Consider the following 144179-nt stretch of genomic DNA (forward strand, 5'->3'; position numbering starts at 1 on the left):
CATTAAAGCATTCATAATCCATAAAAGCAAAGTCAATCAATTGGTTATGTGAGTGGAATTCATCCACTCTGATGACTTGAAGCGGAAGGATTTCTTTTCATCCAATGAGGAGATAGATTGTAAGATTCACCCAAAATCAGCCGACACGTGTTTCGTCCTACAAATGACTTTATCAAGGCTATTCTTGTTCTGTTTGTTGAATTCTATTGAAGCTACAAGTCTGCACTCTCTTTCAAAGTCATAACAAGTCTGTACTTATTAATCTCCAATTGAATAGTAACCTATGATTGCCAAAAGTTGATCACACATCAAAATGTGAGGTATCTTAACATCTCGTACACCAACACAGAGTAGGCCCTTCAGTTCTGGTGTCTGCCAGCACCCCTGCAATGGAGACCAGGGTGGTGTTAATGGTCTTCAAGTCCTCCCTGATCCCCTGGTACTGTCCCTCCTGCAGCACCCTGCACATTGTCCCGGATCTGGCCCAGTGTATCCTTGGAATGTTGGTATCCTCCCAGGATCTCGGAGAGTGCCTCCTGGAGAGTCGGTTCCCTGGGCCTGTCCTCCTCCTGGCACACAGCAGTCCTGTGCCCCTGTCCCCTGAACCATGTGTCCACTGCCACTGGGGACAGAGGTATGGGTACGCTGGGCACGCTGGGTGGGTGCTGTGGAGGTGCTTCCTGAAGGGGGAGGCTCTGTGGTGGTGTCCAGAGGTCCCTGATGGGCCAGGTTGGTCATCCAGATCCAGGAGACCAGAGTTGCTGTCATCACTGTGGGCCTCTTCTGTGGGACTGGATAGTGCAAGTACCTCTTCTCCTCTGACATTTGCTGGGGTACCTGTGGGGATGTAAATGCAGTGTTATTGTTTCTGTGTGTGACATATTGTGCATGGGTGGGTTGCTGGCTGTGTTTGTATTTGCCCTGGCAGCTTTAACTTGTGTAAGTTTACATGTGTTGGGCTAGCTGATTCTCTCTAGTGTGCATGCTTTAGTGATAGGTGTCCATGCAGGTCTGTGAGCAGTGTCCATGCATTGGTATGTCATTCAGGGCTTGGCACTGGAATGAGTGAGATGTGATGGAGGGGTGTGTGGGATGGAGTGGAGTGATGGGAGTGAGGGTGGGGTGGGGGTATGTGATGGAATGCAGGTAGGGGGAGAGAATAGTATAGAGTTGATTTACCAGAGTCCCGTCCTCCTGCTACTCCTGGTAGGCCCTCAGGATGCATGATTGTCAAGACTTGGTCCTCCGATGTCATTAGTGGTGGGGGAGGAGGTGTGGGTCCACCGCCAGTCCTCTGTACAGCGAGTTGGTGTCTTGCTGCAATGGAATGTACCTTCCCCTGAGGGTCTTTCCACCTCTTCCTGATGTCATCCCTTGTTCTTGGGTGCTGTCCCACGGCGTTGACCCTGTCCACGATCCTCCGCCATAGCTCCATCTTCCTAGCAATGCATATCTGGTGCACCTGTGCTATAAATAGATGTGGCTCTAACAGGATGATTTCCTCCACCATGACTCATAGCTCCTCGTCTGAGAATGTGGGGTGTTGTTGTCATGCCATTTGTGTTGTGTGAGTAGTGTGGGTGAGGATGCGTAGGGTGATGTATTGGAGTGTGTGTTGTGAGGTGCATGGGCAGTGTATAGGTGATGGAGATGTGTGGCTCTGGTCTTGTCTGTGGTCATGGTGTCTATCTTGTGGCAATTATTTGTAGTCGTAAAGGGTTGTGGGTAGTGTGGGTGTGTGTTTTATAGTGGCGTGGGTGTGGTGTGTGTATGGGTGTCAGGTGTGTGTTGTTTAAATTGACCAATGTAGTGTTGTTTTGTATGTGTGTGTGTATTTTGAGCGCAGCGGTATGTACCGCCAATGGTTTACCACCATTGAATGTCCGCTGTGGTGATTCGTGGGTCATAATGTGATAGGTGTAGTTCTGTTAGCGTAACGGTGTGGGTTTTTATACCGCCAGTTTATCACTGACCTTTGGTGTTGTGGAGTTTTGTCTGTGGCTGAATAGTGACGGATTGGTGTGTGTGTGTCATAATATGGTGAACGGATATTCGCTGCGGCGGCGGTATGTTGGCGGCAGTCAGCATTGCGGTAAGTGGGATTTACCGCCAATGTCATAATCGGAGCCATAGTCCCAATTCTAACAAACAGTTCAGAATATTATGACTCTGCAAACAAGAACACAATTAGGACATAGGATAATACCTTTATGCTATCAATGAGTTTGTTAACGCTAGCTCAACTAGGCATGGAGGCCAAAAACTCCCATTACAGTGAACTTTTGAACAGAGGCACACTGTCAGTTACCATGCCTCATATTGCATGGGGTAATTTAGACTCTAATAATTTACATGTTCCTTGGGGCAAAGCATCTCCACCTTATTCTGGCTATGTACCTGTCTCAGACAGCACCTTGAGTGAATCTCACATCCTGACACCCTGCGCCAGCCTTTCACTTTGCTGTCACTCCCTCTTGATGGAGAAGCCTAGTCTTTCCCCCAACTGATCCTCTGGGCTGGAAGGTGACCAGCTTCCCTGGTCCTAGGAAGTGCCCAGCTTGCCCTGGGATCAGTCAGAGTCCTGAGGCCAGATGGCAGTCAGGGGTTTCCTCTATCCAATTGTCCATGGCACCTGCTTCCTGTCAGTATTTTGCAGAAAAGCTTAACCAAGCAAACTCTTTCCCCTACGCAGGACATTTTAAGCAGGTGCCAGTGTGGTCAGCAAGGCTGTGCCTCTGGCCTATCCTGATGTGCCACATCATCCCTCCACCCTGGTCTCAAACTCCCTAAACAGTCTTCAAGGATAGCTCAAAATGGTGTCACCCAGGGATCACTTGCCACATGTGCTCTGATGGTCTCAGGTCCACCCCTTTCTGACATCACTGCTAGGGCCTTCCCCAGCAAAACTTCAAAGGAGCCCTCCTTCTGGCTTGGCTCCAGAGGTCTGAACTCTTCCTGGCACAGGATGACAGCTAGCTGATTGACGCAGAGCAATTCACCCACTCTTCTGCTTCAGACCTGACATAAGCACTGTTAATTGCTTCCTTTGATGGGTGAGGCCTTTGTTCCTGCAGCTGGAGAGAAAAGTAATTCACCAAGCATACCAGAGTCACAAAAGGCCTTGCTCTGATCCTGAGTTGAGTCAGAGAACTATGACATTCCTGGATAGCCCAAAAGATGTACAGACATGATTTTGGACTTTATAGAATTTTCCTTTTCTCACAGGCTACAGTGTACATTGGTGTGACTGGAGTCTGTAGACCAAGGGGAACTGGAGCTGCACCTAAAGGCAGCCTTTCCCATTGTAATAACACAGTCAAGACAGTAAAGCCCACTCACTTTTGTTACATGTGTACAACCCCCTTATAAGGGCTATCCCAGGTCACTGCCCAACCCTGCATAGTCCCTTCTGCCCCAGGCTACCTGTGTGCCGTTCCTGGGCTGTGCACAGCAGGAGTTTCCCACATGCAGCCCTTATACATGTGCACACGCATGTTCTCATATGTTCAAGTGTGACCAGCCAAGTGCCTCTTAAACTTGCTGTGTCTCAGTGGCGATATTTTGAAATGCAAATACTGGTGGTAGCCATTTTACCATGAGTTTACTGTGGGTGAGTCACAGGTTATGAGGCTCCTCCAGAGTAAAAGGTCAAAACCCAGGTGATCAAAACGCTAAAAAAACAGGAGGATTATATGGTCAGAACCACCTTTCATATCCACTCTTTTCTATTCTACTGTATGCCACTATATTATACCTCACACCACTGTACTTCACTCCACTGGATGCCATTGCACTCTATGATACTGCCCTGTACGCTATTGCACTGTGCGCCCCTCCACTCGTTTTCGCTCCACAGTATACTTTTCTCAAGTACGCACTGTACTTGATGCCACTACACTGTACACTATTCCACTGTAAGGCACTGCACTGTATGCCACTCCACTCTCGAACACTCCACTGTACCCCACTTTAATTTCCACCACTCCCGTGTACACTATTCCACTGTAAGCAACTACACTCTACAGCACTCAACTGTAAGCTTTTCAATTCTATGCCACTCCACACCATCTCACAGCACTGTTCGTCACTCCACTGTACGCTATTCCACTGTACAGTACTCCACTGTGCCCCATCCCACTGTACTCAGCTACACTGTAAGCCACTGCTCTATATGCAAATGCATGATCTATGCGACTCCCATCCACACTCCTCCACTGTACACTATTTACTGGATGCTACTTCACTGTAGGCTAATCCACTGTATGCCACTGAAGTCTATACCATCTAACTATACACCACTCCACTCTATGTCACTGCACTATAAGCTATTCCGCTCTACCCCACTACACTCTAAGCTATTCTACTGTATGCCACTATACTGCACCTCACTCCATTGCACCGCTCTCTGCTCTATGCCACCGCACTCTACAGTACTCCACTGTATGCTATTACACTCTATCACACACCATTCTATGCCACTTCACTTTTTGCAACACCAGTATACGCTATTCTACTGTATGTCACTTCACTCTGTGCCACTACCTTCTACAACATTCCACTTTATGGTATTTCACTCTTTGTCACTCCACTGTATGCCAATCCTAAGCATGCCATTCCACTGTACCCCACTCCACTCTATGCCATTCCACTATTCGATATTCCACTGTACACAACTATATGCCACTCCACTCTACTGCACTCCACTGTATAACACTCTCTTGCATGATATTCCACTGTACACCAGTCCACTCTACCACACTCCATCATAAGCCCCTCAACCCTACCACTCATTACTGTGTGCCACTCTACTTTATGCCACTCAACTTTACACCATTTCCCTGTGTGCCACGTGACTTTATACTTGTCCATTGTACTCCAATCCACCCAACATCACTCCACTGTATGCTATTCCACTATGTATGGCTCCAGTCTATGACACTCAACTGTACGTGACTCCACTCTACTCCAATCCACTCTACACTATTGCACTGTATCCAACTCCATACTATGCCACTCCACTCCACTCCATGCTATTTCACTCTACCCTACTGTACCATACCGCCCTCCAATGCATGCCGAGTGTATGTCACTTTTCTCTATGCTACTCCACTGTACACTATTCTACTCAAAGACAGTGCAGTGTACGCCACTCCAACCTATGTTATTCCAATATATGCCACTCCAGTCTACACCGCTCCACTATATCCTAGTCCTCTTTATAGCACTCCAGTGTAAAGAATTCCACTCTACCCCACTCCACTATATGCCACTACAGACAAAAACACTCTACTATGTGCAACTCCACTGTACACTTCATCACTCTATGCCACTCTAGTGTATCTCACTTCACTGTACGACACTCTACTGTATGTTATTCCATTGGATGCCACTCTACGCTATGACACTTCACTCTAGACTATTCTACTGAATGCCGCTCCACTGTATGCCAATCCACTGAATGCCACTCTATGCCACTACAATCTACAAACACTACATGTCACTCCACTTTAGCACACTGTACCACACCATAGTCTCCTCTACCTCACTCCACTATACAACTCTTTATCCTACTCTATGCCACTATACTGGACTCTACTCTATGACAGTTTCACACACTCTGCACCACGACATACCACTCAAATGTAGAAGACATCACTCTACTCTATAGCATCTTACTCAAATGTATGATGCACAGCTAGAGTGTACTGCAATCTACAGCATTATACTATATGAGATCCCCCTGCACTATATGACACTTTAGTCCACTCCACGCTATGCCACTCCACTCTACTACATGTACAAGAGGTTGTCTCACTGCACTCCATTGTACGACAGTCCAATATACATCACTCTACTGTACTTTATAAAACTGCGGTTTAGGCCTGGCAAGTGGGTACACTTGCCAAGTTGAATTGGCAGTTTAAAACTGCACACACATACACTGCAGTGGCAGATTTGAGCCATGTTTACAGGGCTACTCATGTGTGTGGCACAACCAGGATTGAGGCCCACTAGTAGAATTTGATTTACAGGCCCTGGGCACCTCGAGTATACTTTAGTAGGGACTCCAACACACATCAACAACATGGGAATCAGAGGCAAAAAGTTAGGGGAGACCACGCCAAGGATGCTAAGTCTAACAGCTGTGCATGGAGAAAGGACAAGTTATAGTTCATGTACTATGTGGTTAGGCAGTTGACAACACTGTGAACAGAGGTTTGTGAGTCATAGGAATTTGAAGGTGGTGTGTAAGTTAGTAATTAAAGGTATAACTATAACTTTATAATTTCTAATGAGTGGGTCTTCTGGTCAGGATGACTGAGGAAGACTTGTGCCCTGCTCCGATTACACTGCAAAAGACCCTACCTGCAGCACACAAAAAGGAACCTGACATCACACCTGCCTTTGCCTTTGTCCCCGTAGAAGGATTGGAGCCTGACCCAGGGACAGGGGAAGAACTGGGAAGAACACGTTTTTGAGTAGGCCAGAGATTGCCCCCACACAGAGGTTGGTAATAGGTATGAATATGACACCTTCAGAAACTCTCATAAGTACACTCCTGGACTTGTGGAAGATTCAGAAGAACCCTTCTGCTGTTTGAAGGAGGAAGCCTGAATCTGCTTGCCTTGAAGCCATGACTACAGTCTGCATCTTCCAACAACAGGAAGTTCCAATGATTACCTGCTCTTTGTGCCAAACAGTGACCACCCATCCCAAATGTCAACCCAAAGCTCCAGCGACAATCTCTCCTTGCGCCAAAAACAACCTTTTTGAGGCACCTGCCAATGAAAAGCTCCAGCTGAGGGTCTTTGTGTGGACTTGGACTTTGACAAAGTAAACTCTTCAGTGATATGAAAGTGGTCCCTGTATCTGACCCAGCTATGTCACAGTGAGCCTGGAATAATCATTTAAAAATGTGTAGCTCCAGTTTTACTGGTTGTAATTTTGTAATTTCAGTGTCATTGTAATTCTTACACTGTACTTTTCTAAATTCCTTTGGAATTTTACTTGTGTTGTATTTTCACTTTATTACTGTTTGAGTGCTGCATAAAGTCACTGCACATTGCCTGTAAGTGAAGTTAAACTTGTCCCTGTATCTGACCCACACCCCATCAAAGTAAACCTGAACTTGTGGTCTTGACCCAGTCCAGTGTGACTAAATGACCACGAGCCACGCTTTGTGCTTCTTGGTGCTTTTTCAACCTGACACTTTCAAAATAACTGTAAAAATAATTCAGAATTCTAGTTCTGCTGATTGGACTCTTGTTATTTTGGTGTAATTTTATATATTAAAATGTACTCTATTTTACTAAATTGTTTTGGGATTTTAATGGTGTTGTAGTTTCATTTCATTACTGCTTGAGTATTGCATAAATACTTTACACATTGGGGGTCATTCTGACCCTGGCGGTCTATGACCGCCAGGGTCGCGGATGTCTGAAGCACCGCCAACAGGCTGGCGGTGCTTCAAAGGCCATTCCGACTGCGGCGGTAAAGCCGCGGTCGGAAAACCGGGTCCGGCGGTTTTCCCCTGGATTTCCCCCGGCTGGCCAAATCCGCGAGGGCAGCGCTGCAAGCAGCGCTGCCCAGGGGATTCTGACCCCCTTCCCGCCAGCCTGTTTCTGGCGGTTTTTACCGCCAGGAACAGGCTGGCGGGAACGGGTGTCCTGGGGGCCCCTGCATTGCCCATGCCAATGGCATGGGCAGTGCAGGGGCCCCCTAACAGGGCCCCAGCCTGCTTTTCACTGTCTGCTTAGCAGACAGTGAAAAGCGGGACGGGTGTAACTGCACCCGACGCACACCTGCAACACCGCCGGCTCCATTCGGAGTTGCAGGCCCCTTTCCCGCTGGGCCGGCGGGTGCTACCTAAGGTAGCGCCCGCCGGCCCAGCGGGAAAGTTGGAATGGCCCCAGCGGTCTTTTGACCGCGGGGCGGCCAAATGGCGGTTCCCTCCAGAATGACCCCCATTGTCTCTGGGTTAAGCCTAAATGTTTTGTGGTAAGCTACCAGAGGGTTAGATACAGGTTGATTTAGTGACTTTTGTTGGCTCGCCCTGGCAAGGATTGTGTTTATCACTTCAGTGGTGCTCTCGTCCCTCACAACTAACAGCCTATTTTTATTACATTACCGCTTTACGTTTTGATGTGACTAAAATACTTTTCTTGTCTAATACGAAAAGCACTGGACTGGGTATTTGCTTATTGTATCTATTGTGAGATACAGGTTTCTACTCTCGACCCCAACACTTCCTTCCTGAGACGTCTTGAACTGATTGCCTTTGCTACACTGAGAGTCAGGTGACGTAGGGATATACTTTTAGACCAGTGGTAAACAGCCCGACCACTGTGGCTGAGACCCATAACCCGTTTTTGCCCTGTGGCCCCTGACTGGTTTGTGATAATGAGTATGCCATATCATGTATCCCTGACAAATTAGGTAGCAGTAAAACCAGAAGAAATTCTACAGCTGTTGACTTAATAATGTAATTGTCTGTGTTGTACTTGCGGATTGTTAAATGGGTTTCTGTGGGACAGTGCACTGTACAGCATTCTCTAAATGCATCCAGAGTGTTACTGCTATGCAGCTTAGCTCCATTAACAGTGCTGTTAAACTTGTCATCCTTGGTGTGGTGTCCCCTAACTTTTCCCAGGTTGTTGATGTGTGCTGGACTCTGTTTCTACTGTTTTTGTTACTCTGGGCACTTTACCACTGCTATCCAGTGCTAAAATGCAAGTGCTCCTGTACAGAATGTGCATGTAATTGGCTTTCCATGATTGGCATATTTGATTTACTAGTAGGTACCTAGTACAGTGCACTAGAGGTGCCCAGGGCCTGTAAAGCAAATGCTACTAGTGGGCCTCCAGCACTGATTGTGCCACCCATATCAGTAGCCCTGTAAACATGGCTCAGACCTGCCACTGCAGTGTCTCTGTGTGCAGATTATAACTGCCAATTCGGCTTGACAAGTGTACCCACTTGCCAGGCCTAAACCTTCCCTTTTCTTACATGTAAGACACCCCTAAGGTAGGCCCTAGGCAGCCCCATGGGCAGGATGCAGTGTATGTTTAAGGTAGGACATATACTAATGTGTTTCCTATGTTCTCTCAGTGAAATACTGGCAAATTTGTTTTTCACTGTTGCAGGCCTATCCCTCTTATAGGTTAACATGGAAGCTACCTTTAAATATGATTAAAGCGTAGATTCCCTTTTGGGAGCAGACAGACATGTGGAGTTTGGGGTCTCTGAGCTCACAATTTAAAAATACATCTTTTAGAAAAGTTGGTTTTAAGATTGTGTATTTGAAAATGCCACTGCCTGGGTCAGTTTGACAGTTGGGCTGTTTGCACCTCTCTCTAGACAGCGACACAAAGGGAGCTGGGGTATAGCCTGCATATCCTGATGGGCCATCTGTGCTAGGAGGGAGGAGAAGAGTGGTCTCTTACACCTAAAAGGGCTGAGTCTGCCTTCACACAATGCAGTCTCCAACTCCCTGGTGTGTGTCTGGGGCCTGGCCTGGGCAAGGCAGGATTTCACAAACAAGAGAGACTTTCCTTTGAAGTAAGCCTACTTCAAAGGCCTAAATGGGTATAAGAAGGGCACCCCAAACCACAGACTTTAGATCACTTCTGAACATCAAGAGGAACCTATCCCTGGAGAAGAGCTGAAGAGCTGAGGAGAAGTGCTGCCCTTCCTAAGACTGTGCTTTATGGAGCTATCCTGCAGTTGCTGCTTCTGCCTGTGCCAGGGAACAATGACTGGACTTTGTGTGCCTTCCTGCTTCTGAAGAAATCTCCAAGGGCTTGTCCTGAGCTTGCCTCCTGTTGTTGAAGTCTCAGGGCCATCAAAGACTTCTCCTGCCAGCACCAGGACTCTCTGCTGGGACTCCTGCCCCGCCAAGTGGTGCCCTATCCAGTTCCCGGGGCCTTGGAAGGTGAAACCAGCAGACCAAGACTGAAAATCCATGCACAGACCGCTGTGGGGGAAAAATATTGATGCACCTTCCGAGACGCAGCTGAAAAATGACACGCTGCCGGCATGGTGGCAGAAATCAGTGCTCCACCGGCATTGCAGCTGGAAAATCTACGCACGCAGCTAGAAGAATGACGCACAACACACGCTGACGGAGGCTGATAATGTCGCAACCCACATTGCGCAGTTTTGCTGCAGCAGGATTTTTGACGCAAACCTTGCTGGGCATGGAAAAATGACGCAACTCCTGCCCGGGTCTGAGTGCTGCCCGGATAGATGCATCGCTCCCCTGCGGGGAGAAAAAACAACATATGCTGACCTGACCGGAGGACAAACGACGCACAATCTCGCTTGCGGTTGAGAAGTTGATGCACCGCTTATCTTTTCTGATGCACACTCACCCGTGCATGTTATTTTGACGCTACCTAGGTACTTTTCAATGCTAACAGTGCTTTTACTGTTTTCACAAGGATTTAAGACTCTTTTTGCTTTTTAATTAAGAACTTGACTTGTGTATGATGGATTTTTGTCATTTTGGTCTTGTTTTGTTTAGAAATATATTTCCTATTGTTCTAAACCTGTGTTGTGTTATTTTGTAGTGTTTTCATTAAGTTACTGTGTGTGTTGGTACACATACTTTACACCTAGCACTGTGAAGTTAAGCCTGCCTGCTCATGCCAAGCTACCAAAGGGGTGAACAGGGGTTAGCTGGGGGTGATTCTCCTTTACCCTGACCAGAGTGAGGGTCCTTGCTTGGACTGGGGATAACCTGTCTGCCAACCAAAGACCTCATTTCTAACAAGCTCCTATTTTGTGCCTTAATTAACCATTCATATATAATTGAAGGCAGTGGGCACTTGAGAAGAGTTTGCTAAATCGGCTTTAAAATTGACCAGAGGCTCTCAATGGTAGCACCTGTTGAAGCAAGGGTTAGGCTTATGTCAAACAGTTGATGTAGAGACAGCAACTGAAGCAGGACAAACTGCAGTCTGAGCTCAGGAAGAGGAGCGCATCACAACTTGTTTTTCTCCTATATCTCAGACGAGTTCCACAGCTCCTGCAAATCACTGGAGGGGTTGATGTCGCACAAGTGCTTCCTTGGAGTGCTCAAGCTCCATGTAGGCTCCTATTGCACTGGAGAGTACGATCCTATGAGCATGCTCATTTGTTTTAGATGATTGGACATTTTTGTCTTCAACCACTGCCATGCACACTTCAGCACTTGAAAGGCCACGTCGGCCCTCTCCCCGTTTGATTGTTTAAACTTTTATTTACTCTGAATGAAAAAGGTAGATTAAATTGATTTCTATCTTACTTTTTACAAGAGATCCTAGTGACACAGTTAAGTCTTGGCATTTCAGGCAACAGCATGCTGCATTCTTGAGATTGTAGTTTTGATTTTAGCACTGCCTTTATGGGATCAAAAAACCCCAACATGTAAATACATATTGGCTAAAAACCCAAAGCTGGCTTAAGGTGTCACACATGACATGAAGCCACTTGAAAGCTATGCTATGAAGTTGTCTAGTTCAGTCTGAAAACTGTGTGCTTCATATACAAAATCAAAAGGAAATTCTGTTTACTAATTGTGCCCTTTTGATAATCACTTCTTGATTAAAAATAGGAAGAGACAATAACAGTCATTTGGATTTTGTAAGAATGGATATGTTTTACTAAGCTTCACTAACATATTACAGGTGTAGCATTGGCAGCTGTAGTAGAAGTTATTTCATGATTAGAAATAAATGTGTATATTAAAACAAATTTTTTGCAATTGAAACAAAAATGCTGAGATGTGCAGAACTATTTTTTATTTTGGCTAATTCTCAACTCGGCATCAGTTATGCCTCAACTACATCCTGAATTAACATGACTGCTGCTTTATAATATTCATTATGTGTTTATATTTCTTATTTGACACTGCAAGCAGCAAAATAAACACTGTTTGTAATGGCATGCTGTACTCAGGAAGCTCTCCCTGCTCACATGCTGTAGACAGTTCATCTATGAGTTGTTTAATTTTGTGTGTAACTAGCCTGTTCTGACATATTAGAGCAAAAAGAGTTTAATAAAAAACATAATGAGGTAGTGATAATATGGTGGTATTATATAACGTTTTATAATGCTGAACTGTGATTTGTTGCTAAAATACAACATTTGCACACCGATGCTGTGTAATTTTCATTGCTTCCTATAGTACAGTTTGCTTTAAAAGACCAACAATTGTTTGTGAACCAGACTTAATTTCTGAGCCTCTAGTAATGCTGTGCAGTTCCTTGTCAATGGGGTGCATACTTTGGCTTTAGGTTATTAGCCAGATTTTCCTCTCATTTCTTCACCTATTTTAAATTCTAAAAGCCTTTATGACAATTGATTTCTATGTACTATGACTGATTTATTGAGGCTGAATATACATTTTGCCTTCTGTATTACACTTTAATATTTTAATAACACTATGAGGGTTTCCTTCATGTACTGATCTAAAACATCCTTTCTAAAGCAGTCCTTTCTTATTGTTTGTATTTTTGAAATGCTATAGGAATCTGCTGTAAAGGTGGGTAAGGTTACCAGTGCAAACCCTTTCCGTATTGGTTAGGGAGGGCACCCTACCCACAGGTTAGTGCCAGGCATAAATGTGGAACCCCTGCCCCCACCCTTGAGAACACTATTGGACTTGTGGAAGCCAGAAGAAGGAATACACCCAGTGTTGAGACCTGTGAGGAGACCAGAAAGACTGAATGTGCTCCCACTTGTACCCAGGACAAAGAAACGGATTTCAAGTGTCAGTTGACTGACCTCCTTGTGAGCTAGAGGGACACATCAAGCTGCTAGAATCACTTTACCTGAAGGGTCTAGCTGACCAGTTCCAACTAGACCTGCCCGGTACCCTGCTGGTGACTTCTACTGGAGTGAGTCTTGACCCTTAGCACGATTTCCCTGAGGTCTTGGGTTCCTTGTGGTGTTAGTGTACTCCTCCTAACATTCTGAAAATCTCGGGACTTGAATCATTTTGGCTCCAAAGACCTCAGAGGCACTGAGACAAACTGTAGGAATCTGGCTCTTTAAATGGTATATCAAAATTAGATATACCTTGCACTTCCCCTAGTGGACAGTATTTGCTCTAGCAATCACAGGGTGCTCTTTTAAGGGGTAGTGTAGTCAAACAGCCTTAGACGTATTAGAGAGGAGTGTTAGACATCTGTAAATACACACACAGTCAATAAATGAGACACATGACTGAATAAGGAGATCCACAACCATTTACAAAAATAGCAAGTACCTTTATATATAGGTTTTGGCACCAGGACCAATATAATCAGGTTAGTATGTTTTGCAAGAGAAATATATACAGTGTAGAACATTCGACAGTGCAATTCTTGAGAGCTGCCATTTTATCCTATGGAGGAACAACAAATATGGCAAACAGGTAGAGTACAGCAATTTATGAGACCAGTCTCCTGGGTGTAAGGTGGGTGTTTGGCACAGATCATAACCACACCAGCAGGTCACCCGGCCATAATGGGCAGCCAGGTGCAAAGGTGTAGTACGGCATCAGGTGCCCAATGTTAGTCATTGGGGATCGGTCCAGTTAGAATGAGGCTGCAGGTTAAGACTAGGTGTCCAGTTAGGATGAGCCACGGAGTGAACTCAAGAACCAAGTGGTCCTCTTCTCCTCAGTATCGGGTGTTTGGGTGGAGACCATCGGGTGTCTGTCACGGGTGATGGTCACAGTAGAAGTGGCCCAGATACACAGGCTGCAGTCGTGGACTGGGGGACCAGTCTGGGTGAACCAACAAGTGGACTCAAGTCTCACGAGCTTAGGGGATGCAGCAAAACCAGTTCTCCTTGGTCTGGGGTGTCCGGGTGCAGGGGTGCCGTGGGCCGCCATGGTTTCCATCACTGGAGGCCGTCTCAGAGGCTGGTGCAGGAAGGCTAGTTAGAACTAGTCAGCCAGCACACAGGTAGATGGTAGATTATCAAGAGGCACTTTTAAGATGCCCTCTGGGTGCATTTATTAATAAATCTATCCCTGGAATCAGTGCAGGTTTATTAATATGAGATGTTTGATACCAAACATACCTATTTTCAGTGAAGCCATTGTGTAGCTGGGGAACTCGTACTGACCAGTGTCCAGCACATGTACTTAAAATGACTTCTGTTTTAACTCACTATATCTGAGAATCAACAAAGACATAGTGGAGACATATCTGCTCTTGTAGAAATGTCCTCACATGTAATATCATGCACCCTGCCTTAGGGCTGTAAGACCTGCTGTAGGGGTGACTTACATATACTGCATGCAGTGTTAGAGGACATGGCACACAGGCTGTGTGCCATGTTGTGTTTTCACTTTTAGCTGCACCAAGACCTACAGCCTGTGATGGCAGTCTGCATGTGATAGGCAAGGGGTCCCTGAAGGTGGCACAATACATGCTGCAGCCCTTGGGGATCCTCTTTGGTACCCATGCCCAAGTACCAGAGGTACCATTTACTAGGGACTTATAGGGGTGTCATAGGTATGGCCAATAGGGGAACAATTGCACAGCTTTAGGAAAAGAGATCAGGCACTGAGGCCCTGGTTAACAGGAACCCAGTGCACTTACAGTCATAATTGCATCAGATACCAGGCAAAAAGTATGAGTGTCTATGTACAAAAGGGGCGCTTTCCTGCACAAACATGCCAGGTCAATTTGATTAAGATGAGTTGCTGCTAGGCCAAATATTTAGGTTGCTCCCACTCTGAGCTTTTCGGAAGCAGCAAACCTGTTTCAGTGGGTACGGCAAGGAGAGTTTATCTGGCACTATGGAGCCCTGCTCAACTACAGCTTGCAGTCTTGTCCCGGGTGGCGAATCAGAGCTCCAAAAAAGTGAATATGTCTAAACATAGAAATCATTAACAGGCAAAGGCACCAAAAGTTTCAGGGGGCCTGCCTTTGGTGCAAATTTTGAATTTCACCCGGTCTGAGCTTTTCCAACAAAAATCAGTCCTTAGAGCCAAATACTTCTTTCTGCGTTTGCCACAGAATGTATCCCATATCAAAAGAGGAAGTAACAAGGAGAAATAAAGATATTTCTTCTCGTTGTGCCTCTGTCAGATAGTATTACCATTTTGGCACACACCCAGGTTTCCAAGCTTTTGTGAATCTGCGTTTGTGACAAAATACGTGGGTGCATACACCCATGGTTCATCCATGTGATGCAAAGTAACACAAGGCAGCCCTTTGCTGTACTGTTAACAGCCAAGGTAAGGTCATAACAGGATGGCTGCATTAGCACCATTGCTCCGATTGCAGCTCAATGGTGCTTCAAGGGGCCAGTAGATCCCCATATAGTAAGAAAAAAAAAACATTGCACCTTGTGAGCTACGATATTTTTCAGTTTTGGACAGAGAATCTGCAAGAGCTATATTTTTATATGCTCATAACGTTGGGACCACAGAAATCACAGATGAGTGTCCTATGTTTCCGATTTTATATTCATAATTTATAAAGATCCATTTGCCATATCTACAGGCACCCCAGATAAGAACGCCAATGGCAAGTTGCCCTAAAGTAATGTTGCAAGCAGATCATCTGGCCTTGTTTCTTTGACCTAGAGGGCTAAACATTGAACAAGTTGTGGTCGTAATTCAGGTGTTTACAGTAATGTGAGGGCTCGAAGCAAACGCAGAACAATTTCCAAAGTTCTTTCTATCAACCTCTAGAAAGGATGCAATCACAACTGAAAGAAATATTTAGGAAATAAAGTTAAAGAAAGGCACATTGATCTACATGGCCTAACTTCTAAGTTGCTACTGAATAACCTCAAAACAATGTTTGAAAAATGGATGATATTTATATTTTCAATTTATGATACAGTTTATTTACTCACAATGAACGTGTTTTCCCGGATCCTGTTTTTTTTTTTTTTGTGACCAGCCCCTAAAGTTTGTAGAAAAAGTCTTTAAGGAAGTAGATAGTCGCTTCATTAGCTTGCTGGAGGAATGAACAAGTCAAACTTAGCTTAGAGTGCTTGTAATTACTAACGGAATAGAGGAGTCTCAGACTACCTGATTTGAGCTCTGATGAAATCTACTTTGGTATCGAACATTGGTGTCAGACAGCTTTTGGGGGCACAGGGTGCTGATTCTCCTGGGGGACAAAATAATTGTTAACCTATACCTTAATTGAGAGGCCAATTGTACCCTATTCCCCAATTCACTCCTCCAGTGAAGGGAAAACTCCACAGGACTAGAGCGACAATAGCAACTGGCATTTAATTTAATGTGGCCTGCTCCAACAGGCATAACACTGCTCCATGGGTAAAATTTTCATAAAAAGAGGCACCACTGGAAAGTGAAGAATCTCCCTCACAGTTGTTGTGTTTGTAGGAGATTAGAAGAGAAGTTAATTAAATTATAACTAATTACATTTTCATTTTAATCATTACTCATTTGAGCTAATATTTAATTGATTTTCCTTTCAGTGACGCCGCCGGAGACACGTATCGGAAGAGCAGGAAGGCGGAAGGCGAGAGGGCAGCTCCTCGGTGTTTTCCGGCGGTTCCGGTTCCGGGTCAGACAGCGCGGAACCAGCACGCCGGAGCCAGCGCGGACCGGACCGGAGTGCGGAGCGCAGGTCACAGAGCGGAGCACACGGCCACCCGCAACCCGCACCGGTGAGCTCCTAGTGCTCCTAGCCCCGTAGCACGGGCAGCGGGACCGAGCCCTGCCCTGTCCGCAGCTCGCCTGACACCCGAGCCGCCGGTGCCCGCAGCACCCTGATAGCGCGGAGTGCACAGAGGACAGCATCCCCCCCCCCTCTGCGGACCCCCGCGGAAGCGGCCCGATCGCTGGTGCGGCTTGCGGGGGGGCATAGGGGCTACAAATTTTTATTTTTATTTTTATTTTTTTTACAAACTTTTTGGTGGCAAGAAAGGAGGGCCCTTTCAAGGACGGCACCAGGCTTCGGGACATCAGCTACCGGCCCTCTGCCCTCTGCTCCAGGTGCTGCCCGCGACGTGACCCCCATCAAGAGGCAAGTGAGCGGTGAGCAACAGAGGTCAAAGGGGCAAAGGAGCAAAGGGGGGCAAGGAGGGCAACAGGGCGGGGGGAAGCCGGTCCAGGGTCTGGTGCTGGTTCCACCGCCAGGGCGTGCAGCACCCCCCACCCGACCCACCCCGGTAGTCCCACCAGGCAGTTCGTGGCCTCACCCCCCCCTTGCCCTGCTCCCCCTCCCGCCCTTGCACCTTGCCCAGGGTAGCCAGGGCCAGGAGCGGAAGGGACCAACACGGCCCAACAAGGAATGGCACGGTCCAGCAACTCCGGACTCTCTGCACCTCCCTAGGACCCAGGCCCTCAAAAGCTCCAAATTCCCCTGAGGGTGATCTCACACTCAGAAATCAACGTCCGTTTAAGTTTCTTTTGGAGGACGGCACCCCTAACTGCCTCAAAACAATAAAAGGCACAAAAAGGCTCAACAAGGCCCTTCTCCCTCACTCCAACAGCCCGCCCAAAATACCCCGCTCTAAGGCAGCAAAACCAACCAATCATGAGATCAGGCAAAGCATGAGGCAGTATTACCAACCGTCCAGCAAAACAAGGAAAGAGAAAAAGGAAAGGAGACCTGGCTCTGGATGAAGCAACCCCAAAAAGGAGAGCAAGCAGCGAACAGGATCGCCCCCTCCCACCCCACCCCCCCATGCAGGAGGCAAAATCTAACAAATGGCACACGCGGGGAGGTGACCAAAGTTCCAGCATGGAAGAAACGATCTGGGGAGAACCCGGCTTTTGGAAGGAGGCGACCCCGCCGGAGGGGGTTCCAGAGTCCGTAGTCTCTCCCAAGCATCACAAGATAACCAATTATTTCACTACTACTGGTACCAACGCCACCAGAAAAAGGATCGACTCCCTGGCTCCAACCCAAACAAGTTTCTGGGAGATAACCTCACCCAGCCAAGACCGGCAACAGCAAGGAAGCAGCGAAAAGAAACTCAGAATGAATTCACCTCCTCCCCTCCCCCTATCGCCAACAGTAGTTATCAGGAAAAATCACCCTACGAAAGTAGACGCATCAAGTATAGTCCAGGACAAGGCGGTACCAGCAACTCCTACACCAGGATCCGTCTACAATCCTAGTCAAGACTTAACTCTATGTAATAAATCCCTAGACGCCACTAAGTACCAATGGCCATCTAGTCCAGCGAAACTACCCATCTTGGACTCAGAACTGGTAGCAATCGCAGAACATTTAGAGCAAGAATCTCAGGAAGGTGGCCCATTCTGTCAAAGTCCAAAACTTCACTCATTCCCAACGTACAACGGTGAAAAAAAAGAACAGGACCTCTGGGGTATAGAACAGGTCTTCATAAACGGACCAGCAAAAGCAGAAACAGTGACAGCCGCACAGAAAGTCCCCCATAAAACAACAATAAACAAAGTACTATCAAGTGGTAACCAAGAGCCCGACTTAAAGTTACAAGCCCCAGTGGCAGTCAGGTCAGAAGAAATGTGGGCTGCAATCCTAAATTCAATGCAAGCAACGGTCATGACGCTGCAATTTCATTCAAATAAAATGGACATTCAAGTTGACTTGCTAAACACCCTGGCAGCATTTGTCTCCGGGATTGACAGTAAGTTGGAAAAATTAAACGCACTTATAACAAGGGCGCAAGTCAATCACTCTAATGACTATACAATTTGTTCCTGTAAAGAGGTAGTAGAAAAGATATCTCAACTGCCACAAATCTTAGAGGGAATACTTCAAGAAATCCGCCCACCCGGAAGGATGAACATACATGTACTAAACCACTCGCCACCATGCTAAAATCTACTTCGAGGGAGCAGAAACAAAAAGAGCAGCAGCCCCTTTCTTCCCTGGTGCCCGCTTCATCAATTATAAGTGAGGAGAGAATATTGGCTGGCAGCCGCCAACTAGCAAGTGCTCGTATGTAACCCATGGTAAATCATCCTCCGCAACAGTCCATCAATAAGCCCGGGAACCCTGAGTTTTCCACAACCCGGACCATCTCAAAAAGAGAACGAAAGCGGGCAAGGAAGGGAAGGAAGTCCGCCCAACCTCATCAACTCAACTCATCAAAGGATCCACCTAAAGACCAGGTGACGTCAAATGGAGGGTACAATAGAGACATTACTACCCACATAAGTACAAGCTCTAACACAATATTAGATGGGATAACACTCCCCACCTCAGCAGACATTACCCACTCAACAAAGTCCCCCCAGAGACCACCCGAAGCAATTGGCACTATAACAAACTTAAGACCTAGCCCCACAAGGGGCCAGCAGAGCACAAAACCAAAACCCATTACGCCTGCGCTGCCCCCCCAACTAACACTGGTCAATGTGGGCAGCAAGTCTGCAATTAGTTACTCTGGATTCCAGAATTCACCTCCAGGTCCCCCACAGATGTTCTTAATCGCTCTTTTATCTTAAGAATCATAAAAGCCTTACCGGATCTTCAGTTTGTAGCCTCGGAGGACCTCGCAGCTATAAATTTATTCAAGTAAGAGGCAACCAACACACGGACCCAACACTCCCCATCTTCTCGGCACCAGATATCCCAAAGCGGAACATAAAAAGAAAGGACCTATTGAAAGCCTGGGGCATTGAGGTAACCACCTACAAAGGAGACCGCTATCCAACTCCGTTACTAGCCTCACAATACCTGGGAACTCCCAAAGGCACATGGTCGGTTCTGAAAGGAGTACATCAGGCCAGCAGACCCATTGAAGAAAGGTGCAGTGAAGAGAATCCACCTAGGCACCCGCTAACAGTCCAAGTATGGAGAGAAGAAGGGAGGGAAAGAGTGGTCTTGGGTCAGCAAAAGTATCCAGAAAGGGAATGGGTAACGATGGTTTTACCCCCAAGACCGATGGGCAACGATTGAATTGGTGAGGATCAACCAGCACACAGCATATTATCCATTTGCTCCTGGAACGTCGGTGGCCTACGGTCAAAACTGGAGGATCCTGCAGTAATACATTTTTTCAGCACCTTCGACATCTTACTCATACAGGAATCCTGGGCAATGGAATCAATACCGATAATTAGATTCATGGAATATCTTAACCCAGCAACGATAACAAATAGGCCCAGTAGGCCAAAGGGCGGCCTTGCCATTTACGTTAGCACCAGCCTTTTGGTAAAAATCTCTGAGCATAAGGAGGAAGACAAACCTTTCCAATTTCTCCAGCTAGACGATTGGGGGAAAAACACACAAGAGCCATTGATTCTGATCAACACATACATCAATCCTAAAAATAAAAAAATTTAAGCAAACAAATTTTTAACTCAACTATTAAGGATAAAATATACAGTAAAATCAGCATTCTGGTTAATATCAGGTGATTTCAATCTCGGCTTATTCCACAACCCCAGTGAGGACCACATCCAAACAGTGGCAAGAATGCCCAGCCAAACCTTCCCAAAAAAACTCAGGAAAGACAAAATAGGGGATAGTTTCACACGCACCTGTGAATTAGTAGGCCTCTTTGCGCTAAACGGACGGAAGTGCCCCGATATCCCACCGGCATGGACAAGATTCTCCGGGAAATCGGTCTCCTATCTAGACTACACTTTGGTGTCCCCTGCTTTACTTAAGTTAGTAAACACCTTTACCATCATGGACCGCACGGAAAGCGACCATAAGCCACAGGTATTTGGGATCTGTGCTTCACCGCAAAAACCGGAGAAAGTGGCAGCCCTAAACGGTACACTAGGCACCGAAAATCTAAAGCGACTCAAAATCCTCAGACGCCATTGAAAGTCAGGCAGAAGAGGCCCTACGAAAGCTAGAATCAATTACCACAAGTGGGGCAAAGCTGACAACAGTTTGGGAGAACTTTGCCCTCGATCTCATAAAAAAAGATTCCTTAAGTAACATGAGAAAGGGAGCACAATTGAATCACCGCCAAAGTTAACTTTTACCGCTGCCAGTGCGCAAAAGGAAAGCAGCTGTAGGGAAATTACTAAGGTCACTGCGTAAATGGCCAGATAATGGATCAATATTGACCGCCCTGAGAGAGCAAAGGAAATTGTATAAAAGGGATCTATGGACCTTTAAAAAAGGGCAACAGGAGGTCTTGTGGGCCAAACTACATTTTGCGACCAAAACATCTGATTCCAAAAGATTTTGGAAAATCATCAATACAATAGACAATGGTGCAAAAGCAAGCAATAACGCAAACATAACAGAGGAAGTATGGGTATCCCATTTAAAGTCCCATCTAAAAGAACTGACCATCGAAGAAGGCCCTCAAATTCAGTCGCATATGATTAGCTGGGATCCCAACATCCCTGAACCTTTGAAATTTACGGCACCAGAACTATTAAAAATCATTGGAAAGTCATGAGTGGACTGAGCCCCTGGCCCCAACGGCCTACCGCAAGCACTATTTAAACAAGAAATGGAAAGATTGGCCAATTTCCTGGCAGCAATGTTTAATGACGTGATCACAACAGGCAACGTCCCGGCATCCTGGAAAGGCTCAATAATCCACCCCATATATAAGGGTGGGTGCGTGCTCACCCCAAGCAACTACAGACTAATTGCGCTTTTCGACATTGACCTCAAGTACTTTTCCTGCTGTGTGCTAAAACATCTAGAAGCCTGGATTACAGATAACAATATTCTACCCTTTAATCAAACCGGGTTCACCAAGCACCAAGGAACATTAACAAATCTTATGGGGCTAGGCTTGAGTATAAACAGAGCAAAAGCAAAGGGGACTCCAACCTATTTATGTTTTGTTGACTTTAAAGCTGCTTTTGACTGTGTCTCCTGTGGCAAATTGTGGGCCAAATTACTACAGTGGGGGGTGCCACATTCTATTTTAAATGCCATCAAAATGATATACTCTGATACTTGGGTGAAGGTTAAATTGGGGGAAGGCTCTCACCTATCCAGGGCAGTCAAAACAACAGTGGGGGTGAAGCAAGGCTGTGTATTGGCCCCAACACTCTTCAACCTGTACATAGCAGATCTCCCCACCAAGTTAAATGGTCACTCATCCCACTTCCCTCACTGGGCGGTCAACAAGTATCCAACCTACAATATGCAGATGACCTACTACTAATCAATAATACCAGAATAGGCATGCAGAAATTGTTAAAGGCATTAGAAGAATACTCAGGGTCTAATGATTTAGAAATGAATCATAAAAAATCTAAAATGATTACCTTAAACCGCAGGCCAACCACCCAAGGTAAATGGCATATGAATGGGAAAACCCTAGAGGAAGTAACATCATACAGATACTTAGGATTGGTGGTGGATGCTAGAGGTAATTACACGCCACAAAAAGAAGCAATAAAAAACAAGAAGCAGGCCCTTACGTACGCCTTTTGCAAGCTAGCAAACTCAATCTGTGGTCATGCTCTGAACCCATTAACAGCTGTAATGAGAGCGAAGCTACTTCCAACTATCAGCTATGGGACCGAAATAATGAAGGGGATGGAAGTAGGTAGCCTGGATAAGCTTATGATAAAAACCTATAAGCGCGTTTTTCAGCTACCTGGGCGTGCATCGCCAGCCCAGGTCAGACTGGAATTCATGCTGGTCAAACAATTGTTAGCCCGACCAGCGGTATATATTAAATGATGCTACAAATTGAGCCGCGCTTCAAAAGGGTCTTTAGCCAATCTAGTCTGGCAGGAAATTATCCTAGAAAGAGGGAACTCCAACTACAGTACATAAAGATCTCTAAAAGAAAGTAAGAGTCTTTTGAACTTCGATGAGGTATGGAACCGGTCTCTACCCATCCCCATTTTCAATAAAGCAGTGAAGAAAGTGAGTAAATTACAGAGCTTGCTAGAAGATAAGATCTCATTGACCAAAAGGGAGCATAGTTGGTTGATCCTTAACTCCTACAAAATGTTTAAAGAATCACCACTTATGGCTGGCTCCTACTCACGGAAAATCAAGCAATCCTTTCTCGGACTTAGGCTGGGTGAAGTCCCTACTTTAGACCACATGCCAAAATGGGTGAATGAGCGGCAAGTAGGCTCCCAGGAGTGCCGTCTCTGTCATCTAGCAGATGAAAACTTGATGCATGTGGTCTGCATTTGTCCAGCCTTGGCGGCCGAAAGGAGACTCTTACTGAAAAAAATTATTTAACGGTTTAAGAATTAGATCCTGCAGACAAGCACTAATTGCAGCTTTTAACCCTCGAAATACAATATTGAACATTAGGCTGGTTCAATTTTTGGAAATTTTCACTCTTAAAACCACAGCCTCTCGAAATAACCAAGACAGAGGGAGGGTGGAAACGATAGCGAAATCCCTATAACCCGCTTTGAACATCTTAAAGAAGGGAAGGCTCCTAGGTAGTCCACTGGGTTGTTTAGCTTGTGTCGTAATGAAGTCCGGTATCAACAATCAGACTTAAGTAGGGGTAAATAAAATTGATAGAAGGTCTCTTCCCACTTTGTCCTATTTTTACCAATGCCTCATTGGTCTGTTACTGTTCTCTTTAAATTCCTTTGTGGAAGGAAATTTCATATAGCATTTCATTTTAAACACAGGATATTATTTGGCGCTGTATTTATCTTACCCACAATAAGATTGTTCTGTTGCCCCATTATTAATACCTTACAGCACTAGTACGTTCTTTTCTTAAAATCTTTATGTGGAAGGAAATTTCACTAACCATTTCACCCTAAGCTAAAGAACTGTAATTGCCTTCTTGCCCTAAAATTGTTCTGTTAAATGTTTATGTTGAAGGAAAGTTTTATGGTTTTAATTAACTAATAAACTTGTGTTTTACTGCTAGTTGATTATTAGTTATGTAAATTGTTTGCTTGTTATTTTATTTGTTTAATTTTGAAATTATAAGCTATATTTTCATTGTTAAATTCATGTTAGTGTTTTATATTTTACTAGCAGTTAATACTACTACATATTTGATTGATCTGTTTAAATTCCTTACATAATTTAATGTTCTTTTATTTATTTAATTTAAATTTGTAAATTATAACCTATATTTACATTGTAATTTTTTTAGTTAGCAATTTATGTTTTAGTATAAAGATATTGCGTTTGTAGGAGCATGGGGAGGGAAGGTATTAAAATTATATATTTTTTTTAATTCTTTGTTAATATTAATTTTTTAATATATGTAATTATGTAAAGCCAGTAGGTGGTTATAGTTAGGACCTAGTTTCCATAGAACAACCATTTTTGTTTTGCCTGTAACTTTGGTGGCCTTTGATGTATTCTAGCAAAATCATCAAAACTAGTTTGTTAATAACCTCTGCAGCTGCTTGGAAAGTTTTGGCATGATTCTTGAAGGTGGAGCAGTGAAAAAGGGGGTCCCAAAATGTGTTTTCCCTGTAGGAAAGAGCCCTCTTTCTTGGCATGGTTACCCCTATTTTCTGCTTGATGTCAGTGTGCTTGACTGTGTTCACTGAGATCCTGCTAACCAGAACCCCAGTGATTATGCTCTCTCTCCCTTAAATTTGGTTGCTGGTTACGGTTAACACAGTATTTCACCCACAATTGGCATACTGTTGCCCCCTTTATAGTCTCTAGTACATGGTACCTAGGTACCTAGGGCATTGGGGTTCCAGGGTATCCCTATGGACTGCAGCATATATTTTGCCACCATAGGGATCCCATGCAAAGGCTTCTGCAGGCCTGCCATTGCAGCATGCGTGAAAAGGTGCAAGCACAATTTCGCTGCCCTTTTCACTGCACCAGGTCACTTAAAAGTCACCCCTATAGCAGGCCCTCTAGCCCTGAGGGCAGGGTGCAAAGTACCTTTGTGTGAGGGCACCCCTGCACTAGCAGAGGTGCCCCCATGACCTCCAGGACCATTTTCCCAGACTTTGTGAGCACAGGGATGCCATTTTATGTTTGTACTGGACAGAGGTCACTACCTATTTCCATCTACGTAATGGTAAGTCCGAACATAGACATGTTTGGTATCAAACATGTTGGAATCATACCCCAAGGCTTTTGCAAGCAGTGGTTGTATGATTTCATGCACTCTGGGGGCTCCTTAGAGGCCCCCAGTATTGCCATGCCAGCCTTCCGAGGTTTTCCAGGCAACCCCAGCTGCTGCCACCTCACAGACAGGTTTGTGCCCTCCTGTTGCTTGAAAAGCTTGTGCCCAGGAAGGCAAAACAAAGGATTTCCTTTGGGAGAGGGGTGTTACACCCTCTCACTTTGGAAATAGGTGTCACAGGCTTGGGAGAGGTAACCTCCCCAAGCCACTGTGAATGCTTTGAAGGGCACATTTGGTGCCCTCCTTGCATAAACCAGTCTACACCAGTTCAGGTACCCCCAGTCCCTACTCTGGTCCGAAACTGGACAAAGGAAAGTGGAGTGACCACTCCTATGTCCATTACCACCCCAGGGGTGGTGCTCAGAGCTCCTCTGGAGGGTCCCTGGGTCTTGCCATCTTGAATTCAAGGTTGGCAGGGAACTCTGGGAGCATCTGAGTGGCCAGTGCCAGCAGGTGACATCAGAGCCCTCCCCTGATAGGTGCTTACCTGGTTAGATTACCAATCCCTCTTTCAGGGCTATTTAGGGTCTCTCCTTCGGTTGGTTCCTCAGATTTGGATAGCAAGACTCCAGCAGGAATCCTCTGCATCCTCCACTTCAACGTCAAACTGAAGAAACTGCAACTGGAACCTCCAGGAACTCTACAAGCTGCAACAAAGAGGCAAGATGCATTCTGCAACATTATACCGCCAGCTCCTTCCAGCAACTGCAACAGTTTTCCGTTGTGTATCCTCTGAGTACAGCCCATCTTTAGCCTGTACCAGAAGAGTAAAGGAATCTGCCTTGGGGTGAAGTAATCACTCCCCTGCTTCAGCAGGCACCAACTGCAATGATGACCGGCTGCGTGGATCCTCTCTTCTGCTAAGCTGTGTGGGTCCTGCATCATCGGTGGTAGACTGAATTCGTCCCGACTGTCCTCTCGTCCAACTGTCCAACTTTGGTGGAGGTTAGAGCTTGCCTCCCCATGCAAGACAGAACCCCTGTATACCACGTGTTTTGCAGCTGCCAAGGCTTGCTGACATCCTTCCTACAAGTACTTTATGCATCTTGTAGCTCCAGCCCCCAGCACTCTATCCAATGATGCACAGCTTCCTGGGTGGTTCTCTAGTGGCATGGGAGCCTTTGTCAATGTGCTACATGGGCCTCTTCTGCAACTTTCTTGTCCCCATGCGTTGGGACACCTGTGTGCACTGCCTGGTCTTCTGTGGGCTCCCTGAGTTGCTGAGGGCCCCCTCTGACTCCCTCTCTGGGGTAAAGTCCACCTGGTCCTTCCTGGTCCTGGGCAGCCTCATTTTCCAGAAACCACGAGCTTTGCATGTGCCAAGGTTTGTTGGCGGACCCTGACGATGCAAGCTCAATTGCAATCCTCCATCTGGCATGGGGCATCACTTGCACCCTCAGGGAACCCGACTTCATCTTCTTGGGGGCAGTGTTGATTTTTCTTCTTCACTGGTGGTTCTCCTTTTGCACCATCATCCAGATAAGCAGGGGCTCCTGTTCTTCCTGGACTCTTCGGTGCTTCTTGGACTTGGTCCCCTTCTTCCACAGGTCTTCTTGTCCAGGAATCCACTGTTGGTGTCTTGCAGTCTCTTCTGGGTTTTGCATAATTCTTCTTCTCATTTCTGAGCGTGCTCTGGGAAAGTCACTGTGATTTACTCCTGCTTTCCTGGTCACTGGGGTTGGTTGTAGTACTTACCTTTGTGGTTTTCTAGTACTCCCAACTCCCCTCTACACACTACACTTGCCTAGGTGGAAGTCCGACTTTCGCATTCCGCTTTCCTAGTATATGGTTTGTGCTCCCCCTAGGCCCATTTCTAACTATTGTGATTTTCATAAATTGCACTGCTTTCTAACAATTTTTATGCGTATTTCTGCATACTAGTGTATATAATTTGTGTATTACTGACTTCCTAAGGGAGTATAGTCTCTATGGTATTTTTGGCATTTGTGTCACCAAATTAAGTACCTTTGTTTTTGTAACATTGAATATTTTCTTTCATGTGTGTGAATAATGTGTGACTACATGTCTCCTAGATAAGCCGTGGTTGCTCATCCACAGCTAACTCTCATGAGTTAGAGAGCCTGGCTTCTGGACACTGCCTACATTTAACTAATAATGGATAACTGGAGCTGGTATATGGTGTAAGTACCATAGGTACCCACTACTCACCAGGCCAGCCTCCTACATTCCCCAATTAATTTCATAAAGGAATTTTATACATGACTACAGCCTGAACCGCTGGATGGAATTATACTAAATTTGGCAGAAAGCTAGATCTTGGCCCAGAAAGAGTGCTTTTTGTAATTTGATATAAATCTGTTCAGGAGTTTAGAAGCTATTAAAGGAAAAAAAATATATAGATATCAAGGGACCCGGATCATTCCAGGATCCACTCGCAGAGGTGCCACAAATCCGGAGGAAAAGCAAGGCTCTGGTTAGCTGGCCACAACCTGAGAGGAAAGCTGTATCAAGGAGGGGAGGATATGACAATAAAAAACAATTTCAGAGGTCAGAATACAGATATAGATGGAGGGGTCCATGAGGGACACCTCCTGAGCAAAAATTGACAAATAATTTATCTGGCCAAACCACAGGGCCACGGATCCACTGGATTGCTCAACACATCACCCCAGCGCAAATCCCAGAGGGATCTGTGGATTCCAAATTCAATTAAAAAATACACCCACTTACACAACAAAACCCACTGGGCATGGCCAACTGCCGTGGGCAGCAGGGGTTGGGTGCATGCAGGGCGGTTGGGTGCACACAGGGCAGGCTCTGTCCCCAACCACTGCTGACATGGGTTTGGGTACATGCAGGGGGGTTGGGACTGGGTGCACATATGCGAGGCCCTGATGCCAACTCCCTCCGCACACGGCCGTTGGCCGTGCACTGCGTTGGTTGTGTTAAAGTGCAGTAATTATATAGTAGATATATTACCTTAGGTATAAAACACATACAAACTCATTGTAAAAAAAACAAAGGTTACAAGGACGTAATGGTTAGGTTGATGTTTCACCCATACAAAGCCACCGAAAGTCAGCATTTCCAGCTATACTTATAGTTATTCTTATCTGAAGAAACCATAACTCGTGCCGGTGCCGGTAAGTAACTTTAACTTTAGGCCACAGGTTTTAGTGTCTTTACATAAATATAACTACAAGTCTAATTATAACTGCTGAATTTCTATGATTTTTTATGGGTAAGACTGTTTTTTAGTTTAAATATTTATTAATTATTGTTGCTTAATTTTAATATGAATACTTGTAAAATATATATACATATATATATATATATGTATATATATATATATATACACATATATATATATATATATATATGTATATATTTTTTTTTAATTAAAGTAATAGCTTCAGTTAGGGGCACCTGCCTGCACAAAAACAATCATAAGAGTGTTTGTCCTCTTGCTATGTGTGCTACAGAAGCAGCACACACAGCAAGATGACATACATGGAGAAATATTTCTCCTTGTTGTGTCACTGTTATGCTACTCCTGAGGTGGAGTAGGAATCTGATGCATTCCCAGACTTGTGAATCTGAAAATGTATCAGAATCCTTTAGGTTCCATGTATCTTGCATGGGAACACCTCAAGCAACACCCATGGAACGCCCCTTTCACGCAGTGTTATGCATGAAAGGGATCTATGTTTACAAGGCCAGGAAAAGCCATGCAAGGTGGCTTTGCATGGCCTTGTAAAATGGGCTGATACACTGCACCACCAGAGCGCCACAAAATGATGTTCTGGTGGCACTAGGGCCTTGTAAATCAGACCGGAGATTTTCAGCAGGAGACAGATAAAATAAAGCCCTTTTGGGCTTAAAGCATTGGGAGTCCCGTGCCTGAATCGGGTCTTTTGGCATGTATAGTTGTACTGCCACTGCCTCTTCCTTCTGCCCTCCATTGTATTTTATTTTTTCACAGCCTCTCTTGTCTGCCCTGCATGGATGCTTTTTGTCCCTGCCTCTCTCTCCTCTGCCCCCATGGTCTGTTGTGCTGCCACTGTCCCGCCCATCTGCCCAGTATGGTTAACTTGTCACCCTCCTCCCTGCTCACAATTTTTCTAATCCATGCCCCTGACCACTGCCTCCCCATAGTATTCTAATGAACAACTAGAAGTTATGGTTAGAGCTCTAAAAAAATAAAACAAGGACATAGGGCGTTATTCTAACTTTGGAGGAGTGTTAATCCGTCCCAAAAGTGACGGTAAAGTGACGGATATACCACCAGCCGTATTACGAGTTCCATAGGATATAATGGACTCGTAATACGGCTGGTGGTAAATCCGTCACTTTTCCGTCACTTTTGGGACGGATTAACACCTCCTCCAAAGCTAGAATAACCCCCATAGTGTCTGAGTTCTCAAATAAAGACAATAATATTTTTAATTATTTGCTATATTTATGTTTGTTTGATCTGTTGATCACTTGATTCACTTATGGGAGAGGGTGTGGCACTATGGCCAGAGCTGCAAAGTTTGCACTGGGAAACCAGGTTCAAGTTTCGGTGCCAGCTGGAAATCCTGCAATTCTGATCAAATCACCAGGGGCTAGATATACAAAGCTTTTTTCTTGTTGCAAACAGCCTGATTCTCGTCGTTTTGTAGTGCACAGACCCAATTTTGTGATTCGGTAATCTATTTTCCAAATCGCAAAAAGGGGTTGCGAGTCGCAATTAGGAAGGGGTGTTCCCTTCCTAATTGTGGGTTGCACTGCCATGTATGATTGGTTTGTGACAGTGAATGCAGTCACAAAACAATCGTAGTTAGCACCAATTTCAAATTGGTGCTAACACATTCGCAAATGGGAATGGGTCCCCAGAGGACCTTCCCCTCTGTGAATGGATACAACTATATTTCTTCAGAGCAGGTAGTGGTCCCATGGACCACTGCCTGCTCTGAAAAAATGAAAAGAAAACGTTTCATTTTCTTTTTTAAATGCATCACCTTTTCTTTTAAGGAAAACATGTTTTGGATTTCCCCCAAAAAACACTGCTTTATTTAACAGCAGTCAAAGACATGGTGGTCTGCTGCCCCCAGCAGGCCACCACCCCTGTGAGTTCCGCCATTCCCAATGCGGTCGCAAATTGTTACCTACCTCAAGAATATTTCTGAGGTAGGTCACTTGTGACCCCATTAAGAATCGCAAACAGTGTCATTGACACTGCTGTACATCAGGTTTTGAAACTCGCAATTTAGGTGTCGCAAAACCTGATATTTGTACATGTGGCCCTTAAGTATTTCATACGTAAAACCAAAATGAATGAGTCCTTGTGTAATGTAACTGATGCTCTCCAATATCTTCTGGTCAAGTTTGTGCTTTATAAAACTGCAAAAAATCTAAGAAATTAAGGCCCTCATTACGACCCTGGCAGACGGGGGAGAAGTGGTGGTAAAACCGCCAACAGGCCGACGGAAAAAAATGGAATTATGATCATGGCGGTTACCGCCATGGTCATCTGCCACTTCTCCACTCCGACCCCCAGGGCGGTGATGACTGCTGGGCTGGAGGCCGTCATCAGCCCGCGGCGGGATCAGGTCCCTGCATACCACCATGGATTTTAGGTAGTTTGGAACCGCCACGAAATCCATGGCGGTAGGCACTATCAGTGCCAGGGAATTCCTTCCCTGGCACTGATAGGGGTCTCCAGCACGCCCCTCCCCCACCCTGAGTTCTCCCCCCACCCCTCCACCCCCCTGCCACCCCCCAAAGGTGGCAGGACCCCCTCCCCACCCCCACCTCAACATGCACATACACACACCCCCTCCCCACCCCCATCCCCAACATGCACATACACACATCCCTACACGCACACATACACTACAACAACACATACCCACACACATACAAACAGACATGCACACAGACCGACCCGCACACATTTCCCCTACACACAGCACACCCCTGCATGCATTCACGCACTCACACACCTCCTCTACATACTCACATGCACACCCCCATGCACGCACACAACACACAACACCCCCCCACCCCCCTCCCCTAATGGACGATCAACTTACCTTGTTCGTTGATCCTCCGGGAGGGGACGGGATCCATGGGGCTGCTCCGCCGCAAGCTCCCCGTCACCAGAACACCACCACACCGAATCATGGGACGTGATTCGGTGGATGGTGTTCTGATGACGGGGGGTGGAGGTAGAGCGGCCTCCACTTCCCCGCCGACCGAAAGTATGGCTGCTGGCAGCTCTCCGTCCGAAAAAGGACGGAGGGCTGCCAGCAGTCATAATACGCTGAGCGGAAAATCGCCTGCACTGGTGGTCTTCAGCACGGCGGTACCTCGGCGGTCTTTAAAAAAGACCGCCGAGGACGAAATGAGGGCCTAAATGTTTTATACACCTCTGTCATTGGGCGATATTGCACTACATTTGTGTGATATTTGTGCTACATTTGGGCTTTTTTTGGGAGGTGTATTTGTCATGAAGATCCCTAACTTCATTTAGTGCAGTACCCAAAACTTTCAATGCATAACAAGACACTTTTTTTGAAAATGTATTGAGGATTTGTCAAACAGTGCCAGTCCATCCATCCACCCCCCACCATGCATTACGATGGGCATCTTACTTAGTACCTAATTACTAGTTTGGAGGTCTGACTGCCAGACCACCATACTGGTGGTCCCAAAAGACCACTGCACTTGGGGTCGTCAGCCCACTGCATTTCTATGAATACAGGCAGAAATGCCGCCTGCCAAGCAAAAATGCAGAAAGCCAGCAGCGCAGTGCAGCGGTCTGCTATCCTGGAGGACTGATCTCCAGCACCGTCAGTAGTGCAGTCAACTGCAGAGCCAATTACAAACATACAGTCAATGTGGCAGTCCCCTTGCGTTGAAGAGCAACCTCCGGTCAACCACTGCTGTACACATTCAGCAAAGCAACAGACAAGTGCCTATTTGATGAATTAAAAAACAACATAGCTGACACACATTGGACAGTGGACACACCTGTAATTCACACAATAAAATACACCCCTTTACAGACCACAATCCTTTGCATCTCCACTGCAAGACACAGAACAGAGACCACCGGTTTTGTAAATGTAGAGAGATAAGGCCCCCTTTTTACCATCCCATTTAATACCTAACACACACTTTTGTCCAGTCGCTCCTTATTTCACTTTCCCAGTTAAATAAGTCCCTGTCAACGTCTTCAATTTACCAGCATGTTCCATGCCACAAATCCTCATTTTTCAGAAGATGGGTTGAGAGTCATGGTGGATGAAATCATAAGAGTAGAGCCACAGTTGCTTGGAGCCCAAGTCCAGCACACCCCCCTCAATAGGAAAATGGAACTGTGGAAAAGGATCATCAACAGAGCGAATGCTGAAAGCACCACCCTGCACACAAAAAATTACATTAGGAAGAGGAGTAATGACCAGAGGGGCAAGGTGCGTTCCCAGGTCTCCAGGCAACAGCTGGAGGCCAACAAGAATGGATGTGGCCCTCTCAGTGCCCCATTACAACACTTTCCCTTAGAGGAGAAGGTCTTGGCCATCCTGCATCCTGAGGGCTTGACAGGAATACCTGGAGAAGTGGAGTCTAGTAAGTTAGAACACAAAAACTGTTGCAAAACTGCAATGTCCTGCACAGTTCAGCTTTTGCCACTGAGTTGTTCATGTACTTCACCAACATTCAATACCCAGAGTATCTGAAATGTATCATTGTCAATGTGCATTGGTGGACCTAGCAGCACAGCTACCAAGGCCCATCACATGCCATAAGTCAAAATCTGACCTGTAAGTCTTTCAATATCAAAAAATCATCCCAGTACTCATGGGATGTCTCAACATGTAAATGTATGCTCCAACCTCAACCACTCCGACCCCCAGGGCGGTGATGACTGCTGGGCTGGAGGCCGTCATCAGCCCGCGGCGGGATGAGGTCCCTGCATACCACCATGGATTTCGGGTAGTTTGGAACCGCCACGAAATCCATGGCGGTAGGCACTATCAGTGCCAGGGAATTCCTTCCCTGGCACTGATAGGGGTCTCCAGCACCCCCCTCCCCCACCCTGAGTTCTCCTCCCACCCCTCCACCCCCCTGCCACCCCCAAAGGTGGCAGGACCCCCTCCCCACCCCCACCTCAACATGCACATACACACACCCCCTCCCCACCCCCATCCCTATCCCCAACATGCACATACACACATCCCTACACGCACACATACACTACAACAACACATACCCACACACATACAAACAGACATGCACACAGACCGACCCGCACACATTTCCCCTACACACAGCACACCCCTGCATGCATTCACGCACTCACACACCTCCTCTACATACTCACATGCACACCCCCATGCACTCACACAACACACAACACCCCCCTCACCCCCCTCCCCTAATGGACGATCAACTTACCTTGTTCGTTGATCCTCCGGGAGGGGACGGGATCCATGGGGCTGCTCCGCCGCCAGCTCCCTGTCACCAGAACACCACCACACCGAATCATGGGACGTGATTCGGTGGATGGTGTTCTGATGACGGGGGGTGGAGGTAGAGCAGCCTCCACTTCCCCGCCGACCGAAAGTATGGCTGCTGGCGGCTCTCCGTCCGAAAAAGGACGGAGGGCTGCCAGCAGTCATAATACACTGAGCGGAAAATCGCCTGCACTGGAAAAAGACCGCCGAGGACGAAATGAGGGCCTAAATGTTTTATACAAATCTGTCATTGGGCGATATTGCACTACATTTGTGTGATATTTGTGCTACATTTGGGCTTTTTTTGGGAGGTGTATTTGTCATGAAGATCCCTAACTTCATTTAGTGCAGTACCCTCAGTAAAAAATTCTTTCCGTTTTCAATGTCTATTCCATCAAGATAGCGTTCAGGGCTGTCACACTTTCAGTATAGTTTCAAAATCGTAGCACTGTTGTCGCTTGTTAGAACATCACAGAAAAGCTCCTGATCATCAGGGAGTTAAATGGAAGTCTGTGCTGCTGTTGAAAGTGCATGTTTCAGTCTGCAGGTCAGAATGTTTTAATGAAATAGAAGAGGACAATATTAGAGAACTCACTTAAAACGTATTCCAATGTTTCTTTCTACAGCACTAACCACAATTTCTAGTACAAAATGAATGCCCTCATTTTGTTCCTTTCTAAACTAAATGTTTATTGCTATTAGCACTCTAGTTGTTCTTTAGAACACTCTGTGAGGCTTCAGTAGAACACAAGGAAATTAACTAACAAGCTGCTCCTTTTGGAAGTTCATGGTTTACTGAGAATGTGAGACTTCATTCTCACATGGTGGAGAATGGCGTAAATGTACAGAAAATATGCTCTCATTTTAGCTTCTGGAGCACCTTTCAAAATCTCTATGGGAAAATCATGAGAAAACTGTTTTCTCTCAAACACAATTCATGAAATACCAGCATGGTAAAATCACCTTCGAACACACCACAATTCCTAAAATGAGTATGGCACCATAATCAAATGTTTTATATTGTAACTAAAATTTGTTATCACCCTTTATAGGTTCTCCTTTTTTGTGACCCTCAAAATCCGCCATTCATACAATGCATTTCAATGGGGTACTATCATGTATATTGGTCCCAAGATGGCTGCCAGCACTTCTTGGTTAAAGTGCTGACAGCCAATGAGATTTGTGCTTAGACTCCACCCAGATATATAAATGTATTTTTCCCTTACTATCTCAAAAACTACTGAACAGGTTTGGAACAAATAACAGAAAACAAGCTTTTTGGACCAAGAGTTACCTTTCTGCCAAAATTGGTGTAATGCTGTCCAGCGTCTTCGGCTGTAGTCGTGTTCAAAATTCCTGTGGAAATGAACATGAGAAACTCACTTTTTTGACTCCCACCCTTTTTCTCAGCCCCCACTTAACTGATCACCCCAAAACTTTCAATGCATAACAAGACACTTTTTTTGAAAATGTAATGAGGATTTGTCAAACAGTGCCAGTCCATCCATCCACCCCCCACCATGCATTACGATGGGCATCTTACTTAGTACCTAATTACTAGTTTGGAGGTCTGACTGCCAGACCACCATACTGGTGGTCCCAAAAGACCACTGCACTGGGGGTCCTCAGCCCACTGCATTTCTGTGAATACAGACAGAAATGCCGCCTGCCAAGCAAAAATGCAGAAACCCAGCAGCGCAGTGCAGCGGTCTGCTATCCTGGAGGACTGATCTCCAGCACCGTCAGTAGTGCAGTCAACTGCAGAGCCTATTCCAAACATACAGTCAATGTGGCAGTCCCCTTGCGGTGAAGAGCAACCTCCGGTCAACCACTGCTGTACACATTCAGCAAAGCAACAGACAAGTGCCTATTTGATGAATTAAAAAACAACACAGCTGACACACATTGGACAGTGGACACACCTGTAATTCACACAATAAAATACACCCCTTTACAGACCACAATCCTTTGCATCTCCACTGCAAGACACAGAACAGAGACCACCGGTTTTGTAAATTTAGAGAGATAAGGCCCCCTTTTTACCATCCCATTTAATACCTTACACACACTTTTGTCCAGTCGCTCCTTATTTCACTTTCCCAGTTAAATAAGTCCCTGTCAACGTCTTCAATTTACCAGCATGTTTCATGCCACAAATCCTCATTTTTCAGAAGATGGGTTGAGAGTCATGGTGGATGAAATCATAAGAGTAGAGCCACAGTTGCTTGGAGCCCAAGTCCAGCACACCCCTCTCAATAGGAAAATGGAACTGTGGAAAAGGATCATCAACAGAGCGAATGCTGAAAGCACCACCCTGCACACAAAAAATTACATTAGGAAGAGGCGTAATGACCAGAGGGGCAAGGTGCGTTCCCAGGTCTCCAGGCAACAGCTGGAGGCCAACAAGAATGGATGTGGCCCTCCCAGTGCCCCATTACAACACTTTCCCTTAGAGGAGAAGGTCTTGGCCATCCTGCATCCTGAGGGCTTGACAGGAATACCTGGAGAAGTGGAGTCTAGTAAGTTAGAACACAAAAACTGTTGCAAAACTGCAATGTCCTGCACAGTTCAGCTTTTGCCACTGAGTTGTTCATGTACTTCACCAACATTCAATACCCAGAGTATCTGAAATGTATCATTGTCAATGTGCATTGGTGGACCTAGCAGCACAGCTACCAAGGCCCATCACATACCATAAGTCAAAATCTGACCTGTAAGTCTTTCAATATCACAAAATCATCCCAGGACTCATGGGATGTCTGAACATGTAAATGTATGCTCCAACCTAAATGCAGTCTAGCAACAGATATGTAAGACACAACATTTGGCAAGGGTTGGGAAGTAGAGAGAGTGACCTGACTGCAACTCCAGGGAGGGCCTGTACCAAAGTTTAAATATGGAGTTAGGTTTGCGCCGAATTTGCGTCTAAAAAAATGACAATATGAATCTAGCCCATTTGCCAAGAGTTATGAACTCAAAGGAGGCCCTGTTTTAAGGAGTATCGTTATGAAACCATAGATATCACTCAAGTCACATAGCAAATGTCTGGAGAACAAAGTTCATCAGAAAAACCAGACACAAACAAAGCCACGTTATCAAAATGTTAATTTTTCAAAAGCTTGCTCATCAAACACCATTTTGCATATTTTGCATGAGCATCAGCTCCCTAACTATTTAAAAAAAGATACTCCACATACTATCACAACTACAGTTCATTGTACAGTTAACGTAACTCCAAACACAATCCCAGTGTTCACTTGCCTAAATACTTCTTTTTGTTAACTTTCAATTGAAGTGTACACACCTGGGAGGATACCATATATCATGTGTGTGAAGTAGAGGGAGTGACCTGACTGCAGCTCCCAGGAGGCACTCTTTCAGTAACTCCAACCATCAGCCCAGTGTTCACTTGCCCAAATACTCCTGTTTATTAACTTTCAATTGAAATGTATTCACCTGTGAGTGAGCAATATGCAGATCATGCTCTACTCAGAGATGTGTCTGTCTACCTAGCTCCATCTTGACCTGCCATCCCAAGATTAAACTATTGAGGACAGAAATGCCTCCTTACCAAGTGTGTACACCAAGGGGCATATTTATACTCTGTTTGCGCCGAATTTGCGTCAACAGTTTTGACACAAATATGGCGCAAACCTAACACCATTTTTATTCTTTGACTTTGCTAAGACAGGAGTCATTTCAATGGGGGTTGTGCGTCAAAAAATGGCGCAAGTCCAGTTAGAGCCATGATTTTTTACTCTAACTGGACTAGCCTCCTTTGTGTGCCACACATTTAGTCTGTGGACTGATCCTGAACCACATCCCATCTCCACTGGGAGGAACACTCTGGACTTTGGACTTCAAATGGCTAGTACCTATTCGAATGATTCATCCACCATGACTGACCCCATCACTGTACACTTTTGTTTCTTTATGTCCCACGTTTAATTTTCTGTATGATCACTGTAATAAATACACCCATCACAAACTCATTGGTGTCTTAAATTTCGTATTTTGCTATGTAGATACGTAAGACAATGTGAACCATACTATGAAGATAAAAGCTACTTGTGTGAGCAGGGATATGTTGCATATAAACAAAGTCAAGCTCAGGTGTCAAAAGCCTGCTCATCAAACACCCCTTTTCAGATTTTGCATGAGCATCAGCTCCCTAACTATTTAAAAAAAAATACTCCACACATTATCACAACTACAGTTCATTGTACAGTCAAAGTCTTGACATCTCATGATACACTTACACTCATGTGAAGAAGCTGTTGATGAGATCTTGTTGCAAGTCAGTTCCTTCCTCTTCACCATTATCATCTTCATTTGGCATTCCAGGGTTCTCACCTAGTGGCATCTCAGGCTGCCCCTCCTCTGGGATGTAAGGGATATTCCTCCGTAGGGCGATGTATGAAGCATGCAGCATGCAACAGTGATCTGACACGCGTTCTCGGGTGAGTTGAGGAGGGCTCCCCCAGTCTTGTTCAGACTGAGAAATCTGGCTTTCAGGAACCTAAAAGCCCACTCCTCTGCCTGTCATGTTCTTTCATGGGTCTCATTGAAGCGGACACCCCCTGGCGTAGTTGGATTCCTCAGAAGTGTTAGCAACTAAGGACGGTTTGGGTATGCTGAATCTCCTGTTTCGGAATGAGACATGAGTGCCACAATGAGTAATTCACTTCATGAGTGTAGCACCTGACATTGCACAAACAAAATCAGGACAGATGTGACTTACCAACCAGCCAGGCCCTCACTGGTTGCAGTTGTGACATCAGCTGGGGTATGGTGCTGTTCCGCACTACAGAGGAATCATGATCTGAACCAGGGAATGGGGCTCAGACATTTGAGATGTAGAGATCTGACAAGCAGACAATTTACACATTGATAGAAAGGAATTTCATCTTTTTTGGATAGACTTGTTCAGTGGCCTTCGGTGGCACCCAGGCTATATGTGCTCCATCAATGGCTCCCACCACATGTTGGAGGTGACTAGAACCATAGAAGTTATCCTTCATATTGGCCAAATACTCACGTCTGGGAAACCTGACATAGCTGTCAATGTGTTTCATCATTGCTGATAGCACATCTCTTAACACACCACTGAACATAAGTTGGGACATACCACCAGATATGGCCACTGTATGTTGGAAGGCCCCTGTGGCCAGGAAGTGTAATACTGCCATGAGGCTCACAATGGGTGGTATGCATGTTGGATTTGTGTTTTCAAGCATTACATTTGGCTCTAACTGATGACATGAATACACAATTGTTAGCTTATTCAGACGGAACTGCTTGATAATGTGATGTTTTTCCATGGTTTGAAGTTCTGGCAATGGACGGTACACTGGAGCTCTTTGCCTCCTCCCTCTCCCAGTGTACCTATTAGTGACATTAAGTGAGCCAGAGCATTAGTAACTGTGTACACACCAGTACTCATGATGAATAGGCCCAAATCCTTGTGACAAAGTAGGACTGACTGGTACAATATTACATCCATTACACATCCAAGCTGCCTACTACTCAAAGACCAAATGTGACCGCCCATGGCTGTCTACACTTGTCAACAACATGGATGTGGCCATCACTCAACTATCTGCTCCTCATGTGGCCCTCAAAATCTGACAGTCTGTTCCGACCGCCAAAAATTCAATCACCGGTGGTGAACTGGGAACCACCTTTTTATGCCTTCTGTGACCAGAAACACACTGCATTTTTAATTGTGGAGTAGAACCTACACAACAAGGCTTCTTTAGAATGTTGGTGATGATTAGACACATATATTTGTGTTGTGCCACATTTATCAGGGCCCAGTATGTATTCCTAAAGGCCAAAATGGTGGATGCCTGACCTACTTTAATGGACATTAGGAACCACCCGCGGCTGCTGGCAGAAGTTGACCACACGGTGGGTGGTTTTCAACCAGGACAGAAACAGCCATAGGCTAATGTTGTTGCCTGTGATGGTAGCGGGTCAAAGGCTGTGTTCATCGGCAGTGATGACCGCATAGGTGGAGTACTTGTGTACAGCATTCTGCAAATTCACTCACTTGACTACTGACATTGTTGCTATCAACACCTCCACCACTTTAGGTGCTGTGAACCACCTCTGGGAGCAATTATGCCAGGCCATGCAGGTGAAAGGGTCCCTGCCTTCTATCCTGAGGAGCTGAAGAGGCTTATTGAGGAGGTTCTTCCCTGTATGGTCAGCTGTTTGGCTCATCAGAGGAGCAGGTAAGAACCTCATAGGCATATTTGACACTGTTCAACATCATCCTTTCCTTCCGCACAAGCTAGCTACAATGTGCCTCTGTGTGCCAGCTAGACTTGTTGGGTGCCTGCTCTCACATTTTGTGTGCCATACAGTGGATATACACGGTGCAGGCAGTGGAGAAAAGTATGCTATGCACTTCACATTAACATTGTGGTGTGTGATGTGTGTTAAGGCCTAGAACCTCCTTGTGGTGCATTCATATGTCTAGGCAAGGAGTCTTTACACCCATACAATGACATATCTTTGGATATGATGTTTGTAACTGTCAAATGATATATATGTGCATCACAGCATGAGTTGTGTATCTATACTCTTTGAGTCATTTGAGGATCTTGTGAGAAAATGTGTATAGTGCCACAGATCAGTCAGCCCACATCTGGCCTTGCCAAACTTATATGAGAACCATATAAAAATCACTGTGCCCTTTAGAGTGCCAGACAAGCTACAACCCACATAGAGGATGGCCATGTGATGTACTGTCATGCATGGAAGTGATGGAAATGTGAGTGTCAGGTAGGTTTTGTATACTCAGCCGCCTGCAGAGACTGGGATTTGTCAAATGTATCTCCCACTATGGTACATAGGCCAGGCTGGGATAGAGTTACTGTGATTGTGCAACTGTGGCACAGTGACCTCTCCCTGTAGACCTACAGATCCTGCCATGTGACCAAAATGAGTCTCCAAGGGCAAGACTTGAACTGAAGGCCTTTGTTCATTGACTACATTAGGAATGGGCTCTGATGTAACTCCCTGACCTAGTACATATGTGCATTTTACATCATTGTCAATGTGTGTCATTAACATATGATAGGTCCCTTACTCCAACAGCACTGTTATCACCTATACATAAGTCATACTTGACCAGTACAGGTGTATTGCACAAGTGACACACCTACAGTGCAGATAGTTGGTTGATTTTGGTGAGGGCATGACGTGACTCATTAGTTTGGTTACATGCAAACAATCAGACCAAACATACCTTAGTATGTTGGATGCCATCTCTGTAGGATTGCCACATATGGTAAAAGGTGTGTTTTTTTCTATGAGTATATACTGCACAAACCGACCCTGAAGTGGTATGAGTTTACATTGGGTAGCCTACATGTCCACACATGCACAGGGAAGAGACTTTCTGTAACATGGCAGCCCTTTCATTGTTGCTTAAGTCTTAGGGTAAAGTCGGTACTATGTTAGTTGTCTGTAGAAACTGTATACATTGAGTAAATGTGGCTGGATGAAAATGTGTCTGTCCAGTCAGGCCCAAGGAGTTTACCCTTCAGAAGGCCACAATGGTGTGTTGTGTTTCAATGTGCTTCACATCACAGTATGTGTTGCTTGAGCCTGGGCTACCTGATTTCAATAGGCTTGCTTAGTGAGTGTAGGCCATGAGCAGGGTAGTGGGTTAGTCTTCAGATGACTCCAAAAGTGTGTAGGCATGTCCCTGCACATATCAGCATGTGTGCTTTACACTTGTGGTGTGTTGACAATTACAAAGGTTTTGTGCTTGGTGTTTTTTAAATGTGTGTGATGCAATCAGTTGGCCAAAAAAATGGATGTGTAACCTTTTTTTGTCTCTTGCATCTATTCAGGTCAACGCTCAGCAGAAGAAAGAGATTTGGACAGCCATCGCCCTGAAGGTGAGGACCCTGGGGGCCATAGCCGAAGGAGCGCCCACTGACGGAAGAGGTTGGAGGACCTGAGATGCTGGGCTCAGGAGATCACAGAGGTCCAGCTGTGGCTGTCCTTCCAACACAGGCAGGGTGCATGTTGAAACCTGACCCCCTAATGGCCTGCATTGTGGCTGTGACCTACCCTGAGCTTGATGGGCGCTCGAGGGGGAGCACAGCAGCAAAAACGGGGAAGGTCCTGGGCACATTTCTTCCTGTTACATTACCAAGTTGATTTGTCGGGGTTTGCCATCTCCCCCTAAAGATTGGAAATGGGCCATGTGTGACACACAAGATGGATAATTGCCTGTCTAGGTATGGAGGTTGGTGCATGCTGATATGCCTTGCCTATTAGCCCAGTGACTTAGGAAACAACCAAGTACAGTCCACAACCAATTAACTCTCCAGGGCTAACACATTGCTGAATACAGTAATCAATCAGGTCATGTTGTTTGTTGCTGTGGGTGTCATTTGTACACAACACTCCACTTGTCTTCAGTGTGTCAGCCCAATCTACATGAAGTATTAGATCACTGTACTCAGCCATGTGTCTGCTCAAGTCAGTATGTTGGCATCTATCCCCCACAGACCACTTGTCTTCAGTGTGTCATGAGTGAAGGTGCCTCATTACAGTCCCTCATGTGAAGGTGGCCCTCATACATGTGACAGAGCATACATTGCTCTTTGGGTGAAGTCACAGATAAATACTTTTCCTTGGTAAGTAGTAAATGTCCAGTGACATGATGTTGGTGACAACACTGTTGCCATCATTCCTTGTGCCTACATGTTAGCATTTGTACTTTTCACTTTTGCCAGCATTTCACGGTGGTTTCATGCATGGTCTACCTGTCTTGATGGGATGATGTCTGATGCCCTACCATATGTGTGCATGCCAACATGTGTTTGGAATTAGACATATGTGATGGGGCTACAGTTCATGTGGTGCCACAGACAGGAGTGTGTCACAATTGCACATACCCAAACCCATCATTTCATGTAATTTGGCATGTGCAATTGCAGAAGCATTGAAAGACATGACAGGTAGGACTTCAGTTTTACCCACAATGTGCATTTCCATGCCATTGATGTAGAATCATTTAACAAAGTGCTTAGCACATGTTAAATGGTGAAGGTTTGTTACCTAACTGTTGACATGCATGAGGGAGTGACTTACAGTGATGTGGGAATCATATGTGGTTGTGTACAACCATTCATCAAAGGGAATCTGTGTTTGCTTGACAAAAAGAAACAGTGATGTCCCTTCCCATTGAGAAACATGTTAAGGACCTTATACAGGTACTTGTGAATCTGTGGGCCTCTACAACATTCTAAGGAATATCGGCCTCTAATGATGCAATCTGAGGGGTATCAATTAAGAGAGGTGATTTCCCTGGAGCTAGATGATTCAATGTGGTGTGGTTTTTATAGGCATATCTTCCGGACATTTTTGCATTTCTGTGCAAGATGTGTTCTCTATCTGAGCAATATTAGTACAACCTCCATGTGTCTATTTAGACAATGTACATAAAATTAAGTGGCCATTGGGAATTTCTTCCAGTGTGACGTAGGTGTTTCCATGTCACCTTTTTCCACCTACTGTACTTCTTTCAGCAACCTGGCTGGATTATTTGGCAATCATTTTATTATGGTGTGGCATTGGGTATATGAAGATTAGCTGGGTGCATGATCTTGTGCGGGATATGTGGAACTGAACTTGACATTGCCATACTATTTTGGGACAACAGGTTATTGAGGGATGCTACATGAGGCAAACCATTCAGGGTGATACGTTCTCCCACTTGCTCCATTGGTACTGTGATTGCACAACTTCAGCCATGCTACTGGAGTTCTCTGTGATTCTGAATTTCCTGTGGGCAGCTGTTCACAATTTATTTAGCACGAATACATCTGGTGTTGCAAATGTTGGAGCCACTTTGCAGGTGCGTGTGGCTGGAGGCTACTGTACATCATGGTAGCGTTTGCCAATAACAGCTGTTGTTCAAATGTGATCAGGTACATGTGGTGACCTTATTAGTCTTTGTAATTTCAGGATCAGCACGGGCAAGCGGAGGACACAGGACCAAACCAAGTAGGGAAGCAGCTTGCCACGGTACCTCCAGTCATGAGACAACCAACACAGGGGGACCCCATGATCTGGAGGGTGAGGGAAGTACCATGGAGGGCACAGGATCCACATCATCATCTTCAAATGTTCCTCCAGTGGCCACTCCCTAGTGGTGGTGGACCCATCAGGACCTGCTCCTGTTCCATCCTTGTCTGCCACCCCCAGTTCCGTCAGCACCCTCACTGTTGCTCCCCATGCAGTTGACCTTACCAACTCACGCAAGAGGGTTTGCTTGTCATTTGCCTCAGGCACCTCACCCCCTGCCCCCGTTGCCACTTCTGCCCTGAGTGAGGAATCTATTGACTGCCTGAGGAGTATCTCCGTAGTTCTGCCATTCTGAATGCCATCCAGGTGCAGGGCAGCCAACTCCACCCGATGGTTGGGTACTTGGAAGGCATTCGTAGTGCCATGTCCAGCCTACGTAGATCATTTCAGGCTCTGGCCTCCTCACTGATGGCAGCCATCCACCCCCTCACTATTCTACCTCCACCACCTACCTCTTCCCCATCCAATCTCCCTATTCCACTACCTCTCCCAGGCACACAGACACATCCGCACGCACCCACCTCAACACACACAAGCAGCATACATAACCACAAGCACCACAAGACACACCGGCACTGAAGCACTCAACAGCCACTCACACACACCACAACACCCACCATTCTCACAGACTCCACTCCCACGACCCACACATCACACCCACCAAACCAACAGATACCACCCCAACACCCACAGACCAATACAACACACCAACCATTCCTACAGACACCACACCAACACCCACAGCCACAGCCACCATTTATACCATACCCCCAGACACCACCTCAACACCCACAGACCAACATGCCACAGACACCATACCCCCAAATAGCCACCAACACCCACAGACACCACTCCCCCATTATCCAGCACCTCCACCTCACAGCCCCTAAAGAAACACAAAGGCCCACACTCACAAAGGCAACAGACACCACCCAAATCCAGGCACACACCAGCAGAATCAACACCCAAAGCTAACACAACCACTTCCTCAACCTCCCAACCGCAAATCCATTCTGAAGTCTGCACCCGTTTCCCCAAAGAAAGTGACCTTTTTGACCTTGCCCTTACCCCTGTGATCCGTACCCCTCCCACAACTAAAAGGACCCCACCCACATCCCAACCCATCCCTTCCACATCCAAGTCCTTGCCTGTCACACTCACCATGTTTAAAACCAGCCATACCCCTTCCACCCAGAAGAAGAAGCCTAACCTTCCAAAAGTTAAGTCCACCCCCGCAGAAGTGAAGTCCACCTCTCCCACACCCAAAACCACCCATACCAAATCCTACCCTTCCCCACCCAAGAATGTTCCCTGAGGTGCCTGCATGCCCACTTGATGCCCCTTTCTGTGGAGGTTCTTTAGCAGTGATTAGAGACAAGCTGGTGCACAGTATTTCACAGAGAATTTCTAATGGGCTGGCCAATTGCCTTTGATTCTCAATGTTCTTGAGTTAATAAACCCAAGGTGTTTTTTGGGTACACATTTGTCCTGCCATTACTTTTCTACCTTTTTGTTGTTCCTCTATAATTTGTGTTGTATGCTTACAGTTGTGTATGAATCATCCTGATTGCTGTTTCATTTGCTGTGGTAGGCAAGATCTGCCTTTGGGGGTGGTGCTGATGTCACCCAGGGCAAGGGTAGATGTTCACTGTATGGATATGTGGGTGGCAATCCAAGTGAAGTGTCACTGCATTGTGTTTTGTTTAATATGTTTAGTATTTCATCTTGGCGTGGCCAAAGTCAACATGTATTGGTTTAGAATTGTCCCCTTGATGGAGATTGGGTATTTGTATCATGCGTGCAATCTAGAATTTTGTTTGTCCACACATAGAGGGTGTTCAATTGTGCTACTTTCTTATACATTTGACTGACTATGTGTACATTTCCACGTGTGTACCTTCCAGATACTTCATCTACATGTGTGGCCAATGCTGTTTCTATTGTATTTGCTTTCTTGACTTGCACTTACACCTTTGGCAGATTGGCATGTCACTTGACCCTACTATTGGTTCTCCCTGAGCTATATGAATGCCCAGTTCCTGTGCAAATAGTGTTTTAGGGGCATGTGCAAAGTGAAATGTGCCCCGGGACAGCATCCTTCCTGCAGTGCCCCAGATGCCCCTATCCCTAATCTGCAGGTATTGTTTACATTGTAAGCTTTGGATATTTGTCTCCCAAACTATTATGCATCCCATTGCAATGTAGGTGAAATGTGTGGGACCATCACAGGGGGTGTAAAACCCCTCTCCCAAAGGAAATCCTTTGTTCTGCCTTCCAAGGCTTGAGCTGCTCAAGCAACAGCAGGACAGAAGCCTGTCTGTGAGATGGCAGCAGCTGGGGCTGTTTGGGAAACCTCATAAGACTGGTATGGCAGGACTGGGGGCCCACTGCGGAGCCCCCAGAGTGCATGGGATTGTACAACCAACACTGGAATCAGTATTGGGGTACACTTCCCAGTTGTTAGACACCTTACATGGCATATTCAGGGTTACCATTGTGACGCTGGACATAGGTATTGACCCATGTCCAGTGCATGCATAAAGTGGTGTCTGCTAGTGTAGGGGTGCCCCCACACACAGGTACTTTTCACCCAGTCTTAAGGGTTGGAAGACCTGACATATAGGTGACTTATAAGTGAACTGGTGTAGTGAAAATGGCTGTGAAAGGGTGCATGTACCATTTCACGAAGGCTGCAATGGCAGTCCTGCAGAAGCCTTAGCATGGGCTCCCTATGGGTGGCAAAAGTAATGCTGCAGCCCATAGGGATCCCCTGGAACTCAATGCCCTGGATAACTAAGTATCATTTACTCAGGACTTTTAAGGGGTGACCAGTATGCCAGTTTGGAGTGAAATACTGGGTTACCACTATGTAGTGATCAAGTTGGAAACAGAGACAGTATAAGCACTGGGGTCCTGGTTAGCAGGACTCCAGTGACACAGTCAAGCACTGCAGACAACACACACATTAGGCCACAAACTATGAGCACTCGGCTCCTTGCTAGCAGGATCCCAGTGACACAGTCAAAACACACTGACATCAGGCAGAAATTGGGGGTAACATGCCAAAAAGAGGGCACTTTCCTACAGGCGTGGATTTTGTGTTCCATCCGTGAGCAGCAGCAGTGGCAGGACATGTATGAGCGGTTCCATGGCAGTACAGGACGTGCGACGCTGCCTGCAGGCGAGTCCCTTCCTTTAATGCCTCTGTTTTTGCCAGCTGGGACATGGTGGTTGGACCACCACAGTCACGTCGGTGGAAGGCAACATCATAATGTGTCCGGTGGAAACATTGACTCCAACAGGATCATTGGCCTATCTCGCTGCTGCAGCGGTCTGCATTGCCTGGGGGTGCTGGCAGGGCATTGGTAGCCTTTCGTCTATGGAACCGCATGCATCATAGTATGGTGGTCAGACTGCCAACCAGACAGCGGGCAGAGTGCTGTGGCGATCTACGGACCGCCAAAATTGTAATCGGGCCCTTAATGTAAAAAAAACGAAACAAGAAATTCATTGAAAGAAAAAAAAGATTACAGGGACTTTATAGTTATGGAATAGGATTACAAAAAAACTTAGAAATTTGCTAAAAAACTACAGGGACGTTATAGTTAGGTTAAGATTTTACAGACACAAAATCATAGAAAGTCAGATACTATAGTTACAGTTATTTCAAGTAACTCTAACTCATGCCCTAATGTAATTATAACTTGCACCCTTGCCATGTGCTGCTGTTTATCCCAGATATTACATCACTCATGACATCTTGAATGACATCATTGATAATATCACTGTGGATGGTGAAACATCATCATTATCTTGTTGGACCCTTTCCATGAGCTAAATCAAATGCTATTATATTTTAAGCCTTAACTAAAGAAGACATGCAACATTTTGAAATTACAAATCAAGCGTTTGCATAAAGAAATTATTTATTACAATTTTGTGATTTGTAGGTTAATATATGGCCAATAGATATTATGAAACTAAAGCTGACCTGTTCTTGCAATAGATCATTGTTTATGAGTGGACTCCTAGATGCCAGCCAGCAGCTATTGAAATTAAAAGGCAGACAATGACATGATGTTAGAGACTAGTATGACTGAAGTAAGATCACTCACTGATTATATGCAGTGTGGTCGATAGTGACATAGATAGACAAAGTGGGTGATACAAAACATTAACAGGTATGCACCGAAAATAAAACAGCACTGTATAAAGATGTAATTATAGATATACAGACAGATAAATCAGGGATATAAGTTCATTCAGAAAAGTAATTTCATCCATGCAAGACATGGAAATTATGTTATTTAATTGAATATGCTACATATCCTGATGTTGGTGCATAGCGAGATTGTTTTTGATCTAACTAAAGCCTTAACGTTTTCTGTCACCCATCTGTTATTTGTGGCAAGTCTATGGATGCTCCTTGAGCGTAAAATACCAGTATATATATTGAGTGCATTTTTGATCAACATACATAATAAAGAAACATAAATGTAATTGTCGTGACATACTATTCTCTTGTGTGTGTTAGTGACATTGATTTCAGTGTATTTGGAATGTGGGACTGTCGTGTATTGGATAGTTAGAGGTGCTGAGATTTGTTAATGTAACTTCAAAGTCTGGCTCTTTCACAGTGAATTTCATCTTCCTTTTTTCCATCTTCTTTTGAGTTGACTTGGGGGCTGAGTGTTTATGTAGAAACTGAAGTTACTTATCAAGGGAAAGAGGTTGGAGTCCAGCGTGTGGATGTATTTATGAGTTTTCAAGAAGAACGTTTCTCAGATATATGTGATTTAAGCCAGGTGAATGGTGTTTCCCTTTACATTAGTTCTACCTTGCTGCAGTGCTGACATGCGCTGCAGGGGAATCAGTTTTTTTAAATAATTTTGTTTTAAGCATTTCATCGGAGTGCTTGTGTTTCCTTGCCCTCTCAAACTTTTTCATCTTCTTCTACCTTTGCACTCTCAGTTTTGTCCCTGCTGTCCACCGCACTCCCCATCCTACCATCTCATACTGCTCCATGTGAGAAAAGCAAATTAAAAATGACTGCTATGTGTTATGAACTATGGTCAAGCACGTGTCACAACGCAGAAAACCTATTTCAAGATACCTGCCCATGTCTTGTTGCATGCACCCGTGTGCAATTGACAGAAAAATAATTGGCCTTTTGAATCCGTGACCGATTGCCTCTGCCAATGCTTGTTGTAGAAGTGTCAATGGATTTTCATGGCTACCCCAGCTCCTCTTTCTTTTCACTTCTACCATGCCCACTTATGGGAAAATTATTCGTATTTTTGGTCATTCCCTCAGTCCATGTCAACATTTACACCATAGTAGCACGTTTGCCCGTGTCTAGGATTCCCCTGATGCAGCAGACTATTACCATTGTATATACTAGACAAATGCACCTACATTTCTGAATGGTTTTAGGGAATTACAAATTGACATATGTTGCCTTATTACAGGTGGTCACAAATTGCCTTGTTAATCAGGCCACAAAGGTGCACATGAAAGCAAAAACCTTGGAATTTACCAAACCTTTACAGGGCTGATACCGGAAACCAATACAATGGTGGCTTTTCTGGAGAACTCTTAGAAACCAGGAAAATATTCATTGAACTGAAGCAGTAAACATGGAGGAGCAGATTTAGGAGTTATTTGAAGAATCCGGCCCCGTATGTCAGAGAGTGCGTTTATGTGTAAAATATTTGCTAAAATTTTGAGGATTTGTAAGTGCAGTATTTAAAGCATAGCGTACATCTCGCAATCAATATTTTGCAATGCATTCCCTTAGAGAGGGATTTGTCATGTTTTTTTAAAATCTAATGCAGCAGCCCTATGACTTTAAAAGCCAACTGTGCTCTGCCTTTCCTTATTAGTTTACATCGGCTTCTACTTTAGCATATTGACCTTATTGTGTGCAGCTACTTTGATGGTAATAGATTTCCTGCGGATGGGACCTGGAAAGAAGTAAAATATGAATCATTCATATGTGGTTGTTAATCACTTCTCATCCATCATACTCATTCAATAGGTGTTCATTCCATTGAGCCTCGAAGTGAACATATTCATCAAAATATTCACTCTATTTAGCTACCCTAGAAACAGAATTACAGCAAGTTATTTATTCTCACTGCTTGCAGAATAAGGTTAACTGGGTCATTCAAAGAGCTCTATCACTCAGTATCCTGACTGTGAAATGAAAGAGGCTAAGAATTAAAGCAGGGTTTGATTCCTGTGAGTCTGACGCTATCAATTTATTTTCATTACCTGATACCTTATAGCTGCCACAAAGTTATGTACTTTGAAGCAGAACCAAAATGGCATTGACTGGCGAACATTTAACAGCAATATTACCAGGGATATACGCTTAAAATTACGGTGTCGATCTCTAGTACCGCCATATCCCGATATCAATGTAGTGCCTTTATTAAGGAAATTATTCACAAATGTCACCCATTTACAAATATCACCTACAAAATAAGTGGTTCAAAAACCATAAAGAAAGTGCTGATGACAACAAATAAAATATTTAAAGATAATCAGAAAAATAATTTAAGACCGCATATTTCCATTTCCATTTTAGGTGGGGCTAGAGGTGCAGCTGTTCAGAGAGCTAATTGATTTGTATGGAGGCAAGTGGTCGTGTCGATCCCCCTCTCTATTGGTGGTTTTAAGTGAAATTTTTATTATTGGCCAACCCACATTTATCATGCACTCCTTGATTGTAACTACCATTCATGACATGTGGAATTTAACAATTGGCCAGCTGGTTAACATTTAATTTGTCGAGCAGTTGAATGATGATGCATAGATCGGTGGTTCCTATTTTTATTTCTATGTCCAGTTGAGGTGAATCCCTTTCCGGAATTTTCCTGTAGAGTCCAATAGTTGACAGTCAAATCAAAGTTCATGGTTACTCCGTTGATAAACATCTTCTGTCCCATATTTACAGCTAGTTGTTCCATAGTTTTTTTTACTTAGGAATCACAACCAATTAACTAGAGGGAAATATATTGTGTAAGTGATGCAAACGCATGGGAAGCGTTGCTTGGTTGTATTAACTCTTAGCATTGGTCGTTTTTGGCTTAGCTAACACATTTCTCGTAGTTATCCATCCAGTCAAAGGAGCTAATGCCCATCAATAGACACTTTGGTAAAAGGGCCTATTTCCGACTGTTTTCTTGCTTTCCTTGCACCAGTGGCTGTGCTCTATTCCTGACCCGGGAATGAACTGGTTAGAATCCAGTGCCATCCAGTCTGAACCTGAATCTCAAGTGCACGCCCTCAGTTGCACCTATGTTACTGTCTCTTGAACATCTGTCTTTACACCCCACTGCTTACCATGGAACCACTTTATAACCATACCTCTGAGGATGAGTGGTGGGTGTGATGTGCTTCCACCCTCTCACACCTAACAGTCTGTGGAATGTGGGCACTCCCTTCAAAGGCTTCACAGAAGCTGCTCCTTGGGCAGCAATATTCACTTATCTTTTCAGGCCCACCACAGCTCTGGTTTGAATCATCATTATGTAAGCCTACATATGGGGCAGCACATAAGCAAGCAGGAACACACCATGAAAGCCTGAAAGAATCCTTTGAAATGTACTGTGTTTGAGATGATTCTTATGCTTTAGGAAATATGGGGCATATTTGCAAGCTGCATTTTATTAGCACGTTTATTAGTACTAAAATAGCCCTATTAATGTGTGATAAACTGCTATTCCGGTCTGATTGTGAAGTCTTCGCAAATGTAAATATATGTTTTAGTAGAAAATGCAGGGGGAACAGAGGAGAGTAGCTGGAAAATGGGGAATACTTTTAACCAAATGAGAGGGGATTAGAAAGCGGAAAGGAGGGGTTTAGAAAAGCTTACGGAGTGGTTTAGGGAGGGACGTGCACTGACACACAAAGGAGTATGCACGTTACAATTCTAAAACTGCACTTCTAAATTTGCTATGGCTCAAAAGGGACCCAAGGCAGTAGTAACTTACTCCAGAATAGAGCTGGAGTAAATCCAGAATCACACATGGCCAACCACTGGTACTGCAAAACCCTCCCATGTAAAATATTGTAAGTAGAAATTTAAAGTAAAACCCCAATAGAAATAATGTTAAGTTAAATTATCTAAAATTCTTAATCATATGAATATGTGTAGTGTATCATAAAAAAAATATAAAAAACATTTTCTTATTTAATTATACAATATTGTAATCACGTTTTTGAATTGAAAAATAATTGTGACATTATTTTTGTTGAAATATGATTATGTAACTTTAAATAAATTCTAGTCATCAAGTGTTATACCTAGTATTGCATAATAAAAACAAATATGTTTTTACTTTATTTGGGATTTCATTTGTTAGTTTAACCTTCATCAAAATAATTTTAATTACATTTATTATTTTTAAAGTATTTAATCATTTAGTTCAAAATGAAGCTAGCAGTGCTGTAGCATGTGTTTGTTCTACATTTCAAATAATATATAAGTACATTTATATTCATTTGTCACATAAAATATTTGTACTAATTTCTTTCAAAATAACCATTTTTACTTTTTCTTATACTTTACCATAGGGAAACTCCACATTTGGGGTATAGATGGTGGAACAAATTGTCAAAGACAACCCACAGTTGTAGTTATCTGACACAAAATTAGGCCACAAACCATTACTTCAGACCTTCTTCATAATCATAACTTCAACAAGAATAGGTCTAATTACTTCATAACTCATCCATAAACAGATCGACAAGAAGAATTGGTCTAATTATCAGTACATCTAGAGGCACAAACGTTGCTGTATATATTCAGTAACAACAAATTAATGTATTAAGTAAACCACAGATTAATGTGTATCTCTATGCGTGACTTGTAATTGCAGAGAAATTAAAGTTTAAAGCAATATATCAGTCTATATTCAAGGAATATTGCATTCAATTACCAACGTTCAGTCATGGACACAGCAAACAATAATATTGCACACATACATGTGCATATTCAACTTGCATTGAACTACAAATCAATGAAAGAGGCTGATTTAAAAACCATGCTCTCTTGTCATTTTGTCATTTATATTCAAAATATATAAAGTTGATATCAATAATAAGAAATAATGTCATTAGTGATTGTGTCACACAAAAGATCACTTGCAGCTTGGAATATGGGTTTTCTGCCAATTTCAAGATTTAAGCAACCCTCTCACATCACAATACATTAAAAATATTTCACTTATGATATATCACATATATTTTTCTCATGTGTAAAGTGGGAGATATGCTTGACATTATCTGAAGTGAAAACACTTCAAAACAGTTGTGAGGTACATTTAGGCCCTCTTTACAACCCTGGCGGTATAAAGACCGCCAGGGCTGTTTTGGCTGAAGCACCGGCAACAGGCTGGCGATGCTTCAGAGGGGATTACGACCGCAGCGGTAGCACCACGGTCGCACCGCCGGGGCCGGCGGTTTCCCGCCAAATTTGCCCTGCGGTGATGATCGGCCAGGGCAGCACGTCATGCAGCGCTGCCCAGGGGATTACGAGTCCCCGTACCGCCAGCCTTTTCCTGGTGGTTTGAACCGCCAGGAAAAGGCTTGAGGTACGGGGAGTCGTGGGGCCCCTGGAGGCCCCTGCACTGCCCATGCCGTTGGCATGGGCAGTGCAGGGGCCCCCTGACAGGGACCCATGCAGCTCATGGCCGCAACACCAGGTTTCCGGCGGCTGGCCCAGCGGGGATCTCATAATGACCGCGGCGGGGTGTGGCTGCATTGGCGGCTGCCCGGCAGTCAGATCTTGGTGGGCGGCTGTAGCCACCCGGCGGTCAGATGTTGGCGGGCGGCAAGGTCATAAGGAGGGCCTTAGTATCTATAAACAAACATTTCACTGTCAAAAACATGTCATGTGGGCTTTAAAATGTAAAAGAAATATTGATGTGTTATCAGCGCTGAGATAAGAGTGAGAGATGTCTATCAATTACAGTAACAAATGTTGTCTCAAAGTTTCAGTCAGTGTCAGGCTCTTTTAAATGTGTCACATGGCAGTTTTTGGCTAGTAGGTCCATCCATGATGATGTGACGCTGTGAAGACCGGCGGTGTCCCACTTGCGGACCGCAGTCGGATCAGCGTTTCGGGTGGCCGTTCCTGCCGCAGGACGCTTTTCGGTTCACAACCTGTTTTTTGTGCCACAGCACAATCTGAAACTTTCCCTTTGAGCTCTGTTTCACACTGCACCCACCTTTTACCCCACTAGTTTTACTTACCTGTTTCCTACTGTTTTTCTTCTTTTCTTCTTTTTCTCTTTTTCTTTTTTGTTCCTTCTTCGCCATATTTTCTCTTTCCAAGGAGTCTTTGTTTCCATCCCTGCATGGCTTTCTCCCTACCTTTTATACTACGGCTATTTTTCCATTTACTTTAATGTGGCTTTTCCCAATGCAAGGTGGTGCCTTCATTACTTCCTGCATGTCACTTCCTGTTTGTCAGTATATAAGCACAGTTGCTCTTCTGTTCCTTGCGTTGCATACACTTCCGTTCTGGTTGTGCTCCTTGCTCCTGTATCCTGTTATTTTGGACTTCACCTGCTTTTCCCTGTCTGCAGTTTTTGTTCCAGACTTTTTGCCTCTTTTATTTTCTTTTCTTTATATCTTTTTCAGGAGTTTCTTGATCTGAGGTTTTTCCCAAGTTGGATTTTTTCCTCTGGGACTCCATCTGGAGGTTATGGCCTGCTTAGTGTTCTATTATCAGCAGCTCCATGGCTACTGGTAGGGGTCACCCCTAACTTGGTCAATCCAGAACAAGCAAGAAACCTGGTGGTGCCCAGAGACCAGCAGATTACAGCAGAAAGAAGTGTTCAGGTAGTGACAGATGATCACTTTCATTTGCTACTTGTGTCCTGGGGTCCTTACAACAATGCCTCTCTAAGCCTGGCCAAGTACCACTTTTTACACATGTGTCTCTTAGGGTAGAGGCAGGACAGGCCTAGGACTCTGCTCCCACAATAGATTAGCATAAGGCTGCAACCAAAATAAAAACTGGGATACCAAATTCAGTTGCAATCTGGTATTAAGGGCAGGGTACATGCCCGTTCACCATGCAGGGAACAGTCTCATCTCAGCAGTCAGGTGTATCATTTCATAGATACCTTCATAAAGGATTTCAGTAACTAGAACCCTGCCAGGCCTTAGATGAGTTTCCTAGATTCTGCCACTCCATCACTGTTCACAGAACAGCTCACACTTTGGATCTCTCCTCCCTTCATGTTGAGGCATGGGGGCAGCAATATTTTCTATGAAAAGATGGGGGACATCCCAGTTCACATTGACCTTCCACTGAGGCTGTCTTAACAACCCTCCCTATAATTTCTTGCCCTTAGACCTAAGTATCTCTTTCAAATGTTGTTGGAACCAGGAAACACACATAAGAAATAGGAAGTATTTAAACTATCTCCCTTCACCTTACAAATTCTGCTTTACTCAGGTAAATATAAGTGTGAAGTTCAAGCTGGACAATCCTCCTAATGCCACAGAAAACGTGTTACACAGTAGGCATGCATAGAGCTAAAATAACATAGTTCTTTGCACCTCCTGGGCTTGGTCAACTGTGCATGAAAATATTGTAAGGAATTGCAGCAGTTTGAAAAAGTGAAAAATTTAAATGATAACATTGATAAGTTAGTCTACAGTCTATGGTTGGCATTCTCCCAAATTTGGTGTAATTACATTCAAACATTCCTATTGTATTGCTGTTCCATTCTCCTATGCAAAAATGAATCTGGACAACACATTTTGAAGCCCTCCTTTTTCTCTGCCCTGGCTTGACAAACCACCTCTAAACTTTCCAAGAAGAAGCTCAGGGATATGAAACATTGTTTGAAAGGTTTTGTGAAGATTCTTCAAACGGGACCAATGTTATAGGCAAACCAAATAAATGCTTCAGTAATCAGGATGTGATTACCACATTGTAAAGTAGTGCAATGCAACTCATTACCTTGTAATGGCTGACATTCATCTCACATTACCACTATCATGCCCAGCTTTGAATTTTTATAAATATTTTGACATCCACATAGAGGAGTGCTCTTGGCCTATAGGATGTGCTCTCCTACAGATCTTTCATGTTTTCTGTGTGTATATGATGGCAGCTTTTCTCATGGTTAGCAATATGCCTGTTGTCAGTCAATAAAATTAAAATTCAAGATAATGGCCCTCATTACAAACCCTGGTGGTTGGTGTTAAAGTGGTGGTAATACCGCCAACAGGCCGGCGGTAATTACCACCAAATTATGACCATGGTGGAAAGATCTCCAATAGACAGCCAATGTACCACACTGATCGCCAGGGCTGAAAGAAAAGCCACCACGGTGTTAGCCACCTACAGCCAGGCGGAACATTGTTCGGCCCACCATATTATGACCCCCAGAAACTGCCACCTTTTCCGGTGTGGTACCAACGACATCAAAAGCCTGGTGGAAACAGACCTCAGAAGGGAAAGGACTCACCTTTGGAGACACAGGGAACAACCACACCACCATGGAGCCTGAGCGGCATGTCTTCTCCATTATCTTCTACATGCTGCTCCACCACGAACACCAATGCTGGCGAAGACGATGATGGTGAGTACAGCCGCTTAGCACACAAAGGGAGGGAGGGAGGAAAACGAGAGTGACACACACACACACACACACACACACACAACACACACACCCACAACACCATACACACAATCAGCTGCATCTCTAAGACATTTTTACCCTGTACCTTGAATAAATAATGCAAGGACAAACCAATTTTGAAAAAGTGAATGTAATGAGAGCAACCAATCAAGATAAATGAGGCAAGATAATAGATATATACATATTTACATAAAAAGGGACAGAGCCCAGTCTACAATGTACGTTTTCCACATGACCACAGGCCAAAGTCCAAGGCCAAACATGGCACCTGTCTCAACATGGAGAGAACACTGCTGGGGCATCAGTTGGTAAATAGGCAGGCACCTCAGGGGGACGGGGGACACCTCAGCCAGCAGATGAAACAAGACAACTGGTTCTGGAGGGGGCAACATGCCCTGTGCTTGGTCCTGGGGAGTGCAAGGCCACAGTCTCTCAAGTGGGTGACTTGATCTGGAGGGGGCAACATGCCATGTGCTTGATCCTTGGGAGTGCAAGGCCACAGTCTCTCAAGTGGGTGACTTGCCCACTTGCTCTGGAGGGGGCATTGTGCCCTGTGCTCTTGATCCTGGGGAGTCTGGGGTAGGTTTGTGTCTTACCCACTGGTTCTGAAGGGGGCATCGTGCCCTGTGCTCTTGATCCTGGGGAGTCTGGAGAAGGTGGGTGTCTAACCCACTGGTTTTGGAGGGGGCATCATGCCCTTTGCTCTTGATCCTGGGGAGTCTGAGGTAGCTGGGTCTCTTACCCACTGGTTCTGGATGGGGCATTGTGCCCTGTGCTCTTGATCCTGGGGAGTGCGCATTTACAGTCTCTCAGGTGGGTGTCATACCCACTGGAATTGCAGGGGGCAGGCCACAGAGCAGCCCATGGAGGCTGGGGTTGAGGAGAATGGAATTGGGAACAATGGCTGTCATCAGAGAGGAGGCCAGAGCCTGAATCGATTTCTGTTGGGCCGCCAAGCCAATGTGAATGCCCTCCAGAAATGCATTAGTCTGTTGCATCTGGGCTGCCAGCCCCTGGATGGCATTCACAATGGTTGACTGCCCAACAGTGATGAATCTCAGGAGGTCATTAGCCTCCTTACTCAGGGCAGCAGGGCTCACTGGGCAGGGCCTGAGGTGCCTGGGGCGAAGGAGATGCCCACCCTCCTGGGTGAGTGGGCACGGGCAACACAATGAGGGGTTGCTGGGGGGGAGGTGCTGGTACGGGGTGGCGGATGAACCTGTAGCTGGGGTGGTCGCAGAGGTGTCCACCAGGGAGCTTCCATCGGAGGAGGTATCTGTGTCAGAACTGTCACCTTCTGTCGCTGCCGTGGTGCTCCCCTCGACCTCAATCCCACTGGTGCCCTCAGCATTGGTGGACTCTGCCTCCTGAGTCCTGTGGGATGCAGCTCCTTGCATCGCTGGTGCCTCTGCTCCTCCGCCAGATTATTCTAATGCACATAAGGACAGGGTGCCAAAAGAAGAAGGGCGGGAGAGACAAAGGATACACTTGGTCAATGGCTGCACCAACACCACCGTTGGTGTACACAGCACGCCCACATACAGGTAACAGGCCTACGCACTATGCATTGCACTACCAGTGATATTGCTAGCCACCAAGGCATGTGGAGGGGCACACACCGGCAAATGCAGCACACCTGGGACCCACGCAGCCCTGACCAGTAGTGGACTCCTACGAGTTAGGTAGCAGGATTTTCCCTTATGATCCCTATCCACCAGGGGACCTGTGCTGCAATATAGGCCTGGCCCAATGAAACCCACCCACCACCCCGATACCACCTCACCAGGCGTAAGTAGTAATGATGGGCACTGTACTCTCCCCCTTGTGGCTGCTGTGATGCCCTCAAGCGCCCATCCAGCTCTGTATAGGCCACCGCCAGAATGAGGGCCATCAGCGGGGTCATGGTTCAGGTAGCAAGTGAGGAATCAGATGGCAGTCACATCAGCGGCGGTGCATATCGTCGCCGCCGGCATAGATCAGCATTGGCCACTGTACCCCATAGCGCCCAATGTGAACCAATGAGGAGTTGCATGGCGGTTCACGACCGCCTCCCGCAACGGTGCACAACGTCAGCAGAATTACGTCACTTCCACCTGTCCCTCCACACAGGACAGGCGGATGCCATTTCGGGGGGGAGGACCTGGATATTTACTGTGTCACTGGTCAAATTTGGACATACTGGGCAATTCACACTTACCCAGTAGAAGTTCACATCATGCAAAGTTCTGTTGTAGCCCTATTGTTCAGTTTGTGACCAGCTCCTCACTCCTTTGCCCTATAAATTGCTAGTGCTGTGGATGAATAGGAGATGAGACATACCCCCGTGTACAGACCCCTGGTGGACTTGGCAACAATGGAGGACAGGCACATAATACTCACCTATAGACTTGACACGGCCACAATCACAGAGCTGTGTGCCCAATTGAAGCCTGACCTAATATCTGCTATCCGTTACCCCACTGGGATTCCCCCTCTTGTGCAAGTTCTGTCAGTGCTCCATTTCCTGGCAACTGGTTCTTTCCAAGTGACAGTGGGCCTGGCAGCAGGGATGTCACAACCAATGTTCTCAAACGTGCTGACCAGAATATTGTCTCATGTGCAGCTACATTGTATTTCCCCAGTTTGAAGATTTTGTCACAGTGAAGGCTGAGTTCTATGCAATGGACATATCCTCAACATAATTGGGGCGCTTGATGGAACACATATTGCATTTGTCCCCCCCTGTCAAAATGAACAGGTGTTCAGAAATCGTAAGATTTTCCACTCTATGAATGTACAGATGGTGTGCTTAGTGGACCAGTGCCATGGGTTTTTGTGAGAGTTGTGTAGATGAGGGTGTGTAGGGTAATGTGTTGGGGTGTGTGATGTGGGGTGCATGGGTGGTGTAAAGGTGTAGGTAGTGTGTGCCTCTGGTTTTGTCTGTGGTCTTGGTGTCTGTCTCGTGCCAATGTTTTGTAGTCATAAAGGGTTGTGGGTAATGTGGGTGGGTGTTTTGTAGTCGTGTGGGTGTGGTGGGTGTATGGGTGTCAGGTGTGTGTTATTTAAATTGACCACTGTAATGTTGTTTTGTGTGTGTGTATTTTGAGTGCAGCAGTATGTATTGCCAATGGTTTACCATTGTTGAATGTCCGCCGTGGTGATTCATGGGTCATAATGTGGTAAGCTTTGTTCTGTTGGCATAACGGTGTGGGTTTGGTTACCACCACTTTATCACTGATCTTTGGTTGGCGGAATTGTGTTTGTGGCTGTACACAGATTGGTGTGTGTGTGTCATATTATGGTGAACGGATATCTGCCTCGGCGGCGGTAAGTTGCTGGCAGTCAGTGTGGCAGTGTCATAATCAGGGCCAATGTGTTTTCCTAGGTCTGGGAAAGTGTTTTTTTTAAACAGGGCATAGAATCTATCTGAGCCAAGTGTCACACTTCTATTACTGCTTGTCTTCCTCCAATTCATCTCGTCAATATTGTTATTACTTTGGGATCCCACGGTTTTGACAAATCCTTAGATTCCACAATCTTCTTCTTGGTCTTGGTTATATAGCTTTTGTAAGCAGGACGTAAAGGCTTCTTATTTTTCTACTTCTCTTTGAGCCCCTTTGCCCCTGATGGATTCATTATGTTTGTATCCCTCCAGGATCTTTGGAGGGCTAGTTGTTGGGCAGAAATAGTTTTTGTTAAGTACTCTACATCTTGTACTTGGCTATGTCTTCTTTATTTCAGATGTGCAGCTCATGTAAGCTTGAGAAGAATGAGTAATCTTGTGTTTGTGGGTAAAGATGGTGCCAAGTGTCTGTAAGACCCCATCTGGTTTGCTAGTTTTTGAAAGCGCGGGCCATACAGTGTGCCAGGGAGTCCTGAAGTGGGGGTGACCTATCAATGTTTGGGTTTACCACACACTTAAAGTCCCCTCCTATGAGTGCAGGGTGGATCAGGTTGAGGGATGAGAGCTCCCGACAAGGCTGTCTAAAAACATTTCTTGATCTGTGTGTGGTGCATAACTGCTGATAAGGGCTATGTCCCGACCCTCAAGGCAAACCGTCACTATTACATGGCAGCCCTCAGGGTCAATTAACTCCCCAGTTGTTTGAAATGGGATTCCTGCCCATATTCATATAATGGTTCCTTGGGCATAGGCTAGGTACATGGAATAATTTACCTGGCCCCTCCATAGTTTCTGTATGGCGGCACCCTCTTTGGACATCATACGTGTTTCTTGGAGTATTGCTATTTGGATCCCTATCCTTTGTAAGTATGAAAACACTTTATAACATTTCTCCATTGCATGCATCCCCCTAATGTTCCAGGAGAGGATTCAATAGTTCAGTGAGCCCACCATGTGTCAGTGTTATAGTTCTGTCCACGCACCCAATGTCCCCACACTACACCCAACTACGTCCAATCTACCCCACAAATTCAGCAACTGATTAGTATCCCGGGGGACATGGCAGAGAGTCCACCATTGAACATTTAAACGATAAACATACCAACTCCCCTTCCCAAGGACAGGCAGGCAGTATCCCCCCATCCAAACTATCAATAAAACTGGTAGGGCTTGTGGAGTCTACAGGTGTAACTAAGTGAGGTTTGTGGAGGTGCAGATTCTCCCGCCATGCATTCCCATCCATCAAGCTGAAGGCAGGAGGTTAGGGCCAGATGTAGCAAGGGTTTTGCGACTCGCAAACGGCAAAAAACGCCGTTTGTGAGTCGCAAAAGCCGCTCTGCTATGCAGAAATGCATTTTGCGAGTCGGATCCGACTCGCAAAATCCATTTCCGACTCGCAAATAGGAAGGGGTGTTCCCTTCCTATTTGCGACTCGCAATGCTATGCAATTTCATTTGAGACCGCGAAAGTGGTCGCAAATGAAATCGCAGTTACCATCCACTTGAAGTGGATGGTAACCCACGCGCAAACGGGAAGGGGTCCCCATGGGATCCCTTCCCCTTTGTGAATGATCACACAAACATTTTTTCAGAGCAGGCAGTGGTCCTATGGACCACTGCCTGCTCTGAATAATACCGAAACAAAAGGTTTCGTTTTTTTTTCTAAGAGCAGCTCGTTTTCCTTTAAGGAAAACGGGCTGCAGATAGAAAAAAAAAAACTGCTTTATTAAAAAGCAGTCACGGACATGGTGGTCTGCTGTCTCCAGCAGGCCACCATCCCCGTGAGTGCCCATACTCGCAATGGGGTCGCAAACTGTGACCCACCTCATTAATATTAATCAGGTGGGTCTTTGCGACCCATTGCGAGCTGCAGAAGGTGTCTGAGACACCTTTCTGCATAGCAAATTGCGACTTGCAATTTGCGAGTCGCACGGACTCGCAAATTGCAAGTCGTAATTTGCTTTTTTGCTACATCTGGCCCTTAGTCCCCAGTCTTTTGAGGAAACATTGTGTGTCGCCTGGAACCAGCTGCTGTCATGCATCTCATATAAAATCATTCAAGGTCCAATGTGTAACAACCAACAGTTTATTGCTCTGGGTCGTTGAGGGGCAGGAATCTCTGTTTGAGTTTGAGTTCTGCTTGACGCTTTGTGATAGATGCCTCACATCCACCAAATTGTAAATCTACCCCTAAATCTTCAATATTTTGCCACTTAAACTCAACTTTTTGGTTCTGCCAATGAAATTATAGCTTTAAAGAATTTTCACACATTTGCTGATGAAGATACTCTCCTGATCTCTTCAACTTATGAATGTTGTTTAGTGAGACTTCAGACTCAATTTACGCACCAGTCACTTGACTCTTCTTTTGTACAGAATTAACAGTAATTTTTTTCTTCTAATTGCCCAGAGTGTTGGTCTCTTCACCTTCTCTCACTTTCCTACCTTGCCCTATAGTTCAGTGGCAGCTGCACCATTTAGAAAGTGTTGGGGTACATACATTACAGTTAACCCCTTATGAATACAATTTAACTTACCTCTCTTGAAGATCTTCTGCAGTACACTTTGGCTGCAAACACACCCAAAGTTTCTCCTTCCTTGTGCTGCTTGCAGGACAAAAGCATCAAGCTAATCCAAGCACTGCTCTGTTGCTGCTTATAATGCTAAACAGAATGAGATTAGCACTAGGATTCGCTGGAGCAGGCAAACACAATGCTCCATCAGACATTTACGGGCTGTGCTTCTTCTTCTCAGCTGCCTTTCATCTGTTGATTGCAGAAGACTGAACTGTACATGTCAGGCTTGCCACAGTGAAAACGCCAGCCAATCGACATGGGCAGTTCAGTTGACACAACCTGAACTGCTGCTGTGACACTAGGAGAGAGAACCTCACCATAGCCCACCACCTAAACAGGTGAGAGTGAAAATCATGTAAGGGAAAATGTGTACTGTGTGTGTCTAGTGGATCACAGTGGGGAGGTCATTGGTCCATGCACATATATATGATCCGCTGCTGCTATAGTTATTTATGATAAAATTGAGTCTGCAAATTGTTTGTGTATATCTGTTGCCATTCTCTGCCTGCATATTAATCATAGACATCAATTCACCGAAATGCTAGGGGTAGCAGAAGTGACATCATATACCCTTTGGCCTTAATGATGTCACATGAAGTGACATCATATGACCTTTGACTTTCAATCTTCCTAGACAGTGATGCCACATGACCTTAATTCCTATGACATCATAAAATTAACACAGGTGAAATTCCATAACAATTGCATGATTAATATAACACAAACAAGTGTCTGTTTTTGGATATCATCTATGTAAATGTGCGGATATAATATGTTACGGGAACAGTTACCTGAATTGTAGTAAGCAAGCAAAGTGAGTCTAAAGTGAGTCTAATTTCTTCTAAATTTTACAATGTCTTCTAGATGAGACTGGAGGGCAGGGGTTTCTCTCCCCTGGAAAAATTTGAAAAAAACTGGGCTCTAACAGCGCATTTCAAGTCCTTCCATGGTATTCCAAGCTGTTGAAATCTGACAGTCCCAGTGAGTTGAACCAATTATGTTTTCTGTGTGCTCCATAAGTCAAGAATTGACTTCAATGCTAGGGACAGCATTTTGCTATAGTTGCCCCTCTTGCTGAAGCATTACATACAATATGTCAGTGCCCAAATTTTGCTAATAATCCTGTCCACGTGCTATGGGGGGACTGTACGTAAAAGGTTATGTCTAGTATGTCGGGGACCGCAATTTGTCATGGTTGGCCCCCGACATATGCCATGTTGTCCTCCCATATGCTAGGGATTTAGGTGTGCCAGCATCAGAAATTTACACAGGTGCCAACTATGCCAAGAATTTTCGCCAGTATGCCAGCTGTGACATTTTTCTATGAGTGCCCCATGCCAAAAAGTACCTATATTGAGGCCAGCGCTAGCATTTTGCTGTGGGTATCCCACATGCAAGTATTGACTCCAGTATGCCACTGATACCATTTTAACAATAGTGTTTCTATAAGTAAAGAAGCATGCACGGTACAACATCAGACTTGCAAGCATAACACCTTCTCACTTTTGCTCGCATTCACTTACACTCACTCACATTGTCTTGCTCAGTGCTCCTTTGCACTCCTTGATTTTCATCCTGTCTCCTGCACTCTCTCTTTCCCTGACTCACTCATTCACATTCTCTCACTCATTCTTACCCACTTATATTTACTCACGCACACAATCCATAATCAAACATAAATTCTCAAACATATGCACACTCTCTCAGAAAAAATGACTCTCACCCATATTTAAAGTCATTTTATTTTTCATACTGTTAACGCTGCAATTTTACTAATGAATATACACATATTATGAATGTTCAATCTGCAAAGAAAATGAGTTAATTTAGAAAGATAATACACACATTTGAAAATGTGCCTACTTGAGTGATCACCAATAATCACGAAGTGTACTTATTACAGATTATTCATGTAAAATGTCATGCTCAGGTTTGGATTTATGTAGTAGTACGTCATATTAATGGTTATGTATTATGTATTTACTTATTAATCATAGGCCCTAATTTAGCAAGTTCTTAGGCCTAGTTGCACAGCCTCATGTCAAGCTGCATTTCTTAGATGAATCATAAAATGGCTGTGTAGAGAAATAACATTTTAATTTTTCATTGCTTTGACCAAATGCTAGTAGTTGAAATTCTTTCCCATGAGAACTGCTTGCTAGAAAATGTTATACTAGCTATAGATACTTTGTATAACTTAGTATGTGTAAAGGCGAGGTTCCCAGGGGCGGACAATGGAAACACTGACTGAAGTATGAGCTAATACAATTTTGTCACCTAACCAGCACAACAACGGGAACAGGAACAGAGGAGCGAATCATCGACATGTGAACAATGGTTTAGTAAATTCTTAGATTTGAGGTCTACTTTCATTGGACTACATGTAAATGTACGATTCTTTGACCAATAACAACGTGAGAAGTAATTTAAGGGAATCTAACTTAGCCAGATCGCACAGAGAGAAGAGAGGGCCATTCCTCATTATTTTCCCAAGTGTCCCGAGAGGAGATGTGCTTAACTTTTATTAACTTTGTTGCCCAGAAGCGACATTCTATTATGCCCGTTCTGGTGACATTTCTATCTTGAACTCTATTACTGAATTCCGATGCTTTGCTGACTGACCAGATGTCCAATTGATGATGACTGTTAACGCTTGCTGAACCAAATTGAGGCAAGGTATAAGACGATGTTACTGATTGCTATGTCTGTTTGCCTTTGTTTTTAGGTATCAACCGCTAATTTTGATAGAGCCGTAGTTAGATGTTTTTCCAAATTTGTGTTGACTAAATTGTTTTGCATGAAGCACAAACATGCTATTCTAATCAGAAGGTTAGTTAGGGTACTCACTGATGATGCTTGCTAAACATTAACAACAGTTGATGTCTTTTCTTTGCTGAAACTAAATGTATGCCATTTCTATTGCACAGTTATTCTTCCTTTTGATTTGTACTGCAACTCTAGAATGTGTAGTGATCCACAGTTTGATTAAATTGAGATTCTTTAGAAGATTTGATCAACCAGTGTTGTTTCTGTATGCTTATCATTTGATTTTGAGATTAAGTTATGTGATATTAGCATTGTTAATATAGGGAAATGAACATTCCAACTTTTTACGTAAAGGTGTGGTTATTCATGGCCAAGGGGTCATGATGCATGGAAATCATTGACTCCCAAGATTATTGATTGGTTTTGCTATTGATTTGTGTTGAAACTGAGCCTTATCGTGGGAACTACTCTAATAGCAGTCAAAAGGTCCATCGAACCTCTAACGCGTCCCCTTATAATCTAATGATAAGAAACCAAATAAGGTCAGATGCGCTAACAATACCTTAAACACCAGTAAGGGTCCATTCCGGATCCTGCTGCTCCACGTTTTACTACACTAATAATGAATAATATGATATTGTTCACTATTAGTGTAATAAAAATGAGCAGAAAACGAGTTTGGAGTCAGACTGGAATATTGTGCTTTTGGCACTGCTTTTGCCACCTCTGAGGCCAGGGGTCCCAAAGGCAGAGCCAGGGGTCACAAGGGGCAAATTAGGGGTCCCAGCTATGACTCGTGGAGACCCCTGAATGGCTTTCATGATATTAAGACTGTAAATTACGAATATCACCCTCTTTCGACAGTCCAACTTGCACATCACTCTTACAAACCCCTCCTGTCTACACTGTCAAATATATGATAACATTTATCATCATTTTAAAACGAAGGGTACAGCTTTTATACATTAGATAGTGGTCTTGCCTGAACGTTTGCAAACACAGACTGAAAAGTAATAAGTTAGCAAAGTATAGGAAATGGATGCTATGCCCAATTCCAGCATAAATTTTACCATTGAGTCACATTACAGAGATTGTAATTAAATCCAATGTCACTTCAATAGTAAGAACAGCACACAAGGTTCAATAACAACTGCTTAGTCAGCAGTAACAAATCAGAATGGTTTAAAAGATTGAATTGATATTTGGCACAGCCCAAAATATGTAAATGCATTGAAGCACTTTGTAGCAGTTCAATGACCTTAAATTCTCTTTACGCTAAATTGACTCCGTTTAATGTATTTGTCAGATCATATCTGGAATTAATTTTTAATAGCATTTTTAACAGCATATTAGGTGCCAGCAAGTAATGAGGATATACTCCAAACTCGCAGTGTAATTTGAAAGTGTCAATTAGAAGTAGGAGACAGGAAGGTTGAGAGAAAGCAATAGAAACAGATGATAGCTTCACAGTAAAGTTGTTAAAGAACCTGGGCTAGAGACGGGCAGTGAGAGAAAGAGAAAGAGTGAATCAGAGAGAAAGAGAGTGTGTTTTAATAGGGAAAAACCAAATGAGAGGGAGAGAGGATGGAGACAAGGTAAATTAAACAATGTAGGTAGAGAAAAAAGGTGAATGTTTTTGGAACTAACAGGACAATAATCTACTGGAGTATCATTGTAGGGAGCTGGGTTCTGGTTGGAGTAACACAACACTTTTCGCCTGGTCTTCAGATGCAACTTCTACTGAAGTGCACTGGGTTCCTGCTAACCTGGTCCCCAGTGCCAGTGTTCCTTCCCTAAAACAAGACACTAGGCCATTTGATCCCCAAGTGACCTGACCCTTCATCCCCTTATAGGTCCCTTGTAAATGGTACCCCTGGTGCCTAGGGCATGGGTAATGAAGAGGGCCCCTCAGAGCTGCTTTAGCAACACAAAACGATGATGGAAAGAGTGTTGAAACTTTTCAAACACTAACCCCCAGTCACAGATCTGGGTTTAATCCATCGTTCTTTTGCTCACTATGCCACCCCAGTTTGGACCCAGCCATAGGCAAATCAGTCTTGACCCTGTTCCTCATGGGGACAGTCCAGCTCAAACTGCCAAGCCAGGTCCTCCCTGGACTGCAAACAAGCATCCTAGGACCAGTTTCAGGGTATCACCCTTCATCAGCTAGGCTAGCTTGAATCCAATGGCACACTGAGCAAGGGACCCACGTCTGGGCATACCCTTCCCACTTAGGGCAACTTTAGCAACACAATAGGATGATGGACGGAGTGTTGAAACTTTTCAAACACTCACCTCCAGTCACAGATCTGGGTTTAATCCATTGTTCTTTTGCTCACTATGCCACCCCAGTTTGGACCGAGCCATATGCAAATCAGTCTTGACCCTGTTCCTCATGGCAACAGTCCAGCCTGAACTGCCATGCCAGGTCCTCCCTGGACCGGAAACAAGCATCCTAGGACCGGTTTCAGGGTATCACCCTTCATCAGCTATGCAAGATGGAATCCAGTGGCACACTGAGCAAGGGACTCACAGTCAGGGAGACCAGATCCTCGGGGTCTGCGCACGTTCCCAACATGTCCACCACTAGACAGCTCCAAAGCTCCGATAGAAATACCACAGAGCCTGAGAGAGTCCAAGTGGGGGAAAATGGCATTAGGTAGGGAACAGCTGGGAAGGAGATCTGTAGGAAGCAAGAGGTTAAACAACACAATATCAAGATTTAATCACATTGACTTTCAATAGACTATGGTTCTAAGAGTTCTTATACTGTAATCATGGATAACCTAAGAAATGACTATAACTAGACCTCAGGAAATCTAGGTACCTGGAAAAATCAAGAATGGGTTAATAGAATGTTTCATATGAGCTTTTCATGAAATACCACAAACTGTCTAGAAAACAAGAACCTTCTTGAATAATGTTTCAGAATAAACATTGCATTTTTACATGTGGACAAAGGTTATCTGAACATTCCCTGAAAACAACAGGAACTGTACTAGGAACTTAATATGCACAAAGAATGTTGCACTTTGAATTAAGCATTTAAAAAAAAAAAAAAAAGCTCTGAATAAATGTGTGCACCTCAACAAACACGGCACACCAACGTTTTCAATGTCATGAAATGATCGCGCACAATGCCGATCTAAGAGCCAAGCATTTTATGCCATGGTTGAATTGCACACACTGTTGCTGATTCAAACAAGAATATGCAAATGCCATGAAATGATCGCGCACACTGTTGCCGATCTGAATGCCAATGTTTACATGAGAGAAATGAATCACGCACTCTGCCGATTCGAACAAGAATATGCAAATGCCATGAAATGACCACGCAAACTGTTGCCGATCTGAATGCCAAGGTTTACATGCTAAAAATGAATCGCGCACACTGCTGATTCGAACAAGAATATGCAAATGCCATGAAATGATCACGCACACTGTTGCCGATCTGAATGCCAAGCTTTACATGATAGGAATGAATCGTGGACACTGCCGATTCGAACAAGAATATGTAAATGCCATGAAATAATTGCGCACACTGTTGCCGATCTGAATGCCAAGGTTTACATGAGAGGAATGAATCGCGCACTCTGCCGATTCGAACAAGAATATGCAAATGCCATGAAATGATCATGCACACTGTTGCCGATCCGAATGCCAAGGTTTACATGAGAGGAATGAATCGCGCACTCTGTCGATTCGAACAAGAATATGCAAATACCATGAAATGATCGCGCACACTGTTGCCCATCTGAATGCCAAGGTTTACATGCTAGGAATGAATCGCGCACACTACTGATTCGAACAAGAGTATGCAAATGCCATGAAATGATCGCGCACACTGTTTCCGATCTGAATGCCAAGGTTTACATGCTAAGAATGAATTGCGCACACTGCCGATTCGAACAAGAATATGCAAATGCCATGAAATGATCGCACACACTGTTGCCGATCTGAATGCCAAGGTTTATATGAGAGGAATGAATCGTGCACACTGCCGATTTGAACAAGAATATGCAAATGCCATGAAATCACACTCACGCACACAGAAAGTTTCACATCTAGGCCCAAACCTCGATTGTCTTTGAGAACGGGGGTCGGGGGCCCAGCCCGACCTCCGCCTTACCGCCCTGCTCAAGGATCACCAATATATTGAGGGCAGGCCTGGAACATCAAGGCAGGCCTCTGGAACAGAAGCTCAGGAAGTTGCTGCTGCTTTGCACCGGGACCCCTGAATAGTGAGCATGTCGAGCTGGGCTGGCTCCATTATATAGAGTCAAGTCCAGCCCACAAACCACACCCAGTCATGCTGCAGGGAAAGCTTCTAGAAGGTCCTAGAAAGGGGCCACACCCTAACACAGTCAGTAAGCCTGCAGCAATATCTTGCAAATGAACAGTTATTGCAAACATCATTAATAGTGTTTTTCAAGGTTAAACTCTGCAATGCAAAAGGTTAACATACTGCATATAAACACAATGCATGAATTATACTCTTGCATAAAGACTTGGTTTTTGCATTTTTGTCACCCGTAGAGCGCGCACTGTCCTGATGTTGACACCCACGTCTGGGCATACCCTTCCCACTTAGGGCAACTTTAGCAACACAAAAGGATGATGGACGGAGTGTTGAAACTTTTCAAATACTCACCCCTAGTCACAGATCTGGGTTTAGTCCATCGTTCTGTTGCTCACTATGCCACTCCAGTTTGGACCCTGCCATATGAAAATCATTCTTGATCCTGTTCCTCATGGGGAACAGTCCAGCCCGAACTGCAAAGCCATGACGAACAGGGTCACAACTGATTTGCATATGGCTGGGTCCAAACTGGGGTGGCGTGGTGAGCAAAAAAACAATGGATTAAACCCAGATCTTTGTGACTGGGGATGAGTGTTTGATTTGCTCTGCATTCCGCCCATCATCTGTTCTTTTTGCATTTATCGCCTCAGAGATGCAGCACAACTTGTGTAACTCTGAGGGACCCAGCACCAACCTTATGCAAACTGCCATTGCAGGCTGCGTGACAAGGTGCTCCCAAAATTGAAAACCTGACATGGCACACAGCCTGTGTGCCATGTCCCCTAACACTGCATGCAATATATGTAAGTCACCTCTCAAGTAGGCCTTACAGTCTTAAGGCAGGGTGCATTATATATTAGATGTGAGGGAATATATGCATGAGCAAATATGTCCCTACTATGACTTTGTCGATCCCCAGTGACAGTAAGTGTACAGGGAAGCCATTTTAAATGCATGTGCTGGACACTGTTCACTATAAGTTCCCTAGCTACATGATGGCATCTCTGAACCCTGGGATGTTTGGTGTCAAACATTTCTGAATAATAATCCCACACTGATTCCAGTGATGGAATTATTAAGGAATGCACACAGAGGACACCTTAGAGGTGTCTCCTGAAACCTACCAACTACTAGTGAGCTGACAGACTGGTCCTGACCAGTTCAGCCACCACACACACTTTTCTGACCGTCCACAGTGAGACCCAACGCTCTTTAGGGCCTGAGACAAAAGCCTGCACTGGGCAGAGGTGTGACCTCCTCTCCCAGACAGGATGGCCATTCCAGGGCGGGGAGCTTGCCACCTTTGTAATGTGACTTAGGTCTCTCAAGATGGTGGTGTTGACCAACCCCCCTGTTCTTACCCCACTTTTGATGACAACACAGGTGGGAACATTTGTTAAATTAGGAGGAGTGCCCACTTCATGTCAGTCCCAACCCTAGGGTGGACTAGGTGAAGTGGATACTACTTTTCCTCCATCTTGTTTAGAAGGAATTAGGCCACTAAGATTAGGGTTATGCTCACTTCCCAGCAGAAGTGGTGATAAGAATACTGTAGTCAACCTAAAGGTGGGCAGCCCATTGGCTACCGCCTAGCACTTCCTGTAATGCCCCTAAATTGAGTAGTTAGGTGGCACCCCTAAACCCTAGAACTCAGATTCCTGATGACCTAGGAAGAGCTGGACACTTCAGAGTTGCACCAGCAGAGAAGACTGCAGACACCAACTGACTTGGCCCTGGCCCTAATAGTCTGTCTGCAGTCCTCGAGGGTCCTGCAACAAAAGATGACCCGTCCTGCAGCCCAGTGACCTCCAAAGCTTTGGCAGGATTGTTTGCCCTCGACAAACATCAAGATTTCTCAAGAACAGTTGACCTGTTCTAGAAGGAATCAACTGTAAAAGAAAAAGAACTCTGCCCAGAGGAACCGCAAAACTGCCCCCAGACCCACCTCTGCACTTACAGCCTGAGTCCAAGTGGCCCACTGGTCCTGTGAAGATTCCCCAGAAATTCTGAGTCCAAGTCCACTGTGATCTGACCCCTGCCAGACTCTGCCTCATAGCCTGCAGCCTCAAATTGAGGACACCCCCTGACCGCAACCTGCCAAGCAAACTGTTCCCAACACCAAAGGACACACCTACACCCTGAGCCCCTGGGCCTAGGGGAGTTGGGCCATTGGTCTCCCTATGTTCCCTAGCATCAGTACTTACCTGGGCAGCTGTGGGCCTCCAGCCTTTCTCAAAAACTGATCTCCCCCCTTTGTTAGAATTAGGCGGCCAATGCTGTGTTGGCACTCTGCACTCGACCACCTCTGTCCTGCTGAGGGTGTAAGTTTGGTGCCGCCTTGTGGCCTATCTTGTGCTTAACTTAACACTTGGAGATTGAACCCAACACCGCTTTACTCACCTTTGAGCAACTCTTCTTCGTTCACCCCAAGTCTCATTGGTTAACATTGGGTACCCAACCCCAAATTTGACCTCTGGTCCCGGTGGCCCCTGCATGGCTATGGGTGCACTCTTGGTACTAATTTGAACCTTGCCTCGTGTTGACCTGAACCCTCAAAGGTTGAATTTGTAAGTTGTGTACTTACCAACAAAACTGCATTTTTGTTTTGCTCCTATATGAAACTGCAAAGTATTTATGCTTGAAAGTTTACTTACCTGAAGCATATATAAAAATAAATGTTATTTTTCTAAATTGGTCTCTGATTTATTCTTTGAGTGTGTGCCTCATTTATTGCCTCTCTGCGTACAACAAATGGTTAGCTCTACCCTCTGATAAGTCTAACTGCTCGCCCACACTACCACAAATTGAGCATTTGTTCTATCTACTTTTGCCTCTGCAATACCAATTGAGGATCCACTGAACTCTCTGCAGAGAGTACTTCATAATAGTGCACTATGTAGAGAGCGAGCTTCCTACAAACATGTTGAAGTAAAGTGCTGGGAAACTGGTTGCTGAATCACCATCGTCACTTGAGAAATCTAGGCACGTATTCACACCTGCTGTAAATGCTGATGAGATTGCATAGAATACTTATTTATTTTGTTATAATATATCTTTCTTTGATTTACATGTATTTATTGTATAAAATTGCGTTGTGTTGGAATTAGTATCATATTAGGTATTTTGTTTATTATAATGTTGTCAAACTGATTTTTGGTTTGTATGGAAGTAGAGCTGGAAGCCATTTAAATTATGAATGCTTTTATTTATATTTTAAATTGACAATTGGTAAAATTTTTCATTGTGTACAATAATTATTTAATATTATAATTGTTTTTAATGTTGTATGTCCTAATATTTTAATTGAATGAATACGTTTGTAAGTTGTGCTATTAATAATAATGTTCTTTAATTGTAGTCTTTGATATGTTATGATTAATTGTATTATAATATTTCATTTTATTGGAGCGATGTTCGGTTTATAGGGGAGTGGAGTGGGAATTTGTTGTATAAATTGTGCATTTTAAACTATTAATTAATTAGTTGGTTAATTGTTTTAAGTACATAATTAATTAATATTTTATTGATTTTTAACATTGAAATAATGTGCATATCATTTATTAATAAAATGTATTAAATACTTAAGTATACTATTAGTTGATTTTTTTTATTTATATGTGTTTCATGTGGTTTCTTTTAGTTGCATGTCAATAGTTTGCATATGTTTTATACATATTAAAATATTTTTAAAAAATATGTATTGATTGTATCACCAACATTACTGTTTAATGCAGTAAATCATTGTTTCTTATATTTAAAATGTTCTAAACAATGTATTTTTAACCAATATCTAAATAAATATATTTTAATTTACTGTTTTGCAATTAAAATTATTACTAGGTATCCCATCGGGCAGGTGCTATGTAAGTAAAAGGCAGGGCATGTACTTACTACATGTCATTGTAGTGAAAACCCACAAATTTGTTTTCCACTACTGTGAGGCCTGCTCCTCCCATAGACTAGCATTAGAACTGCACTCATATACTTTTAAGTGGTAGATTCTGATCGTGGCTCTGTCATGTTTAGTATGGCCAGAATGGTAATAGAAAATCCTGCTCACTGGTGAAGTTGGATTTAATATTACTATTTTAGAAATGCCACTTTTGGAAAGTGGTCATTTCTCTGCACTTACTGCCACAGGCCACCTGTGGCTTACAGCCTGTCTCCAATTAAAGTGAGGTCTGTGCTGGTTGACAGCTCCCCTTGTGCATTCCACCAAAACAGCCATAAACACAGGACACTCATTCAAATCTGCATTCATCTGCATACTGAATGGGTCTCCCTGGGCAGGAAGGGTGGAGGGGCTCTCTCTTGCACTATAAAGGTCAGTGGCCTGCCCTCACACTAAGGACTGATAACCCCCATGGGGATCCTGGCAGAGAGGACTGGGCTGAAAGGGGAAACTGTGCACTTTTTGGGTATGTACACTGGGTCTCTGTAGATACCAACTCAGACACTTCTGGATCTACACCTGGTCTCTGTCACAGGGACTGCCTGGCTGCCCAAAAGACTCATCTGCACTGTTTTGCTGAGGATTGCTGCCCTGCTTGTTGCTGTGCTGCCTGTTGGCCTCTGACTCTGCTGGAAGGGCTCTGTCTTCCCCACAAGTGCTCTCCAAGGGCTTGGATTCAGCTTGCCTCCTGTTCTGAAGTCCCAGGGCCACAAAGACTTCATGCGTCAGAAAATTGACGCAAAGCCTGCAGAAATCAATGCAGTGCCTGCCTCACTGCTTACATTTTGCTGCATTGCTTATCGGATTAATGCAACGCCTGCTCCTTCTACCACCGCGTCAAGGATTTTCAATACATCGCCCATGGGTGTCAAAATATCCTTGCATCACCGTGAGGAACCATGTCTGTGCTCCTGAAAGTCAATGCATCACCTTGTAGGTGGAAAGAAACAACACATCATCTGTGCTGCACCGGAAAATCTGATGCAGCACCTTATTTTTCAATGCATCTCATCCTCTCCATCCCCAGTGCATCGTTATTTTTTACACAACCCAGGTACTGTGTGTTACAAGGAAATAACCACTGATTCTTAAGAACCTGTGTGGTGTTCTCACTGTGTTACTATATCAGTTATTTCACAAATACTTTACACATTGCCTTCTAAGTTAAGGCTCCCTGCTCTGTGCCAAGCTACCAGAGGGTGAGCACAGGATAATTTGGGTTGTATTGTGATTTACCCTGATTAGGATTGTGGTACCTGCTTTAGCGGGGTGCCATCCTCTGCCAACTATAGACCCAATTTCTAATACTAAAACACTTTCCCTAAAGTGGTTAGGTTTGGAGTGAAACTATAAATTTGACCACTTTTTTAATATGACTATTTTTGGAAAGGGAATAGTAAATCTGACCCCTTTTGAGTTCAATACTTTCCCTAAAGTGGCTATGTTTTGAGAGGGGATAGTAAACCATTCCTGATTAGTGTCAACATTTTCCACAACATGGCTAAGTTTGGAGTGTAAATGTAAAATATGACTCTTTTAGAGTTCAACTCTTTCTCCACTGTGGCCATGTTTGGAGAGGGAATAATAAATATGACCATTTTAGAGTTCAACACTTTTCCCATATGGCTATATTTGTCAAACAAGTGTATTGTGCAATTCAGACTTCTACCCACACACTGTCCAAGCTGCTTTGGCACAGGACTCATACACCCTAAATCTGTGACCAACATTACCTGGATTAAGCCATGTCCACTTCCTATGTCAGAACAGAATCAGATACCTGCCAATATCAGAACTCTGAAATGCCCACATGAGGATGTCATGGTGACCGTATCCGGATAAAAACAATACAAGCAGTTTATGCTTGAAAATGATACCTATGACCAAAGCCTCATATCAAACATCAGTAAATCCATTTACAGTGCAATGAGACTGACATAAACAAAGATACTATTCAAGGTAGGGAAATGGTTAAGTCTGACTTAGCAAGGGACCTTTGGCTGTTTACTGCAAAGCATTAGATTACCAAGGTTTTGGAAAAACATTCTACTCCACACATCCTGACAATTACAGTTCCTCATGCAGTCACATTAATTACATCAATTTACTTGCTTACACTTTGTTAAAGTAGTGGTCGATGAGATCTGCCAGCAATTCTTCACCTTCCTCTTCATCACTGTCATCCTCACTTCGCATTTCAGGATTCTCACCGGGTGGAACTGCTAGCTCCCCCTTTTCTGGGATGTATGGGAAATTCCTCCCCAGGACAATGGTGTGGAGCATGCAGCAGGCCACAATGATCTTACACACTTTTCCGGGTGAGTAGAGGAGGCCTCCACCTGTCTTGTCAAGACACCTAAATCTGGACTTCAGGAGCCCAAATGCCCAATCCACGATATGCCGTGCTCTTCAATGGGCATTGTTGAAGCAGACTTCCCCTGGCGTAGTTGGGTTTCTCACTGGCGTCAACAACCATGAACAGTTTGGGGATGCAGAGTTCCCTGTTATGAAATGGGATATGTGTTCAACTATGAGTCCCTCCTTTCGGAATTGTTGCAGCAGACATTGCACACACACAAACAGGGCATATGTCACTTACCAACAAGCCAGGCCAGGAAGTGCCACCTGCAAAGGGTGGTATGCCTGTTAGATACCTACTTGCAGGCATCATATCTGGCTCCAGCTGATAACATAGGTCCACGATTGTTTGCTGATTCAGACTGTAGATCTGGATAATGTGGCATTCTTCCATGGTCTGAACATCTGGCAGTGGACAATAGACAGGAGGTTGTCTGGTCCTCCCCCTCCCTAGGTGCCTATATGTGACAAGAAATGAGTACTGACATTTTTCAATGTGTCCCCGGCAACATACAGGATGCATGTCGATGATTAAATGTGACAAGGCATGTAGTAAGTTGTGGACATGATACACAGTACACATCACAGCTGATAATCACACAGGGGTCACATGGTTCCCCCTTGCTTTGCAACATGTGTATGCATCATGTATCTTTACATCAACAATTTGTGCATTACAAATGTGACTCAGACTGTTATTAGATGGCCCAAGCATTGAAAGGACCTTTGTGGGCGGGGGGATGATCGTGCCCCAGTGCAAATTGCCATATGTGCCTAGCAAGGTACAACAATGGTGTTTTGGTAGTAGGACCTGCATGATAAGACAAGGCAAGCAGTTTTTAATGCTAACAACAACATTTATGGAGGTGTGGCACACCTTTAGGAGCTCTATAATGCATTTTATGCCTCTAAAATAGCGGCTGCCTAACCTATTGCACTGGACATTAGGAATCAAACGGGACCGCCTGCGGAAGTCGTCATAGTGGTAGGAGGTTGCAACTGCCCTGCACACAGCCGTAGGCTAAAGTTATTGCCAGTGGTGGTCACAGGCCAATAGCAGGCTGGTGATGATGACTGCATATGGCAGACGTGACCACCATGTTCTGCAAAACCCCTCACTTGACTCCTGCCACTGCTGCCAGCAAGACCTCCACTACATGAGCTGCTGTGTACTGCCTCTGGGAGAAATCATGTTACATCCAGCAGGTGATAGGGCCCCTGCATTCTTACCAGAGGAGTTGAAGAAGCCGGTGTCTGAGGTCCCACCCCTGTATGGAAAGCTTCATGATGCACTAGAGGAGGAGGTAAGTGCCTCATGTGCACAAGTTATCTCTGTACTTCACTATATATTCCCTCCTCAGAGGCTAGATTGTGCCCATGTGTGCCAGAATGTAAACTCAAGGCCCTGTAGGTGCAGATAGTGTGGCATCAATGGGAGGGTCAGTGTGCATGTATTTATGTTCAGTGCCAGAGGGTGAATTCTAATACGTCGTGGTGTGTGTGTTTTGAATGTTCCCTGATCCACTTTGTGTTGAATGTGCATAACTAGGTGAGGTGACATTACAGCCATTCACAGACATCTCTTACCTCATGAAAGTTGTCAATAAGGTTCAACATGTATGTGCATGACAGCATGTGCTGTGTAAGCATGCTGCACGTGTCAGTCATGTGTAAAATGAGCTATGTGTATGTTGCCACAGAGATTTCTTCACAAATCTGCCCTAGCTTGTCTGTTGTTTGCAAGGCATGTCATCATTCTCCCTGCTTTTAAGGTTACCACACACATATTACATGCCAAATTGCTGTTGGCTACATGGTTTACCGTCATGCATGGAAGTGATGGGGGTGGAGTGTCATGTAGGTTCTGTCTGCTCATTCTGCAGAGACCAGGGCCTGTGACATGTATCTCACAGTATGAACCCAAGTCTAGGCTGGTGTTGAGTCACTTCTGCTATGCACCTGAGGCAGTGAGCCCACTCCCTGTATCTCAACAGTTTGTCATGTGAACAAATATAAAGTCTGTGCTAATAAGCAGCTTATTGAGGCTTTTTTTTTATAAGATTGCAAATAGTTTTAGAGGAGAGTTACTGATCTGTGACTGATATGCACTTGGCATCATTGCCAAAGTGTGTCTCTGACCCCTGACTAGTCCCTTAGTCCCACAGCCCAGTTGACAGCTTCCTACAGGTCACATATGTCCTGTACAGGCTCAGTGCATTACCATTTCCAAAGTACAAACAGTGTGTTGTTTCCTGGGAGCCCATGATATGTGACTCAGTAGTTTAGTCACATTGCAGAAAATGGACAATGCATACTATATTAATTTGAATGCAATTTATGTAATATGGACACATATGTTAAAAAGTGTGTTCTGTGTTAATGATAGGTCACACACAACTGCACTCCCTGAAGTGGCATGAGTGTGGATTTGCACATGTTCACATATGGACAAGCTAGACTCTTTCTGTACCCACCATGCCAGTCCATTCATTGTTAACCATGTGTAAGGTTTGAGTTTGTAGCCTGTAGGGTCTGTATACAGGAAATCATTCACACAGAGTGTGAGTGTTTTGATGCATTCACGCCCAAGGAATCTACCATTCAGAAGCCACAGAGGTGTGGAGTGCCTCATTGTTTCTCAGATCTCCTTCAGATTGCTGGAGCATGTCCCACAAAATGTCAGTTGACCTAACTAGTCAGTGCAGAGCCTGAGCAGTGGTGTGGGTTGGTGTGCAGATTGGGAAGTGTTGTGTAGTCATGACCTTCACTCAATGTCTAGTATGTGCCACATTTGGGCAGTCTGGGAAAAACAGAGGGCCGTATTTATACTCTGGTTGCGCCGAATTTGCGTCGTTTTTTTCGACGCAAATTCGACGCAGAACTAACGCCAACTAACGCCATATTTATACTCTGGCGTTAGACGCTTCGGGCGCCAAAGTGCCCGGAGTGTGCGTCATTTTTTAGCGTGAACCCCTTCCTTGCGTTAATGATATGCAAGGGAGGCGTTCCCGTCTTAAAAAATGACTCCCAGGCCTTTACGTGGTATTTATACTCCCGGGCAAAAGAGACGCGTGGCCAAAAACGGCGCATTTGCGCCGCTTTTTAACGCCTGGGTCAGGGATGGCGTTAAGGGACAAGTGGGCTCAAAATGAGCCCAGAGTGCCCTCCCCTGCCCCCAGGGACCCCCCCTGCCACCCTTGCCCACCCCAGGAGGACACCCAAGGACGGAGGGACCCATCCCATGGACATTAAGGTAAGTTCAGGTAAGTATTTTTTTTTTTTTTTTTTGTGGCATAGGGGGGCCTGATTTGTGCCCCCCTACATGCCACTATGCCCAATGACCATGCCCAGGGGACATAAGTCCCCTGGGCATGGCCATTGGGCAAGGGGGCATGACTCCTATCTTTACAATGATAGGAGTCATGTTGATGGGGGATGGGCGTCGAAAAAAAATGGCGCAAGTCGGGTTACGACGATTTTTTCGACGCAACCTGACTTGCCCCATTTTAAGACGCCCATACGCCATTTTCCCCCTACGCCGGCGCTGTCTGGTGTACGTGGTTTTTTTCCACGCACACCAGGCAGCGCCGGTCTGCTAGCGCCGGCTAACGCCATTCAATAAATACGGCGCCCGCATGGCGCTTCAGAATGGCGTTAGCCGGCGCTATTTTTTTTGACGCAAAACTGCGTTAGCGCAGTTTTGCGTCAAAAAGTATAAATACGGCCCAGAATGTTCCTAACATGGTGTACTGACATGTATGTGACTCAGCCATTTGGGATGAGACTTGTGGACATAATTTCATGTTTTGTCTTTTGCATCAATGCAGATCAACACCCATCAGAAGAAAGGAATATAGAGAGCCATTGTCAAGAAAGTGTGGACCCTGGGGGTCCACGGCCAGCGGAGCACCCACTTTCGCAAGAGGTGGGAGGACCCAAGATCCTGGGCCCAGAAGATCACAGAGGCCCAGCTTGGTCTGTCCTCCCAACGTGAGCATTGACAATGACCGATGGACAATGAAGCCCTAATGGCCCGCATTCTGGCGGTGGCCTATACAAAGCTTGATGGGCAATTGAGGGTAGCACAGCAGCCACAAGGTGGTGAGTACACAGCAAATTCCTCCCTGGCCCATTGACATGTGATTGAGTGAGGTTCTGACTGCTCGTCCGACAGTTAGGGATGAACCATGTGTCACACAGTAGTTGGGAGTTTGTTTGTGTTTACATGTCATGTGTATCAAACTGATGCGCCTTGCCTTTTGGACCTGGTACCTAGGACAAAACTGGGGGGAATCCTCAAACCACTTGTGCTGCAGAGACCACAAATAGCTGTGTATAGTGACCATTCATGTACTGTTTGTTGTTGTAGTGGGTGTCATTTCTATCCAAAAGAGCACTACTTCTAAATGTTACAGGCCAAAGATAAGCAGGTGATGGATCACTGTCCTCTGTCATGTGTCTGAGTATATGTCCATGTAGACATCTGCTACCCAGCAGCTAGTTATCTTCAGTGTATGATGGGTTCTGGTGCCTCACTGCAGTCTGTAATATGTAGGTGTCCATCATACATGTGCCATGGGTAACATGTCTATTTGTTTGCAGCTGTAGCATTCTACATTCCCTCGGTAAGTGGGGGATGTCTCTTTACATGAATGATGTGCCATCACTGTTGCCAACTTTCCTTGGGCCTACATGTCAGCATGTGTCCCTTTCTCTTCAGTAGGCATTTGTAGGCTGCAGATCCATGCATGGTCTATCTCTGTTGATGGGTTGATGTCTGTTTTCCCTCTCATATATTCCATGGCAAACTGTTTATAGAATAGTACATTTACAATGGGAGCACATTTCATGTTGTGCCACAGACAGGAGTGTCTCACCATTGTTTATTGTCTGACAGATACCTTCATGCATCTTAGTATGTCATTTGGCATGTATAACTGCAGTAGCAATGAGGGATATGACAAGTAGGCCCAGAGTGTAGAACATCCTTGTGTTTATCTATGCCCTTGATGTGTAATCATGTGGAAAAGTGCACTGCACATGTTTAATGGTTAAGGGTTGTGCCCTGAATGTTGGCACGCATCATGGAGTGACTTGCAGTGATGTTAATATGTTTTGGTACAGACATTCATCTACAGACAGGCAGCAGGGCTGGCATGTCCAAGATATAGATAGTGATGTTGATTCTCATTGGGCAACAGGTTGAAGGCCTTCTATTAGTCCTTGCAAGTTATGTGCCTTTCCAACATGCAAAGGACAGATGGCTTCTACAGAAACACTCAGAGAATGTCATTGTTATGGGTGTCAGACATTAGTGGTGACTATCCTGGGAATTGCTGATTCATTGTTTTATGTATTCTGGGGCATCTCTTTGTGACATACTGTATTGGACATGACGTCAACAGTGTTTCTTTCAATGCCACATGTGAGGCCTATTTAAGTAACATTGATACTACCTCCTTCACTCTATTGGGACAGATGTCACTTGGTGAAGTGTACATAGTTGATATGTTTCCTGTGTGATGTGGGAATTTCCATTTCACCTTCTCTGGGATGTTATACTTTTGTAAGCAACATAGCAGTATTTCAGGGAATCAATTTCTCATTGTTGCTTCATTATGTATGTGCCAAAATAGATGTGTGCATGACCTTGTGTGGAATATGTGCGAATTAACTTTACTTTGGGATACTATTGTTTGCCAATAGATAACTGAGGTCTGCTGCATAGGGCACAGCTTTGAGAATAAATAGGTCTCCTAGTTGTTGTATGGTTATTGAGGTTGATGGTATGAATGCATATGTTATGGCAGATGTATGGGCCACTTAGGTGGAGCTTTTTGCTGGGGACTACTTGACATAAGGGTATTGTTTGTCAATCAGAATTGTGGTTCATGGACATGTGATGACCTTATTCCTCTTTGTCTTTGGAGCATCAGCACTGGCAAGAAGAGGAAATGAGGCTAAGCCAAGTGCAGAAGCATTTGGCCATGGGACCTCTGGTCAAGACACAACTGACACAGAGGGACCCAGTGGCCCAGAAGGTGAAGGGAGTGCAACGGGGAATGGAACATTGTCTTCAGCATCGGATTCTACCTCTAGTGGCTACTCCCTAGTGGCAGCAAACCCATCGGGGTACCTCCGAGTACCATCCTTGTCCACCACCACCGATTCTATCACTGCCCTCCCTGTTACCCTCATCCAAGTTAGCCGTGCCCACTCACCTCAGAGGTGGACATCTCCTTCGCTACAGGCACCTCCGTCCCAGACCCTGTTAACCCTGCTGCCCTCAGTGAGTAGGCTATTGACCTGCTAAGGACAATTTCTGTGGGTCAGTCAGCCATTGTGAACACCATCCAGGGATTGGCAAGTCAAATAAAACAGACCAATGCATTCCTGGAAGACCTCCATGGTGCAGTGGCTGGCCTGCAGATATCTTTTCAGGCTCTGGCCTTCTTACCAATGTCAGCCAGTCACCCCCACCTTCTGTCCCCACTTCAGCTCCCTATTCCCAATCCAAATATCCCCTCCCCTTACCTACCCAAGGCACACATACAGATCCACATACATTCACCTTGACACCGAAGAGTAGCTCACACAACACAAACATCACAAAACACACCAGCACACACTCAAATAACAGCCACCTACAGAAACAACAACATTCACTACTTCTTTGGCCACTTCCACCACCCCCAGCATTACAGAAACATTATCAAGCATACCCACAGGCACAATACAAACAGTCACTGACACACCCTCTACACCCATCAAGCCTGCAGACACCATCCCAGCAGACCTGCAGGCATTTACCACAAGCACCACACCTGCAGACACCACAAATACAGACACACATACATGTGTGGGGGATTCTACCAATGTGAGAAGCAAGACATAAAAACAGGAGAATTCTTGAGACGGTTGTTCAGCCACAGTGTTGTTGTAGAGTCCTAGAATTTCTGGACATAGAGCACCATCTAATCAGGTAGGCTTAACTCTTTATAAATCTTTAGTAAGTAAAACACTGTACTCAAGAGTATTGTTTTCATTAAATGTGATGTCACTCAAAAATAAGATATATACTTGTACAATGTTAAAGATGTTTCATTTGTTTAACATGGGTATGCTTCACCACTGTATGTCAGAGTCACCAGATCCTCGGGGTCTGTACACGTTCCCAACAAGTCCACCACAAGACAGCTCCAATACTCTGATTAGAATGTCACAGAGTCTAGGAGAGTCCAAGTGGGGAAAAGGGGATTAGGTAGGGAACAGCTGGGAAGGAGACCTGTAGGAAGCAAAAGAAACACACAATATCAAGATTATACAATATTAATCATTACTAGGCTATGACTCTAAGTATTGTCATATTGGAAACATGGATAACTTAAGAATGAACTTAAATAACTAGGCCTCAAGATGTCTGGATACCTGTGAGGGAATCAAGAAAGATTAGTACCATTTTCCAATGAACCACTCAATGAAATGTTACACATGGATTAGAAACATGAAAACCTTCTAGCATTACACTTTCAAATTCAAGAATAGTCTTTGCATGAGGACCAGGAAATAATATGAAAGGTTTCTATAACATTATATGAATTGTACTAGATGGACTTATTATGCACATACAATATAACATCTAGAATTCTAACACTTTAGTTTTCTTAAAATGCAGGAACATGAATTGCGCACATTGCAGATTTCCACAAAGATTTATAAATGCCATGAAATGATTGTGCACAATGAATAACATGTGTTAGGCACGAGAAATGAATCGCGCGTCTTGCCGATTCGAAGGTCACCAAGTAAATGCCATGAAGTGGTAACACACAATGAATATCATGAATTAAACACAAGAGATAAATCGTGTGTCTTGCCGATTCGAAGGCGACCAAGTGAATACCAAGAAATGGTAGCACACATTGAATATCATGACTTTAACACAAGGAGTGAATCGCGCATCTTGCCGATTCGTAGGCCACCATGTGAATGCCAAGAAATGGTAACGCACAATGAATATCATGAATTAGACACAAGAAATGAATCGCGCTTCTTGACGATTCAAAGGCCACCATGTGAATGCCAAGAAATGGTAGCTCGCACTGAATATCATGAACTAAACACAAGAAATGAATCACGTGTCTTGCCGATTCGAAAGCCACCATGTGAATGCCAAGAAATGGTAGCGTACAATGAATAACATGAATTAAGCACAGGAAATGAATCACGCGTCTTGCCGATTCGAATACCACCATATGAATGACAAGAAATGGTAGCGTACAATGAATAACATGAATTAAGCACAGGAAATGAATCGCGCGTCCTGCGGATTCGAATCCAACCTTGTAAATGCCATAAAATGGTTGCGCACAATGAATATCAAGATTTGTACTCGAGTAAAGAATCGCGCGTCTTGCCGATTCGAAATCAACCTTGTAAATGCCATTAAATGGTTGCGCACAATGAATATCAAGATTTGTATACGAAGAAAAAATTGCACGTCTAGCCGATTCAAATGCCAGCATGTAAATGTCATTAAACATCAAGCGCACTTTCACACGCACAAGACCAAAATAGATTTATCATGCTAATTACGCCCAAGAACTTGAAATCCTTCGAGAACGGGATCGGGGCCCAGCCCAACCTCCATCTTACCACCCTGATCAAGAATCACCCAGCAAAGTGAAAGGGCGAGGCCTGGAATATCAAAGTAGGGCTCCGGAACAGGAGCTCAGGAAGTTGCTGCTACTCTGCACCGGGACCTCTGAATAGCGAGCACGTGGAGCTGGGTTGGCTCTCTTATATAGAGTCTTGGCCCAGCCCACAAACCACACCCAAGCATGCTGCAGGGAAAGCTTCTAGAAGGCCCTGGAAAGAGGACCACACCCTGACACAATCTGAAAGCCTGCAGCAGTACATTGCAAATGAACAGTATTTTTATGCACCTTGAACATAAGTCTTCAGGATTAAACTCTGCAATGCAAAAGGTTAAACAACAGCATATCAGCACAATGCATAAATTACGTTATCTTCAGAGTGCTGGATTTTTGCATTCTAGTCGCCCGTAGAGCGCGCACTGCCCTCATGTTGACACTGTACTTTAAATTATATTGCTGCATCCTCTATGTCACTTAGGTCTTGACTATAGTCAATGTATCATTAGGAAAAAGGCACACATAGGCTGACAATCATTTTAACAATTACAAACAAATGATGCCTCTTTCCTTTATAAACTGCTAACTAAAAGCAGGCAGGTTATAAACAGTGTCTTTGGTCACCATGAAAGACATTACAGCTACAATAAACAGTTAAGAAGCCGATAACGTGCAGTGAAACTGAATGATAAAGTCCTTATGAATTAGTTAAAAAAGCCCCACTTATAAGGCAACAGTGGACAGCATGTGTATAAAAAGGAAATAAATAAGATTCTGATTCAAGTATTTTCCTCATATTCACCTTGTGTTTTGCACTTCAAAAGCAAACAGAAGTGAGGATATACAGCCTTTATTATGTTTCAGGTGTGCCCTTATTTCTGTAATATATTTGCTACTTGCACCGAACTAATAATGGGAAGTATGATTGTATTCCTTCACATTCTTGGCTATTCAATATTTATTGTTGGTCTGCCACAGCAGCCATTGGAGTAATAGTATATGCTTTTAATTATTTACTTTGTTTCTTGTCAGTATACTCATGTACCTCTAATAAGCTTACTTTTCTTGGACGTTACATATGTAGCGGTTTCTGACATCTTGGAATATGTGAATTCTAATATTATTGAACATATATATTATTTTTTAATTGTATTCATTATTATATTAGATTTAAGAACAACAATATGATTAATTTAAAAATGTCATATTACATACTTAGATTTTGTTTATATTCTTCTCTTTTTGCATCATCTGGTGCTGTATTTCTTGAAGGTTTCTTTTTATTTTTTTTCACTTTACTTCTTGGTATGTAATTTTATTTGTATTGTGTTAGGATGTGTTTCATTACCTGTATTGTGTTATTGTGTTGCTGATATATTGTTTTAAATATTTTTATGTTAATATGTTTGTTTGGCAATATTTTAGTCATCAATGGTCTTTTCCTTTATTCAAGCTAAAAGGAAGTTGATATTGTTCTTTTTTTATATATGGGCATCAGTATTTTGGTTCCCAAAATGTTTGTGGCCAGTATTCTTTCATTATACCAAATAGTTCAACCTTTTTCCACATTTTTAGCATCCAAGTTTGGTTCTTTTTATTCCCACCAATCCAGTCAAAATATTTGGACTCATCTCATGTTTTGCAGAGCTGCTTGTTATGCAGTATGTTTTTTCTATATCAGAACTCCGTCTGCTTGAGAAATACTTAACATCATATCCTATTTGTGAGGATGACAAAGGCAGGATAGGGGGAGCAGCGAAGAATGTGGCTTAGTATAATCTAACAGAACCAAAAATTAACCCTGACGCTTGAGGAGCAACTTTTTAATTTCTTCTTTGAGACAGAAGAGTTGAAAGTGTGCCCATATTAGGCAGACTAGAGCTCCAACGTTTCATATGCATCCAGAGAATATCTAATTAATAGTATGTACTTTTAAGAGGGGGCTATCCACTATGAGAACATCAGCACTGCAGAGTTAATCCAAGCTATTTACTACTTTCAATAATATTTGGTATACAGTGTAGAAGACAGGTTGAAGCAATCCATTTGGTATAGCTGAAAAGTCATGAGAAATAGGTCAAAACCCATGCATGCTATAATTACATTTTAGGTGAGAAGCAGTCATTCAAAAATGTGTAATAGCTAGGCTCAAAGTAAATAATAAAATGACAGTGGGAGAGGAAATCTTGAAATGAAGGTGGGCATCATTGGCTTATCTTATTTGTGATGCATTGTGCCTGATGTTTTAACGATGTCACTCTGTGGATTAAGATAAATGTTGGACAGAGTATATTCTACAACAGTTTGTTGAGCACCTCTTTAAGTTCTGCAAGCAGGGTTAAAGAAGATGTTGCCTATTTTAGTGAGGCATGAGAACTTGTCCTGTAAACCTCTACTAAGATTTAAGGTTAAATAGAGAATTTCATGGTTGCCCAAATCAAAGGCACCTGATAGAACGAGCAGTCTCAACAGGCAGGAGCTGCCAATAGTCAGGATGTACAACACATCATCAATAATTTGTAAGATGGCTGCTTTAATAATACTGCCTGGTCCTAAAGTAGAGTGCAAATAGCCAAGACAATTATTATCATGGACAAATAGTTTAAGTTGATTGTTGACAAAACTCTTACAGATTGTGGTGACAAAAAATGGACCAGATATTGGATTGAAGTTGTTACCATCACTCAGCTCTGCAGTTGCTTTTTCAACAATGGAGATGGTGCTTTTGTAGCCATTAGGCATTCTGGAAACGGCCATTGTGAAAGTGAGAGAATGATATGGTTGGGTCAGCGAGGAAGTTTGGGCACATATCGTTGGCTAGATTGCTAGTATCCAATGAACAAAATGTTTGGAAGTGATGCTCAGCCTTGTATGCCTCTTTGAAAAATATCAATTAAGGTATTTTTCAGATAAAGCAAGGTAAAGAGTATGAGTAGGTATCATAAATGAGGCTTCAATTATTTTCACTCTATTGTTGAAGTAGCTGAAAAATTCCTCACATGTTCAGGATAATTGGCTATGAAGGTGGAGACTGATTTGATTATTCCTAATAAATGTTTGGTTCAGTCAGTTTGAGACTTCAGCAACAAGCACTTTATTTCAATGCTGTGTTTCTGGCAAGACCTTATCCAGTGTACAAATGGAGACAGCTGGAACCGGCAAGAGTCAGTTGCAGGGGGCAGGGAGTAACCAGCAGTAAATTAAAGAGGCATGAGGTCTATTTAAAAATACTAGCCTTGGTATCCAGCATGCCAATATTTAATTGCACCTGCCGCGTGCTTCTGAGCAGAGCTATGGGTATCAACACTCTTTCTTTTACACATCAAGCCCTGGTCCTATTAAAGCATAGGTGCTCTAGGTTTGTTTAGAAGAATTCTAGTAGCTGTATCATTTTGCCACTCTAAGGCTTTTCTTCTCTTCATTATGTTCCTTGGAGAAATGGGGAGGACATTTCATTCCATTCTTTTTGCATTCAGTGGATTTAAATAATTTATATTCTCAGCCATACCTTTGTGTAAAACATCAGTTGCATTGTTTAGATTATAACCTTTAGGTGAGCAGGGAGACTGGGTGAAAAGCGTGCAGCATGAGTATTAGGATTAATGTTCATGAATTAATGTACACAGTTTTGTGCTAGCTTAGGTTGTCTAAAAGTAGCAGTTTTAGAGTACATGAAAAAAGGAGTCTGGAGAGGACCAGACTAGTAAACTATGATAGAATCATCAAATAGTATAGGATGATCAGTTAGCAAGCTATCCTTCTTAGCAATAAAATATCTTGAGGGGAGGGCTCCTTTGATGTTTGACAATTAAGGCAACTAATCTTCTCTCCTGGGGGTCCAGAATGAATACTAGACACCGGTGATAGATTTTTCATATTAGAAAAAATGATTGGTGTGCTGGCTGACCTGTCCTAGCATGAAGCTGCATCCCCACCCCTAAGTATGCAAGAGTCTTCTTACCCTGAGGTAGATGGGGTGTATGTGCTATTTTCTTTCCCCAGAAAAGAGAAAGCACACTAACACCAGGATTATATTTTTCATAAACAATATGACGGGGCTTGTCTTTCCTGGTGTTGGGTTGCACTACTCACACCTAAAGGCCAACAATCTTTTTGGCTTACTAGGGACATGATTGGTCAGTGATAAACTGGCCATAACAAAACCTCCACCGTCACGCCAACAGGGATACGCCCACACTATCACGACCCACGAATCCACGTGGCGGTCTTTCAACTGCGGTATTCCATTGGCGGTACACACCGCCACGCTCAAAATACACACACATTTACAAAACGCTACCACATTGGACAATTCAAAATACACACACCTGATACACATACACACACCACTCCCACACACCCAATACATCACCCACAAACCCCTACAACAACAATTGTGACAGAAGGCCAGAGAGAGACACCACCAGAAAGAACAATAGCATCCACAGGCACTCAACACCATCACTCACACAACATCCACGCACCTCACACAACACACCTCTAAATATCACACCACACATCACAACACACACCACCCCACACACCACACACACCACCCCATGGCACCGCAAAGACACCCTAGGTTTTCTGAGGAGGAGCTCAGGGTCATGGTGGAGGAAATCATCCAGGTAGAGCCACAACTATTCGGATCACAGGTGCAGCACACCACCATAGCTAGGAAGATGGAGCTATGGCGCAGAATCGTGGACAGGGTCAACGCAGTGGGACAGCACCCAAGAACTAGGGATGACATCAGGAAGAGGTGGAACGACCTACGGGGGAAGGTGCGTTCCGTGGTCTCAAGACACCAGATTGCGGTTAAGAGGACTGGCGGCGGACCCCCACCTCCTCCCCCAGAACTCACAACATGGGAGGAGCAGGTCTTGGCTATACTGCATCCCGAGGGCCTCGCAGGAGTAGCTGAAGGAATAGACTCTGGTAAGTCAAACCTTTAACTACTTCATCCCCCACCCACCTGCATACTATCAAATTCCTCCACCCTCACCCCATCACTCCAACTCCTCACACATGTCCCACTATCACAAAGCACACATCCCAAACCCAAGCCCTGCATGTAACACCAAAGCATGGACACCCATCACCAAAGCATGTCCACTGCACATACCCATACACCCCCCTAAACCATTATCACAGAAGGTCCCACACAAGAATGGAAGCACTGGGGTGCAGGGTGACCCACCCGTTGCACACCATGGCACACACAGATGCATTAATCATGCCTTTACACCCCTGCAGACCCCTACCGAACGTCACCGGACAGGAGGGTCCAGACATGTCCACTCCACCCACAGAAGAGGCCCACAGTGATGACAGCAGCTCTATCCAACTGGATCTAGATGACCAGCCCGGCCCATCTGGGACCTCGGGACAGTCGGTTCCCCTCACACTTGCACAGGCCACTACAGAGCTTCCCCCCTCTGGAAACACCAGCACAGCACCCCCCCAGCGGGCCCATACCTCTGTCCCCAGGACACGTCAAGCAGCAGTGTGTCCACTACTACAGGGAACACAGGATAACCCACCACCCCAACAACACCAGGGACCTGGGGGCAATGGTTGTGGGCATACGGTTCAGGGAACAGAGGCACAGGGAAACAGGGGAACTGGGAGGGCTGCTGTGCGACAGGGGGAGGACAGGCCCAGGGAACCCACTCTCCACAAGGCCCTCTCCAACATCATGGGAGCCTACCACCATTCCCAGGAGATGATGGCAACGGTACTGGCCAAGTTTCAGGAGACCCAGCGGCTGCAGGAGGAACAGTATTTGGGGTTCAGGGAGGAACTCAAATCCATCAATTCCACCCTGGGCACCATTGTAGGGGTGCTGAAGGAATTCGTCAACACTAGGAGGGACACTGTGGCACAACAAGTGTCCCTGACACTAGCCTGGACGATGAACTGTCTACCACCTCCGCCGGCGCTAGTGGACAGGAGGCACCGCCACAGGACCACGACACCAGCACCCCACCCCCTGCAGATGGAGAACCACCCCGCAAGCGGTACCTGAGATCCAGGACAAAGACAGAGAACAATGCCAAGACCCCCGCCAAGAAATGAGACCACCCTGATTGTCATCCTTCTGTCCCACTTTGTCACCCTGTCCATACTTAAACTGTCCTAGCTCCACTTCATATGCCCCTTTGGACAATGCACCTGTGAGACTAATAGACTGGACTCTGCCATGGACATTCCTCCACCATCACCCCTGACCATTTTACAACCACCTCCACTATTTAGCACTTAAATAAACACCCTTAAATCACAAAACAATCTGGAGTCAGTCTGTGCTTTCGAAAATGTGTATTAGCAATATCTGTGGCAAAATGCTATATCCAATGTAATGTCAACATACCTATGTCACACAGCTCTAGTCCATGTGGAAACAAAGCAGAGGTCACACAGTGGGACCCATATCTGTGAATTCCAAAGGGAAAGTGACAACTGAGTGTCCATACACTGGGTGAAAATGACAGACAGATGAGAGGTAGAAGAATTAAATCAGATGTAGCAGTCAGTGTTGTCTTCTTACCTGTGTCTCTCTGGAAGTATTGCTGGATCACTGTGTTCCTGTTGTCTATGTCCTCTTCTTCTGCTTCCTCGTCTTCACTGTCCACAGGCTCCACAGCTGCCACAACACCTCCATCTGGACCATCCTCCTGCAGAAAAGGCACCTGTTGTCGCAAATCCAAGTTGTGAAGCATACAGCAGGCCACGATGATCAGGCACACCTTCTTTGGTGAGTAGAATAGGGAACCACCTGTCATATGGAGGCACTGGAACCTGGCCTTCAGGAGGCCGAAGGTCCTCTCTATAATCCTACTATTCCGCCCACGGGCCTCATTGTAGCGTTCCTCTGCCCTTGTCCTGGGATTCCTTACTGGAGTCAGTAGCCATAACAGGTTTGGGTAACCAGAGTCACCTGCAAAATGGCGAGGGACAACTGTTAGACACCCATGAACTCTCAGGGACATCCCCAGACCCAGACACCTAGTCACACTGTATTGGGTCCATGTCCTCACCTAATAGCCACACACGGTGCCTCTGGAGTTGCCCCAATACATAAGGGATGCTGCTATTCCGCAGAATGTTAGTGTCATGCACTGAGCCAGGAAATTTGGCATTTACATGGGAGATGTACTGATCGGCCAAACACACCATTTGCACATTCATACAATGGTAACTCTTCCGATTTCTGCACACCTGTTCACTCCTGCGTGGGGGGACCAAGGCCAAATATGCCCCATCAATGGCACCAATGATGTTGAGGATATGTCCCAGGGCATAGAAGTCACCCTTCACTGTAGGCAAATCCTCCACCTGAGGGCTCACCTATTAGCCACACCCGGTGCCTCTGGAGTTGGCCCATCACATATGGGATGCTGCTATTCCTCAAGATAAAGGCATCATGCACAGAGCCAGGATACTTGCCATTCACATGGGAGATGTACTGGTCCGCCAAACACACCATCTGCACATTCATAGAGTAATAGCTTTTTCTATTCCTGAACACTTTTTCATTTCTCCAGGGGGGGACAAATGCTACATGTGTACCATCAATGGCACCAATGATGTTGGGGATATGTCCCAGGGCATAAAAGTCAGCTTTCACTGTTGCCAAATCCTCCACCTGTGGGAATACAATGTAGCTGCGCATGTGTTTCAGCAGGGCAGACAACACTCTGGACAACACGTTGGAGAAGATAGGCTGGGACATCCCTGATGCTATGGCCACTGTTGTTTGAAAAGACCCACCTGCCAGGAAATGTAGTACTGACAGCACCTGCACTAGAGGGGGGATTCCTGTGGGATGGCGGATAGCTGACATCAGGTCTGGCTCCAACTGGGCACACAGTTCCAGGATTGTGGTACGATCAAGTCTGTAGGTGATAATTACATGTCGCTCCTCCATTGTCAACAGGTCCACCAGCGGTCTGTACACCGGAGGATGCCACCATCTCCTCACCTGCCCCAGCGGACGTGCTCTATGGAGGAGAACAGCGAGCAGAGAATCAACCAACACTGAGGTAGGTAAACACAACTTTATCGGAAAATGTTTGAAAATCGACATATGGCTGTATTAGTGTTTAAGCAAGGCCTAGATATGTGTGACGCAGTCAACAATAATGCCATGTGGCCCCCTGAAATGGCGGCTGCCTGACCTGTAATGTGGGACAAGGGGATATGAGGTAACTGAGCTGGCGTTGTATACCGTTGCGGTAGGCACTCGAAGACCGCAGCGCAATCCTGCATTGGTTAACATTGGACCCTATGGGTCCCAGGAGCCAATGACGATATATGCCGGCAGCGACGGTACGCACTGCCGCGGACGTCACCGCCATTTTTTCTCTGTTCAATCACTTGATACCTGATCTTTGACAGGAGAGGACCTACACTTCAAGTGCTGCTGTGACCTCAGTCTGAAAGAGACAGTGGCTCGTGTGTCTGGGGAAAGGGCCCCTGCCTTCAGCACGGAGGAGTTGGAGAAACTAGTGGATGGGGTCCTCCCCCAGTACACGCTACTCTACGGTGCTCCAGACAAACAGGTGAGTACACTGTTAGCATACTGTATGGGCAATGCCTGTTTGGAGTGGTGTTGATGAGAGATGGGGGGGAGAATGAGGCATGCATGATACGACGGTGAGTGCATGTGCGTCATGGCAAGGGTAGGGATGCGGGCCAATGACTGTGACGGTGTGGACGGTTATATCTTCTCCTTTTCCCCTGTACTATTCCTGTAGGTCAGCGCCCACCAGAAGAAGGATATTTTGCGTGCCATCGCCAAGGAAGTCCGGATCCTGGAGGTCCACCACAGACGGAGCACCCACTGCCGTAAAAGATGGGAGGACATTCGCCGCTGGAGCAAGAAGACGGCGGAGACCCAGCTGGGGATGGCCTCCCAACGTGGGAGGGGTTCCAGTCACACCATGACCCCCCTGATGTTCCGGATCCTGGCGGTGGCGTATCTGGAGTTGGATGGGCACTTGAGGGCATCACAGCAGCCACAAGCGGGTGAGTACACTCTCATTCTGCTGATTCGGCGCGCATTGTAGGTGTCTGGGTGGGGGAGGTGGGCTGTGGGTTCCCCTAGGCCAGGGCGAGTTTAGTAGGCTAGGTCCCTTCTTAAGGCAGGCCCTGTGGCACCCCACCCCACCTGTGTTCAGAGCCAACTACACCTAGTCAGGCTCCTGTGACTTCCATGTGTGCAGGAATTGGGCATAGGCCTTGTAACCCATGTCCCTGTGATTAATTAGGGAACTCTAAGTGCACAGCTTAGTGCACGGGGCTTCTGTGTCTGTAGTATCCGCTAACGGTAGCAGTATTGGATGCACTCAACATGTCTTTCTACTGTCTTTCCCCCCCTTTTTGTGGTCTCCCTGTTCTTGTGTGCATTAGCATCATCAGGCGGAGGAGCAGTGCCACCGGAGCAGGAGGGAGCTGCATCCCACAAGGCCCTGGAGGGCGACACAACGGAGTCAGAAGCCACCAGTGGGACGGAGGGCAAGGGGAGCTCCACAGCGGGGACAGGAGCTGAGACCAGCAACACCTTGCGGTGGCAGGCCCCTCTGTGCCCCCGCATCTACAGGTACAGCCGCCACCCCCCCTACCAGCACTACCATCCCAGCAGCCCCTCAGCGTGTGCCCCGTGGCCGCTCACCCAGGAGGGTGGGCATCTCCTTCGCCCCAGGCACTTCAGCCCTTGCCCCAATCAGCCCTGCTGCCCTCAGTGAGGATGCCATTGACCACCTCAGGTCCCTCATTGTTGGGCAGTCTACCATTTTGAATGCCATCAAGGGCATTCATTCTGGTCAGGCAGCCCAACAGCAAGCTTTTCAGACTCTGGCCTCAGCACTGATGGCACCCATTGTCCCTGTCTCTAGGCTCCCCCCTCCAACTTCCTCCACCCAGACCCAAACCCCTGTACCTCAGCCTATCCCTAGCTCTGGCAAACATAAGCACCACACATCCCACAGGCACTCACGCAAGCATCATACCCATGCAGACATACCAACAGCCACTGCCTCCACTGTGTTCCGATCCTCCTCATCTCCCTCCTTCCTCCCAGTCTTGTCTCCACTCACACCTGCATGCACTACATCGTCAGCCACTACCTCCACCACCAGCACACCCACCACCACACTCCGCTCACGTGCACTCACCACCCCCACTACCATTCACACATCCCCTGTGTCCTCTCCCAGTGTGTCTGTGAGCCCACCTCCCAAGGTACACAAACGCAGCCACACACCCACCCAACAGCCATCCACCTCACGACAGCCTCCAGCCCATGCACCTTCACCCAAGTCACCAAACGTACACCTCCGACAACTACTAGCTCTTCCTCCACTCCCAAACCCCCTCCATCTATCCGTCCCAGTTTGTCCAAAAAACGTTTCCTGTCTAACCTTGACCTCTTCCCCTCACCTCCCCCACCCCTTCAGTCTCCTAGGGCCCGCCTTTCCAGGTCCCAACCCAGCGCCTCAGCCACAACATCTGCTGGAACAGTGGAGCCAGTAGTAACCGACTTCTGGAGTGCGCCAGGCAGCAGGGCAGTCAGTGTGCCAAGGAGCCAGACCACGGACAGTCCCCCACCTCAAAAGTACAAAAAAGTTGGCCAGTGCCCAGCGGGAGAGAGGCAAAACATCTTCCACCAAAGCCTCTCTCCGTTTTGATCGGGTATTGAGTGTGGGCCTCTCCCATGCATTTTGGGCCCAGTGGTCCACGGACTACAATGGTGGAATACCTTGGACTTGTATTCTTGGTGTATATATTTGTTTATAGTGTAAATATATATATATGTATATATTTTTGATTACTGTATTTGAATAGATTACAAACGTTCGACTCATTTCCTTTTGTCCTTGCATTCTTCCAGGGGTGGTTGGGGGTTGTAAATGTAATGTATCTACATGTACTTGTGTGTGTTGTAGTGGGTGAGGGTGGGGGTGGGAGTGTTGCGTGTTGCGTGTGTGTGTCATCCTTTTTTCCCTCCCCACTCCCCTGTGTTGTAGGTGCAGTACTCACTGTGGTCTTCGCTGCCGTCTTTGTTGTTCCTGGTAGAGAAGCAGGAAGATAAAGGCTGGGAGTATCTGGAGCTCGGGTTCCATGGCGTCCTGATTCCTCGTGGGGTGTGTAGAGGTGGGCGTTTTTCCTTCCAAGTCCTGTTTCCGCCATGTTTTTGTTCGCGGTGAATCCACCCCGGAAAAGGTGGCAGATTGGCCTGTTGTAATACAGTGGGCGGAACCTTGCCTTCCGCCTGTCTGTTGGCGTTTACCGCCGCAGTGTTTGTTTGTACCGCCATGGCGGTCGGAGTTCTTAAAGTGGTTTGGCTATGTTGGTGGTTTTCGCCACGGTCGTGATTCCAATTTTTTTACCGCTGACCAGTTGGCGGTTTTACCGCTGCTTTAACACCGACCAACAGGGTTGTAATGACCACCCTAATGTCTCAAAAGTTTTCTTTAAATATGAGAACCAAGGGATTTGATCAACCTCATTCAAGGAGACAATCAGAAATACATGCTCTTACCTAAGCTGCCTGTGGATTTCCCCAATTCTTACTCCACAAAATAAGAGGGGCAATCCCAATAAAGTCCTCCAGATATGGTAACCTCTGTTCCTCATGACATTTAAAAGTAGCGGTACCTTTGGGGACTGAAAGATGTCTGTGGGTAAAATTATTTTCTGTGGGGAGAATACCAGCATTACTATAACCCCTCAAACCTGTGCCATATAACCTTGCTGAGATAGGTTAGTTTAATATAAATTTATCATCTCCTTAACGGGTTCATGTCCTGATCTATGTGAAAATCTAAATATGGCCTCAGTGTTCCTATTAAGTTGTTGCAATTTTAAGGTTAAAGAGCATTCCAACTAAAGGATGAGCTAAAAAGAATTTCATCTTCTCTACGTGTGTTTCCCCCATAAAAAAGTGCTTTGTGTTTGTAGTTGGTTGGCCATAGTGCATAATATATGATTTTGAATAATGTACTTTTAGATCCAAATCTTCTATATAGAAATAAAAGGAATCAAGTAGGGCCTATAGGCTGTTTGTTGTGTGGGCAATCTAGGCTGCATCATCTGCATATAGCAAAATGGGAATGAAGTATTATTTATTAAGGGCATGCCCGAAGTAAAAGGCATGCCCCGAATGAAGTCTACTAATTGCTAATGTCATTTACAAAAAGTAGGAAGAGGAAGGGGCTAGAATGCACCACTGTCCCTGTCCGACTCCCTATGTAGATGTAACTTGGAATGTATTTTCACCGTGTGGGCCACAGCAGACTTTTACTGTTAAATCCTGGTGCAAGTGTTTTATAAGCATAAGGAGCTCAATTTCAACTCCCGCTTTTTACATTATATCCCATAAGTTTGAACGATTTAAGAAACTGAACGCCCTTGTCAGGTCAATAATGGCCAGATGTAAAGCTCCTTTCTTGGCCATGACATATTTTCCTTCTGTAAACCTAAAATTAAAGCACTGGCCCACAGTGCCAAGTCCAGGCATCCTTTTGTTTTCTGTGCAGATATTATCTGCTGAACATTGTTCTATGCACGTTTATGACGAACAAAGTGGGCAGGCTGCAAGGTGAAAGTTGTCACTCTTATACGGACTTTATTTGAGACTACTGTCGCCCTCTCACTATTTTTGATAAACTTCACCTATCTTGCCACTATAGGACTACAATGATTAGGGTCTATTTATGGTATGATTTCTAGCTTATTCTCTTTTAACTCACCTGTGAAGCATAGAATTGTACTATCAAGTTTGTACAAAGATTTTTTTTTAGCACATAGCACTTTATCATTCGTTCTAGCCAGGTCTACATTACGTCTAGCACTTTATCCTAATAGTATACAGCTCTCAATGACTCTGCACACCTCCAATAATCTCAGTCTAAGATCAACCTGTTTTTTACCCTGGAAATGCGGCCAGGTGTAACTAAATGTTTTTATTTTAGCTCTAGAAACCCTAAGCTAAAACTGTTGTATTGTTTACAAATGTTAGTAGGTCTTAGTATGAGCCATGACTTTTTCGTCCAATGTCAAAGTTAACTGCACCTCATATATGTATAAACAGCGAAGCCTGACTTGAGTTTATCATTCAGTGAAATGAATACTATTCATCATTAACCCTGTATAAGAATTAATGCTGTATTCTATTAGAGAACAGCACTTTGTATATAACAGCATTATTTTTAAACCATGGACTCAGCCGCATCTTTTTAATTCCCTTTTTAACTTGGAATTGCTGCAAAGACAATGCACTAAGTCAACTTTAGTAATCGGGCCCAAAAGTCTCTTTGGGTAAATAATTGTATATTAACTCTTCGTTTTACACCCAAGCTAACAGTCACTTGCACTTTAAAGTAGAATGTTGTCAGCCTCATCTGTTTTTTTAACATTTTTTACGACATTACTTACCTGCTTGCCACATTATACTTTTTCATACTTGTATACTTTATTATATCATGTTGTTGGCACTTTAATACACTTGGGGGCATATTTATACTCTGTTTGCGCCGGAATTGCGTCGTTTTTTTTGACGCAATTCCGACGCAAAACTAACTCCATATTTATACTTTGGCGTTAGACGCGTCTAGCGCCAAAGTCCATGGAGTTTGCGTCATTTTTTAGCGTGGACACCTACTTTGCGTTAATGATATGCAAGGTAGGCGTTCCCGTCTAAAAAATTGACTCCGAGGCATGTGCGCCGTATTTACACTCCCGGGCAAAATTCACGCCCGGGAGTGGGCGGGTCAAAAAAAATTACGTACGGCCGCTTTTGCGCCGTTTTTTAGCGCCTGGACAAGGCAGGCGTTAAGGGACCTGTGGGCTCGGAAGGAGCCCAGAGGTGCCCTCCCATGCCCCCAGGGACACCCCCTGTCACCCTTGCCCACCCCAGGAGGACACCCAAGGCTGGAGGGACCCATCCCAGGGACATTAAGGTAAGTTCCGGTAAGTATTTTTTTTTATTTTTTTTGTGGCATAGGGGGGCCTGATTTGTGCCCCCCTACATGCCACTATGCCCAATGACCATGCCCAGGGGACAGAAGTCCCCTGGGCATGGCCATTGGGCAAGGGGGCATGACTCCTGTCTTTGCTAAGACAGGAGTCATTTCTATGGGGGTTGGGAGTCGAAAAAAATGGCGCAAATCGGGTTGAGGCGAAAAATTTGCCTCAGCCTGACTTGCCCCATTTTTTGGCGCCCAAGCTCCATATCCCCCTACGCCGGCGCTGCCTGGTGTAAGTTGTTTTTTTCCACGCACACCAGGCAGCGCCGGCGGCTAACGTCGGCTAACGTCATTGATTAAATACGGCGCCCGCATGGTGCTTCAGAATGGCGTTAGCCGGCGCTAATTTTTTTTACGCAAAACTGCGTTAGCGCAGTTTTGCGTCAAAAAGTATAAATATGGCCCTTGATTTTCTAAATATTGTATTTTCAACCAATAAAAAAACAATCAGTGCCAATTCTGAGTCTGGAACCAAATTTTACCTCGGTCAAGATGTTATTTTCATCTGTCCAGGTTTTCAGTCTAGACAGAATCACATAACCCAGGATCTTGACTCTAAAGTCTAGCAGGGAATTTGGTCTATACCATAATGATAGTGCTCTGTCCCGTTTTCAAAAATGGGAACAATTATTGTTGACCTCCAGGAATCTAGGATGTGGCCAGTTGCATTGCTATTTATGACATTTGTTAAAAAGATGGCCCATACATTAATAGTAGGTGTTAAAATATCAGCGGGAACCCCATCTGAACCTGGTGCATGGCAGGATCCACTTTGCTGATGTCTATCAGATTGGGGAAACCGTGTACATTTTGTTCATTCCTGCGCAATCCATTTGCTAGGTCTGGAGATTGCATTGTTTTGTTTCCTGAATGGAAGAATTTTGAATGATGAGACACCCACATATGTGCTGGAATCTAAGATTAGAACTCTAGGATATTTTTTCTGAATAGAAAGGGTGTTTAACTATTTCCCAGAACATATTATTGCCCCTCGCCTGGCCGCCACTGAGAGGCCTTATCAGGCTTTACTATGTATCTCATTTTCCCCTCTCCTCTGAAGTAATTTTATATGACCAGCCTGCTGCTTTAAAATCTTGTATTGATTGTGGGTGGATTTTAAGAGCTGCCTACAGCAGAGGTACATGCCGCAAAAAACTATCTTTGTGGTGAAGTCTCTGAGATAACCCTGATTGAAGTCATGTTATATGACATAGACATGCAAATAATTTTAAACCAAGCTTCTATGGTGGTACAATCTGCTTCCTATTATAAACAAGTTAAAAAATAAACCATGTTCTTTGTAACAATCTCTTGATTAAAAGTCACTGGATCGACCTTAGCCCATTTTAATCTTAAAACTTTAGGGCCAGATGTATCATGCATTTTTGCAGTCACAAACTGGCCTACTGGGCCTCTTGCGACCAAAAAAATGCATTTTGGTATGTATGAATCCCAAATTGCGATTCGGTAACTTGTTACCGAATCGCTAATTGGGATTGCAACTACATACCGATTCGGTATTAGGAAGGGGTGTGTCAAGGGTGTACCTTCCTAATACCCAATCACAACTGTATGGGGGAATGTTTTGTGACTGGCACGGGGTCACAAAACATTTGCATTTTGCCACCTCCTCAAGTATGTCGTAATCCATTCCCAAATGGGAAGTGGTCCCCAAGGGACCCCATCTCCATTGTTAATGCATGCAAAAACATTTTTTAAGAGCAGGCAGTGGTCCCACAGACCTCTGCCTACTCTCAAAAAATGGAAAGAACACTTTTAATTTTACTTTTGTAAAAGCATCCCGTTATCCTCTAAGGAAAACGGGCCGCATTTAAAAAAAGATTGCTTTATTTAAAAGTAATCACAGACATGGTGGTCTGCTGAGCCTAGCAGGCCACCATCCCAGTGATATTAGCGTTTCCTAATGGGTCGCAAATTGTGACCAACCTCATAAATATTACTGAGGAAGGTTGCTTTGCGACCCATTAGGAAAGGCGAAATGAAACTCCATGAGTCTCATACATTAGAATAGCAATTACTTAATTGCGATCCGCAGGGAATCACAATTTCATAAAAATATACATTTGGCCCTCAGTTTTTAGAGCAGTCTATCACACAAGTTTGTTCCCCAAGCCCTTTTTTGATTTGACAGTTCGGTGATATGAGGGGACTCTGATCACTTACACCCTTAGTGGCTACTTTAAAAACAGAAAATAAAAGTGAAAGTTCAGCAGATATCAGAACAAAATCAATTGTGCACTCTATAGAACTACCCACAAATGTTCAGGTCATACTTCAGTATGAGTATTCAGTGACTCCACATATGCTGTGTGCTTAAAAATGTGTCATATTTTCAGGGTTTTGGTTCATAAAGCCACAAAACGGCTTACCACTAAAATGACATAAAAAATATCATCCTCATCATAGTAACTTTATTTTATCTAAAGGATCTTAAAGGTACAGTTTGCATAAAATATTATTAAAACGTCCAAACAAGATTCCAATAAAAAATCTCCAGAAATTCAAAACATTTTACAGTAGTGCAGATTAGGTTAACATACATGTTCAAAATCTCAGTACACTACATATTATATGATTAAAAACCTTTTGGAGAGAGGTGTAGCAGAAATTGTAAAGTGCAATTTTAAACCACAAAAGAGCACAGGTGCTAAATAACTTCCTTAAAAGCACTAGAAAATCAAAGTAAAAGGTGGGGGGGGGGTGTCCTGGTGGTGGGTATAAAGCATTAGAAAGTTACAATGTTCACATTAGGGACTGTAATCACAAGCATATATTTTGGGGCCAGGCCAGTTTTTTGTTTTTCTTTGTTTTTTTCCCCCACTTACCGAGTGAGCAATTAACAATGAGTTGCTGTATCAGACTTCCAAAGAGGGGCATACAATAATTTGGATTATTTTCCCCTTTTAGAGATATACCATAGGTAATAACGTGCTAAATTCAATATCCAAGGAGGGACATGCAGTCTCACATTCCATTATTTACATCAAGATTTTTAGAAGTAAAAAGGCATTAAAACCATTACAACTATGGGAGAATTGCTTTACCACTTCCTAGACTATTCTTGTCTGTGGACACGTGCAATGCCAGATCCATGCTGACATTTAAAATACAGAAAGTAAAATAACATAAATCTACTTGTATCAGCATGGAGACTTCTATATTCATCCATATAAAGACCTGTACCCAGCTTCCTAATAGGGAAGCTACCCACTTTCTTCTCTAGATCCAGTACGTTGAGAAAAAAAACAGGATATCTGTAATCATTTTCGTGGCCTCCCCACAGACAGGACATAGGACGCCCCAGCTACAGCACTGGCCCATTTGCTACAGAATTCCTTGGTTGGCTACGTCCTGTATATGAACTGATATACAGTTTACATGCAAAAGGTACAGTAATTTCATCTATGTTAGCCTCATACAGGGGAAATGACTTACCATCAAGGAAATTCCTTGGTAGAGAACCTCTGCTAGATACAGTTTGTTGAGTGATAGTAAATTCTCAATAAATTTGCTTTTAAAAAAAAAACATTAAATCCCTTACCCAAATTAAAACAAACTTCCATTTTCCTTTCAAGTAAAAATCTTCCAAAAAGCTGTCAAACTGTCACACCATGATTTCAAATATTATTATAAAAATGTATCAAAATATCAGACTCGATGGGGAAGGATAAGGGACCTCCCGGAGAAAAATGGAAAGACTACACCATTGAGGCTTGGAGAGTAGCAATTTGAACAGATATAAAAGTATCAAGGACGCCATTAGCCCTTTCTGATGGGAACAGAAGGGCTGGCTGAACAAAAACATAATAACCATTGACATGAAATGCCTCAGTACTCCAAGATTCTTGGAAACAAATAATATCTGAAGCACTTACATATCCAATACAATCTGGGTTTATGATCTTAGCAAATACACCCGCAATGTTCCAGGTGATGATACCACAGATTCAGTGATACCAGAGATTCAGGATGTATGAATAACTTAAATGCGTGCTCTGTTTGATGGGCTCCCCAAGTCTATAAATCACGTTCAGTATCAATTTCCAACCTGCAGATTTGCTTAAACAGCTTACCCTGGAGAGGCAGTCACTAGTGTCCAGCAATTGTATCTAGTGTCCATTCATAAACTCATATTCACTACTTACAGGGACAATGAACTGGTATTGCATTTTAGGATAAGGTCTTGAATCCTTCTAAATAAATTTACAATAGGTTATAGGGGGCAGTGGAAGTTTGTGAAAGAAGCCAAGGAAATGAGCCCACATGCCCTCATGCTTTTGGATAAATAGATAAATAGATAATTAACAAGCGCAGGATCATTAAATTTAATCACTACATAGTCACCTTTTAAGGTCTTGCTAGTTTGGCCAAGCCACACAAATCTATGAGTGAAAAGAATCTCATTATTCTAATCACCAAAATGGCCAGCTTTTGACTGTATCCAATGAGCAGTCTTTCATAGGAAAGCTTTGTCATCTTCACTCGTCCCCTTTAGAAGTAAATGGACACTCTCTAATACAATCACATAGTGGGTGCACTCGACGACAACTTAACAGTAAAAATGCATTGGCTTCTTGGACTTCCTCAGGATCACTTCTTCCTTGCAGATAGCCAGATACTTCTCTGGGCAATTGAACCCCCAACCCAGCCCCCTGTTAATCCCCCTCCAGGCAAAATGGATGATTCTGTGGATTAGGCCCCTTATTGATATTAACAATACCCTTTGGTGCCAGGGGTAGCTTCTGAGCTTGCTGCGGCACTGTATCGATACTTTCCTCCACATTTTCTAATTTTGATGTCATCACACTGGTCAGAAAATTAGCAATAGATGATTTTGGCATGGAAGAATCACAACTTTTTTCTTTATGAGGAGCAGCCTTCATTTTCCCCAAGGTTCCATAAATGGCAACTAAAAGTTTATTGAATATGCAAAACTTGGGTCTACCTTGTATCCAACTAATTAGGCTTGGGCACAGCTCACAGACTTCAAGTCAGCAACATTCTGCGGAGTTGATGAAAAACTCTGTGGAATTCCGCAGAGGTGGAGTTCCAAGAGTGTTGCACCCTGCCACCTGCACCCTGGCCTGAATGCACCCGATCTCAGAAGCACTAAGCAGGGTCATGCCTGACCCTGTTTAGCACTTCTGAGATCGTGTGCATTCAGGACAGCGCCGTAGGTAGTAAAAGATGCAGTTTCAGGCCTCTTGTACACCGGCCTGCCCCGGTGCACAAGAGGCCTGGGCAGGCTGGTGCACAAGAGGCCTGAAATGACAACTTTTGCTGCCTACGGCCGTGGCCAGAATTCAGGCCAGGACCGTAGACAGTGGAAGCTGCCATTTCAAGCCTCTTGTGCACTAGTGTGCACAAAAGGAAATAAGAAACAAGGACTTTCCTGGGTCCTCCAAGGGGTCCTCATTGTCCTCAATGTTCCCAGCAGCCTGGCTCTCTGCCTCCCTCTCCCCCCTGCTCCCAGGCTGCTGGCAGAGGGAAGCCTGGATCCGTGGCCAGTGCACACTACTGTATAGCCCAGTTATGGGCCACACAGTGCAAGTGCAGACTGTCTGCACTTTGTGTGGCCTGTAACGGGCTGCAGTGCAGATGTGATGAGCTCCACTCCACTGGTGGGGCTAGCGAGTTTTGGGTCAAACTCTACTCCTCTAGCTCTGCCAGCGAAGCGGAGCTCACCGCCCACCTCTACAAATAATCGGGCCCAAGCTGTCTTGCCACAAAACCAAAGGCCAAGAGGGATGGCCCGTCCAGCATCTTCTGGCCAATGAAGACATAGACGGGCCCACTCTTGGCCTGGTCTTCCTTGGGGCTGGGCCCTGGGTGTGTCGCACACATGTCCCATGCTGCATGTATACTGGGGGTAGATTCCCGCACCGGGCCAGTAACTGTCACGGTTTGTAGGAATGGCATTGGTACTATAAGCTCTCTGAAGACTTCGCTCCTCCCCCTCTTAGCAGCATCGATGGTACCTCTAGGTACAATACATGCTGGGGCTAGAAGTACCTCAACAGGCATGTAACTGTCCCAAAGTCATCCTAACAGTACTTCTGATGTCCCTGGAGCACAAAACACACTAGACACCAGGGATACATTTAGAAAAAAGAATTATGGGGTGTTGCTGGCCCATCGTCACATGGAGCTGCACCCCTCAACCCTGAATCTCCAACAATCTGTTTATCCCCTTCTGAGAAAACAGATTTGGGGATTTACCTCAATAATCTTTCTGCCCTGTTGTTGGTTGGCGCATTGGGGTATTCACCCAAAATCTGTCCTCTTGTGGGGGCAGAAAAATCACTGGACTCTAGGAATATATTTTTATGAAAAAAGAAAAAAAAGGGGTGGGGGATGGCCCATATCGACATCTGAATGAAACCCACTACCTTGTAGCCTAAATAGCCCTTCTGCCTCCCCTGAGTGGCAGCTAGGGGACATTTAACCCAATCCACCCTTCCAAGAGAGGTGTGGAACAGCAGGCACACTAGGTGTCACTGATAAACACTTAAAAAAAAATATATATATCTATCTGACATCAGACTGCACCCCCCAATCCCAAAGTCAAACCTCAAACACTAAAGCCATTCCATGGCAAAGAAGAGGGAATGTGGATTCCTTTGCGTATGTTTTTGAAATTCCTCCATTCTGCCCCCTCCCACCAAACCCTGGCTGGCAAAAAGGTTTCTAGTGGCAGGGCATATGATATGATGCCAAAACAGGCCTATACCCCACACTATTCTTTTTTGGATACCAATCCCTCGTGTACAATGCCCCCAAATCAGGAAGATTGGAGTTGAACCCTTCAGTATTGCTCTTAGGGGCCTCAGAAATACTATTGCACAGGGGGGACTGTAATCCATTGCCAGGATAGGGAAGCCTCACAACCCATTCTATTTTTAACTTTTATTCCTGATGGTCTACTGGGCTTTTGACTCCCCTGGGATGGGAAGATAAGGGCTAGCACCCCAGTCTGCCCCTAAAATGTTTTAAAGCCTACTAGATTTCCATGGAATAAACTCAGAAAAAGAATGCAGTGGGTCGCTGGACCATTTTGCCATGGTGCCCCACCCTTGGACACTACCCAGTATTTCTGCCCCTAGCAGAAGCAGGAGTGGGGGTTTAACAAACCTAATCTCCGTACAAACCCTGGACATTTCTGCAGCCTGCACACCCATAGGTATCCAGGGTGAAGAGGCTTGCCTGGATCCTAACATATTTACTAAGCAGAATTCCCTGCAAATGTAAAAAATATGCCTAAAACACACAACATCCTCTCTCTTTCCATTAGGGATGGGTGTAACATTTTAGTCCAGGGTAGGCTGACACCCAGAGATCCCGACCAGTCCAGTGCATTTCTAAACCTTAGACACACAGAAAATTCTAGGTAGTTATGGCATCTCTGTATCTAAGCAGGGTTTCATACCCAAAATGCCTTCCAAACATCAGAAATAAGCTTAAAACACCCAATTTCTCTTTCTATAAGGATGTTGGCTCTAACATGTCAGCCCTGGGTAGGCATACACCCAGGGAATCATACTAATCATTAGTCTTTCTGAAATGTAGAGACTCTGGGGAATCCAGTGTGATGTGGTCTCTGGGATCCCACAGATTTTCTTACCCAAAAAGCCGGCAAACATCTAAAACATGCCTAAAAAAACAATTTCTCTGTCTTTCCATGGAGGGAAGACTGCAATACTTTGACCCAAGGTCTGCCAGCATCTAGGGAAAACCTACCAACCCTGGGCAATTCTGAAACCTAGAGACCCAGGCGAGTTTAGGGCAGAGCGGCTTGCCTGCATTTCCACACGTTTTCTTCCCAAAGTGCCCTGAAACTTCAACATATAAGTCAAAATACTCAATTTCTTTCCAAATTCACGAGACAGAAATCCTCAGCACTTACAGCCAATGGACAATGTCTTAACAGACTGTCTTACCAGGCTTCGTCCGATAAAAATGTAGCACTCCATGTGTATAAATTGACCAAATCTGTAACAATGTGAATGTGAAGACAACATTGATAGTACATTGACTACACATGAGCAGGTTTGTTGCGTTCCTTTCAAAGGCAATAGGCATACCCACACAAGTGTGAGACTTTTTTTATAGGGAGAGTAGAGGCAATACTGAGTTGTAGGACTTTAGTCAGTTTTCTTAACTTTGCAAGCAATCTTGGTAAAGAAGTAGTGAAATCTATGCAGACCACACCACCCTGGACTGCTTCAGATGTTTAGAAATGTCTGGAGGTGACTGATTTTCCTTGGTGCTGATAGATCTGGGACAAGTACTATAGCTAATCACATCTCGAGAAAAAAAAAATTTTAATGGAAAATTTGGAAAATGTTGAAGTTTCCTCATTGCATTATGGTGCTTTTACTGTCACAGGTGATAGACCCATCCAATGAAGAGGGTTACCATTATTATTGGCAGAATTACGGTCATGTTGGCTTGTAGGACTTTTGTCAGTCCCACAAATCTGTGATTTTAGCCAAAGTTTGATGTTTGTAATGCACTGTGGGTCAATCAAGTTAGCAGGGCCCATGCAAGCCACACCAGCCTTGAGTGTCTCACCACAGGTCTAGTTTCAGAAATGTCTGTGGCTGTACCAAATCATCCACAACACAAATACTAAAGCTACCCACACCTCCATAAAAACCTACATTCAATTGAAAAATCTTGATGTATCCATGCTGTATTTTATCATCATTGGTAATAGACTTACGAATATAAATGGGGCACCTTTTAATTGAGAGAATTGTGGGAATACAGAATATACAACATGTGTTATTGACTGTTGAAATTCTCTCTACTTTCTGATTCCAAAATGTGCAAGAAAAAAACATATTTTACCCACATGATATTATGGGTAACAAATAACCACTGTTTCTAAATTATGGCCCTGATTCAGAGTTTGGTGGACATTCTACTCCCACCAGAAATCACCTGTGAGACTATCCTCCATCATGGAGGTCCATTTGCCCAATTTAGTGGTTGGCAGTTTGATGGAGAAAAAACTCTGCCAAGCTTTTGCACAGGTTGGTAGACAACACTCTGCCAAACCAGATGGTTTTGTTTTCCTCCATCGATGGAGTAATCAAGCAAAAACCTGGACGGATTCAAATCATCCATTACTCTGCCTGACATGGTTAGATCCTTTCTGTTAAAATAACTCTGGTGGTTTCACCTCCACACTTGAGATGACAGAAACACATTATAAAAAGGGCAGAATTTACCAAAGAAACCTTTACGATTCTGGAACCATGTCAATATTTTTTATAAGACAATCACCTGCAAAATCAAATGTAGGGTGTTCGTGATTAATTTATACCTTCTAAAGCCCAATGTCTTGTGGCAACAGCAACCATACAGTCATTCTGACCTCGAGGAATCGTAGGTCACATCCACCAGCTAGTTTTCTGGATGACATCCAGAACTTTTTTCAGATGTCCGATATTATATTTTTTTGTTACATGTTTGTTTTTTAAGTGCTTGTTTTAACATTTTGTTAATTTTTATATTTTAATAAAGAGTTCAGCTAATTTAACGATTTAAAAAAAGTCTATATTATAGTAACAATTGTACTAACTCATGACTAAATGGCTGTTACCATTGTATAACATCCATTAATTTATCATTCACTACATTACACAGTTAAAACATTGCTTCACGGCAAATACGTTTTCCTGATTCATTCACTTTACAAACTTAAATTATTTTGTCTCAAAGACAAATTGCTTACATTTCTATAAACCTGTTCTCAAAATTGTACATCTTAATGTAATGTAGGCTTTGTTCCCCGTAAGGCTGTGATGAAGTTTTCTAAGACTGCTTGTTTAACCTTAAAACATACATACTCATGGGAAATAAACAGGTAGACATGGCCTGTGCTAAGTTGTCGTTTATTTGTGATGTACAGGTGCAAGGGGTGATGAGTGGGGTCATGGCGGCGGAGATCATCAGAATGGTAAGGCCAGCTGTAGGTAGTCCAGGTCCTGTCTGCTGGCCATGGATAGATGGAGCTATGTGAGTGACCAGTCGACAGGGTGTCACACCCAAGGGAGAATGTTCAAGAGGGGTCACTTCCTGGCGGTGGTCTTGGTCTGGGCATCATGTGTGGTTGGATGTCTACTTGGACGTCCTTGCTTGCGTGGGAGTTCCTCAGCAACAGAGGTAGGGGTGGTGGTGTCCTGCGAGACCTGTAGCGGGGCCTCCCGCCACAGGTCTCATATGACTCTCAGCCCTCCACGTCTCCTGCCACTGAGTGGAGGGCTGTGATGGGATGTAGCCAGTGCTAGAGGACTGTTGGTGGGTGGTGGACTCACGCATGACAGCAGTCGGTCCTTGATCACCCCTACAATAGAGGCCATGGTGGTGGTGTGGGCCTGCCACTATTGCATGGCCTCCTGATGGTATTGCCCCAGCAGCCGCTGGGTCTCCTGCACGGTGGTGAGGATCTGGGCCACTGTGCCCTGGGTGTGCTGGTAAACACCCAGGACTTGGTTAAGGCCCTCCTGGGCAGACGGTTGCTGTGGCTGTGCCGACCATTGGGTCATGGTTCACCTCCTACTACCCCTGGCCCCCTGTGCCTGTGCCCCTGATACAGTGTGCCAACTCCCAGTATCAGCAGGGCAATCATTGTCTGGGAGGATGCCCTTGACCCTGGCCTCTGTACTACGAGGCACACCTCTGATTGTTGGGTCCCTGGGGCACAGGTTTGGGGTTCAGGGTCTGGTGGTGGTGTTGTTGCCACATTGGAGGGTCTCCTAGTGTATCCAGGGTGGGTGTGCCTTTGGTGGACTGCCCAGTGGACCCAAATGGCCCAAGCAAGTCGTCCTCATCCAGACATCCAGTGGGGTCTTCATCCTGGGGAGAGCTGTCTGAGCCTGGCATCCTCTGCAGGATGTCAGTGGCAGGGGTACCTGTGGATGGATACGGTATATGTTAGTTGTGTGACTGTTGTTGTTGTGTCCCTGTTATGATGCATGCAGTAGCTCGACTTATTACTGTGATTGCAATGACAGCTGCTGCATTACAGACATTAGTTTGGATTGGATTGTGGGAGCTGTGGCTCTTCAACATTGTGCTTGACATCCATTCATTTGGGGTGTGTGAGTGAGGATGGTGGGAGTGGGGTGGTATGGCATGCAGAAGAGGGGCATGGGGCGTTTGTCACTGGGTCAGTTGGGTGGGTTGCAGTGGTTTGGAGAGTGGTGGGGGGGCATGGGTGGTTGGTGCTTGGGGGATATTGCTGACTTACCAGTTTCTAGCCCTCCACTGATGCCAGTCAGGCCCTTGGGATACATGATCTCCAGGACCTTCTCCGCCCAGGTTTTCAGCTGAAGGGGAGGAGGTAGGGGCCCACCACCAGTGTTATTACTGGCTTTCCTCTGCCTGGACGCCATAGACCAGACCTTCCCCCTGAGGTTGTTCCACCTCTTTCTGATCTCCTTGCTTTTGCATGGGTATGTGTGGACTACGTTGACCCTGTTGACGATCCTCTGCCATAACTCCATCTTTTTGGGTATTGATGTTTGTTGAACCTGGACTCCCATGAGCTGTGGCTCTACTCTGATGATCTCTTCCACCATGACCTGCAACTCATTGTCGGTGAACCGTGGGTGCTTCTGGTGTGACATCTTGTGGGGTGGGTATGTGTAGTGCGTGTTGGATGCAGTACAGGATGTGTGGTAATGTGGGGGTGTTTGGCTGTGTGTGCTGGTGGGCTGCAGTGCTAATTTGTGCAGTGTGTGCTGTGTGATATTTGTTAGCTGTGTTTGGGTATGCTTCTTCTCATCTTTGGCTGTGGCAGCTCGGATCTGATGCAAGGGATTGTAGGTGAGTGGGGGGGAGTCATATGGTGGCGTGGTCAGGTGTCCATGTTATATGTATGGTTATCAGTTGTGGGTTATTTGAACAGGCCAATGTGGTGTTGGTTACTTTCCGCAGTGCCTTTTAGTTCTGCCGCGGTGCGTAACATCAATGTTTTCCTCTGTGCATGTTCCACTGTGCTGAAGGTTGCATGATACTATGACGGTCGGAATGGTGTCGGCGGGGCAGGCGGGGCCAGTGGTTGATCAGTCACTTGGTTGGTATTGTGTCTGTATCTGGGTGGTTTGCGTTTTGTGACTCGTAATACAGCAGTCGCTTTACCACCACCACTGCCGGTGTGGTGACAGCATTTCACGCGGCGATCTTGCCCAGAGACTCGTAATGATGGCCTACATGTGTCAATTAAATCTAAAAAACCATCTAGGAAGAAACAAAACAGATCATAACATATCCACGTGTTTCATTGAACTGAAAGAGATAATCAAACGTTACAATAAGAACGTTTGTTTATTTAATGAATTTAATTTCGTATAGGCTCTAAATAGGGTCTAGGGATAAGGGTAGGTTTAGAAACAGGGGTTGGTTTAGGGGTATGTGAGGAAGAGGATTAGGTGGGGCAGTTTGTGGAAACCATAGATTCTGGAACAGGTGAGAGATTTGGGGCATGTAAGGAAGTAGTATCTGTGGTGAGTTTAGGGGCAAGGGTACAATTAGGATCAGGGGAGGATTGTGGGGCTGGGGAAGGTGTTGTTAGACGTGTGCTTGCTTGTTCTGATGTTGTTGTTTGAGTGAATGTATGTAAAGCTGAATCTTCTGCATGTTTGTGTTTGCATGGAAGAAATTTGTATTTTCTTTTAGTGGTTGTATGTTTATGCGTGCTGTGCTTGGTGTCATGGCTGCTGTTTGTTGAGTGTCTCTGAAGAATGGTGTCAGGATTTTGAATAGCTGTAGGAATAGGAATGGGTGCAAGGGTAGTAGTAAGGTTGGGGGTCAGGAATGGTATGAGTTGTAGGAGTTGTACAAGTGTTATAGGAGGCACTTGCTGCGCATAATCCACACTGTGTGGCAGACATGGCAGAGTGTATGGCAGCCAGGATAGTGATTACTTGAGTAAGTTTGTCACCATCAAGCTTGATGCAATACTGCAGCCTTCCCAACACAATAATGAACAGGCTCTTTAAAATTGCAAGTGCCTTTTCTGACAACAGTAATTCTGGCCTGGGTGCACAGAGAGAGGTGTTTGCCGCGAAAAAGACTCCAGGGCTTTTACGGCCTGGGCGTGGTACAGTTATTGTGGAAACACGACTGGTGGGTGGGGATGGTAGTACTTGTGGTGGCAGATTTTGGAATGGATGCTTGTCCATTATTGTCCTGTTCTGCCATCATGGGAAGTTGTTCAATGTTGGAGGCCCCAGAATGTTGAAATGCTGACCTCCTTGCCAGCCGTCTCACCCTTGGTGGTGATGGAACCTTCTGTAACTGTAGTGTTGGGCCCAGATTCACAGAGGCTGTCCTGATCTTTACATGATGGTTGGCCACTGTCTCCTTCATATGCTGCTGCTGAAGTTGCTGAGAAAAAAATATTTTTTATTCAACTAATATATTATCTTCACGAAAAATCTGCCTTGCTAATGGAGTAGTAACCCAATGTATTGCTTAGTTTGGCTTTTATGTACTGCTTTATAGTGTAATAATTTGTACTATTAAATATAAGCTTCATTTCAAAGCAATCAGACAGATAGTCAACTTCAGAGTTATTTAATTGATATCTTATCAAATACAATATTGCTTTTATGGTCTAAAATCAGTGTGCATCTGTATTATTTGTGTATTCTTGGCAAAGGAAAGATTATGACATTGTTCAGTACAGAAACTGGCTGTAAAGAATCATTTCAAATATATAAATTAACTTGTTTATGGCGATTACCTTTTTTTTACCAATCATATAAAAATATAAATCATTTAAAAATTATTTGCATAAATCTCGTTGCATCGTAAGAAAGTTCTCATGTTTTTGTTCTTTAAATCGGATACTCAGTCAAAATCAGAATAGAAATTCTGATGTAGTTATAATAAGTGAGATACTGGCAAATAAAATTACAAGATCAATCTTGCTGTATCCGACATGTTTCATATGGTGTATCCTGTTGTACAAAATATAAACCTTGTGAAAAAACTTTTCACAGTACACTCTTAGGACACACATTCTTTTTTCATATGTCATAAAATCATATCTGAAAATCATTGACATGAAAACTAAGGGCCAGATGTATCAAGCTCCTGGTTTGCAATTCTTAAATAGCAAATGTTAAGAAATCACTATTTTAGAAATGCAAAGTGGAATGTATGAAAACTGCGATTCGGTAATAGCGATTTCTTAAAATTCACAAACACAATTTGCGAGTTGCAAATACCGAATCGCAAAAAAATAGCGAATCGGAATTTGCAAATCACAAATTGTGAAAACGGCAACCCGGAACAGACTGATGACATCACAACCAGGAAGTGAGTCAGCCCATGCTGTTTCCAGAAGCCACACCCACAGGAGGTGGCAGAGAGACACAGCCCAGCACCAGGGAAGCAGACTTGTGAGCCAGCCAGGACCAAACAGGAACATGGCTACTGATGGAATGTGAAGGGGAAAGGTGACAGGAAGCGCAAGCTGAAATTCAGTGAGCAGGAATTGGAGGTGCTCACCGAGGAGGTGGTCAAGAACCACAACAAGCTTTTTGGGAAGAACTCACTCCAGGTACCTGAAAGTGAGAAGAGGAAACGGTGGTCAGACATCCAGACCAAAATATGCGCAGTGGGAGTTGCGCAGCGCTCCTTTGAGGAGATATGCCAGCGATGGTACAACTTGCGTTCCATACCAAAGAGAGGGTAGCCAGCAGGCTAAAGGAGGCAAGGAGCACCGGAGGAGGACCACCCACCCAGACACCGTCCTCACCAATAGAAGACATGGTGGAGTCAACACAGCACCAGAAAAAGTAAGGACAGCAATGATGTGTTTCCCCATATGTGCATGTACAAATGCCCCTTAGAAAATTGCTATTGGCACTATGCAGTGTGATAACTAAGCCATGTCACATCTTACATACAACAAAACAATGCCTTGTGGGAGTAGTAGTTCACACCCCTAAAGTGCAAATACCACATAAATATCAAGATAGTTTTAAGCCACATAGAGAAAAAACAAAAAAGACCCTCAGTGGTACTATGGCAGTGTACATTTAATACTATTACGCAACTATTTGAGTACTAATCAAAAATGACATGCTGCACATTGTTGTTGCAGATGTTCCGGGCCCTGATGCAGCAGAAGGTGGAAATGTGGGGGATAGCAAAAGTCAGGCACAGTCCGACTCATACACCAGTGAGTCCTTCATACATGCACCAACTAGACACAGGGCAAGAGTGGTACCTCTCCTAGAGTATAACCTGGCCTCTGATGAAGAACCCACACCACCCCCAAAGGCTAGATGGACAGTAAGACAGCAGCCACTGCCCCAGTGTCAGTCCACTCCCCTCAGGAGGCGTTACGAAGCAGGTAGACAGTGCACAGAGGAAGGTGAGGGCCCATCACACTTTGGCGGCCTTGAGGCTTCCATGCTGAAAGTGCAGCACCTGCATTGTAAACACATGAGGTCAATGCACAGGCACTTGGTGTCAATCGATCAAAACATGGGCACAATGCACAGGAAGTTTGAGTCTCACAATGACAACATGGGATCAATGCACATGCAGGTGGATGCACTCAATGAAAACATGGGAGCAATGCACAAGTAGGTGGATGCGCTCAGTGAAAATATGGGAGCAATGCACAAGCAGTTTGAGTCTCTCAATGAAAACATGAGAGTAATGCACAAGCAGTTTGAGTCTCTTAATGAAAACATGTGCAAGCTGCATAAGGGACAGCAGACAGCAGCAGAAAACACATAGTAGATGACAAACACCATTAGAGAACTCTGCACTGTGATGCAGCAGGAGCATGTCAGCTACCGTAGGTGCCATCAGCAATTGATGGGCAGGCTGAGTGTCCATCGGCTCACTACCACAACTGCCTTGATATCACAACGTGCTGTGGGCATACACTTGGAGATGGCACATTGCAGTTGGGACATAGCACAAGGATTGGTGCAAATCTCCAATGTTTTGGAGACAATGCAGACAACACAGAGTGCTACAAACAGGGACAGACCCCACACACACACAGCCCCTATGTGACGCCCTGTCCAACCACTTCCTCCACAAAATCCTGGACATCCACAACAGCTTCATACCACACACACCCACCACACACACCCCTCAGTCACCCAACCCAACCTCCACTCATGACCCCCCACCACACTCTCCACTTGGACCCCACCACACACGAAGAAACCGAAAAAAACATGAACTCCATCCACTCCTGTTCCCCGTCTGACCCCTGCCCACACCGCATCTACAACAAAGCTAGCCCAACCATCGCCCCCCTACTCTGCAACACAATCAACTCCTCTTTCGACTCCGCCACCTACCCAGACCCCTGGAAGCATGCGGAAATCACTGCTCTCCTTAAAAAAAAAAAAGGCGACCCGGAGGTCCTCTCCAACTACCGCCCCATCTCCCTCCTCCCTTTTCCCGCCAAGGTTGCAGAGAAATTAGTCAACGCCTATCCCACTTCCTCGAAGCAAACAACACTCTTGACCCCTCACAATCCGGGTTTCACAAAAACCACAGCATGGAAACCGCCCTCATCGCATGCACTGACGACATCAGGACCAAAGTCGACAAAGGCGAGACCGTCGCACTCATCCTCCTAGACCTCTCCGCAGCCTTTGACACCGTCTGCCACCACACACTCCGCACACACCTCCACAACATAGGAATTTGCCACAAAGCCTTAGACTGGCTCACCTCCTTCCTCACCGACCGGACCCAGAGAGTCCGCCTTCCACCCTTCCACTCCAACACTACCAAGATCATCTGCGGAGTCCCCCAAGGGTTCTCCCTCAGCCCCACACTCTTCAACATCTACATGATCCCCTTAGCCAACATCCTCCGAGCACACGGAATCACTATCCTCTCCTATGCAGATGACACCCAACTCATCCTCTACCTCACCTGCAACCCCACCACCGCCAAAACCAACCTCCACGCCGCTCTCCTCGACACCGCCAACTGGATAACCACTAGTCACCTCAAGCTCAACTCAAACAAAACCGAGATCATCATCTTCGACCCCAACAAGACCACTCCTGGTGGCCCACCGCCCTAGGCCCGCACCTACCCCCGCAAACCATGCACGCAACCTCAGCATCATCCTTGACCCCTCCCTCTCCATGACACAGCAAATCAATGCACTAACCTCCTCCTGCTTCCACACACTCCGCTCTCTAAAAAAATCCTTCAAATGGATTCCCCCAGAAACCAGAAAGACAGTCACCCACACACTCATCAGCAGCAGACTGGACTACGGTGACACCCTCTACGCCGGCACCACACTCAAACTCAAACGCAAACTCCAGAGAATCCAGAACACAGCCGCACGCCTCGTCCTGGGCCTCCCCCGCCACAAACGAATCTCACCACACCTCAAATCCCTTCACTGGCTCCCCATAGACAAGAGAATCACATTCAAGATCCTCATCCACGCACACAAATCCCTCCATAACACCGGTCCAACCTACCTCAACGAAAGAGTTAACTTCCACACTCCCACACGCAACCTCCGATCAGCCGACCTCGCCCTAGCCACAGTCCCCCGCATCCAACGTACCACCACAGGAGGCAGGTCTTTCTCCTACCTCGCCCCCAAAACCTGGAACTCCCTCCTCACCGACCTTCGCAAAACCAAAGACCTCCTGGTTTTCAGAAAGAACCTCAAGACATGGTTGTTCGATCAGTGACCCTCCCTGCCTCCCCCCCTGATTTCCTCCCCCCCAGCGCCTTGAGACCCTCATGGGTGAGTAGCGCGCTCTACAAATATTTTTGATTGATTGATTGACTACAAGAAGTGCCACTGAGGCCACTGAGCACTCAAGTGGAGTGCGTGGACGTAGGAAGTAATGTTGGGGAGGAACAGGGGACTAGTTTAACATGTAGCAAAACAGTTATACTATGATGCTCATAGTGTGACACTGTACTCGCACCTGTTTGTGTATAGTGCATAGCTATGTCCGAAAGACACATATATTACCTGAAGTCAAGTCAATAAAGATGCTACCTACAGCAATACATGGTATTGCCATTACTTACATCAGAAATAGCTGAGTGTGATGTCAGCACGTCTTTGTCTGCCCTCTGCTGCACTGCTTCTGTCTGCTGGTTGGAGGGGTGGCAAGGGATCATCATCCTCATCTGAGTCTGGCTTGGTGGGTTCTACAGGTATGCCCCTTGTTGCAGCAATGTTGTGCAACATAGCACATGTAGCCACGATTTTAAATGTTGTCTCAGAGCTGTATTGTAGTGCACCGCCACTCTTGTGCCTGTATCTGAAGTGGCTGTTCAGCAGGCCAAAGGTCCTTTCCACAATGCTGCGGGTTGTCCTGTGAGCAGCATTATACCTCTTTTCGGCTGGCATTGCAGGATTCAGGTAGGGATTCAGTATGAATGTCCGCACAGTGCAGGCTCCCTCTCCTGGAATGACAGGAGAGGTAAATGAGTAATTGTTATCAGTGACATCACACATACATCAATGGGACATTGTCAACTATTGCATTACCCAGTATGTATCCTTTGACAACCTCCCCAGCAAGTAGTCGTGTGTAAATTCCACTGTACCGAAAGATGTAGGAGTCATGTGTGCTACCTGGGTATCTGGCCATGAGATCGGTTATAATGTTGGAGTCATTGCTAATTACTTGTCTGTTTATAGAATGTGAACTTTTACGGTTCTGATAAACATACTCTGTGGCCGATGGTGGACAGATAGCTACATGTGTCCCATCAATGGCGCCTATTACATGTGGGAATTGGGCAATCTGGTAGAAATCAAATTTTTTCAGTAGTAATTCCTGTGGGGTGTTGGGGAATCTTATGTGCTGTTGTATTTTGCTCAGCATGGCATTGAGAAATGCATTGAAAAATATTGAGAGAGTACTCTGTGAGACCCCTTCAGCTGCTGCTATGACGCCTTAAAAGCCCCATGGGGCTAAAAGGTGCAGGGGGCATAATACCTGCACATGGGTGGGTATGCTATTGGTCCTGTGCGTGTTGCGCTTCAGTATGGGATGTAGATCAGCTATCAGGTCAAATATCATAGCTGAGCTTAACCTGTACTTATCATATATCTCCTCCTCTGTCTGGTCAAAAAGGGTAAAGCGCACTCTAAAAATGCACTCCTGTGTCCTCCTCCCTCTCCTCAAACCTGCCAGGATCCTTATCCTCCTCGCTATAACGCAGAGTGCATCCATTGAGGAAAAGAGGCTGAGTCATTCTGGCCTCTTTGTATAGGTTGCAGCTGTTTACCACCTGATTTCACTTAGTGGTAAATTACACGTGCAAAAGGCCATTCTGCGAATATTCATTATTGGTGAATTGTTGATGCATTGCATTGCAAGAATGATTGTGCGATTCGCAAATGTAGGTCGCAATTTGCAATTTGCAGAATGCAATTTGCAAAATCATGTAGCTATTTGTGATACTCAGAATGCGACCTGCAAATTCATGTTGCAGTTGCAAGGAATCGCTATTTTTGTGATTCCTAATATTTCCACTGCAATTGCCTTTCATACATTGTGAAAGGTAATTTGGCATTCGCAGACGGTGAAATTTACCGATTCGCACCGTTTGCGAATGCAAAATCCTTTGATACTTCTGGCCCTAAAACACCTTAGAAAACTTTTTTTCCCAATCCATATTTCATGCTTATATGTTGCAAATCACCATTTTCATAGCAACATAAATGATACCCAGTGTATTACAGAACAATAATCTGCCCACAAAATAGGGGAATATAAAAAATCTAATTTTGTCGATTACCATCACAGAGATTCCAGTGTCCTTGAATTCTTAATTTTTTTTCTGTATATATAATTCCGGCTGTCAAGAAAGACTATGACAAAGCCATTCTGCCTATGACATGCTCTTATATCACACTCTGAAGCTTTAGTAATTTTACTCTGCTATAATTCATAAAATTGGGCCAATTATGTTGAATAGTGATCTGTGATTATACTATTTCACAAGGCACACACTTCTGCATGACTATATATAATGTTGATGCATTTGCATCAAATAGTTTAAAACAAAAAAATAATGTAGTAGGGAGCAATACACCACATAACTTAAAAATAATTCTTACTTTTCCTAATCCATATATTCTGTTGAAGCTGTTTCAACATGTGATAGAGGATATCCGTTATTTTTGTCTCTTACTATACCATCAAGATAACTAAAAATCAGACTCAATGTTTTTCAAATAGTTAAATTATTTTGTCAGACATAAACACTACCTAATGATTTATCTTTAAATTTGAAGCATATCAAAATGACACTCATCATCTTGGCACTGAAGCGCCCAAGATCGAGGCTATCAGTGACTTTGACCCTTATCACAAGGGGGATGTTCTCAAGGCACTTTTACCAGGCTGAGGAGGTCACACCCATGAGGCTGTAAAATCCTTGGCCTGGCATAGTTCTGCTGAGAGAGCAAGGCAACTGTGAATTTATATGGCACATGTCTTGCTCCTGGCTGCCTGACCTGAACAAGTTGAGTGTCTGTCAAGCTGACCTTTGTTTCTCCTTGTTGGGAAAAAAGGTGGGGAGCATGGGCCCTCCGCCCATAAGGACAAGCCGCTGCCGCTCCTAATGTATACTTTCAACTTTTTAACCATTGGAAAAGTGCATGTGGTCAAACTTTAAATATTAAAATAAACTATTGTCCCAGGAGTTACAGATTTTATTTACCTGTAAATCTATATTATCAGATAGACACCGTACACATGACAATGATGGAGCATCACGTTGCTTGTCACCGTGGGCTGTCATTGCTGTAGTGTGAAGTGCTGATTTTGCATTGGCGGTTGTCACTGGTGATTGCTGTAGCACCGGAGCTTCACATTGGTGGTCCTTTCAGGTGGCGGAGTCTCAGTGTGAACAGGCCTATTCAGTGTCAAAACGTGCCAAAATACAGAGGATTTCTCCTTTTCTTACAGAGTAGTGCACTCAGCGATAACAAGAGTGCTCCCTCAATGCATGCACTTATGTAAGGGGTACTTTTGAAAGGGGTAACTGTGGAATTGTTCCTAGCATAGGTACAATCTGGGAAACTTTGTTGGAAGTGACTGACCAGAGAACTGCAGTATCCTTGGCATTCAAACATCCAGAAAGACTCTTAGGATTAAAATGTTTATCTCCACTGTGCATTACATGGACTCTGTTGGACTGAGATCAGGTCGCCATCCCAGGATCTGGATATCCCCCATTTCTTCTTTCCAAGGTTCCAGCACTTTGGTAGATTTTGTGCATATGGGGTCTACTCTCATCATTAGCCTTACTGGGTCAACCCCTTCTGTGAAAGCCCACAGAACCAGCTGGATTATCTCCAATTTGTCTTCACTGGTGGTAATTTGGTGGTAGTTTCCTATAAATTTCTTTTGAATCTTTGCCTGCCTCACAGTTTATCATTGAGGGGTCAGGGGCCTCATAAAATCTCAGCAGTGATTCCAAATTATAAATGACTGATGGGGTTATGTTGTAGATATGGTACTCGTAGCAGGTTCTAGAAGTTGTGCACCTGTAATATTCACAGGAAAGGTCACCCACCCCCCTCTTCTCTTTTAAGCTCTCCCTGCTCTCTTTGGAGGAGCCCCTAGGTCATGTGCCCCCAACATCCCTGAGCACAATTTCCGATGACACTCGATTGAATCCAGCACATATAGTAATTTCAGCCATTTGGTAAATCAAGTGGGTTTGCCACCACTACACAAACATGTTGCTCAGGGACTGGTCGAGTAGTCCAAGGGGGACATAAAGAAGTATCCATTCACATTGGAATGCCCAGTAACCAAACAGTGCTGCACTAATGCATGAAGAACTGGGTTATATACTGTGGGCAATCAAAATCTCAGAGCATCTGCAAAAATGTTACTAATAGTAGAATTCTTAAGTTTCAGGTGAAGATCAATGTGTAGCTGACTTAGATTTAAATGCAGTCAAACATATCAGTATTTTAACTGAAATGGGTGCAATTACTAGTGGACACCATCAATTTTTAGCATGTACAAGGTTACCAATGTTCCACTATTTCTGTGTGCCTATCTACCTATGAAAAGCAGGTGGAAATATTTGTGGAAAACTGGCTGGAATTTTGGAAAACATGTGGAAAGGACTGCAGTAATGCCACTTACCTCATGTTATTCCATATTACAGATGTGAAAATTTGAACTAGTAAGGTGCAGCTAAGGTAATACTGCCTGTATCATTAATACCAGGTACTGTGTTACTGTACATTGTTACTGGTCTACTGGTGATTGAGTCCTATGAGCACACATGTATCAAGCACTCTCTCTAAATGGGGGAAGCCACAATTTCCAGGATTTATAATGACTTACAGGGCAAAACAAATTGAACCGCAGATCTCGGCCTTCAAAGAATCAAAAGAGTACAAAAGTGGCCCACATTTGAAAACTGGGGTGGGTTTCAACTTGTAAAGAGACACAGTATAGTTGTTTTGCAAGGTATTGGAGACTGCATGAATTTGTGCTGGCTGCTTGAAATGTTCTGGGAACATTAGAAAAATCAACATTAAAAACTATGCCCACACAACACCCAAAAACTAGCCCACACACTCACCTGTTACTCCAGGCCTTCTGGCACTGACAGTTATCTCTGTAGACCAGTTTCACCCTGGTGCCTTCATGGCTTTAATCCAGAGCTGTCAGTAATTAGGCTGCAGCTTGCCATTTGTAAAACCAATGCTCTCCTATACTTATTGCACTTCCTAGAAGGCAACCACCTAGGAAGATCCTCTGATCAGTCCAAGCGTGTCTATACGAGGCATGGATTTAGTTATGGATGTTTCCTTGCATCCTGGCTTCATAGGCCAGTTGAATAGGCTCATAGCCAAGTTCTGTCATGTGCCTTAAACAGCACGTCTTTTTGGGGCTCTGTTCTGGTCAGAGCAATAGGTTATATTTACTCTCTTGCTCATATATTTGTGCTCTCTGTGGCTGATAGGAGCAGCTCGAGGAATGCATTTCCATTAAGGAAAGTTTGTTGTACCTAATGAAGAATGTATCCAAAAAAAATCTCAGATTCACAAATTCACAAAGGTAAACTTAGACCAGAAGTTTAAGTTTAGACCTGAAGTCTAAGGGCCCATTTAGCAAAGGTAAACTTAGTCTTAGGTCTAGACTTAGACTTTAGGTGATGTGTGCCCTTTCTTGGTTGTCTGAGCAGTGGATGAGCAGAATTCCTGTGCTTGAAACCTCAAGAAAAAGACTTACGGAAAAAAGATCAGCTCATACCGATTATGAGTTCCTGCTTAACCCCTTCGCTACCAGGCCTGTTCCCCCTCAGGTGCCAAGCCTTTATTTGGCTGTTTGGGGCAGTTCGCGCTTAGGCCCTCATTCCTATTTGTCCACAACAGCTACCCATGCCAAATTTGAGTCCTTTTTTTACATCATCCTAGGGATTCTAGAGGTACTCATACTTTCTGGGTTTTCCTGAATTAGACCAAGAAATTAGCCAAAATACAGTGAACATTTCATTTTTTTTTTTTAAATGGGAAAAAGGGCTGCAGAAGAAGCTTGTGGTTTTTTCCTTAAAAATGGCATCCACGAAGGGTTTGCAGTGCTAAAATCACCATCTTCCCAGCTTTCAGGAACAGGCATATTTGAATCAGAAAACTACATTTTTCAACACAATTGTGGCATTTTACTGGGACATACCCCATTTTTACTGTTTTTGTGCTTTCAGCCTCTTTCCATTTAGTGACAGAAATGGGTGTGAAACCAATGCTGGATCCCAGAAAGCTAAACATTCATGCAAAGTAGACAAAATTCTGAAATTCAGCAGGGGTAATTTGTGTAGATCCTACAAGGGTTTCCTGCAGAAAATAAAAGTTGAAATGAAAAAATATTGAAATTGAGGTAAAAAACAGTAATTTTTCTCAACGTTTTACTCTGTAACTTTTTCCTGCTATGTCAGAGTTTTTAAAGCAATATACCGTTACATTTGCTGGACTTTTCTGGTTGTGAGGATATGCAGGGCTTGTAGTTTCATCAAGATCCCTAGGTACCCAGATTCAATAAATGAGCTGCAACTTGCTGTGGGTTTTCATTCTATACCGGGTGTACAGCAATTCATTTGCTGAAATATAAAGATTGAAGAATAGCTATCAAGAAAACCTTTGTATTTCCAGAATGGGCACAAGATAAGGTGTTGAAAAACAGTGGTTATTTGCACATCTCTGAATTCCAGGGTGCCCATACTAGCATGTGAATTACAGGTCATTTCTCAAATAGATGTCTTTTTTACTCACTTTCTTACATTTGGAAGGAAAAAATGTTGAGAAAGACAAGGAGCAATAACACTTGTTTTGCTATTCTGTGTTCCCCCAAGTCTCCCAATAAAAATGGTACCCCACTTGCAATGGTAGGACTAATGCTCGCGACAGGAAATGCAACATGGACACATCACATTTTTACATTGAAAACTGGCGTGTTTTTTGCAAAGTGCCTAGCTGTAGATTTTGGCCTCTAGCTCAGTCGGCACCTAGGGAAACCTACCAAACCTATGCATTTTTTTAAAGTAAACAGCCAGGGGAATTCAAGATGGGGTGACTTGTGGGGCTCTCACCACGTTCTGTTACCTAGAATCCTTTGCAAACCTCAAAATTTGGCCAAAAAACACATTTTCCTCACATTTTGGTGATAGAAAGTTCTGGAATCTGAGAGGGGCCACAAAGTTCCTTCCACCCAGCAATCCCCCAAGTCTCCCGATAAAAATGGTACCTCACTTGTGTGGGTAGGCCTAGCACCCGCAACAGGAAATGCCCCAAAACACAATGTGGACACATCACATTTTCCCAAAGAAAACAGAGCTGTTTTTTCCAAAGTGCCTAGCTGTGGAGTTTGGTCTCTAGCTCAGCCGGCAACTAGGAAAACCAACCAAACCTGCACATTTTTGAAACCTAGACACCTAGGGGAATCCAAATGGGGTAACTTGTGGGGCTATCACCAGCTTCTGTTACCCAGAATCCTTTGCAAACCCTCAAAATTTGGGCAAAAAAACCTTTTTCCTCTCATTTCGTTGACAGAACGTTCAGGAATCTGAGAGGAGACACAAATGTCCTTCCACCCAGCATTCCCTTAAGTCTCTCAATAAAAATGGTACCTCATTTGTGTGGGTAGGCCTAGCACCTGTGACAGGAAATGCCCCAAAACACAACGTGGACACATCACATTTTCCCAAAGAAAGCAGAGCTGTTTTTTGCAAAGTGACTAGCTGTGGATTTTGGCCTCTAGCTCAGCCGGCACCTAGGGAAACCTACCAAACCTGAGCATTTTTTTAAACTAGACGCCTAGGGGAATCTAGGATGGGATGACTTGTGGGGCTCTCGCCAGGTTCTGTTACTCAGAATCCTTGCAAACCTCAAAATTTGGCCCAAAAAAACACTTTTTCTTCACAATTTGGTGACAGAAAGTTCCGGAATCTGAGAGGAGCCACAAATTTCCTTTCACCCAGAGTTCCCCCAAGTCTCCCGATAAAAATGGTACCTCACTTGTGTGGGTAGGCCTAGCGCTCGTGACAGGAAATGCCCCAAAACACTATTTGGACACATCAAAATTATCCAACACACAACCACCTTTTTTTGAGGGGGAGGGGTGGCACCTGCGTTTTTGGTCCTGGGCTCAACAGCCATCTAGGGAAACCTTCCAAACCGAGACATTTCTGAAAACTAGCACCCAACGGTGTCCAGAGAGGTGTGATTTGCTTGGATCCCCCAATGTTTTCTTCCCAGAATCCTCAGCAAACTTCAAATTTAGCTAAAAAATCTAATTTTTCCCACTTTTCTGTGTGGGATCACTGCACTGGGACAAATTTCCTACCACCCAACGTTCCCCTCAGTCTCCCGGTAAAAATTATACCTCACTTGTGTAGGTGGGCCAAGTGCCTGTGACAGGGACGAGCCAAAAACATTTTGAAATTGAGGGGGAACCAAAGCGGGTCCAAAAGGGCAGTTTAAAAAAAACATTTTTAAGCTAACAAGTGCAGCAGAAATGTTATTGCTATATATGAGACAATATTGGGCTGTAGGAATTTTGTGGATTCCTGCAGATTCCGGAAGGTTCCATCACAAAAATGTTGGAAAATGTGTGATTTTATGCAAAGTTGGAGGTTTGCAGGGCATTGTGGGTAAGAAAATGGTGCGGAGTGCATGTGAAGCACACCACCCTGGAATCAATCAGATGTGTGTAGGCCTTGAGAATTTTTCTATATGGCAGAGTCCCAAAGTCCAAAAAGTGCATCCCTCACATTCCAAGTGGGACAATTTTGAGAGTTAGCCAAGCTCTCATGGCCCAAATGTAAAACCAAAACCCAAAATAATCAAATGTCCTCTTGCTTCTCGTGGGATGAGATGTTTAAGTGTGCGGGGGCAGAGCTGAAAGACTGATAACCCCTTCAGTTGGGGTGGGGGCATAACCAGGCCCATACTGGTTGGTAGCCACCACCCCACTATTTTTGTTTTTTTTCAAATTCCCTGGCATCTAGTAGACTTTCTGCCCCCCTGGGGTGTGGATCGGGGGTAATTGCCCAATCTGCCCACTGGTGGGCAGAACAACTTCGACCCCATTTATTTGGGGTGGGGGTATGTGCATACCCCCACCCTCTTATTTTGAAAAAAAACGTCCCTGTTCTCTGGCGGGCTTTCTGCCCCCCTTGGGGTCAGATGAGCCTCCAAAAATAGGCTGATCTGCCCCCAAGGGTGGCAGATATGGTGAACAGTAATGTGCCCCCATGGGGAGCGACCCTTTCCCAAGGGGCCGCCCCCCAAAACAAAACACACACATACACACACATTAATCCCTGGTGTCTAGTGGTTTCTGCCCCCCTTGGGGGCAGATTGGCCTAACAAAAATAGGCCGATCTGCCCCCAAGGGGGGCAGAAATGGCCTAAATACAATTTGCCCCCCAGGAGAGTGATCCTTGCCTGAGGGGTTGCTTTACATACATAAAAACCCAAAGTAAATAAAAACAAATGAATATACCTGGTGTCTAGAGGTTTCTGCCCCACCCCGGGGCAGATCAGCCTAAATATATTAGGCTGATCTGCCTCTGGTGAGGGGCAGAAATGGCCTAAAAATATTTTCCCCCCCCCCCCCAGGGGAGTGGCCCTTGCCCAAGGGACGGCTCCCTTTATGCTAAGTAGAAAAAAAAAATATTCCCTGGTGTCTAGTGGTTTCTGCCCCCACTGGTGGCAGAAATTGGCCAAAAATAATTTAGCCCCACGGGGAGCGACCGTTGCCTAAGGGGGTTGCTCCCCACATATAAAATAAAATAAACAAAAAAATGTATCCCTGGTGTCTAGGGGTTTTCTGCCCCCCAGGGGGCAGATCTGCTTAATTACATTAGGCCGATCTGCCCAGGGGGGCAGAAATCGCCTAAAAATAATTTGCCTCCCGGGGAGTGGCCCTTGCCCAAGTGGCCGCTCCCTTTATGCATAGGTATAAAAATAAATAAAAAATCCCTGGTGTCTAGTGGTTTCGGCCCCCCGGGGGCAGATCAACCTAATTATATTAAGCCGATCTGTCCCCAGGGGGGACAGAAATGACCTAGAAATAATTTGGCCCCCCGGGGAGTGACCCTTGCCTAAGGGGTCGCGCCCCACATATAAAAAAAAAAATTATCACGATCGGGCAGAAATGCTGAGAGAGACATGAAAGGAGAGGAAAGGCCTTCCCTCTCCTTTCATGCCTTTCTCGCCCCTCTAGTGATCAGAAGAGAAATGTAAAAGCATTTCCGGCAGGCTTCTGATGAGGTCAGCGCGTGACCGCGTGTGCTGATGTCATCAGATGCCTCAGGGGGGTGGGGAGGGGTTGGGGTGGAAGGGGAAGCGATTCCCCTTCCAACCCTGACCAGGCCCTCGGGGGCAGCGCTAGCGCTCCCCCGAGGGCTGGTACACAGACGTAATGGTTATGTCCGTAGCACCTGAGAGGTGCAGCCACAGACGTAACCATTACATTTTTGGCTTACAAGGGGTTAAGGTGTCATTACAAAGAAACTAATGCACTGGATAATATGACTACAAAGACCAATTAATCTATCAAGTGGTATAATAGAAACATTACCCAAAGGAAAATGAGCACAATAGTTTGCCCCCAGATATACATGAACCAGGGAAGTTATAGGAATCTGAGTCTGGGCACATCCAAAGGTTGTCAAAAACATAAAAAGTACCTACTTCAACAAATTCATCATCAAAACCTTAATTCGCACAAAGAAAATCTTCAGTACCTCTGAAGAGCTGACAACAACAAAGAACTAACTGTGCTTCAGAGCAATACTGCAAAGATCTAGTGAGTTTTTTCATATTGAAGGGTCAACATCTGTGATGCCATTGCTATAGGTACAGCCATCTGATGAACTCCTGGCTCTGTTTCTACTCCACTACTCTCTCACCCCTTTCAACCCCATGACAGAGAAGAAAGGTAAAGGAGAGTAAATGTCTTGCTTCTGTCCATAGAACAATGCCCTGTAACACTTGAGAAAAATGTTTCCCAACCCTCGCAGCAAATGTCATACAGCTAAATTACAGCTCCTTTCAGCGCACTTGAAACGTTTAGTCATCACCCCTTTCTGAATAAAACAATGGCACTTATCCAAGTTCTTTCAACAATCATCCTAGATTAGCCTCCAAACCTCGAGGCAAGCAATGTAAAGATGGGTTTCCATATAGCTTCAAGATTATGTGGAAAATGCTGAATGGCTGCCAGTCTGTGCAATGTTGCATAGGAACAATTCATATCAGAAATTACCTTCTGTTCATCGTCACCGTTAATGAAAACAAAGAACTTCCTTGATTCTCCTAGACATCTCAACAGCTCACATTGTGGTGGATTACATGTTCTGTTATAGAGGCTTCAAAAATTGTCAGGGTATCAGAAATGACTATCTACTGGATCAGTCATTCTTCGATACCTGCAGCCTACAATTATTTCATTAGATGCTTTATTTTCCTGCAAAGCACAATATGGAATGTAACAGGGTTCCTCCTTCTCATTCTTCTAACAATATTTCATACTTCCTCCGGACAATAACTTATGACCAATAATAAGTTAGTTCCCAATGTATGTAAATTATACTAAGATCTACATTTATCAGGAAAAAAGCACAGGGATCTTAGTTACACTGCAGACTGCCTAGAGCAACTCATCCTCTCATTGAAGTAGTATTTGTGTAAGCTCATCAAAGACTGAATGCTTAGTTATTGATGTGATTTATTTGATTGTATTTGCCCCTGTACAACTAAGTCGCTATTCTTAGCCACTCAGTGACTCCCAAACATTAGTTTGGAAGGTGACCTCAACTTCATTACCCAAGTGCAGTTTTTAAAGGAACACATTTTCCATTTTGTTCTTCTGAAACAATCTTCTGCTTCTACACTAACATACACTTGTAGAGATGAGACCATGTCAAGTTAATCCTGAAGGCACATCACTGGCTCATAGTGCAATCCAGAATAAAGCTCGTAATAGTCTGCACCTTCCAAAAAGCTTACATTGACAAAGGGTTTTGCTCCCTCTAAAATTAGCTAGTCATTACACACAGGACAGTGCCCAGTGGCCGGTTTCCTTGCAGTTGATCCAACAATATTGTTATAAGAATCTAATAAATATGTTTACAGAAACCCCTGATTCAGCCAGTAATGAAACCACTGTCTGAATCTGGAATTATATCTCCTACATTCTTTATATTTTCTCAGTGAACAATTCATAAAAACCGATGCTGTATCCCTGATTTCAGTAGTAAATCACAATTTGTAAAGGTACCCAGAGGGTGCACTTTAGAATACTGTGGTACTTCTGAAGCCTGGAATGGTATTAGTAATTTTGGGTGTACAACAGTAACCCTCACCAGTTAGAATAGGGCATGGAGAATTGTGGAGGAATGGTTGGCCTGAAATTGGAACTAACTCATCCTATGCTGAGTGCAATTTCATTTATGGGCAGATGCACGAAATTCAAATTTTGTGACTCGCAAATAGTGACTCTGTGTAAATCAATATCTGTGAATGGCAAATTGGTATGCAGGAAGTTTTTGATTTCCTAATAGCGATTTCTATGGAGTCACAATCGCTATTAGGAAATCGGTATTTAAGGAGTCGCTAAATTGTGATTTCTTATCAGAAAATCACAATTTAGGAAATTAAGCTCAAAATGCTGCTGAAAACAGTTTGATGATACCACAGCCCAGGTAGACGACAATTATACGGTGTGTCAAAAACAAATGGGAGGGCTTGAATAGTGGGAGATTTTATGAAGGAAATGGTCCTGTGCATATTACTCCCATGTAAATAAGAAAATATGAATGCACAGTTCCAAAAGAGATCTAACAAATATCGATCTAACCTTAATCCAGGAGAGATAAAAATACGGTTCCTGTGGCTAACCTAAATCTGGAACAAGTACCCTCACTCACCAGTTGGTGACATGCTTCATCATCAGGCTTTGCTCCTCATCAGACCGGCACTGCAATGTCCTACCCCCACTCCGCATATCCGGAGTGGGGATAGGTGCTAACTGAAGCCTTGATCCACACCCTAACTTGCTGATTATTACATTGGCTAGTTCTTGTAGGCTCTACGTGTTGTGGCATGTAGCTGGGGTTGTAATTCAGCTATCAGATCAAGTGTGACCTCACTACTCAGTCCGTACCTGTCCATGATTTCCTCCTCTGTCAGGTTAAATAGGGTGACCATCAACCTAAATATCCTCTCCTGGCTTCTACTCCTGTCCCTCACAGCCAGAATCCTTATTGTCCTCGCCAAGATGTGTAATGCTACCACTGTGAAAGAACCAGATGCATTTTGGGGCTCTTTTTATAGTTTGCACACGGTTACCACTCAGTAGTAATTGCATTTCTTAAAAGCCCATTTTTGCCCAGTCGCACATAGGAAATCCTTACTACATGCGGTTGTGATTCGCAAGTAAGAAATCAAAATTAGCGATTTCCAAAATGGACTTTCTACAGGGTAGAAATTACTTTTTGGGACCACATTTTGGCATTCCTACATCCATACATGCGGAATTTGCATTTCTTAATGGCCCAAAATAGCTATGTGGTCAGTTAGGAAATGCAAAACCGTTTTGTACATTGGGCCCTTATTTCAGGAAACTTTTGAATGCCAAATATTTTGCTACCCATTCATCTAAAATGAATATTACCTAGTGGAACAACACAAGAATGCTGAATTCAGATCAGTTTTGTACAAATGTTTTTAATTACGAATGTTATTGTTTTACCACAAATCAGTCTAATAAGATTTAAAATCTAGATATTTCATAGCTCCATCAAATTAAATTAATTTTGGATAATTGCATTCCTTCAAAATTAGGACTACTTAAAATAAATGAAAATAAGAAATAAGTAAATAAAGTGGAAGCATTGGTCATTCAAGCATTGAAAACAAATATTAAATAATAGCAACATAGAATAAATGAGTTTCAATTTCCCCTCCAAGTGAGGACTAGCAAACAACTAGGTAATGTGTTTTTCTTTATTTTTGATGAGTTCATTTTTAATGATATCTTGCAAAGTTATTCTCAACAAATGTATTTATATCAAGCCTCCACTGGAATGCAGTTATTATTAAAAATGTCACAAGTTAAGTTAAAACGAGAATATGCAAAATGTTACTTGCTTTTTTCCATAAATGATTCCAAAATATTTTAGCATAATACATGTATACTAGAATTTTATTTGGGCAGGCAAAAAAATAACCTGCTCAAGAGCAGATTTAGATGCTTTTATTGATTGATTCACTGAGTACAAATATGGTCTGAAGAAGGGCTCCAAATAATGTACAAATAGGAAGAGAGGTAAGGCTCAGTCTTCATCAGTATCTCAATGGAATCTGAAATGGGAAAACTAAAGAGTAAGGTGTAGGCCAGCTTTAGGACAATATTATAGTAATTTAATTAGAATAATAAACTGCTCATAGAAGTTAAGAGCTCTTTACTTATAACTGATGTATTAGTAATTATGAAAGCTCATACTTTATCTGTCTTGCAACCCTAATATTTTACAAAATATGTATATAATATTCCACTTACTATGGTATACTGGGTTGGACAATGTATCAGCCCACTTCATCCATTGGCTGTAGTACACTGTGAGTGATGGCATTTGGCCTAATCACATGTACACAGCTGCCTCTAAATATTTTTTATATATGTATACCTTTTTTTTATATTGCATATGTGTAAAAAAATGTATTCTTGCCTAGGCACACCTTTTGACTTTGCCGTTGATTATTAAAAATAGAAGCATCAACAAGCTTATTAGTAATAAAATATTAATTAAGTGTTGACTGACATATGCATGTTGCATGATATTGAGTAACCTTAGTCAAAACTACATACCAAATAATAAATCCCAGACTTACATTTCAGATGTGAGTATAGAAGCTGCTAAATGTAAATATAAACGTTTTATACTAACATATAAAGTATTATGTCTCAATACACTTACCCTTATCACTGCTGCATGACCTACAGCTCCCTATCCAAGTAGGTAGGCAACCACCTGAATGTGGAGCATCATGGGGATCAGCTTTCACAATACTTGCTTACTTTGTAGGAAAACCCTTCCCAGGTTTTGTAGTACAGTCAGATGGTCTACCTCAGAAGAACCTTCCATCTTTCACAAAAGTGGATGCTAAGGCTATATAGACCCCCTGCTACCCCACCTGTCTAATAATGGTCCACCAGATATTTTTCTTGTAGAGTGGGCATATTCACAGAGAGAAAAAAAAATAACAAAACATGTTTCATCTAATCCCAATAGGTTTCACAGATATATTTAATTGCTAACAATGAGAAATGTTGTTGAATCACATTTTTTATGTGCTAGTTTGGCATTACACTGACAGAAATGCAGTCTGCTTTTCTGTAAGTATGTGATGTGCAATATAGTTTTTTTTTTCGGCTGGATGTGATATCTATTATGTTTTAAGTCAATTGAATGCCAAATGCTACATAAAATAAGCCTTAAAATATTGTTACCATTTTTGGCATAGTTTTGTTACCTCTTAATGTGGCAAGCACAGAATGTAGTGTGATGACATTTGTTGGAACTTTCATGCACATGTATTCATTTTTATTTCAATGCTAAATCATTACTATGTGATGGACCATAGTACTAATGACGTTTAAAATTTTCCCTTTTTCCAGGGAATGACAGGGGTTTTTGTGATGGTCCCCCAGCCCGTGAGTGTGATTTCCAATGATGGCCCTGACTGTTCTGGTGGTGGAGTAGAGTAGCCATGGTGTCCAGAGGACCAACAGACTCAGAAGTAGGAGACTCCCCCTGGGACCTATATTGCAGTTGATCAGAACCAACCACCAACATTGCTGACTGTGGGCCTCCTCAATGGCCCAGCTTGCGGAAGCCCAAACGACTTGACAAAGATGTGATCCGCACCCCCCCCCCCGGCCTTTTCCACACTTAAACTTGCTGCCTACCTGCGGGGGCCCACTCAACATGTGTGACTTGGCATTGTGAGGACTTGAATGATTGCATTGCCTTGGACTAGCAGCGCTGCAGGGGGGAGGATCGTGCTGAAGTAATGCCACTCCTTTATCCCTCTACAGTCTGGTTTATCTCAGCTGCGGTGATTTGTGATGGTGGGACATGGGGGCTCCTCCCGTATACATTAGACATTGGTAGGGTCCTTGAGATCTGTAGCAGTGCTGACAGCGTTGCATAAAGAAATGTGTGGCACCTTGAATGGCTGTGTGCGCCCTGGTCCAGCAGCAGATCGTCCCCTTTTTTGTCATGGTGGTACCTCAGAAACCTTCAAGGGGTGGAACAGAACCAGGCAACTGGCACCGGAAGACATGGCATCTAAGACCAAGATGGACAGATTCCTGCAGGATACGATTTCTAAGACAGCTGGGTCTCCCAAGAGTGGGGAGGATGCTTGCTCACCAGACACGGGAGAACATGAGGGCCTGCTGATGCACCCTTTCTTTGAGACTTTATTTTCTTTGTTGCTGGAGGACCTGCAGGCTGTTCAGAGAGGCCTCTCCTCAGATCTGCGAGAGTTGTGCAGAGACCTAGATGAGGTGAGAGAATGGCGTTGCGGGAATGTTAGAATAATGACCGGCATGAAAAACTTGAGTGGATCCAAGAAGAAATCCTTCACCTTCAAGAGCAACAAATCGAGCTCTAGGCCCATGCTGAAGACTTGGAGAACCACTCTAGGAGGAATAGTATTTGCATATGGGGGGTTCCAACAGGGGCAGAGGGATCTGACCTTGAAACCTATGTGACAGCCCTATTTGGTTCCATCTTGGGGGACGCAGCGCTTTCAACCAAGAAGGTCAACCGCTGCCACCAAGTGGGGCTGCTCCTCCAGATACTGAGCTCCCCTGCTGACATTTTGGTGTGTGAACATGATTTCAGCCTAAAATAAAGCATCCTCCACAGGACATGGGAGCTTCACCCCATCCACTTCCAAGACCATTTCCCCCATCTGTACTGGGACCGTGCTGCTGTCACTCTCCAGAAACGACTGGTCTTAAGACCGGTAACAGCTGACTTGGGGAACATTGGAATCTCCTACTCATGGGTCATCTTCCATTTCAGTGACAAACTCCAGCTATTGTGGTCCCTGTGCAAGGCCTGCACAGTACTGAGCATGAAGGTCTCAATGAGGCCTCAGTCACAGGGCCAACCAAAATGCCACCGGAAGCAGAAACCAAAGAAACCACACCACCTGGATCAGGCCACTGTGGCACTTGAGCGAGGGGCAGTTTTGGTCACCTTGACAGGTGCCAAACTCTCTCTCGTTGGAAGGATGGCTCTGTGTCTGCCTCAAATCAGTGAAGTTGGCACACCCATCCCATTGAGGCCCATTCCTTTTTTGAACCAGCTGTTGTTTTTGGCTTGTTTACAAGATTAACAGAGTTATATTGGTTAAGTGGGTTTGGGGCATTAGTTAATGACCTATTCTTTGGCTTCTACCACACTTTCCACACAATGACAAGTCGGTCCTTTGTGGATGGCTGGGGCCTTAGTGGAACTCCGCACCAGTGAACATGGCCCCACGCTCTTACTCCATCATTAGTACAGTATGGATCTAAAGATCCTTAGTCTTAATGTGCGGGAGCTTAATAGCCCAACCAAGTGCTTGCCCGTCCTTTCCCTCCTAGAGCAATCTGAGGCAGATGTGTACCTCCTACAAAAAGCATACCTGCTCACACTGGTTCCCCACGCAGGTGGCTATACTCTTTTCCTGGGGATTTTGGGGTGAGATCCTGTCAACTCTTAGGGAGATCAAAGGCCTTATGATTGTAATTTGCATTAGACATGATACATTTATGCTTACATTGGTAAACGTCTATGTCCCAAATGAGCAACAGGAGACCTTTCTGACTTCCTCCCCCAATCTTGCAGGCACCACACAAAACTATTTTGATAGGGCGAGACTTTAACCTAGTTATGGACTAGACCCTGGATAGGTCTGGGCGACGGTATTGCCTGATGGGTGCTAGACATTTACTCTGACATTGCCTCAGGCTCACCAGATTCTGGGATCAGGTTCTTGATCACATTGACCGAGCCTTTGAGACCACCATACCACGATTCCCAGCCTATACTATCATAGGGCTTCCTAACACACTGACTTACCCGTTGTGCTCACATAAGGGTCAACAGATGATGTTAGCCCTCAGCTCTGCTCACCAGGTCATACTCTCCCACTGGGCACCCATCACATCCCAGACCACACTCAATGGCTACACAGGCTATGGTTCACCTTGGGAATGGAGAGATTATCTTTGGCCGTAGACTCGGACCCTTCTAGATACACTGACTTGTGGACTTCCTTTATTAACCTACTTTTGCATAAATTTTGCTAGCTGACTTGCCTGACATACCTTCGGGATATACGTTTTCTCCTGGATCCATCATAATGGCATGGAGAGGATGTAGCTGGAGAGCAATGACCATTTGGTGTGGCAGCCTATTTTAACTCACTACCTGCCGGTCATAATTTCAGCTATGCATGAGATGGGTCTATGGGAAGGTTAAGGCTTTTTGGGGGTTATTTTCTTGTTTTTTTCTTTTCAATGGAATTATTGAGTTGACTTTAAGCCTTGATATGGTCATGACTCAAGACCTCAAAGCTCATGGTGTCCTCGATGAGGGTGGCAGTTACTTTTGTAAACGTTGCACGTCCAGCCTATGTTTTTGAGACATTTTACTCATAGATGGAGTTTGAGCCTATTGATGCCACCTCAGGGCAGTTTCAAGAATATACAGTGGTCGATAGACAGTCACACTGTAGGGCTCCCCAAGATTCACACTATTGGGCTTACCAAGATTTGGAAATCCATTTAGCTAATCAGGAACACCTGGGCAATTGCCACACACACACAGAAATGTATTTTTAGAGCCTCTGAACAATGATGGAGCTATGTGGCCTGTTTTGGCTGGCTACACTCCTGTTCCTCACCCTGACAGACTAAAAAATGCTGAGGTGGTAGGTGTGTTACATTACACAGTTGCCATATATAGGAGAAATGTACAGTTTGTACAACGTACTCTGAGTGCCAGAACTGCAGTTATTGTGCGACCTGCTGCTCCAGCACAAATGTAGATTAACAGTCCACAGGCTATTAAAGCTATCATGGGAAAAGGACCCAAAAAGCATGATGATGTGGCTTTCTGTAATGCTTATAAGACCAATCCAGTAGAAGTATGGTATCCATTACCTGCCCTCCGAGCTAAACATAGAATACTGACTATGGCCCTCATTATGACACTGGCAGTGTAGACCACCATATTATGTCCCTGCCTGTCCCGCCACTTTACCGTGGCCCGCTGGGCTGGAGGTTTCCACCTGCAGCCCAGCGGGAGTTGGAAAACCGCAGAGGTTATTCTGACTAGGGACACCACCAGTGTTTTCCTGGCGGCCTCACTGCCACAAAATGCAGCCAGAAGGATGACCGGACAACAGGAACTCGCGTTCCTTTTGCCAGAATACCCCCCAAACACCTCCACACACATGCATGTACCCACATACACACACTCACACACAGACACACCCCCACTCACACACACACTCAGAACATTCCCCCGTAGACATGCATACATACCCATACACACCACACATGTACGCTACACTCTCCAAGACCCCACCCCTCCCTTCAACTACATACATACACAACCCCCACCCCCAACACATCTTCACACAGCCACACCGCCCACCCCATCCACAGATATACACACACACCTCACCACATTTGCACACAGACACACACGCACAATCATTCCCCTCCACCTCACATTCATGACATGCATACACACACTCACTCACACCCATTCACACCTCCCCCCCCTTACGGACAAGGCACTGCCATACAAGAAAAAGACCGCCACACAGAGTTACTGGTCGTGATTCTGTCAGTGGTCTTTTTCTGGGGTGGCAGTGTCGGCAGTGGAACCATCTAAGCGCTGCCAACCATCGTAGTGAATGCCACCGGATATCTGTGGTAGTCAGAATACTGCAGTCGGAAGATCACCAGCACTGTCGGTCTTCCGGCGGCGGTCTTGGGAAAAGACCATTGCAGTCATAATGAGGGTCTATATGTCACCCTCTTGGGATGTTGCCTCCCATAGAGGACTGTAGCAACTGGTCATCCATCTTTGCATGCATTTACATCAGTACACATGGTATGCCTTCATTGGCAGTCCTCCCTTATGTACTTAGACAGGTGTAAAATGAGCACAGAGCTGCACCAGCTCTGGACTTAATAAAATGAACGGATAACTTTTCTACAGTTTCCGCTGTGATTATAAGCAACATCATGAAAGAGGCATCAGTTCTGGCTATATGTCAGAGTCTCAAAGCAGTTCCAGTTCAAAATCATGAACGAGAACTACAAATCACAGAAGTTTATAGCTCCATAGGTAGCGATAACTTGGGTGCTTAAAAGTTGAAAGCCACACTTAAAACTTAAAAATTACACTGAGGGTTCAGTTAAATTATAGAGAAGTCTGCAATGTAGGAAAAAAAAAACAGAAAGATGAAGATAAAAGACAGAATGGATCACCAGGTTCTTGGGAATCCCACAGGGGTGGTTATAACTTAAGAGACTGCAAGACAATTAAAGAAGCCTGAACTGTATCAGTGTTAGGAGTGTGCTCTGCTCTGCTGGTGGAGCTAGCAGAGTTTTTGGAACGCTGCTTGGAGAGCAGAGTTATTCCCAAAACTCCCCTTGCCGCGCTAGAGGAGCGGAGCTCACTCAGTGCTTGCTGCAGCCCAGTATGGGAGGCACAGCACAAGCAAAGACAGTCTGCTCTTGCACTGTGCACTGCACATGGGACAGGACTGTGCACAAGAGGCCTGAAATGGCAGCTTTCACTGTCTCCGACACTCCTGAATGCTTCTATCTTGGAAGCACTAAGCAGGGTTGGGCCTGGCTGAACAGGCCCAACCCTGCTTAGCGCTTCCTAGATGGGTGCATTCAGGAGGACTCCGTGAGGCATGGAACTCTGACTTCGCAGTTTTTTCAACTTTGCAAAATTCCACAAATCCGGACTCTGCTCACTCCATCAAGGCCTAATCAGTAGTCTGATAGTTTCTTTTCACGTTCTTTTTAGGACACTGATGATACAAGGATAGAGAAGGGGGCTGATACAAATAATACTAAAGAATAGAGGAGCACAATAAGAAAAGTGAAACACAGTGCAAGACTAATGTCAGCATAAAGAGGGAAGAGAAAGGATTGGACTCTAAAACCCCAATAAAGAAACAGTAAGTAGCAGGGCTTTCTAAGAAACATGACAATCCAGCTACAAGTCCTCCTGGGAAACGGGACTTAGCCAGCACTGAAGAAGTCATATTAGTACCTCAGTTGCTTCAGAGGTTTCTGGATGCAACTCCAACTGATGTGTTTATACAGAATGAGACTCCAGATAAACATTTAAATCCTTGTGATAGGGTTTATAATGTAAGCATACAAATTGAAGGGGACATACCATGTTTAATCAAAGAAGTCTTTTGGTCACAATTATCTGATGAATATGATTGCATTCTAGCGGAAGAAGTCTTGCCTCCAGCCTTTATTAGGGAAGCACCCTTGGGGAGAAAATCAGGAGGGCAGCCTTCTCTCCCAGAGTATCTGAGGATATCAGGGAAATTTACATCAGTGAATGGGTTGCAAGACAAGCTTCAACCTCCTACAGAAATGGTGGGATGAATACTGTAGTTCACCTGTCATACCCTTACACAGTGAATCACAAGCTCAATAAAGCCAGAAGTAAAATGTGGTATAAAAGCAATACTGGACCAGTTGCAGTAACAGAAACTAATAGCACCTTGTCTTTCACCAATGAACATGCCCCTTTTTCCTGTGTCAAAACCAGAAGGCTCCTATAAAATCGTTTTAGACTATAGGAGTTTAAATTCGTACACACAAACTTATGTGGCACTTAGGTGGCACAAAATGCCCAAAGCACAAGTTTAATGACCAACCGAGTGCAGAAAAAGTACAAAATGACCCTGGATGCTTTTAATAGGATTCTTTTGTCAGGACATAGCACCTGAGAATGACTATCTATAGCCACTTTCAGTTTCGACAGAGTGCAAAATTTATTCTGTCGCTTGCCCATTGGCTATAGGAACAGACCTGGCTTGTTTTCATTGTGAATCATGGAGGTATTGCCATACACTGATGATATCTATTTCACTGATGATGATTTGAATCTACACCTGATCAGAATAGACAGAGTTTTGACCGTTTTAAAATCACATGATCACAAAACTAAGGGCCAGATGTATGAACAAACCCCTCTGAGAATCGCAAATAGCGATTTTTAAGAAATCGCTATTTCTGAGTCACAATATGCTATGTAACATATTTGCAAATCGGAATTAACAATTTCTTAAAAATCGCTATTTGCTATATGCGAGGCCCAAATACCGAATCGCAAAAAAATTGCGATTCGGTATTTGAAAATCGCAAATTGCGAGAACGCACACCTGGCAGAGCCTGATGACATCACAAGCAGGAAGTGAGTCATCCCAGGCAGTTTGCAGGTGCCACACCCAAAGGAGCAGTGAGAGAGACACAGCTAGGCCACAGGGAGCAAGTCTGTGAACAAGGCAGGACTGCACATCACCATGGACACCTCTGCACATGGAAAGGAGAAGAGAGAGGAATAGAAAACACAGGTTCAGTGAGCAGGAACTGGAGGTGGTGAGGAGCCATGACCGGCTGTTCGTGGGGGGGGGGCTCACTCCAGGTCCCTGAGAGTGAGAAGCGCAAACTCTGGGCGGACATACAAACAAAAATCTGCGCTGTGGGGGTTGCACAGCGCTCAGTGGATGAGATCAAAAAGAGGTGGTACGACCTGCGTTCCCGTGCCAAGGAGAGGGTGGCAAGAAGACAGGAGGAAAGGAGCACACGAGGCGGACCATCCACCGAGACACCCTCTACCCCGATGGAAGAACTGGTTGAGTCGACACTCCTCCCAGAAGCTGTCAGTGGGGTCACTGACATAGACACATCCGGGACACCAAGCACCAGTAAAGGTAAGTGCTATATTGAAATGTAACCCCATATGTGTATGTACAAATGCCCCTTAGGAATTAGCAATTAGTGCAAAGCATTGTGATAAGTAGTCCATTCCACATTTTAGAAGTGGCTCAACAATGCCTTATGGGAGTGGAAGTCCACAACCCAGAGCTGAAAGTAGCACATAGAATGTAATTAAGTAGAGCGACACCCAGAAGAACACAACACCAACTACATAGTGATATGATGTAACTGTACATTTATTACCATTGTGTAACCTTTGGTGATAAATACATAAATAACATGCTGCACATTGTCGTTGCAGATGGCCCAGCAGCATCAGCATTGTGGGGGATGCTGAAACCCACCCTCCATCAGACTCCAACACCAGTGAGTCACTGAATATTGTGCCTATCAGACGCAGGACAAGGGCTGTACCGCTCCCAGAATTGAGCCAGGACTCAGACGACATGCGGGATGACGGCCACACTCCTTCCCCAGACGGCAGGTCCACTGTAATGCAGGAGTCCCAGCCCCAGCGTAACTCAACACCCCGTAGGAGGCCTCAGTATGCAGACACACAGCACATGGAAGCAGGAGAGGGCCAATCAGTCTTCAGTGGCCTGGAATCCTCTATGCTGAAACTGCAGCGCCTGCAAAACAAAAAGATAACGGCAATGCATAGGCAGATGCAGGCACACAATGCCAACATGGGGGGGCTGCATCGCCAGTTGGAGTGCCTTAATTCTAACATTTCAAAGCTGCATGAAGGACAGATCACAGCTTCCGAGAACACCAGGGAGCTGACAATTGCAGTGAGGGAACTCTGCACAGAGCTAAGGCACGACAGAGTCAGCCACCGCAGGTAGGAGAGGCGATTCATGGGCATGTTTGGTGGAGTCTGTCGATCGGTCAATGGCCTTGCAACATCAACAGCCCTCATATTGCGGCGTGCTGTGGCCACACCAGTGGCGGCAGTGCACAGCAGTAGGGATGTAGCCCAGAGACTGGTCCAGATAACTAATGTGCTGGATAATATGCTGGGTAACTGCTCTGCTACACCCAGTGAACTTGGACTAGGGGAGACTGAGGACTCATCTAGCCTCAGCAGCGTGGGAGTGCCCACTACAGATCCTAGGCGTCGCAGTGCCAGGCACAGCACTGCCACTGAGGCAGATACCAGAGGTGCCGATGAGGCCACTGTGCACTTAAGTGGCTTGTGTGGCCATAAAAAGTGACTGTAATGGCCACAGGGGACTGTGTGCTTTTTTTGTCATACAGTTAACTATGAATAAATAGTGAGACACTGTTAACTGCTTATTTTATGACACGTGTTTATTTTATTTGCTACTGACACTTATGTTACCTGATGTTTAGGTAATAAAGGTTTTAACTACCAGTACACGTCAGTGAAGTTGTGTTGTTATTACTTACATCTGAAATGGTTGTGCGTGATGTCTGCACCCCTTTGCCTGGCGCCGCTGCACTGGTCCTGTCTGCTGGCTGTAGGGGGGGGGGGGGTGGGATCATCATCCTCATCTGAATCAGATATTTCCACAGGTATGCCCCTGGTGGTAGCTATATTGTGCAGGATTGCACATGTGGCCACTATTCTACAGGTCGTGTCCGGGCTGTACTGTAGTGCCCCTCCACTTTTGTGGATGCACCAGAAGCGACTCTTCAGCAGGCCTAAGGTGCTCTCCACCACATTGCGGGTTGCCCTGTGTGCTGAATTGTATCTCTGTTCTGCTAGTGTTGTAAGATTTAGGTAGGGCGTCATCATGTAGGTGCGCACTGCGTAGGCACTGTATCCTGGAGGGACAGAGGGTATAATGGGTAAGTGAGCCATCTGACGTCACAACGCCATCAATGCACCAGTGTACAGAGGGACAATACCTAGTAGATGTCCTTCACCAAACTCCCCAGCTAGCAGTCTTGTGTGAATTCCACTGTGACGAAAGATGTATGAATCATGTGTGCTCCCTGGGTACCTGGCCACAAGATCAGTTATGATGTAGGAGGCATTGCATATCACCTGTATATTCATTGAATGTTGGTATTTACGGTTGCGGTACACATACTCTGTGGCCGATGGTGGACAGATTGCAACATGTGTCCCATCTATGGCACCTAGGACGTGGGGGAACTGTGCTATTTGGTAGAAATCTATTTTTGTCTGCTGTATTTCCTGTTGGGTGTGGGGGAATCTGATGTACTGGTGTATCCAACTCAGCATGGCGTTGATAAATGCATTGAAAAATCTAGAGAGGGCACTCTATGATACTCCTCCAGCTGCTGCTATGACCCCTTGATAGCTCCCTGAGGCAAGTAGGTGGAGGGAGCATAATACCTGCACATGGGTGGGTATGCTATTAGTCCTATGTGTTGTGCGCTGCAGTATGGTTTGTAGCTCAGCTATCAGGTCAAGTATCATGGCTGAGTTCAACCTGTACTTCTCAAATATCTCCTCCTCAGTCTGGTCAATAAGGGTAATGCGCACTCTGAAACTGCGCTCCTGTCTCCTCCTCCCTCTCCTCAAACCTGCCAAGATCCTCATTCTCCTTGCCATGACGTAGAGTGCAGCCATTGTGGAAAAGAGTCTGAGGCATTCTGGGCCTCTTTATATAGGTTGCACCTGGTAACCACCTGGTTTCACCTAGTGGTAATTTGCATGTGCAAAAGGCCATTCTGTGAAAATTCACAATTTGCAAATTTTTGATGCATCGAATTGCGACATGGTTTTGCGTGTCGCATTTTGCGTCTCACAATTTCCGAGTTGAAATACCGAATCGCAAATTGTGAGACACAAAATGCGATACACAAAACCATGTAGCTTCGCAAAAAATAAAAAAAATTGCGATTCCTTATTTTTGGGCTGCGAATGCCTTTCATGCATCGCAGACCATGTTTTGCGAATGCAAAATGGTTTGATACATCTGGCCCTAAGTTTAAGAAGTCAAAGGTTGCCTTCCAGATGGTGACTTTCCTATGAGACTAATTATCCAGAGAGGGCAAGGATTTAGATCCAGACTTCCTTCAGAAGTGTGCTCCCTTGCAACCTCCGAACACACTGAAAATGTTGCAGTCCCTGCTGCTGTTAACTGTGGACGTTCTTATTTGCTTTACTGCACTGAGAGAGTGAACATTTGTATGACCGGATTTCTTCCACGTTTTCATCTAAACAATGCCTGAACGTACATACTGATATCTTGTGTGCTGTTCAAGCAGACATGCTTGAGACTGAATATTTACAAACCAGAGACAACAAAACCGGAGTAATTATCAGAGTCATAACCAACTACTATGGTTACACTTACTTGACCTACAACGAAGTATAAGCTATTCCCACTTCTTTCAAGTCTCACTTGTATTTCCTGCCTGAAGCATGTTTTACTTCTATCAAGAAATTCCTGATGGCTGAGGTATACAAAGGCAAGTATACCTAATGCTTGTGCCCTACACCTGAGATAATTACTGTGGACCTCTTCTTTAAGTGCAGTGGAGGTAAAGTTTCAGTATGATTCCTCTTTTTGTACACAAGCTTTCTTCTAACAAATACAGGATGTTGCTTCAACGCCAGCCACTTTATCCATTGAGTCTTATCATAGCATCTTTCATACAGATGGCTCTACCCAACCTGCAGTAGGAACAAAATACAAACACTCTGCAGCATAAACAGCAGTATAAGGTGTAGTGAAGGATGGTGAATTTATCCCACAGTGCACCCACACTAAATTCCTATGTGATAGTACCGCACAACATGCTGAATTAAATGCCCTGCTATTTCCATTGCAAAAGGCTGACTTGTCAGTTCCCACACTTATCATGTCTGACTCATCCTTTTGTGTGCAAGGTTACAATGTCCATTTGCAGCCTTGGTGGTTGAATAGACTTAGGCCCTCATTACAACCCTGGCAGTCGGTGTTAAAGCAGCCGTAATACCGCCAACAGGCCGGCGGTAAAAAAAAATTGAATCACGACCACGGCGCAAACCGCCAACACAGACAGCCAGTGTAACACTCCGACCGCCACGGCGGTAGCAACATACACTGTTGTGGTAACCGCCAACAGCCAGGCAGAAGACAATGTACCGCCCACCTCATTACAACCCGCCCATCCGCCAGCTTTTCCGGGGTGGACCAACACCATCAAAAGCACTGCAGAAATAGTACACAGAAGGGAAACCACTCACCTCTCAACATTCAACGAAGAACCAGGATGCCATGGAGCCCGAGCTACAGGTGTTACCCATGTTGGTGTATGTTCTCATCTTCCAGGAGTACGAACAGCGATGACGACCACGGTGAGTACTGCACCTAGCACACAGGGGAGGGGGGGAGGAAAAAGAGAGTGACACACACGCAACACGCAACACCCCCACCCTCACCCCAAACACCATACACACAAATACATGCATCAACATTACATATACACCCCGGAACAATCTGGAAGAATGCAAGGACAAAAGGAATTGAGTCAAATGAGTGTCATATTAGAAATAGTCAGATATACGTTATAAATTCAAAAACAGTATTTACAATACATACAAATGTACATAAGGTGGTACATTGTCCATTCGAAATGTCCGTGGCCCACTGGGCCAAAATTCATAGGACAAGCCTACACTTGACTCCTGCCTCAATACGGAGAGAACACTGCAGGGGCATCAGGTCGAAAACACACAGGCACCTCAGTGGGACAGGGAAGGGGGCACCTCAGCTGGAAGATGGTACAACACCACTGTTCCTGGAGGGGGCTCCATGCCCACTGCTTGGTCCTAGGGAGTGCAAAGCTACAGTCTCTCAAGCCTCTCAAGTGGGTGGTTTGCTCACTGCCTGGTCCTGAGGAGTGCAAAGCCACAGTCTCTCAAGTATCTCAAGTGGGTGGTTTGCCCACTGCCTGGTCCTGGGGAGTGCAAAGCCACAGTTTCACAAGTCTCTCAAGTGGGTGGTTTGCCCACTGCCTGGTCCTGGGGAGTGCAAAGCCACAGTCTCCCAAGTGGATGCATTTCTCCACTGGTTCTGGAGGGGGCTTTGTGCCCATTGTGCTTCATTCTGCCAAGGATAGGGTGAGTGGATGCATTTCTCCACTGGTTCTGGAAGGGGCTTTGTGCCCCTTGTGCTTCATCCTCCCAAGGATAAGGTGAGTGGATGCATTTCTCTGCTGGTTCTGGAGGGGGCTTTGTGCCCAGTGTGCTTCATCCTGCCAAGGATAGGGTGAGTGGATGCATTTCTCCGCTGGTTCTGGAGGGGGCTTTGTGCCCATTGTGCTTCATCCTGCCAAGGATAAGGTGAGTGGATGCATTTCTCTGCTGGTTCTGGAGGGGGCTTTGTGCCCCGTGTGCTTCATCCTGTCAAGGATAGG

Source organism: Pleurodeles waltl, chromosome 5, assembly GCF_031143425.1.
Source record: "Pleurodeles waltl isolate 20211129_DDA chromosome 5, aPleWal1.hap1.20221129, whole genome shotgun sequence".
NCBI classification, from domain to species: domain Eukaryota; kingdom Metazoa; phylum Chordata; class Amphibia; order Caudata; family Salamandridae; genus Pleurodeles; species Pleurodeles waltl.